Here is a 144,179-nt window from a genome sequence, read left to right on the forward strand (position 1 = left end):
TTTGAGAGACACACAGGAGTTTCGAGGCGGAGAAGCAGCGCTCATTAAATCTGTTTATCGGGTCACCAGGGTGCACAGCGAGGTTACTGTCTGCCAAATCGGAATATTTGGCTGAAATTTTCTTTCGCTGTTAAGGGAATAAGCAGATACTCAGTTTATTCCCCTGCCTTTGGAGACTCCACATTAAAAGTCAACACAGCAGTCATCAGAGACGCGGGCGTATAGTGTGGAGAGAGAACCAGAGACAGAGAAAGACCTGCATGATATTTGTTACACAAGCTCGGGAAGGCTGGTTAGAGGAGAGTGGGGGATGGAGGTGGAGAAGACCTCGGGAGACTTGGCTAGCTGTCCCCTTGGCAGCCGGGGGCTCAAACAGGAGAAAGGATCTCCTTCCAGAGAGAAAGCAGACGCTGGGAGAGTGAAATACACAAAACACAGAGAGTTGAATGAAGCTGAAAGTGAGAAATACAGGGATGGGAGAGAGGGCAGAATGTGGCTTTAGGCAATGTTTTTATTTGTATGCGTACTGATACACATTAACTCTAAAAAAAACAAATGCATCACAACAAGACACAACTAATTGGCTCATTTACCCCAGCCTTTGATCACATTAGACTCGAACTGAACCGCGTCAAATGCTAAAATAAATCTGCGTTTTCTCTGCTATCTTGGTTTGAACGCAGTAATTGGTGGAAGCTCATTTGGGTCAGATTGGCTCACGAACAGCTGGGGTTCTGGGCTGCAGGGGCTCTCACCGCCAGCAGGGGGCGAGCGGGAGCCGTACACATCCAGCGCCTCACCCAACCTCCCCCTCCACATGTGACATCCAACCACCACCCCTACCCGCACGCGCTTGCGCACACTGGCGCACACATCTCCCCTCCATCCTCTCTCTCCCATGTGACAGAGAGAGACTGAGGAAGAAACGGGGAAAGAGAGAGAGAGGGAGAGGGATGTGATTTCGCTAGAAGGCCAGACAATTAGTGGCTGTTGGAGGAACGCATGACACACATCTCAGCTGAGAGAGGAGAGCAGGGCTGACAGAGGGAGGCAGCCTCACGCACAGAGATGGAGCGAGGGGGATATGGCCTTTTATTTGAATGCTTAATCACCACCACTGATGTGGGCTGTCATGTGACACCACCTGCGATGTTTTCATCCCACCGTGTCCGTCTTCATTTGGTCCTGTCAACAGGAAATTAAAGCCGCAATTAACAGAAAATGTCACACAAGGACAAGTTCAAGCAAGTGTCCAAATGTGCGTCTCCTCAGTTGTCCTACCTACTAAGGTGCATTTTAGCTTTAAAAAAAAATCCTTTTCCACAGCTGTGGATTTCAGTCCACGACGCTGATGGTGTTTTAATACACCAGAGTGCATCAGTGACAAATCTGCAACGTCAGTGAGCAATCATGTATGACGACGTTTCCACTGAGAGACGTAATTAGATGATGTGTGTGTGTGCGTGTGTGTGTGTGTGTGTGCGCGCGTGTTACAAATGGGAATGGGCTTCTATGGAGACTTGAAGTTGCCTCAGATCTTTAACGTATGTGCGTGTTTGGGAGACAGAGATGAAAGTGCGCTCCTCGTGCCCCTCAGGCATGCCCATAAACCCCGTGCACACGCGCGCACACGGGCACACGCGCGGCCCCTGACAAAAAATTAAAGCAACCCCCCACTCCCCGTAGTAACACTTCTCCTCAGTGTGCTGTCTCTGTGCTGCTCGTGCTTTATTAACATATTACATCACTCTAGTGTTTCCATCGGAATGCGTAGTTTTTGAAATACAGTTATGTGGCCACTTGGAATTACGCACGAACACTCTGCTGTCCCTCTTTTTTACTTTTTGCTTCCATTACACTCAAAGCATCTCTGGTAAGCCTCTCTCTCTCGCTGTGTGTGTGTGTGTGTGTGTGTGTGTGTGTGTGTGTGTGTGTGTGTGTGTGTGTGTGTGTGTGTGTGTGTGTGTGTGTGTGTGTGCGCGCGCGCGCGCGCGCGAGTGTGTTTGGGGGTATCGTGTGTGGGTGTCTGTGGGCTCAATTCTCTCATCAAGGCTCAGTGAACACACACACACACACACACACACACACACACAGAGTGAGAGAGGGAGAGTGAGTGAGTGAGAGAGAGAGAGAGAGGGAGAGAGTTTTGTACCAGGGAGGGACGGGCATTCTCCAGCCGGGGAGCAGAGCCTCTGTCTGGGCAGCCAGGAGCAGCAGCAGCGCTGTCTGCCCTCCCCATGAGCGCCATCACCACCCACCTGCACCCCGTTTTGGACTAGACACCTCGCGCTGTGACACCGTCTACGAGCACGGTGTGTGACTGCGTGTGCACGAGAGCGTGTGTGTGTTAGTCGTGGAGCAATTTTTTTTTTTTTTTTTAAATACCCAGCAGTTTGCGGCTTTAAAAGGCAGCATCTTCACCCCCACAACGCGGATCAGGGCGAGCGCAGCGGAGGAGCGGCAGACAGGAGGGGGGTACCGTCGGTGGCATGGAGCAGAGGTGTGAGTGCGATTATCCGCGGAGGCAGGGCTGTGGGATGTGGTGTCTGACGGACGCGGAGAGATGCTGTGAGCTCTGGTATTAGCAGGCAGCTGCGCACCGAAGCCGCTCTGCCCCCTCCCTCCGTCCCTCCCCCTGCCCAGCATCGCCGCGCTCCCAGCACCGACCATTCGCTGAAACCGGGGATTCGGCTCCGCACGGCAACGCTTTGCTCACTACCGCTGGGCGTCCTGCACGGGGATCTGACACCACCAGGTATGTGCAGCGGCGCAGCCCGTTTTGGGCGCCGGATGTGTGTGTTTGAATGGCGTGGGAATGTTGACTGTTTGACTTCATCCTGTGTCTTCTTGTTGCTTCCCTCCCCTCCCTCTGTGGCCCTGTCAGTGGATTAATGAAACCTTATTTGAGAATGATGCGCATAGATGGCATCATCTATCGATATGGCTGAGGTGGAAAAAAAGAAAACACACGGAAGAAACGTGAGGTGTGGATGATATTGAATCGTCGTGTTGCTTAGTCTAAAATCCCACGCTGACACAAACACTATCGATTGCACTGATGTCCCGTTGCTCTCAGTCTCACCTTTCCCCGTGCTGTCATGCATAACGCACAACATGAACGCATGTGAGCAATGCTGTTGTTTCACACTGAGCAAATGTGATGAGACAGGTCGTCGTCATGCCGGCCAAAGAAATTGTAATATTTTGATTTATGAGGGGAGACAATCTGTTGTGATGTTGGCTGCTTTCCTGAGGCTGCAGGCAGATATTTCACTGTTGGGAAACAGACTACACAGGTTAGGAGAATGGGGTAGAATGTAACTGAGGATGGGCGTGAGGGGCAATATGATGTGAAGATGCTCACTCCGTCAACACGCTCACCCCCCGCCGGTGTACTTCGCTCTCCTCTCGGAGCAGCAAATGCATGCTTTAAAGCAATCATGCACGGACGCATGCATGGCGCACATGTGTGTGCATGCATGGCTGCACACGCACAGACGCACGGGCGTGCAAACATACGCACCCGCATGTGCACTAATCCACTCTGGGCCATAATCCATAATCATGTGTTCTGGAGACATGACGTAACACTTCTCTCGTATACGCGCGTGCAAGGTTTGCACACAAAAATATTGCTCATTCCCACCCAGAAAGGACAAAGGAATGGAGAGCACATCTCAGCGTGGAGGATACTTGCTTGCAGCATAACAACCTCAAACTGGCATACTTGGGTTTTCATCAGGAGGAACGAGCGGTTGTACTATTGTGAGAAATAGGTTAGCATGCCTCCAACTGACACTCATTTTCATTAAAGGAGAGTGGCAGAGACTGTGCAGGCTGCGAGAAATGGACTGTTTTAAAGTGTTCTGCTAATCAGATGCATTAGGGGGGAAAAAACAGGGGAAATAGGTCCCTGGACAGTAATGCAGGGCCCTGGGTAGCAGTGCCTCAGAGCTTTGGTAAAGTGGGTGTGGCTGAGGTGCTCCCCCTTTCTCTGGAGGTTTCTCTGGTCTGACTCACAGATTGGGAGGGGCTGTACCTCAGGACCACAGGAATTCCCAGATTTTTTGTTTTGTCATAGTAGCCACTCATTTCTGATCAAGCCAGTTGATTAGAGATTCTTTTTTTTCTCTCTCTTTTTACAGCCTGCTAGAGATGTAGCTAGTGAGGAAGATAAAATGTTTCATCCAGTGGAGCAGCTGGAGATTCAGTGCCTTGCTCAATGGCCCAGAACCTCATTTGTAAAAGAAGGAAACAAGAAGTTTATGAAGGTAGAAAAACCAATAACGCAGACTTCCAATGCGTTCCACGGTTTGTGGAACATGTGACCTGCTTGATGTTGCCATATTCAACCCAATTCTATTATGTATGTCATTTGATATTCTATCACAAAAACAATGTGTGCTCCAGCCTTATTTTATAAAGGGTAGATGTGTCTGTGAGGACATGCTACTTACATAAATTAATTGAGACTTATCCTCTTGTAAAAATCAATAGCTACTGTCCACTTATCTTTACTTAGGTGCTTCAGACTGAGTTCTATTACCCTCGATATGCTTCTATTATGTTCCAATCTGCAGTGAGAATGAGCAGTAGTGCAGATACTGTAGAATTAGAGAGCATCTAATTGTCACATGTGCTTGTCATGATGGTTCGGAATAAATGGTGCCATTTCATTTGTGGCCCATTTGCTGTGGAATCTGCTCACAGAGGCATGCCTTTACATGTTCACTGGTCAAATTGGTAAAACTCACGAGTAGGACAAGGTGATCAGTTATATGTCATCCTTTTTTCCTTAATTCTTGCGTCATTACACTCTAATGGGACGATACAGGCGATACCTCATGGGCATTAGCAGGTCATTTGCGCATCAGGTCTGGCTCTGAAACGAGGTGAATGCTTCATTCGTCAAACCTTAACATGCAGATGTCAGGATGTTGGCTCTGTGAACAGAAAGGCAGCTCCCTAATTGGTGATCAACACTCATTAAACAGTAGTACTCCTTCAGTGTGATTTGTCCAGACAGAGTGCAGCCACAGTGCAGCACAGTGTTTTATGTAAGTGATGTTCCGGTGTCTGCTACAGTAAACAGTGCCAGACGTGTCAGCCATGATTGTGGCTGTAGCTCAATTTAGTTCATTACAAAAAATTGCATCACAAATGGATTAAGGTCATTGGTGGAAATTAACCAGCAGTCATTATTAGGTGTCTTTTGTGTGGGCTGTTGTGCGATAATGGTTCATTATGGTTGAATCATTTGAAGAGATGCAGCTTAAAACATTTATGTGTTGGATAAATATAGTTTAGAAAATGGGCCATCAATTTTACAAATTACTGAATTAGGACTGAAAAGGGAAGTATGTTTAAATATTGGCAAAACCTGCTTCCTTGACCTCAACCAGAAAATGGAATTTTCACTTTTTACTGTGCGAACATAATTTCAAGACAGGCTTTGAAAAGGTCAGTTTTCAGCAAAACCACACCTGAACAATAATTTCATGACTGGATCTTTGCATGTGTTGTAGTTAATCATAAAAAATACATAATTGCACATTCCCTCTGTTTTTAATGAAACCAAAATCATTACCGTGGTTTCAAAATTAAAATGTCTCAATATCTTGCAACAAGCTGCAACATGCTGCTTTTCTTGATACAGGGCAATGTTCTTGATTTTTTTTTTTCAAAATGCTTTGCTTTTGTCTGTGTAAGTTAAAATACTTTGTTAATGTTCAGATGTTGCTGGAAGTCGTATGTTGTTAGCATCCTGCATTCTGTCTAACATTAACCTCATAGTATCGTATGTGCAGCTGAGCATTAGCAGCACATTTTAGCAACTCTGTGTTCAGACAGCATCCCCTGTTATGTAACCAGTGGTGGAAAGTAACGAGCACATTTACTGAGGTGCTCAAGTACAATTTTGAGTTACTTTTATTTTGCTTGGGTATTTCCTTATTCTTCTACTTTCCACATTGATGACACTACAATTCAGAGGCAAATATAGTCCATTTTTTTAACTGCATTTATTTGTTAATTTAGGATAAAACTATATTTATCTCACCAGATAAACTATATAAAGTAGTTAAATTAATTTACCCAACTTCAACAATAAAGAGATGAACACATTCATGCATTAATAATTATAATCCAGTAGCATATATTTTTACTCCGTCAAGAAGCGATGAAATTATATGACGATCGGCCTACGTTTGTCCATCTGTCTGTTAGCAACATTGCTCAAAAACAGACTAATGGATTTGGATGAAATTTTCAGGGTAGGTCAGAGATGACACAAGGACCAAGTGATTAGATTTTGGCAGTGATGTGGCTTATAGTCTGGATCCACGGATTTGTTAAAGATTTCTGTATCATCGTGTCCACTTCATTGTGTCCACTGTAACTATGACTACAAGTGAACACTACGTCAGTGGCCTGCTGATGATTACATGATTGTGAACCTACTACAAATCGACTTGCGGACTTATCAGGACTTATCTGTCAGAAATGATACAACACACAATTGATAAAATTATGGGGCTGTTTCCAAGTCCCATCAATTCCCGCCACCCGCTACATATTTAGGTCGCGCGATTCGTTATCTGTACATAACGTACACATGCATAACACACACATGCGCTTAGCGCAAGGTCATTTTGTTTGTGTGTACATATTAAATCTACATTAAAATCTATATTAAATGGCCACATTCTATAGTGCTGTGATTTTTGCCACGTTTTTCAAGATTTAAGCTGTCGGAAATGAACAGCGGCTGAGCAGCCTTTCCGGAGTACTGCGCTCCAAGAGTGCTTTTCTTGTTCTGATATGTGGCATTGTGTAAAATGAGTATTTTTACTTTTTTTGTGCTATAAGTATATTTTGATGCTATTGTTTGTGTACTTTTACTAAAGTGAAAATGTAAATGCACTACTTTTACTTGTAACAGAGTATTCCTACACTGTGGTTTTGGTACTAAGCTACTTAACTTCTAGAGCAGCGTTCTTCTTCCAGTTGCGCATGTAATCCCTACAAGTGTGCAGCCGCCACAGAGGACAACAGAAGTTTGTTTGATTAGACCAAAAGTGCAGTCAAACGTGGGTCAGACATGTCTTACCTGTTGGGCTGGTGTCAGAGCTGGGTGAAAACCATCTCCTTGCAGCTCCACCTGCTACACCTCAAGCACTGTCTTGCAAAGGCCAAAACCAATATATCAGCTTCACGTAACATCAAAGGAGAAAGATGAGTTTGATGCCAGCGTTCATCTTAATGATGTCTGTGCTGCCTTCAGCAAAGAAATGCTGGCAGTGTTTAATATCACCATATTCTTTGTAAAATTTTCACAAGTTAATGTAATTTCTATATTCGACTACTGCTGTCACTCAAATGTGTAGCTCAATAATATATTTCTTTATTTTTTCACTTTATTTTTTCCATTTTAACTTCACTGCATTCCACTCATAATTTCCATCTTATAATTATTTAATGCCTACATTCCATTCTCCTCATTATATCGTGGTATTCAAGTGTGTAGAAAATGAATATATTCATTTATTATAGCAAGTCATTTTTGGTATGTCTCCCTGCATGCTACTGTGAAAGAAATCAGTCAGTGGGAAGAGTTGACTAATTTAATCTCTGACTGATTATAAGTAAAGGCTTGTCTTCCACTAATAACTAAACGGTGCCTCACTTGACTGTATAATGTTAATTAGTTAATTTTAATAAGTAATCCTGTTCAAACTACTATATATGGTGACAGAACTGAACCTGACAAAACGGCATGACATATCTGTCTTTAAATGAGGTGTTCTGCTGTTTAAAAAAACATCCACCACAACTTTAAAATCCTGGACTTATTTTTAATGAAACTGTCATCAGTGACAAGATACATTTTGTTTTTTTATTCATTTGTACAGCCATTAAACAACCACAGTCCAGCCACACTGCTGTTGTCACTTTCTATTTCCTGATCAGATGTGATACCTGAGAAATCAAAAGCTGTACCTCACAGATAGCTGATTCCTTCTTTTCTGGCAACAGTTGTTTTACAGCAGATGTCCCTCAGGCAGCCCATTTTTCAGCAGTGTTTTTTTGAGATAGCCATGTAGCAGGAGATGTTTTGAGTTTTTTTGGCCCATAGGTACTAGCCCATTCAGCGTTGTTTAAGAGGTGTGCTGGCAACCTTTCCCTGTAGGATATCCCAAATTTCCCGCAAATCAGGGTCAAAGCAGCTGTAATTCAAGAGTGGGGAAAGATTTATCAGTGTTATTTGTTTTCACCTGTGAAGTTTTCCCACAATCTCAGAACCTTCTCCAAGAATGAATAAATAATCCACCTGTGTTTATATAATTTTTCAAATACACAAATGGACTCTTTAAATAGCATGATCTCATTGCGCCTTTTTTTTTTTTTTTTTAATTTACTTTTTTGCAATAGTTTCATGGTGCCCGAATTGGAAAATTAGCACCACCAACTGTCAATGTTCATGTGTTCAACTCCAAACATTCACATACTAGTAATAGATGTAAATCACTATTCTTTCACATTTTTTTTTTAAGATTTTCTGAAGTTTACTTTTTACAATTTGTACAAAACCTGACTACCAGAAGTTGACCGTGCTTGTTCTGTGGCACTTCCTCAGGTTCTGTCTGCCATTTAAAATTTAGATGAATGCTGATAGTGAGGTAGTTGAGGCAATCTCAGGACATATTCAAAAGATATCTGTTGTGAATTATTTATGGTGGGACAGCTTTGGTATGGAGGACTAAAAGTGCCAAAATTAAATAAATAAATACATCATTAAATAATTAATTAAATATGTCATTAATTAATTAAAATTGGAATTAAATATTTCATTAATTAATTAAAATTGGAATTAAATATGTCATTAATTAATTAAAATTGGAATTAAATACTTAAATGTGTTATTAAATAAATATATCATTAAATAATTAAATATGTCATTAATTAGTTAAAATTGGAATTAAATATGTCATTAATTAATTAAAATTGGAATTAAATACATAAATGTGTTATTAAATATGTCATTAATTTATTAAAATAACAATTATTTTAAGTAAAAAACATATTTCATTATTTCACGATTTAATTAATTATTTCATGGTCCTTGTGTTGCAGTGGATCATGAATTAAGTTTATCTGTCAACCTCGCCCGTCAAAGTCCGTGGGCGGGACTAACGTGAATCTAGTCTAATCCACTGCTTTTGTCTGCCTTGAAACCGGAAGTAGAAGTCTTTCTAAACATGGAGGCAGTGTAGAGGGAGAGTCGCTGTGAACTTTCTAGAGAGTTGGTGAGAGATATTTTAGACCTTGCAGAGTATGTGGAAGCAGGACCTGCTTACCGCGAGCATGTAGCGTGTAAAGCAGAGGAATTTATTGACGTTGTTGAAGTTATTTCCGCACTTTCCGACCAAGATGTTGACCGTAGAGTGACTGCAAATTTAGAGGAAGTACTCCGCCGGTTTTCTGGTACCAGGGTGCAACAGGAGCACACACAGGGACCAGGGCGTTTGGCATACCGAGGGAAGTTCTGGAACATCACGTTCTTTGTGGATTACCAGCCTGTCAAATTGCAGCGATGCTCGGAGTGTCGAGCGCTTTTCCTTTAGGACCTACTCGGCGCGGCACGGCTCCGCTCGTCTTTGTTTAGCCGCGATTCCACAAGCATCTACTCGGCACGGTACGGCTCGTCTCATCTTTGTTTGCGAGCGTTTCCATACGGACTAATTTTCAGCACCTTCTCGGCTGAGGTTCCCAGCGAGCTGAGATGAGCCGATAATGTGGCGTTTACATAGTGCAGGCCACTGATTGGACAGGGAGTGACGACACAGAGCAACTTCAGCACGAAAACAAAATCCTGCATTAAAAAATGACTGTAAACAGCGACGGTGTGCATTGCTCTTCACGAAACTCTCTGTTCTTCATAATTTTAATGTGACAGCCAGACCTGTACCGTGGGTGAATGAAGAGGTCGAGACTTTGTCTTTGGTGGCGGACCAAAGAATACAGAGAGAGCTGGACGGAGAAAGTTTATCAGGAGGTCTCTGAGCGGATGGCCGCTCACATATACAGTAGACTGTATATAAAGAGGACAGAAGCAGTGTAGGGAGAAGCTGAAAAAGCTCAAAAATGACTATCGGTCCACCCAGGACCACAACGGCCGGCGTGGGTCAACCAGGAGGTGTTGGAAGAGGTTTAATGGAAGCTATTTACTGGCACCGCACCGGCGAGCAACAGGAGGGAGACTCAGCCGCTGCATTGTTGGAGACGTTCGAGGACGGTGAGTGTTTTGTGACTTCCAGAAACTTATACATCATTTATTCCATTGGTGGCAAGCTTCTTTTAAGCAAACAAGTATTTTTAGAAAGTAACGTCGTTGTCTCCTGTAGCAGACAATAAGATAGCTAGTTAGCCATCGGCGCTAACTCCGTGCTCTGCTTGTATTTCGTGCTGCTGTTTCTAACGTTTAGCTCTCAGAAGCTAATACTTCAGTCAGCATGCCGTGTTTTTCTTGTACTTAGAGTGAGTGTTTATTTCTGTTCAAGAATCCCTTTCCACATGCGAAGCCTACTCCACCTCCGTCGCGGAGCCCCCGGCTGCCCTGTCTCCTCTCCAGCACCAGCTCGGACACCGACACCAGCACGTCACAGCAACGTCTTATCACCGGTAAGACACGGTAAACAGAGAGCATGGTTGATTTTCGTATTATTATTACTACAGGTGTAAATGCCTGCAAGCATGATCAGAACAACGAGACCAATGACCAAGAATTGAGGCAGGTGTAAATGCAAACTGTGCAGCAGCCAGCTCAGGAAGGCCTGATGAAAGCTACATGTAGCTACAGTGACACATAAACAGAACACATGCAGCTGCATTTATTTTCTATTGATTTAACAAGTAAGTCACTCTAATTAATTTACGTTCTGGTGCGGTGTAGTATTGCAACCATTCTTCTTATAGTCACTAGGTAGCTGTGAAACTGAATGAAAATATACATAAAAATGAGAAAACACAGCTCTTCTTAGCAACTCCAAAATGTGCACAGGATGAAATGAAGTTCACACCACGTCGTTTTTGTTTGTGGTGGAGCAGTTACTGCTTGTGCTTTGGTTAAAGCGAAGAGTGCCAGAAGTTTATTAAAGTATCAAAGACATGATCATGATTGAAAATGGATGGACGGGTGGCTAAACACATCACATCATAGCTGTGGAGTCCTTCCAGCTCCTGGGGACTACAATCTCTCAGGACCTCCTGAAAAAGGCTCAGCAGAGGATGTATTTCCTACGACAGCTGAGGAGACATGGCCTGCCACATGAGCTGTTGATCCAGTTCTACACTGCAGTCATCCAATCTGTCCTGTGCACCTCTGGATCAACCACACAGCAGGACAGAAACAGACTACAGCCCATAGTACGGACTGCAGAAAACATCATCAGAGACCCCACTCACCCTGGACATTTGGACTACAGTGCCCTGTACACAAAAATCGCCACTACTGTGTTTATAGCAATTACCATTTTGCTAATGTGTTCATACATTCCAGTCTAGCTGTACATTTCTGTTTATATTGTGTTCTATTTTACTACTATTTCTTTTTCCTCCCTGTTCCTCTTTCTATTGTTTATTTTTTATTATTCTCTTCCATATTCCTAGGATGACACCAACAGCCGAAACCAAATTCTGTGTATATTGTGTACTTACTTGGCCATTAAAGCTGACTCTGATCACTTTTCTGTCTTTGGTCTAGGCAAGAGGAAAGGGGGCCACAGAAAATTGGACCTTCCTAGCGTACTTGTGGAGATGCAGGCTGAGGAGGAGTGGAGTCATGCCCAGCATGATGAGAACATCTGGTTGCTCCTCAGCGAGGCAAGAGAGAATGAAGCTGGCCCAGAATACTGCCTTCAACCAGTCATTCCTGGGTGTGCTGGGGCAGCTGGGGTAGCTGGGTAGGCAGTGGGCAGCCGGCGAGTGTGAGCGAGTCCACCTCCCATAGACTTGAGATTTACAAGTGCTGGTCATATAATTAGAATATCACGAAAAAGCTTGTCTTTTGGACAACTGTCAGGTCAGTAGTCTTCCCCATGATTGTGTAGCCTACAGAACTAGGCTGAGAGACCATTTAAAGGCCTTTGCAGGTGTTTTGAGTTAATTAGCTGATTAGAGGTGTCTTCAATATTGAACCTTTCTACAATATTCTAATTTTCAGAGATACCAAATTTGAGATTTTTGTTAGTATTCAGGTATAATCATCAAAGTTAAGAGAAATAAACATTTGAAATATATCAGTCTCTGTGTAATGAATGAGTATAATATACAAGTTTCACTTTTTGAATGGAATTACTGAAATAATGAACAACTTTTTTCATGATATTCTAATTATATGACCAGCACCTGTAGTTGTATATAGTTTTACTTTTAGCCCTCCACTGTAGGAGAGGCCCACCACAGTTTGTACTTTGCACATTGTAAATAGTTTTGATTTTGCTGCTGACTAATAAACTATTTTGTGACTTATGTGATTGCATCATAACTTTTCATTTTGTCTGTTAAGACACTGGTAGGAAAAGAGTCAACAGTCTGAACCAAACAATTCTATATTCCCTAATAATGTATTTGTGTTTAATGGGATTTAACATGTTTTAACACAAACTCCTTTATGGTTCATAATTCTGGTGACTGAATTACACCAAAGCAATACTGATTTATCAAACTGGAATTTTCTTAAAACAGCTGTTTTAATGTTTTGGCGTTTAATTTTTTATTTAATCTTGCTAACCTTCACAAACAAGCAATAGCATAGACACATCTACAAAAGTTTATTGTCAGAATTGCATTAAAGAAAACAATAGCGGTCCGGGGACAGAAAAACAGAAGTATAACAAGAAGAACAACTTTTAACTTTTGCATGACACGTAGTGCATCAGTGCATCCTGTACATCTCTGCCCTCCTCCTCTACACCTTGTGCCACTGCAGGCTCATGTGCTGCTGCTTCAGGTAAATCCCATGAAGTCTCATCAGAGAGCATCTGAAACACATACACAGCATACATATTTTAATACCTAATAGCGACAAACTGCAGCCATTACAGGGTCGTTCACAGGACTGATACACGATAGCTAGCGAACTAGCATTAGCTTACCCTTATATGTCGTCTCGTTCATATCCTCTTGTCTTCAGCTTGATACTGCTGTATCGCCTCCCAAACTCTCCTGTGTGTCTCCTGAGTGTTTCGACTCGCCGCTCTCAGCTTTCTCCGACTCTTCTGTTACTCTGAATCTGACAGAAAGCCACAGACCGAGCAGCAGGTGTACTATCGCCTCCATGTACATTGTTGCATTGCGTTTGTGTCGCACAAAAATGACGGTAAGGGACTTTCGGGCCACCGTGCTATGACGACTCAACCCACGATGAGGTGGTACTCAATGTAATGGAAAAACAACTAAACCGAGACGAGCCGTGGCGCGCCGAGTAGATGCTAAAGGAAATGCTAAAGGAAAATTTGTCTTGCACCGCATGTATCAACATTTGGGAAAGAGGACCGAGTCTTTAGCGGTTGCTAATAAAGTTTTGTTTTATTGAGTATCCAAACCAACGTAGAGGTGAATAGCGCCACCCAGTGTATCGGAATGTGTTCACAAGCTCTGCGTCAATCCATTATCTGGAATCGATTTGCCTTGACTTGATGTGCAGGGTAACCAATCAGGTGTTAGGATCCGCCCACCGACTTTGACGGGCGAGGTTGACAGATAAAATAAATTCATGATCCACTGCAACGCAAGGACCATGAAATAATTAATTAAATAGTGAAATAATGAAATATGTTTTTTACTTAAAATAATTGTTATTTTAATAAATTAATGACATATTTAATAACACATTTATGTATTTAATTCCAATTTTAATTAATTAATGACATATTTAATGCCAATTTTAATTAATTAATGACATATTTAATGCCAATTTTAATTAATTAATGACATATTTAATTATTTAATGATATATTTATTTAATAACACATTTAAGTATTTCATTCCAATTTTAATTAATTAATGAAATATTTAATTCCAATTTTAATTAATTAATGAAATATTTAATTCCAATTTTAATTAATTAATGACATATTTAATTAATTATTTAATGATGTATTTATTTATTTAATTTTGGCACTTTTAGTCCTCCATACTTTGGGTCATGACCTATCAGTTGCAAAAGGCTGCTCTTGGCTTTACGCCAGTTTGTGAGACAGCTGAGTCATGAACCTCCTCATACCATAAAATATGCTGTAGTTCTTCCTCATCTCATCATGTTGTCATTCCATTTCTGTAGTGACAATATTTTGATAGTTTTTTCTTAGTTTCAAAATTTAAGATTGCGTTGACTTATAATAATATCAGAGCAGTTTTGAATTACACATTCACCTTTAGATGCTAGCTTAAGATATAGTTTTTTATTAACTGTAGTTTGTCAGCTCCATCTCACCTATTAAGATTGGTGCTTTAGCAAAAGATATTTGCTTAGTAGATAGAGCACAAAGTGTTTCCAGTGCACAGAAATTGTTGGCCCAGGCCTGTGTCAAACTTTATTCTGTGAGTTTAACAAATAGCCAAGCTGTTCCATTCATTACATCATGCAGTGGTGGCAGGAAAATGTATATGCTGGCAACCAAGACTTTGCTCCATTTGCTAATGCCTGGTCCTTCCTCAGAGGCCTGCAATAAAAGCGAACTGCGATTCTGTGTTTCACAGCTCATTTCAAGTGAGCATGTCTCTGTGGTCATGAGACTGTAGACACATCAAGCTCTAAACCCCCAGAACTAATGTGGAGCAGCTGTCAGATCCTCTGCTCAAAAAAATCCCTCTTTTGACTCAGTTGACCAGTTCCACACACCTATCAGGGCAACTCAAAGCTGTTGAAGGTTTAACACTCTCTACCTTGATCCAAAAAGTTGTCATCCTCTTTTCAATGGGCATAAGATGTTGTCCGCTCAGTAACTGTATAGTTGGGTCAAGTGCTGAACCAGTCTAATTAAATGAATGGAGACATCAAGTGTATGACAACACAAGTGATTAAGTTAACAGTTTTAATTAATGAAAACATCTACATCATCCTAATTTTAATTAACATAGAGATAATGAATTGAAATGTAATGAAACTGTCTTCTGATTGAGTTTGTTTTCAGAAAATTCATTGTTGAAAATGTTAAACAAAAACATAGTTCAGTCGCTATATGAAAATGAAACATAACCTTACATTGTTGAAATATGATCACGAGTTAGTTTGTTGCTGCCTGTGCTCCACAGACACTCTCACAAGAGTGTAGTAGCACTGAAGCAATTATAATAATTGGCTAGCTCCTGCTGTAAAAGCTGGATGCATTGATGTAGCCAGTGTGTCTATTGCCCTTGACTGACACATACACACATATGTGATAGTACACACTGTCAATGTTTATCTCTTTGACTTTTCCTCTCTCGAACACTCTGCTGTCCCTCTTTTTTTCTTTTTGCTTCTGTTACACTCAAAGCATCTCTCTCTCTCTCTCTCTCTCTCTCTTTCTCTCTCTCTCTCTCTCTCTGTGTAAGAACCTCTGGTATTCAGTTGGAGTGACAGCATGTTGGATGGGTGACTGGAGTTATCTGCGTGATATCCAATAAAATGATGCCTTGAAAATAGTAACACATAGAATTAATAAATAAGCATTCTAATAATTAATTAAGTAATTCTAATAAGTATCCTTATTTCAGTGTTCAAATAAAAGTGCTCAGTTATTCTATATAAAGTTTGGCGACTATTTAATGAGAAACTTTGTATGTAATTGGTCTGCAAAGTTACAAAGCCTAAAGTTCATGGCATATGGAGTGGAGCAGAGAAAACACACTCTGAAAGAACTGTCGAAAATGCCCAGTCCATTTTTTTTAAATTACTTATTTAAATTGTCATAAACCACATTTGCATAATGTGGTCAGCCTGCCCGTCAAATAGAATGAGCAGCTACCTCTAAGTTTGCCATCATCTACTTGTTTCAGCCACTTTTTCTAACGGTAACTCTAAATTGTCTCAAATCTTCTGTTCGTATTCTTGTTCTTGAATCTTTATGCATTCCTGGAATCTGAGGAAATAAAGACCCACTATCACATGTTGTTTTGGATGGCCCCACAACCATAGGAAAATTCTAATTGTTAGCATGTTGGATGGCTAATGTAGGTAGCATTATCAGTAGCTTTAATCGTGTCCCCACAGGCCAGAGTTATCTCGAGATTGTAATGCTAAGGGACAGTCAGAAATTGCAGGACCTTTAAGATCCATTTGAAACCAATAAACAGGACTGGCAGTGGGTTACTGTGTATTCATGTCACCTTTTGTGCTAAGTCAGCTGGCTTTCTGCTTGCATTCCCTGATGGTACATATGTGAAAAAAATAAATGATCTAAAAGCAAACAAAATGGTGACACCACTGCATGAAAACATTGCACATTGTGTAGCATAGCAACATGTGCAGGAATCGCTCCTTGTTCTGGGTCTGAGTCGGGTGCAAACATACAGCAAAATACTGGCTCTTGAACAGATTATCCACTGTCTTGGCAAATGCAAACTTAAACTTCAGTCTCTGCTGTATTTATGTATAATATGGAAATCTGCAACTAAACACTAAAACAAGTATTTTTTTTTTTTTTTTTGTCTTACAGAGAGATGTTCCTTAATTGGAAGAAGGCCACTGGATTCAAAAGTATTAGTGAGTCTCTACGCAGACTGTGGTTTTAGTGATAGTGAGCTGGACCCACACTGTCAAGCACAGGTTGATTGTGCTTGGCTCACCAACGCTGTATTTCCAGCCAATTTCTTCTTTCACCAGATGATCAAAACAGTCCACAGGATTGACATCCATGGTTTCTGCCCTAATCAAGACTATATCATCCTACATTGAAAAGATTTGCAAAGGAATGTTTACAAAGAAATTGGCAAACCCAATAAAGAAGAAAGAGAGAAGCGAAAATAAAGAGCCCAAATTGACCACTGATTTGCAAGCACACAATCTAACTCTCTCTACCACACTCAAGACTACTGTTAAAAAGATTTCCAAATGCTCTTCGGCACGTAACATATCGCTTGAAGAAGACGACGCAAAGAACGACTGCTCATCCCTGTCACCCACGTTCAGTTATCGTGTGGCTATAGCAAATGGACTCCCGAAAAACTCTCTTTTTTTGAATAATAATGAAAGTATCTTTCCTGACATTCTTTCAATTGATAGTAGTTACTCTGACTCCTTGAGTGAGACAAAACCTGTCAGGAGACTGGATGAGCATAAATCACACACTATGCCCGTGAGACGAAACAGAAAGAGCCTCATCAGTTTGGCTCCCTCTGATGGCAGTTCTGAGGGTGAACGAGTGGAGCGCTCCAGTCTACACACACTTAGGCTGGGTGCCCTACGCAAGTTAAGAAAATGGAAAAAGAGTCAGGAATGTGTCTCCTCAGACTCCGAGGTGAGCAACTGGAGGAAAACCCTGGGCATCCGGAGCAAATCCCTGGACCGTGCTGGACGGCAGCAAAAGAGTTCAACCCTTGAACCTGGCTCCTCCTCCACAGGTTGCATCAGTCAGACTCAAGATGTGATGGAAATGATCTTTAAGGAGCTTCAGGGGATCAGCCAGATAGAGACAGAACTGTCGGAGCTACGTGGTCATGTAAATGCCCTAAAAAGTTCCATTGATGAGATCTCTAGCAGCGTGGAAGTAGTTCAGAGTGAGATTGAACAGCTTCGCTCAGGATTTGTCCAGTCTAGAAGGGAAACACGTGATATCCATGACTACATAAAACAAATTAGCCACCAGGCCAATAATTCAACCTTGCGATTCCTCAATGTTCCTGAAGAAAGGTCAGAAAAAACAGAGATAGTGATATATAAAATCCTGAAAGACAAAATGGGTTTCATTGATGCCCATAAAACTATTAAAATTGAGCTTGCTCATAGATTAGGGCAACAAAGAGAATGTTCAAATGCAAAGCCCCGCCCTATAATTGTTATTTTTGCAACGACCCAAGATAGGGATGTAGTCTTGAAAAAATGTTATAAACTCAAAGGAACTGGCATTACAGTCTCTACCGATAGCTTAACTCATGATGGAAAAGAGAGGAAAGATAAAACAATGTCATCTTCACAAACCTACGAGAGCATGGATATAAAGGTCTCAGGAAAGGATAAAGTAGTGGAAAGTGATGACTGGGACTCAATGGACAGTGATAAAGAGTTGGATGAATTAAGCAGAAATAAATATGCAATGGTGATTTCAAAACCTGTCCATAAAAGCAAAGCAGAGAAGAGGCGTTCACATGACCATAGCCGGTCAGGCGATGAAGCAGGCTACTCAGGCACAGTTCACTATGCTGATGACTCTTACTATGACCCAGACAAGCATGCAAAGGCTTATTACTCTGATTTGACCCCTGGTTGGCTTTCCCAGAGTGACTATTCCACCCCAAAACTCAGCCGCTCTGAGTCTGACTGCTCAAAACTTTGCCAGTCATACTCCGAAGACTTTTCAGAGAGTCAGTACTTTACACGGGCAAATGGCTGCTCCCTGCTGTCATCCTCAGATCAGGAACTGTGGCAGAGAAAGCAAGAAGACATGGCCTCCTCCTGGTATGCTAGTCCCAGTCATCCCCTTAGTCATGATAATCAAACTTATGAACACAATGAAGTTGAGACTACAGAAACTATAGACAGTGGGGTTAGCAATGGACTTGTCTGCATGTCCGGGGATAGAAGTCACTACAGTGGTTCTCAGCTCTCTCTGCAAGGTGATCTATCACCCTGGAAAGACTGGCATCATCTGGAACAGGGTGCTGACTCTGGCTTGGAAGCTTCCATTGAGGTTAGCAGCCCCTTTGACCCATCAACCATCCCTGGTTTTCCAGAGAATATCACTAAATGTCAGGAGGTTGATTTACAGTTTGAGGGAGATGAGGAATTCATGATGCTTGACAGAGAATCTAGCCTACCACCTATAACCACCCACATTATTCCTCCCATTACAGAACGGGAGTCTGTAAAGACATCCTCCCGGCAGTCTAAAGAAGGAAGTAAGGTTGTCACAAAAGAAAACACAAAAGTATCGTCTAAAGATGCACCCAAACCTGCTGCTAAAGTGACACATAAACAAACTAAATTGGTTCAGAAAGAAGAAACCACCAAAATATTGCCAAAGGAAAGTCCCAAGGTGTCATCTAAGGTTTCACCTAAAGTGACCTCTAAAGCCGCCCCTAAAGAGTCACCTAAAGAGATTCTAAGACCAGCAGCTAAAGAATCCTCTCAAGCTGTCCCTAAAGACAGCCCTAAAGTCACACCTAAAGATACCACAAAGCCTATACTTAAGGAAGTATCTAAAGTTACACCTAAGGTCACTTCAAGTGAGGTTGTCAAAGGGACTTCTAAAGTGACCCCAAAAGACAGTCCAATAATGACTCCTAAAGAAAGTCCTAAAGAGTCACCTAAAGAAAGCCCTAAAATAACCCCAACTGACACCCCTGTCTTGACTCCTGTCTCAACTCCTAAAGAGTCCCCTAAAGAATCCCCAAAAGCCATTCCTAAGGAACTCCCACAAGTTACACCTAAAGAAGGTCTGAAAGTTGCTGCTAAAGAGGTTACCAAAGAAGCTTCAAAACTACCCCCAAAAGAGGCCCCAAAAGAGGTCTCAAAGGAGATGCCTAAAGTAACATCTAAGGATAATGCTAAAGTACCCACTAAAGAAGCTGCAAAGATTCCACCTAACGAAACCGCTAAGGTAACCCCCAAAGAGAGTCCTAAGGTGACACCAAAAGAGACCCCTAAAGCAGCCCCAGCAGAAGCCCCTAAAGTAGCGCCAAAAGTAGCCTCTAAAGATGTCCCTAAGGATGCCTCTAAAGTGGTTCCTAAAGAAAAATTCCCTGAACTGGATGTTAATCATAGCTTTCACCAGCCCCAGGGTAAGTCCACAACTATGTACCGCAGCCAAAGTGAGATTCGAACAGAAAAGGTAGAGGAGGTCCCTAAGTCTTGGAGCAGTAGACTCAGCATAGACCTCAGTGAAAAGTCCTTTGGTTTTGGCTTCGGATCTACTCTGCAGAGAGCTAAGTCAGCTTTAGAGGTTGTTTGGAAGTCGGGCTCTCAGACTACTCCTGCTCCTCCTGAGGAGCCGGTCAATGCCCCTTCCTCATTTATGGGGCGATTCCGAACCCTCTCCACTTCCGGTACAAATAACTCCAATACTGCAGTAGACTCGGATGTCCATACAGAGCCTGTCTTCTGCAAGGCAGAGAAAGAGAAAACCAGTGCAGAAGCTGAGGAACAACCAGTGGACAATGAGACCCACTATGTTGAAGTGATGGAGCAGGTACTTGCTAACTTGGAAAACAGAACTAATGCTAATGAGACAGAGGAGACAGATGAGCTGATACAGGAGGGTGAGACTTCTCAGGACTTTGATGCATCTGATGACATTGAGGCCTCTGAAGACAATGACGCCTCTCAGGATTTTGAGGCTTCTCAAGATTTGGAAGCCCAAGAAGACAGTGAGGCAAGTAAAGAGGCACGTGTTTTGGAGTATGACTGCAGTTTGGATGACCAGTATGATGAAGAGTACAGCGAGGATTATGAAACCCAACTCACTGAGGACACTGCTGAATATGACGCAATGGTAGAGTATGTAGATGTAGAAGAACCAGATGAGACTGAGGACAATGATGTGACAGAGGAGATGGAGGAGGGCGATGAAGAGTTGGAGGAGGTAGAGGAGATACCTGAGGAGGCCGCTGAGGTGTCTGAGAAAGTAGAACAACAACAGCAGGAGGATGAAAACAAAAATGTTCCAGAGGAGAAGCCTGTAGAGGCCCCACCCAAGAAGCGTGTTCGACCCACATTCAAGGAGGCAGCGCTGAGGGCCTACAGGAAACAGATGGCTGAACTGGAGCAACAGATCCTGGCAGGAGGTATGACTCTTTACACTGTATTGCTTGTCACAACATTACTTTGATTTTATACAGTTTTATAAAGTGTTCAATTTTCTATACATGGCAGGTCATACCTGTGTTTATAACATATTGCATGTGTTGTTAAGTAAAACAACAAAAAACATTATCTATTTATCAAAACAAACCATCTGGGACTTAATTAGGTATAGCAGCACTTTCATGTGTTAGCATCATCTGTAAATTGTGAATGCTTACCATTGATTTAAAAATATCTAAAATTTCAGCTGCATTCACATTTGCTCTCTGAGCTGTGTCAGAAAAGGTACAAACCACAAGCAAACGCGGACATCTGCAAAAGGGCATTGTAGATTGACGGTGTCAGGTATTGCACTGAGATTATGCAGCAGCCAGGTTTTTAGCATCAGATGTTGCAGCATTCTTGAACACAGCACTGATACTTCCAAATGTTTAAAGCTATACTAGTACATGTTACAAGCAGTGGTGACAAAGAACAGAAGGTAATAGTAATTAACACATAACAAGACACAAAAAGGAAGATGTTACATGTAATGACTTTCTTGTGGCCGTGTAGTATGCTAGAATGAGGGTAACGTTCGTCTCACTTTTTGGCAGTGAGTGTAAATACACCTAACACTAATGATGCATGCTTGTGACATATGCCTTACTTTAAACTGTAAACCTGCCTCTTTAACAGCAAGTTTAATTTTTATTATCCGTAACTTTAGTAGGTTTTTAGACTCCATCATACTTCTAGTTGCTGTAGCCTTCTCTGTCTCTGTTGCCACTGTTGTTCACCTATTTAGCTCTGACAAACCAATCTTTGCTAGTTGACATAAAACGCATTGCTACCAGTACGCCAGCGTAAGAATGTTGCCACAGATGCCAGATTAAAAACTTCAGTGTACGGAGAAAGACAGAGAATTACCTTACACTGATAGCCTTCATCAGTATGGTGTGAACTGGTTTGGTGAGGGCTTAAAAGTAATGGATGTTCATTTATGTGTAAAAGTCCTGCTCTCCAATTTTAATGAGTCAAAGGTCCGTGGTGTCAGTGGAAGCCTACACTGTTGTATTTAATTGGTATGGTGGAGACAAGCCTGGGACTTGGGACTTGATGGTTCAATATTGTTGGATTTATGTGAACCTCTCAATTTGAACATCTTGAATGATGTTGTGGAATTGGTTATTTATTTTGAGATGAAAAATGAAGAGAAGGAATCTCTCTGATGGTGAATGGTTGTGTTATTGATGGCATTGACTGTATTTGTATTCCCATGACATAGTGCTGGATTGTCGTGCAGCAGACATTGTGCACAAAGGATAAGAATGTCAAACATGTTACTCTGGAGGTTTATCATTTATCATCAAAATTTAACAGACCTTTAAAGCTAGTAGGGATGGCCTCCAAAACTACCATCCAGTCTTCACAATGAATAAACCCATGACTTCAGTCTGTTATTAAGTGCCAGTGTTGTGGCAGACACTTAAAGCAAGTGTGGACATGAAGTCTGTCCACATTTACTTACAACTGTTCTGTTGTTATGTTTACGCTGCAAAGTTTTAAATGGGAGGCATTGTATTATTATTCACACAATATGTGGAAGTGTACCATTTTTTTTACTTGTCTTTTTGTGTCTTACCTATGCTTCCCTGAATCAAATTGCTAGATTGTCGATGGATCAAGACTTACTTAAAAATGAGATTGATTCATGGATGGAAAAGTCTTCCACCTGGAATGAAAAAAGACATGAGGGAATTTCCACTCTTACTTAAAATCAAAAAGGCTCTTGACCTACATCTGTAGCTGCAACTGTGGTGCTCACGGTGAGGTAGGTTAGCTCGGGAAATACACTCTACACCTCAAGACTGGCTGTGTGACATATATTCACAAAGCTTTTCGGAAAAGAAATTCCCTAAACAGCCTGCAGAAAATTCTGTGCGCATTAAATTAAATTAGAAGATGATTCTTTCTTCTCTGTCTTATACAATCTTTTATGACAAACAAACTGAGATAATATGAGAGAGAAATGACAATATGCTAAAAATGATCATCTAAATCATAACGGATGTCGTACGTATACCATGTACTATAGTTTAAATGATTACATTTGATTTTCAATGTTTTAAAAGTAAAGCTACAGTTTTAATAGATTTATTTATACTGATCAACTCATCAATAAGAACATGATGGCAATGTAGGCAGGCGGGATGCAATAATAATTCATACTCCAACTCAAAATGGATTTCTTAGCCCTATAAATATATACATTTTGGGGGGTTAGAATAAATCTGGCACAGTATATGGGCTGACATTTGTTTTTTAACATCAAATTTACCATAAACAGGCATTCTTGTAACGTAAGTGTGACCAATACATACTCAGCAGGACATTTTACCTTTGAAAAACTGACTTGTCATTGCTCTATGATGGATAATTTATTAAACTGGTGCCCTAAATCCTTGTTTGACATATCTGCAGTGCAATTTCCTGCCCTGTGACTGTGCAGTTTTAGTCTTACACACTGCTTTTGCTGAGCTACCAGGCGAGAAGAATTAAGAGTCACACTGAGCGACTGACTCATTGACTGATTGAGTCACTCCTCATTGTTGATTTGTGTGTGTGTGAGGTGAAGCATGCAGCACACCCCGGGCATATGACTTCTAATGAAAATGTGTGACCAATTGTCCTCGCTGTCCAGTGGCTTTTCAGTTCTTTTTTTTCATCTTTTGATAAGTCACTTAGTGGCCTCGTTCTCTGGTGTCTCTGTATTGTTGCACTGTTGTGTTTCTGGATTCTGTCAACAGTACTAGCGGGATGTTAGAGATCATTGTTAATTTTAACAATTGACTGCACAAATGGTTGTGAAATGGAGTGGAAAAGGCTGAGATGAATAGAAGAAAATTGAGGCAGAAGTAAGCAAAAACAAAAATAAAATGTTTTTTGTTACACCAATCTTTCTATACCTCTATCTACAGGTTTTTCTGTAGTATAGAAACTCACTAGACTGACATACTCAAATGGTCCATAAAGCTGTTTCAGTTAGTTAATAAGTTTATACTGATACTGCTTTTGACATTATATACACTCAGATCCTTGTAAAAATGGGAACTGGTGATTGCTAGTCATTTTATGTACAGTAAGCAACATTAGAAAATTTTATAAATTGTACCCCAATAAGTTATTCACACTTGTTGAGGTTCTTCTCGGTTTGTAATTGTTTTAATGTACTGAACAGAATATAGTAACACTGCACAAATGAAGTCAAATCCATGATTTACCGCTGTCATCAAGAACACTCATATATATTTGTTCGACACATAAAATATGATCAGTGCAAACTCACATTAAAGAACTCTGATATCTGCTGGGTTTTAAGCGATCCTTGCACTATTACAAACTACCTGCTACTCTACACAATCACTCTCATTTCCTCTAAAAAAGTTAATGGAAACACACCCAACATGAATCTTTAGTGACAATGGACGCGAATTGGGGAAAATTCATTATGCTGCTGATGGAGCATTAGCCTTAGATGCATGCATACTCTGCAGCCCACCTCATTAGCTTTATGCCTTCATTTCTTCTAGCTGATGTGTGCTCATCATGCTCGTGCTCTGAAGCATGCTGGCTGGTCTGTGTGGGAGCTGTGAAGGGAGTCTCAGCAGTACTGCCACTCCTGCCAGGCCTGTCTTCAACTGGCTACAGCAGCGTCTGTATTCAGATGCTAATTCACACTCCCAAGGGCATTCTGTAACCAGGTCAGCCTTGCTTGGAATATTTATAGAGGTCTGCTGCTAGTGAAGTTTGCTGCTTGCTCCTGGGGGAGCAAAGGAGGTAGACCCTCTTTATGCTTAGTGCACCATTTCTCAAGTAAGTGTGGGTATGAAAAATGCAGATGCTGGGAACGAAGAGTCTCTGTTGTTGCTTTAAGTGATACTATCAAATGCAAAGTATTGACTGAATCAGTATACAGTGAAAGTCTTTTTTCCACAGTTTACATTGGCCCACAAGTTTGAGAAGTTCTGGCTTTCAGATACACACCAAAAACATTGCACTGCTTCGCTAACTACAGTGTTGTTAAATCACCCCCATGCTTGTACTTTTCATCCCGTACCAGCATAATTTTACACTAACTCGGCTTAAGGCAGTAGTTTTCGGTTTATCTTTGCAATTTAATTCTAAAAAAAAATTACAACAAGTCTTTAATTAAATGAGGGTTGATAACCCATTTTATCCCATTGCTCTATTCCTGTTTCAGGCCTTCAGGGATTCAGTTTTTGTGCTGAAATATTGAAGTAAATAAACCCTCTGACATCAGCTTGCAACAGCCTCAAACCCTTAGTCATGGTTGAAAAGAAGAAAAAAAACAAACCAGGAGCCGAGGGGAACAGTGAGAGCTAATATTGCACATGCTGTATACTGTAGGGCTGTGTTTTCCTCTATAGTAGGACATGGTCTTGTCATGTGGTATTGTTTGAGTCATCCGAGGGACAAACGGGTTGCACAGGAGCTCGTATCTGACTGAGCTACTACATTTCATCAAAGCCAGGAAGCGGCAACCTCCCACTACATTTATTTCTCTTTTCTTTCATGTTTTGTCACATATTTATTTTCTGTGAAATAATTTGTGAGATTATTAAAGATTCAGGTTTCACTTGGCTGCTGATAAGATGAAATGTTCTTCCATTACTGCCATCTGTGTATTCTGTGTGTCATAAAAGATAAGGAAAATATCCAGGTTTTTAAACGGTATGAATGTGGCAGTTACTAACAATGGCTATAAAAGAGGAGCAAGGAAGGAATAACCGCCATTAAATTCAAATAATTAGATGTCAATAAATGTTAAATGAATGTAAATGGTACATACTATAAAAAAAAAAACAGCACTTCATAGCAATGAAATTGAAAATAGTTTTCAGTTGTTCCAAGGACTCACAAAACAACACATTGCAATATACATTTTTTTTTTTTTTTTTTTAAAGTGAACAGAAAGCTTATGATTATTCATGTTGTTTCAAACATTATGGTGGTGTTGGCCTGACTCACCAGATGTAGGATGCAGGTATCAGCCTGCCATCAGCCACTCATGTCAAACAGTTTTTTCCTCCTCTTCTGTTATCTGCAGGTTACCGTTTTCAAATCCTCTTCACTACAGGAACAGCAACAACCTTTGGGCAGCAACCCACCACACTTAAAATATCAAGTTTTGTCAGGGATTTGAATCATGCAGTAAAGCAGCTTTCCTAGTTTTTTGGAGGGAATTATCCATTTTAATGATATTGCTAGCCTCCCTACATGCAAATGTTGCACCACAACGTTTCCACTCTTCACTATTATGAGGGAACACCAAAGCTGCATCCTACGCTTAGCTCTGTCCAGGAAGACTGTCATTGGTTTAAAGAAATATGTACAAGCCAGAGCACTTTGACAACCAGTTCAGTTGCAAACTTTTGATTTTACATTTCTGTGTGTCCATGTAGCCGCTGGACTGAAACATGCTAACTTTATCTTGGCGAAGCTAAGTGTTAGCCTCTGCCAATGAAAGAGGAATACACCATCTGCTTAAATGAAGTTACATATTTGGATTTTTTGCCATGAGAATAATCCCTTCCTGCCTTAAAATGGTTTAGATGTAACTCTACACCATCCCCACTCCTCTCTCTCCATGCACCCGTCCACACTTGCTGCAGCTCACCTTCAACTCTACACAAACACTGTAAACTGCAAACTATTCTGAAGTTGTAAAATTTGTGAGTTGTGGGCTTAAAATGGAAAATGTTTCTGAGGAAGAAAGATGACATGGAAAGACCCACCCTGCAAGTAGACAGGATCGGTTCTTTAGACTTGTTTTGCAGACAGCCTGGATCTGTGTTTTTGTACCCTACAATTTTAAGGTGGAAATGCTTAAATAATCAAATAAAATAAGGGATAAAACAAAAACAGACATGTTAACAAGGTAAAAACACTTAATTTTCACCAGAAGAGGCCTTAAGGCTCAGTTGGCTGTTAATAGTCAGTGAGTTAATGACTCAGTTCTAGGGAGACTGATGCTTCTTAAACAACTTTATTTTTTTTAATTCTACATTTTGAATACTGTAGACAGAAGTGGGGATCAGACTAGAGCTTAAAAGATGCTTTTCTGGGCGCCTGGATAGTTCAGCAGGTTAAGCAGGTGACTCATGTACAGGGGCTGGTCCTGACGCGGCGGCCTGGGTTCCATAAACATAATTATTTACTCCTGTGGTGGCACTAAATGGAATTATTTGAAACAGACAAAACACACCCAAAATATTCCAAGTTAAATTAAACCATTTAGTGCCAAACCTTGCAGTGCAGTAGAACACTGATAAGGCTGTAAGTAATGCTAAGAAGGCTGATCATAAATATCATACAAGGTGATCTTATTGAATGTGGATGCGCTTACATTACTTTAGTCAAAAAAACCTTTTTACATTTGCAGTATGATGTTATTACTAGAATAAAATAAACTGTTGCAACACAGTCAAATGTTGTTTTAAAGATTTACATACTGCGTTTAACTCCAGGTATTGAACCAGTCGTAAGTACACTTGATTTTCTTCCATTAGAAATGAGAGTTTGTGTGATGTCCCATGATCACTTCTCAACTATTACAAGCCAGTGACTCGTCTTCTGCTCAATCCTCATCCTTTCTGCTGTCAGTAGAACAAACTTTGTGCCAAACTCCTGCTAGCGCTACAAATTAAGCTGTATTCTGTTCTAGTGCAGCCAATTAGAAAATCTGCACTGACAAGCAAAATCTATATCTGTAACTAAACCTTTAGATGTTATTACTGTACACAAACGCGAGTTTCAAGCCCATACTGAAGGGACTGTGTGGAAGTGTTGCCCAGCATCAATATGCCATCCTGTAAGGTCAGCAAAAGCAAGATATCTTAAATTGTTTGGGGAATAAAGCATGATATATTGGAAAAGCACAAAGAATACAGCCATAGATTTTTATCTCAGTTATAGTTATTAGTGTCAAATTTATTCAATGCTCACAACCACCGAGCTGATGAAAGCTTTTACGCTATAGTTTTTGAGAGCAACATCTCACAACCACACTTTTGGGTTTTGTTCATTCACACTTTTTCTTTCAGTCATTCTAACACTCATATATGAACCCTAAGCTTCAAAGGAAGGATAGAGGTTTTGAGAGACTGTCACAAGCGCTGGTCCTTTTATTATCTTGATTTCCACTGTTTCAAGAGCTGCTTGGAAATATTCTCATACTGTCACAAAATCACAATTTTGGACCAGGATCCTGGCGTATTTTGTCACCGTGCTGAAAGCCGACGGTATCGGCATAAGAACACAAGTTCCTGGGTGTGCGGGGACATTTGTCAGTCGTGGTAGTACTATCAGCCACATGCAAGCTTTTCTGCTCTGGAGAGCCCTGATCTATGTTATGGTGCGGCCGTGTGTGTCGGCACTAAAACGCAGGATTTACTGCTACGGTTGCTACCTCAACACTTTACCCACAACACACACGGTCTCAGAGGTTTCCTACCAGTCAATTACATTTTTGTTCCACAGATTTAAGGCACCTGTGAAATGAGGTTCCTATCAGCAGCCTATAGCCTATCTTTGTAGACTGGCTTTATCTAGTGCCGCTGCAGCCTTGCTGCTAGAGGAGATGGGTCTATCTTGTCGAGCTGTGCTGAAAGTAGCTTAGCTGATCGCTGTCCGTGGTACCCACTTGCAGCTTAGCTCCTCTTTGTGTGTAGTTTCTCTGCATATGTGCGCAGCTTTGGATATTAACTCACCCGGTGATAATATATTGCCACACCTGTACCAAAGATGTCTCTCCACACAAATCAACCTTTTAAAAAATGTATACATTCTAATTGTTTGTTGATGAGAATCCATTTGTAATGTTGTTAATATGTCAGTGCTTCCATGAGGGCTCATTATGAAAAGATATGCACTTGTGGTGAACACTAATAGCACTATAAAGCACTCTGAACAAAGCCATCCACCACATACTATGTACTGTGTTCTCAATTAGTGTGCAGGTCCACATTTCTTTTTACTTTAATGTGCTTCAGTTGCTTTTGTTTCACTTCTGCGGGTGTTAGCTTTCAAGTAGGCAGGCAGAACTAAATCAAACAGGTAACATTAAAACTGTGTCCTATGCTGCGTTAGTGATGCAGTAACTGCACATCAACAATGAACAGTCTGTTGTGTCGCTGTAAACAGAGGGGCAATTTGATCTTTCTCTTGTGAACAGCTGTTTTCTGTTTGTAACACATTAGATCATGATTATGCTGCCATTTATCACCCATGGATCAATAGCACAGTAATTACACCTCTGCAGTCTTGCTTATTTAAAGGGCTTGCCCTCTTGCAGTTCGTCTCTAAAACTGCAACATGATACCAACCGCTTACGCCTACCTAATGTCCCGTGACTGCATTGCTGTGTGTGTTAACTTAGGTAGTGTTGTTGATCTGAGGCATCAATTTTACCTAATGCTGATTTTGTTAAAAAATATTCTATCATACTGAGGAATGATCTTCACATTCCAACCTCAAAAACTGAGATGGTTTTGTTTTTTTATGTATTTGTTTTACTGTACACAAAATTTTTGTGCATAGCCATCCTCCCTGAGGTGCATATTGACTCTGTCTCCACTTCTGCATAAACTGTCTGGGAAAAACAGAATCACGATGGCGGACAATGATAATAGTTTAGTTTCCTGACTAAAGTGTGTTTGTTTTGGAGTGATTTCATCCTTTCTAACTCTTGGCCCTCTTGTCATTTTCTCCTTTCAGACACCAGTGCTTTGGATACTCAGGTTTTGTGTCACTGTTTATCATCAGATAATTGGACACTTGTCATTTCCTTGCATGTGCTTTTGTGATGTGTAGTGTGATATTGTGCGTCATATGTACCTGCCTGTATCTGTATGTGTTTGTTTCCTTGAGGGTGAATTAAAGTGATATCTTTGGTATGATAGAGAGTGCAGCATGTGCCTGTGAGCCATCCTGTTGTCACTTTGTGGTGGTTATCCCTTCAGTCATCTTTTTTTTCCTTTTTTTTTTGCTACAGAAAATGATATATGATATGATAATGATATATGCTTCAAATTGGATATTTGGTCAGTGAGGAGGGAGCGTTACACAATAGACAAATTTGGCCTGAAGCACCAAGAGCGGCAAAACTCTCAGTCTTGAGCCCACAAATTACATTGATGTGGAATAACTTGGTCTTTTGCCTGTGGTGCTTCTCTCCCTTCTTCCTTCACTGTACTCCTCCTCTTTAGTCAGTTATCTTGTCCTGAGTTGACCCCCAAATGTGCAGTATTTTTCCCAAATACATTTGTTATGCCGTGTACTTGCACCCACCTTTTCTTGTATTTCTCGTTTTACACCATGTATTTGTTGTCTTTGCAGCCTCGCAGTATTTTGGATCCCAAACTGCTCGGCTTGCAGTCTGGAGGGTGAGTGGTGGTTCACTTCTTGATCTGATGGGTTCACAATTACACGAGTCGGATCTGCTGTGCTGTTTTGAACCTTCATGCTGAGACGCATGTAGCTGAAGTGTTACAGGCGCGCTGTTTCCTTGGCAGGCAGTCGCAATTAAAGTATCACGATCCCTGTTTTGTGACATGCCACACAGAGAAGATGAATTTCCAAAAAGCCTGACTCCTTCGCAACATTTGTGGGACTTCTAATATATCAGACTTTTTAATTGAGAAATGGTTATTTTGAAGGTCGTCATGGGAGGTATATGCAGCCAACTGTTGTTATATTTCATGCAGGACAAAATAGCTAATAATCTTATTTAGCCTCCATTACCCCAACGCATGCCATGACTATGCAGCCATCTGCAGCATGCATTGCCCGTATAGGCAGCGAGAGCCAGGGTCCCTGGGATGAAGCAAAAGACTGTACAGCTGTCACGTTATGTTTCTTTAGGGTCAAACCACTCATGTCGCTGAGAGGGCTGACAGAAAAGCTTGAGGAGCTTTATCTGTGTGGAGGCATTGGGGCCTTGATGTCATGTTGAGGTCATTAGAGAGGCTTTGAGTGACAGTTGAGGTGATGCCACTGAGAGCCTCATGGGAAAAAGGACCAAGAAGGGAAGCAATGAGGGAGCGGCGGAGTGTGCACAAGGGAGTTAGAAGATAGAGAGAGCAAGAGAAGTGGAGCTGAAGTGTTGTAGACTGAGAATGCTGAAGTGGAGTCCGTTGTCTGCATAGCTTTCACCGCACTGGGCCCTCATTATTCAGTGAGTCTCACAGTGTGCTCTCATAGAATGTAAAATAAATCTAGTAACGTGAAATATGCATTAATAACAAGCATCACAGCCGCTATAGTCTGTAAAAATTGAGATAACATTGTAGAGGGGGAGTCTATAGGTGCAGTGGAAGGTGAGGGGGATTACTGGAAAACCTAGTGTAGGTGGTCAGCACAATGCAAAGCGAAGAGGAAGGGGGCAGGACAGGTTAGGAAGGAGGCATGATCCATGGTGTTTGCCGGCTGTGTAAATCAAGGCCCCCCTTTCACCGTAGTAATGTCTCCCACAGCATGGCATTATTATGATATTAATACACCTTAAATCTGTCTGCTTCTCCAGGGCTGGCAGTATTCTTTATGGTATTGACAGCATGCCAGATTTACGCCGCAAGAGGACAGTGCCTCTTGTCCGAGACCTGGTGAGTCATCTGCCTCAACAAGGTTATGTGTGATTTATGTGATATCTATCCAGGTGACCCCATGTTACACCACTGTTGTGGAATCTAACTCTGTGTGAGTATGGACCCCTGCTGAGGACAATAATATCTTTACTAGCAACCTGATAAAATGTGATTGTACCTTAGAGTGGCAGCGTTTGTTATTCTCAATATATAATATCCTTATTTACAACATCGTACTTATTAAACACAACTTGATATGGTTTTGTAATTTTACTTCTGATTGTTGCAGCATATGATGTGATGATTTAAAATATATAGAATTTAAAATGTCACAAATCCCTACTAAGTAGCTGATTGGCAATAAAAAGCAACCACTTAAAACTCTGACTGTTCTGTTTAGAGCACTGCCTTGTGGGAATGTTAAATGTAACCTTACCCATAACTCTGCTGCTTGATTAATTAGTCTAGAGAGGGTGTTTAAGACAGCGCATCACAGTGATGCTCCACCATTTGTTTTTATTGCACCATAATGTGTCATAACATATCCCACAGAGAGTCCGGTTGCAGTGAAGTCCACTTTAGCACTGTGCCACATGGTTAGCCTTTGTGAAAGACAACAGTCTGTTGTGATGCCAGCGATATTCATGTCTGTTTATAACTGTTTGTCCATTATGTGCTGCACAGTATGTCTGTCTTGTGTATGTTCGTTTCTCATCTTCATGTATTTTAGCCGAAACAGTGGAAATATTAACACAACTCTTTAAAATTAACACTCTTAAAAAAACAATCTGTTTAATATTCTTTACACATTTGACCCTTTTTAGAATTTATTTGAAATAATACAAAGTGCATTTGGTGCAAATGATAATGCAGCTTGATGTCATACACATAGATGCTGATGAATGTTTATATCACGGTGAACAACATGAGTTGATGCTGTATTTGTCCATATCTCTCATGAAATTAATAACCAACAATGTCTTGGTAAGTATGGGTTGTCGTTTTAAACTTTTTAATTTTTAATTTTTTTGGATTTTGCGTGTATATTTGCCATTCCTACATAGACCCATAACAGCTATGGGTAATATTTTTCAGTGAGTTGTCAGATTTCAGCCTCGCCGATGCCCGACATTTTTCTTCCTTATCCTGTTGCTCGGCAGGTGTCGCAAAATTGTACTGAACTTGAAATGTTGACAACTCAGCCCAAAAATATATCCGAGAGACTTCATTGACTTCTGATTTAACTGTGTGAGGCTTTTAAATCATGTAAAAGTGACACTGGGCAAGCCTTTTACACGTGGGATGAAGTCAGTAGTCAGCAAACTAATTGGTCCCCTTTCATGCCTCTCCTTTGTCAATGTTCCCCATTTGCTGTGTGATTGCTTCAGGGCAGCAACAGCGTTTGATTGGAATGGACAGCAGGGTTCCCCCACATTATGGCGGGGTGCAAAAACATAAATAACAACAAAAAAGTTGAAAATCGATTCCCAAAGCACTGAATGCTACATTATAGCTGAGTTGATAATATCTGGTCACAGGGTCTTATTGTATTGCCCGCAGCAACCTCAGCAGTGCTGGTGCATGTTGATAAACTTACATCAACACTCACAGTTCATGTAGAGGTCACGTTCCCTCCTACATTCTCCATGGCTTCCATGGATCTTTACCATAGCTGGGCTGTACAGACAAGAGGGTCGTGGTAAAGACTGATCCAATATTGTCAGCTGTCCATGTCTGCATTCCTCTGTTACGTAACTTCCCTCAGTATGGGATAAATGTTTATCAATCTCTGCTCACCCAGACTCAATGGATCTTAATATAAAAGCTAATTTATGTAAATGTGTGTTTCTGTGTGCGTGTGCTGTTCCCTGTTTGTGTTTGTGAGAGTGCCGTGTGTGGGTGTGCTCTGGTTTACATTCGAGTAACTGTCTGTGCAGATGTGTATGTGTGTGTGTGTGTGTGTCTTTGTTTTTGTAAGTGTGTGTGAGTGTGAGTTGGTGTCGTGCAGTACATCTGGCTTCACCCATACATGAGTGTGTGTCTTGTGTTTCTCTGTTTGTGTCAAACTAATGTGCAGAGCAGACAGCAGAAAATATGATCAAAGCTTCATCCAACAGAGAACTGAATATAAGTGCCAAGCATGACTGCAGTTTAGTAACTTCCAATGCATGAGTGGATAAAGAATCATGCAGCGGCTGTATAATCTCTCTTGATGAATACTTGAATCTTTCTAGAGCTCTATGCCTTAACCAGCAGTCCTGCATGGCAGTTGAGACACCTATGCGCTCAGTATGGATAATAAATTCAATTCCTCTGCTGTTTGTGCTTTCAGCCTTCACCTTTTCCACTTCTCGTCTAATTCAATTTCTTGTTTTTTTCTTTCATTCTCTATTCGTGACCTCTTGGAAATAACAGGCTTTGGTAAGCTTACTTTTTCTGTGTGTTAGTGCATCAGTTTTCTGTTTTGATATATTGGTTTTGAATTTAACTACCAAACTACATGTTTTTGTGCTAATCATTTGTGCTCATGGCTTATCTGCCTTTTACCAAATATCCCCACTCATTCAAAAGCTGTTGAACTCTCTATAGCTGTGTGTTCTACATGCCGCTGTGTATAAATCCATTGAGATGCTGCATAAAAGCACCGATAGGTAAAATGGGTCGGGGAATTTAATCCCTCTTCTTGATCTCAATTTTCCTCTTCTTCCCTCAGACCCTCACTGCTCGAAAGGCAGGCATCTCGTTCGCTCTGGTGAACCGGTCCACCCTGAATAACGAGGACCTGGTGAGTACACGGACATCATTGTGTGGTTACTGTGCAGTCTTGGTGGGTAATGAAGGGTTCTGCAGGCACGAGGGACGCGTGTTCTCATTATTTTTTAGGGCGGTGTTTGGAGAAGAGGGTGCTGGAATACTGGCAAACTTTTATAGCTGTGCTGTTTGCTGCAGCCATTGTACTTGAGGGTGTGGAGCCATGTTGCCAGGAACACAGGGTTCCACAATCTCCCTGTCTCTCTGTCTGAAATACATACTGCAGTTTATAAAATTGGTCTCTGTGGTCAGTTAATCATTCTCTGTGCTGTGCTCCTTCTGTCAGATAATTTGGCTGAGTTCAGAAATCAAGGAATGGTCCTATCGTTTTATTTAGACCGTGTGCTGCAATTAATAATAAGCACTGTACACTGAGGATGACTGAGCTTTGGAAAGGGCAGAATGTCTCAGTCGATGGTGTGAGACACTTTTGTGTTGACCTCTAAAGCTCTCTCTGCATTAATTGATTGCAATTCTTCCCTCCCAGAGGGAAGACCGCGTAACAGGAGGCAAACAGCAGGAGAAGGCGGTTTCTCAGCAAGACAAACAAGCAGACAATTTCATATTCGCTGATGTGCAACAAGGGGCTGCCTAAGCCGACAAGATTACCGGATTCAAATGTACCCTGTACATATTGCACAAAGATTTCATCGTTTCAAGAGACCATAAATGTGGCATTGAATTTGTGTGCATGGATTTGTCTACATGTTCATAGAACCTATTGGTTTCATACACTTGACTTGCTCCTAATGGTCCACATGTCCAGTTGCCCTTTGGTGACAGAATCTTGATTGCTTACTAATAGTCCCGCTTTTGATCAAAGGAGCTTTAGGGATGAACAACTCATGTCCTAGATGAGGGAGAAATGACGTGAGCGATGCATTATGTTAACTGGTGTATAAAAAGGGCCATTTCTTGGGTAACTTTGGAAAGTGTGCTGCAGCGGTAAATAAGGACCTGAACTTCAGGGACAGATATCCCATATTGTTATTAGGAGAAAACAAAAAAAGAGTTTAATAATTGGTCGAGGGTAGCTGACTTCTAAGCAGAGCTGTAGATTGTGTGGTCTTGGTAAGTAGGACGAGCAGATGTCAGAGTTTCATCTGCTGCATTAAGTCCACGAGAGTGCTTCACTGCGAGAACTGCTCAGTAAACAACCATATGCTGTTTAAGAGTGCGGAGGAGTTAAGAAAAGAGAGGAGAACGGATGAGGAAAGGAAGGGCGAGAAAAGAACAAAAATTAGGAGGGAATGAGTGAAGATCAGAACAGAGAGGGATTTGTCATCATGACCCCTCTGGCCCTGATGCCTCTGCTTAGGCAGCCATGTTGAACAATCTGCCCTCCCTGCAGAAATGTTTGAATCCATTTGTGCTTTCTTCTTCCATCTTCTTTTCATTTCATGTATTCACTCTCTCTTCCACTATTTAACTTTTCATTTTGATATATTGTAATTCAATTATTTGATTAAAGTGTCTCTGACTGCCGTTGCTAACATATAGACCGCTCCCTTTTTCCTAATGTAATTCTCTTTGTGCGTCATGTTTCCCATGTATTTGCTTTTTAGAGCAGAAAGGAACATTATGTGGGGGCCCGTTAACTGCCCGTGTGTCCGCGCAATGTTCCGAGCTGCATGTGATCTGTCCACCAGAGCCTTTTAACGGTCACTGTCAACATAAAGTGAGGCCATGATTACCTGCTGAGACAAGCCAGGGAGTTTTATAAAGGAAGAAGGAAGCTACGACCTGACATGGGTCAGCGAGTATCTGGAAATGAGATGTGATGTGTAACTATAAGTCAGTTCAGATATCATCAAGCAGGTTGTTAGCTGCAAAATAATACTGTATTGATTTTAAATTACTTCTCCATGATTTCAATCTCAGTAAGTCTGACTGGTTTTGTGAATCTTGCTGTGCAGAAAGGCTATGTAGATGTAATTTAAAATAGTTGCAAGTGTCTTAGTTGCATGCCAAGGTCATGCGGCTTGAAAAGAAATACACGGATTCCTTGTTAGGGACAGTAGAGTAGTTAACGCGTAAGATTAGAGGTGTAGAAGGCTGGAACAGGGTGTGCAGGAGGGGGAATGGACGTGTCAATGAAGAAGTTGACAAGGACAATAGGTGGTGAATTGGAAAGGAGTGCTGAAAGGAGGAGGAGAGATTAGATTCCTCCCCGTCATGTTGCTCTCAGGCACAGGCTGCAGCTGTCAATCAATTCTAGCAGTGTACAGCACAAAATCACCAGGGTTACCTCACAGTGTAACACATGGGACTCACACATGCAGCACTCGCCTCACATCTACTGCACAGTGTGACGTGCAGTGTCAGGGCTGACAGTGAGGAGATAGGGAGAGTTAAGGAAATGCAAGAAGACAGAAACGGACAGTGCGTGGTCATGAAACTAATGGTAAAATGTTAGTAATGCAATCATCAAAGAGGGGCACAAAAGCAGACTGAGACATCCACCCTGCAAGAAAGAGCGCTATCGCAGGTCCTTCAGTCCATCTGCTATAAGACTTTACAACATCAGCATCACTGGCTGATGTTAACATAAACTGGACTATATCATTACCACCCCAAACCATAAAATTTGCACTGACATTCTTGCACTGCACATCTCTGCACTTTTAAACTTTATTTTTATTTTTATTTTTTCTGTTAAGCCACTTTACCCTCATCTGTCACCCTTGTATATATTGTAAATATTATTACTATTGTTCTATTATTATTTTATTCTTATCACTACGTCTACTGTTACATAAGCTGCTGTAACAATGTAAATTTCCCCTGGAGTGGGGAGAAATAAAGAACTTTATCTTATCTTATCTTATCTTATCTTAAAATTGAGAAGATCAGTTTTGCAATGCATGCTAGGCAGCAATCAAAACAATTAGGTGGGCAAAATACAAGCTGCAAATATATATTTACCTGATAAGTCAACTCACTGAGAAAAACTGCAAGCGGGAGCTCTCAGAGGTTTCCCAAGCTCGTAGAGATTTTGACTCACTCATTTCCTGCGGGCTATGTCAGTATTCGACAGCTTAGTATTAAATTCGTGAGGAGCAGGCTTGCGGGAGTGGCCCTTGTCTCGCTTGTGTGTAAGTTGTGGATAAATCTCAGACATCTGCTTCATCTCATCGTCAGATTAAAAGGGAAATCTCTCCGTCTCCCTGTTTGTTTCATTAGAGGCCCTCAAGGGTTCAGCAGCCTCTCTGTTGTATCAGCAAAGTTTCACAATGTTAGATAGCCTTGTTGTCCTGTCATCTGGTGTCATTTAATCATCCCTGCAAGTGCTTGTGTCTGTCAGAGTAGGCACGCAGTGCAGTGGTCTCGGCAAAGTGCAGAGCTACTATTCAGGTGTTAAAGCACATTGTCAACACACTGTGGGGCTGGCAGCAAGGGGAGGGGCAGGGGAGACGGGGTGAGGAGTGGAGCTCAGTGGAGAACAAGTACCTCTCGAAGATTTATTTAACTGCCATACATCTCCTTCTCTTTCTCTGTCATTGTCTCTCTCTCTCTCTCTCTCCCTCTCTCAATCTGGATAATGCTCACTTTTAAAAACCTTATTTACAACATCCATTGATTCTGCCTTCAAGAACTGGCAAGTCCTTCCCCGTTTTCTAGTCCTTGTGGATGGCAAGGCTCCTGCAGTAAAGCATTCAGTCTGAAGAGGCTTCTGTTACACAGCAATCAGTCTAGACAGCCCCTTCTTTAGTATTTGGTTTTGGAGGGGCTTTTGTCAGGAAACCACTCAATGGGAGCAAAGCCTGTGGGCTGAGGATGCTGTTAATCTAAGCTTAATGAGATATAGGACTGACTTACTCTCATGCAGCTGACCTCTCCATTGATGAGGAGGTAATCAGAAAAGGGATCAAGAAAACCTCCTGCAAGTTATCTCTTAGAAAGTGTAATCTGTTGGGTCAGTTTCACTAAGAAACGAAATTTGAAATTGCTGCAGCACTGAATGATGCTGGAGCCGAGTCAGGTTATATAATTGCCTAAATTAATGCAGGCGTCAATTTCATCCAGCTCAAAATCCATCTTACTTTGAATTGAATCTACTGAGGCTGTGTTTCAATTAAACCTATGAACATTGACAAAAAAAACTTTGTTAATGATATAAGGCTGTTGTGTTCCCTCAGCAGGTGAACAGTATTTCTCTTTTTGAGTACTGATCTCAAGATGTGAACATTTCTAAAAAGCAATTTCAGTACTCCTTTGTCTTTTATGAACTTTTGATGTTGTTATGAAATCTTATCTTCACTAGCATCTGGTGCCATGAAAGTTTTAAAAACATCAGCTGCAACTCTTCTGCTTTTCTATTTTTTCTATCATTGCCTTCATACCTTAATTTATTGATGAGTTTTTAATGCCCTCTTTTTCTTTCAGAAACTTCATGTCTTCAAGAAGACTCTCCAGGCACTGATCTACCCAATTTCATCTACAACACCCCATAACTTTGAGGTTTGGACAGCTACCGCGCCCACCTACTGTCATGAGTGTGAGGGTCTGCTGTGGGGCATCGCCCGCCAGGGGATGCGCTGCTCAGAGTGTGGCGTTAAATGTCACGAGAAGTGCCAGGACCTGCTTAATGCAGACTGTTTACAAAGTAAGGACGTGGATGCTTTTTTCAATCAGCACACTGACGGCCATGTTTTTCTGTTACATCCAATAATGCTTTTATGTAAGGTCAAACTCAAAGGCATGTGCTCACAAATGTTCCATTATGAATGTAGTGGTTTATGGCTGTGCATGTGTGTGTTTGAGTGAGAGAGCGAGCAAATGTGATTCTCATTCTGTTACCTGTTGAAATTTTACAGATAGATTTTTATTTGCTCTGCTGACTCACAGTTATGTCATAGTTAAATTCTGTCAAATCTAAATGGTGTATCTGAGAATCTGATAAATGTAGTCTATGTTATTGTGGTTATTCTTTTTGGTAAAAATGTTCGTCTCCCATACATGATTTAATATGTATTTTTAGACGTTTTTCTGCCTTTATTGAGGGAGTGAGGGAGACAGTGGAGAGAGGCAGGAATTATGGGGGAAGAGAGCAGGGGTATGACAGGCAGTAAATGGTCCAGCTGGCTGGGGATCCAGTTGGGAACTCACTGCTTAGAACACTGGCGCTCATATGGTATGCGTCCTCACCACTCAGCTATCAGGTCGCCCCCTCCCCCATATTTCTATAAATACAGCTATTATACAGTAAGTCCTACAGTATGCGTGAATGCTATCATGATGGTTTGTGTAACACATATTATGCATGTCCTTGTACTCATTGCTACATGGGGCCTTTACAACGCTCCCTCAATCACTGGTTCTCATTACAATCTCCAATCAGCTTTTTCAATCAGTCACATCCCTGTTGTTCTAGTGTAGACTAATAGGAACAATGTGACATGGAGGCTTCAGGATGATGCTCACGGCAATCCTCGCACACTCTAAGTGGATTAGCTACACCCTGGCTGTTTTAAAAGTCAATGTTTTTCCAACGCCTTCGTACCAACATAGCAATGTTTTATAGTTCAAACTGCGATTCATCTTTATCACGTTTCAATCTGCGCTCATGAAGGCAATGCAGATACGCGATGCCCTGATCAGATATAGAAAATTCACCATCACATGTGCCTCTTTTGTCTTGCAGACACGCGCTCACATAAGAAACACACACATACAAACCAACACTGAAGCATGACTTTGTGATTTCTCATTTTGCACAAGCTCAGAATTGCAGAGACGCACATTGAATCTAATGAGTTGCTGGATGTGCACTCCCACTCACACTGCAGTGTTTTAGAAAATCAAGGTTGGCTAAACCTCCTTGTTGAAATAAAATGTGGTCTGTACATATGAGAAATAACCTTTTCTATGGGCATTAGATTTACAGCCTAAACTCGGCTTTTTTTCAGGGGCCGTGGAAAAGAGCTCCAAGCACGGGGCTGAAGACAAGACCCAGAATATCATCATGGCTATGAAGGAACGCATGAAGATCAGGGAGAAGAATCGTCCCGAAGTGTTCGAGGTTATCCAGGAGATGTTCCATGTCACTAAAGAGGACTTCACCAGCCAGCTGAAGACGGCCAAGCAGGCTGTGCTAGATGGAACCTCCAAATGGTCTGCAAAAATCAGCATCACAGGTTAGCCTGGTTGATTGTATGAGAAAAGTTCAGTCCTCACACCATCCACTTAAGTTTTTATTATCTCTCATTTACACGTCAGCTGAAATGTAAGACGTGTTTTGTGGCAAGTGATGTCTTAATACTGTGGCGTGGGTCTGCTGCCCTGTGGACCATGACCCTTTACTCCCATACTAAATCAACAAAACTGCCATTAGTCTTCCCAAATGACAAACACTGTTATTCTAATTAGTATTTGCTTGTTATTAACCTCAAGATCTTGGCCATTAACCTTTGACACCGAACCACAAACAACAGAGCACTTTTAATCAGATATAGAAATAGAAATTGATTAGGTAGTTTGAGGAGAGCTAATTTGTTGATAACACCTTGAAGGTTTTTACTGCAGACACAAAATTATGATTTTTTTTTTTTTTTTTGGTCCATTATGTAGCGACTGTAAAATTAGGACACAAATTCTTACATTCCTCTGCAATCTCTGTGACTTGTCTACCCAAGTAATGGCACATTTTTGATAACACTTGATTTTTTTTACATGGCAGTCTAATGAAAACAAGATAAAAGTTGAGCAGTAGTAGAGTTTATCAAATGTGCTTGCCAAATGTTAAGTGGTGGCACTTTAAATGCAAAGCTCCTGAGACGCCTTAATAGAAGAGGCTACGTCGACATATTATTATAGTTGAACAACACCTACTGCAACTGAAAGAGACATGTATGTCCTTTTTCGCTTGCTAGCTTCCTAACTGGTTCTATAGCTCCACTGAAAGAACTTTGCAGATGTACTTTGGAGCTGATTCCTCCAGAGCTGCACCTCAAGCTCTATCAGAGATGCCAATCAAGATGTCGTGCCCATGAGTGCAATTTGACAATATAACACCTCACAGCATGTTCACATGTTTAGATGCTTTATTACACATGGATTCTACTCTTTTTGGGAGATGATTAGTTGCTTAGGTTGCTTAATGATTAGATGTATTTGCCAACTCAGATAGTACTTTTTCTCATCTTCGTGTCTTCAAAGCACAATTTATGGGAACCAGTCTTCTTCCTTTTCTTACCTAACCTCTTTTGTCTTTGTTTACCAGCCCTCTTAGTGGGAAGTAGTACAACTAAACCCCATTTTCATATTGAAGTCTAATTTTGGTGCCGTTTTTCATAACCTATTTGATTACATAACCTCAGTTGTTTATCCCTATGACTGTTATATTTTTCTTTGATGCAACACGGCTTAGTTTCCAGTGTTCATATTAGCTTTATAAGCATTTTAATAGAAAACCATAAACTGTAAATATGCAGAACTGTGCAAGGATTTTAGGCACTCATTCAGGGCAGAACTTTCTCTTTATTTATTAAAGATAGTTCTTTATCTGCCTGGCTTGGGGTTGTAGTAGATTTATTCCATGTTATATCTAGTTAAGTGGCCCCTGAAAGAAGGTCACAATGTGATACTGTAACCTCGCAATGGAGCCGAGTCGATCTCTGTGGTAACTCTGCCAGGTCCAGCACATTTATTGCTCACCTTGCATTTCTCTCAGTGTCAATACAGCAGAAAGAAATAGCAACAGAGAAGGAGGGAGACAAATAGAGATGGAGGTGAAAAGTAGTAGCATGGAGAGGGAAAGGACTGGAAGAGTAAAAAAAGAAGAAAGATAGGAAAAGTGAGTGAAAGAGACGTGACAAAGACCCAGGGTTACTTCAGCCAATTTTCTGGGGGATTATTGAACGCCCCATTTTAGAGTGTACGTATTGAGTTGTTATTTATTTGATCATTCATTAGATAAAAACAGCCTGGCATTGACTATGGAGCACAGAGTGACCATGAGGTATTCTGTGTCTGGTAAAGGTGTAGAGTAAATATGAACCATGATCACAAATGTTCTAATTTTATCATTTCAATGCTTCAGTGCTGATCTGAATCACTATTCTCCTCACGGACTGAACGGACTCATATGATCACAGCTTAATGGACAAAGCTGAGATATATTCATGATTCAAATGAGGTAATAGGCGATGATGACGTACAATCGGTCCTCAAAGACACTCATGGTACAGCAGCTGTTCCCGGAGATGTAATATGTCACTGTCTCGGACCACTCCCTTTACTACAGGAGTCATTTTATTTGGAGTACTCCTGGAGCAAGTAGGCCATGATTCCCCCAAAACCTCTATATCCTGCCCACCAACTCCTGTCAGCATTGAGCTGAGGGTATATGTACCCTGAATTATTTAGACTGTCACTTATGCATATTTAATGCAGCAGTGTCCTTTTTCCCTTTTATGGCGCGGTGAAATACTACTGTCTCTCCTTCTCTGCACCTTCCTCTGTGTGGAAGTGAGATTCTGAATCAGCTAAACCAAGTGTTAGCCCAGCATGGGCATGCTGTAGCAGTGGGCACGCTCACGGCGCTGGGATCAACCTACAGTCTGGATATAGGAACAGATAAATCATAGATATACTGAAGATATACAAAAAAAAAAGCATAAATAATGACTGTTGTCAATTTACCAAAGAGCTGCATTGCTGCATTAGCTATTGCAAACCAAGTGTGGCACTGCTAGTGTTCTTTTATTCACTATTTTTCTTCAGGGTTTGCTGTAATTCAGCAGCAGATGCTGGCTGGCACAAATACACGGATCAAATATGCATGAGGTTGATTTTTTCACTTCTTAATCGAAATATCTCAATAACTATTGAATTTGCTGTAAAATTTGATATATACACTGATGTTCCTTGGGAGATTAATTATAATAACTTTAGTCTACTGGCTGCTCATTACCAAATATGACCAAATAACTACAAAACATTCCTATGGGGTTCAGCTTATTTAGTAATTAGTTCTAGTAAATGTTTATGTGCCAACACACTAAAGCACCAAGGTGGAGATAGTAAATATTAAACATAGCAGAATATTATGTGCACCCACACGTTACATTATGTTTGTCAGTTTTGTGACTCATTGCAATTGGATACCTTGAATGCAGATTCAGCAGACTTTTTTTTTATTATTATTATTTATTAATCACTGCAGGCAAAAGATCTTCAGGTTATTTTATCTATAAGAACCGAAGAATAAGTGATATCTGAGTGAAGTTATGGGATTGCCCTGTAATCTGTTCAAACATTAAACCCTCAAATTTTCTGTTAGTGGATCAAGAGCACGTACAATCTGTTATCAAGTGCAGAGTTATTACTGCATGTAAAATATTAAGACAAGATGATTAGGTACATTTGCCACCGATTTGTCCAATTTACAGATAATTTTCCCATAAAAATCCTGTCAGCAGCAGCCAAGTGAACGCAGGTACAAAAATACACTTCTGAGTTTTAACACTGAACTTTCATCATGAAACTCTTGAGCTGTGTTGCCTGTATCAACGAACTGAAGGATGCTATTACAGAATCGATGAATAAAAGTCTGTTTTGCAAATAGCTTACTTTTCTGTATGGTTTTTAGTAAAATCAACACATTCTGAAGAATAGACATAAGCTTGTACATCGCGTATGGAATAAAAATATTTCACGTAAAAGGCTTGTTCTTGTATCCATCAGTGAACATGAACTGCACTACAGAGCCAAACACTGCTGCCGTTGTCTGATCTTTCTTCTGTAAAAGTAGTGATACAGCATCTTAAAAACATTCCTTTATCGCAAATCCTGCATTAAAAAAGTCTGCTTTCTTCACAACACTCAATGCTTCTACATTTCTGATAGTCGTTATACTCAGATAAAGTAGCAGCTGCACATGGTAGTGAGACGTTGGAAAAATGGAGCTGCAAAGAGACACACAGCGCAGCATGTTGCCATCGACTACAGGCTTTATAGCGAAGAAAGAGACATCCTGTAACAGATATTGAATGTTATCCTAATAAATTGCTTGTGAAACGCCAGATAACATACAGTGCTGCTCACGACAGCAAATCTGACTGGTGTTATTTACTCCAGCTGACATCTCACATTGAGTTTTTGCCCCTCAACAAGTCCAGAATGGTGTATTGTGAAAAATACAGCAGTAGCACACTTGGCTAGAGTAGACCAATGCCTCCTTGTTGTGATTTTAAAAGCAACATGACTTTGTAGATCAGTGATCCTATAACTAATTTCAGGTGAAGTGACAATGGGTAAAATCACAATTTCAGAACCTTAAGATCATCATATATGCTTCATTGTGTGGAGTACATGACAATTAATTCTTCTCTAACTGTGTTTTGTGGTTCCAGTCATGAGTGCACAGGGTTTACAGGCCAAGGACAAAACTGGCTCCAGCGACCCTTACGTCACCGTCCAGGTGGGAAAGACCAAACGCCGAACGAAGACCATCTTTGGCAACCTCAACCCGGTCTGGGATGAGAAATTCTACTTGTGAGTGCTCTCTATTAATTTAATCTCCAGATAATCCCTACTAAGATTAGGAATCATGTATTCAAGCAATTCTTGAGACATCACCAAATAAGTAAGTTTTTTCTTTATTACTGATTCTTTCTTAATAGCTCAGGCAGGACATGTTAGGACAACTGAGGTAGCATTCACTTGTTGTCATAGTTACAGTGATGCCGTGCCGCTATCAGACGTCATGCAGCTATCTCAGTGGGAAATCCATGACAAATCCGTGCATCCAGACTATAGGCCGTATCACTGCCAAAATCTAATGAGGTGGTCCTTGTGTCATTTGTCCGTTTTTGAGTAATGTTGTGCACAGACGGAAGGATTCACATACACCGATCCTCACACTCCGCCGCATTCCTTGGCGGAGTAATTATGCACACTTGTGAATTGTATCTAAAAGGAAGTAGTAATCTTTGGATTCCCAAATAGACAGTTTTGGAAATGTGGAAAGTTGGAGCTTTTACGAACCATGTGAGAAATGTGCTTTGCTTAGCTTAATGGATGTTATCTTTGTTTAGAGGGATGCCAGAACTGAAAATAAGAACCAGGCTGAAAAACACAGTGCAATTTCCTCTTAGGAGCTGCAGAGGTTAACCCAGACCTGGTTGAAAAATAGTATTTGTCAGTAGTTTTTAGTGGTTGTTCTGCTCCGCCTCGAGCAGCGGATGTGTAAGTTTTCTGCCTCAGGACATTCCAAATAGGAAGAGCAAAGGTGTTCAAAACTGACGTGTTAATGCCACAGTCAGATATTCAACTCGCATAGATCTGTCTGTTAAAACAAACAAAAATAGTGTGGACATGTAATTTGACCCAAGTCTGCCTCCAACCCACCAGGCATCAGCAAAGGCTTTGCATTATATAATTATTTTTAGCTCTTTTTTTTCCTGTTCAACTGTAATCCTATGGTGATGGCACACTGGGCAAATGTGAGAGAATCAGGGAGGGTTTGTCGTGTGGATATAAACCAAAGAGAGAGCAGCTAATGGCATTTTTGAAGTTTATGGCAGCACTGACTTTTCCAGCATCATTCCTCTGGATATTTTTTCCTATACTGTTAGCTCAAATTCATGTCAGAAACGATATAATTATGCTATTTAGAGTCAAAGTGTGTTTCTCTCCCCTTTCAAAACTCTTGGAATTAGTGCTGCTACACTCATTTTCAATACGTTTCACAGCACATCTGTGGACTTGTGTTCTACTGAGATTTTCTAAATGTTTGTGTTGCGTCTCCTAAGTCAGTTACAGACAAGACTCCACACCTGTAATGAGACTCCAGTGGTGGCTGTAATAAAACTCTTTCCTTTTACTACAGGGATGTAGATTAATAGAGCGATACATTACTGTGTGCTTGGCAGAGAGCAAAGTCCTGGACGAGCGCAGCTGCAGCAGCCAGTGTTTCCCCTGGAAAGGGATTAGTTAAAAAAAAACACACTGCAGATACTGTTTTTTCGGCCTGTCACACCCAAGATGTCATTAGAACAAAATGTAATCTGTTGCTTTTAAATCCAGAGCTGAACAGTCTGACCCCGTCTGAATTGCTTTGGCCACCTCTGTTCTATTTAGCAGCGTCATTACTGTGGAGCATCTGTCAGCTGTATATATGAAAGAGGGAAAAAGGAGAAGACATGGACATTTTACAGTAGAAATGTATTACAAATATATAATCTGCGCTTTGAATGCCACACTTTCATTCTTTTGCTGAAGCATTCAGCTCTCCCCTGATAATTTTAGCATGCAATGGGAGAGAGAGAGAGAGAACACAGAGATGCAGAATAAAGGTCATGGAATATCTTGGGGTAATTCTTCCTGCCAGGCAGAAAGCCCTTCTTCACTCATAAATACACACTCACACATACACAACCATGCGCACACACTAGAAATCTCACTTTCTTTTATGTAAATCGAGACAAGAATGGTTCTCTATATGTTACTTAGAGAAGATCTGGAAGTACATGTGTGTTGGCACTTATGTTTATGCTTCGATTGTGCACTTGACTGCCATCCCGCTCTGCTGAATACCACAAGCAGATGAGCTGTCACTGAATATGCCATTGCCGCTGTTGGTATTTGTGTTGTAGTGATTGTTTTGACCTGCCGTTACTGTCTTCCAACTCGCAGCGAATGTCACAACGCCACTGATCGCATCAAGGTGCGAGTATGGGACGAGGATGATGACATCAAGTCACGGGTGAAGCAACATTTCAAGCGGGAGTCAGACGATTTCCTGGGCCAGACCATCATTGAGGTTCGCACTCTCAGCGGAGAAATGGATGTCTGGTATAATCTAGGTATGCTACCCATTTGATCTCACAATATTCTTACATGAGATTATCTGAAAATGATGGTGGCAGGTATTCTAATGATAAAATGATTACATTGTGCGATAGATTGGAATATATCACAGATATAATGCTAGAGTTTTGGGATTGATTCCAAAATAGAAGTATAACTTTTTCCATTTAACAGATGCATCGCCAGACTCTAAAATGTTAAATGTCAAGACAGAAGTGCCTATAGAAAGTTTTAGACTGGCAAAGGAAGCATTTAAATCTGTGACTAGAAAATAAATGGCTGCAACAACACATTCTGATTTTCATCTTCGATTGGTTTCCCAAGTATTTTCTTGATTAATTGTTTAGTAATTAAATGTTAAAACCCAGTGAAAAAAAACACGTCTCAGAGATCCCAGTAGTGTCTTCAATCTCTTTGTTTAGTTTCACAGTTTGAAAAATTACTGCCATTAATAACAAAGATGACAGCAAATCATCCATTCTGAGAAGCTGAAACCACAGAGTGTTGTGATGAATAAATACAGAAATTAAGAACTGATAATTAAATAGGTGAGATTAATTAGATTTTCGATTTAGGTCTTATTTACAGAGATTATACATAGGTTACATAGGTTATAGATATCAACAATTTATTATGGTTTGCTTACGATAGTGACATATTTCACAAAGTTCATAAGTTCTAAATATAATACAGGCTCATTTCATTTAACTGTATCTTCCTCCTATACATTCCTATTGCACTGTGAGCATTTTTGCCAGGAAATGAGTGTAAATTCATGATGAAACCCGCTGTGGTCCAGTTGAGATCATCGCTGCTGTCCTTGTACCAGCGTCGTTCTGTCACCGTTTGCTTTCTCATACATCGCTGGTTTCAACATGCTGCATGAAGTTGAATAGCAACATAATGGGAGCTCCCAATTCTGTTGAAGTATTATGACTGGCGGGTGCTGTCTTTGTTTGCCTCTCTAGCTAAAAGGAAGCAATTTGTGGTAATAGTGACCCCTGCCCACTGCTGCTGCTCTGTGCCTTTTTAAATGTCCACAATGAATGTTTAAACAGGCCTTTGCTGGTGTGGGTGTCCACCCCTCCAGCTGCTCTCCTCTCTAAGCCTCTTCAGCTGCTCTTCAATCTGGGCTTTTGCATTTGAAGCGCTCGTCTCTGTCGCTTTGTCACGTCATTATTCTTCACTTGTCTGTCTCTTGACCAACTGACTGCGGAGGAAAATTTCACTCATTTGACACAGAAATGATGAATAGTATATGAGAGCACAGAGGGGGGCCATTTAAAGTCTGCAATGAACCCCCGCAGCTTTGCAGTCGTTAGCTCCCAGACCTGTCAGTGTGTATTTCTGCATTTGATGTTGTGTGTGTTTGTATGTGTTGATTCTTGCATGCAGAGCTACATTTCCCAAAAACCCAAAAGTTTTGTCATGTACTTTAAAAGTGCATGTTTTACAGTACATGATGTCTTTCCATTAGTGTGTCTTTTCATTTATATTTGTTGTTTCAGAAGATTTTACTTTAATATTTGAGTGTTTTATCTGTGTTATGTTGCAGTCAAGAGCACATTTCTCAGCGCACAGTAACTGTTTAAAAAGTTTATTGAAGTTTACTTTCTGTTTGTGACTGGAGTCTTTTATGTCTTTCATCTGTTTCACCATCTGATATTCTGTTAAACAAAAGAAAAAGGCAACCCAAGGATGTTCATATCAGTAAGCTGAGCTGAACGAAGAACAAAGGCCTGGTATTATCGAACAATCCCTAATTAATTTGTAATTCAAATTTTTGTTTTTGTCTCTAAACCAAAAACTAAAAACAGGAAACATCAATCAAACACAACCAGTCTTTTGTTTTTGGCTGTTTTGGTTTTTGTTTGGAAACCAGAATTCTAAGTTATGCACCTTTTTTGTTTTTTTTGTTTTGTTTTTGCCCAGTAAAAATACGTAAATTTAGTACGTCATGAAGAAAACAGACTCTACTGTATGTTCTGGAGTAGAGTTTGCAGACTTTAAAAAGTAAATGAAAACTGTACTTTAATGCTGTATTATTATTCTGCAGATATACGTCAGTTTTGCTTGTACTTTTGTGTTACTTTTCAGATCATTTCAAGTTGTGACTAATCCAGTTTATTTCCGTTTTCCAGACAAAAGGACTGACAAATCTGCAGTTTCTGGTGCCATCAGACTGAAGATCAGCGTGGAGATGAAAGGGGAGGAGAACGTGGTTCCTCCTCATGGCCAATACACATGTTTACATGAGGTAACCAGCATGATGTGATCCAATAACAGGAAAAAATGTGATTAGATTAGATCACACTCCAATCTAGTCCTCATCTTTGAGTTTACAAAGACAGTTACAGCCATGATAAGGGGCTTCATTAACTGCCATACGCTGCACAAAGAAACATCTCTTTTAAGGTTGCCGTGACACTGTGCTCCATCACCTGAACTTGTTCGGTCTTATCTCTCGTACCACTCACAGAACCTGTTCCACTACCTGACCGAGGTGAAGAACAGCGGGGTGGTGAAGATCCCGCAGGTGAAAGGGGACGAGGCGTGGAAGGTCTACTTTGACGACGTGTCGCAGGAGATAGTGGATGAGTTCGCCATGAGATACGGAGTGGAGTCCATCTATCAGGCGATGACGTTAGTACCACCCTGATCTATGGCCTTTTACCTCACCAATCTGTCATTGTCTCATTCGGCAGAGTGGAGGAGAGAAGGAGATGAGGGAAGGAGAGCAGGAGGAGAACAGGAGTAGTAAAGATGTCTCCTCAGCAGAATCAGAGCTTGGAGGACTATCGAGCTCCTAAGTTTAATTGATTAATTGTTGGTGTCCTGGAAAACGAAAACTCCTTACCTGCTTTGGTCACGTTGACCATGGACACACATTAACAGCCTTGCTTCCGTCTGTCGCTGTCTCTCTGATCCTTCCTAACCTCTTCCATCCGTAAATGTCTATATCTCTGTTTCCTTCACACACACCCCACACACACAAGCACATGCAAAGACACCACTTGAAACATTAAAATCATTAAATATCGATCAAGGTCATGTAATGCCATTTTACACTGTGCTCTGCTGATGTAATGGGAACCACTGCAGAAGTCTGCATGTATCTATGTTGCAGTTCACTAGTGGCTGCTTCAGCTCTATTTATTTTTGCTTGTTTTTACACAGCAGAAACTTAGAGCCACATTTGCTAAATCCCTCAGATGCAGAAATTTCCAAAAGATTGTTTATGTGGGCCACCTAAATAGATTCTGCTCTACCCTAAAAGATTCTGCATTTATTATGCACGCTAAGCTGGTCATGAACTCCTGCAAGTGCACTCTTCTGAAAAAACCTTTTTAACAATGGTTGGAGATATTAGACACTATCTACATCACACAAACAATCTGGTGTGGGCTTCAATTAGGGTTCGTTCTCGTGATAGTTTATAGCTGGTTGTTTTTTGGCAGTTTTATACAATTAGTAATTTCTTTTGTGTCATCTCTCGTAGGATGATGAGCCAAACTTCATTTTAAAAGTACGGCCTAAGGCAGTCTGGGATCTGGGATTTTGGTACAAATCATGTTTTGTAATTTGATTAAAATTAAATATTATAAATGTCTTTCAGTATATTTTGTAGGCAGTTAAACACTGAATCAACTGAAAACATCACTGAAAATGAATTACCATATACCATTATTTTACCAAATTTAACACGGATGTTTTACTGAAGTAAACCGATACAGATAGTAGCTTAGTGCTTCAGTCTGTAGCTCTTGCTCATTGTTTGCTGATGGCTTCTATCACATATCATTATTCAGTTAATAATGAATTATTGAGTGCCTCCTTCATAACTTTGATTTCACTCTGAACTGCTTTGTGAAAATCTCCAGTCATCCCCAAACTGCACCTTTTGAGCGTTCTTCCCCCTGCAGAATGCCCTCGTTGGGCAGTCCCAGTAGCTCACTATGTAATTAGCTGCTGCCTAAGTAAATCAGACACTAATTACACACAGATTGTGTTGGCAAATTGAATGGAAGGCTCAGCTCACATTTGTGCTTTCATATTTGAAAACCTGACCATGTGCATTCCTGAGATGACACAAAACTGGGAAATTTCTTTTCTTTTCTAGTTTAAATATCATTTGGTCAAGATTTGTTATGAATTTAGAAACGTGCAGTGCTTTCAGAAGTCATATTCTTAATGTTGAGTAACGAAAAGAGACAAGAAGCTTTCCTTCAGTAGATTTTTGGATGTGGTTTTGCTTGTGTGCTTGCTGGTTTGCATCTCCCTGTTTCTGAATTTTACATTATTTGCCACTTGGCCCTCAACAATATATTGATCCCTTTACCTTTTACTCTCATACTGATAAGGATTTACCTCCTATGTTCCACGACAGATCCTTCATTGATTCATTTGCTGCCCTTTAGTGCCAACACGTCACTGGGTTTCTGTTTAGTAAAACTGGTTTTAACTGTTTCTACCAGCCTTCAACATCCCAAACACCCTATATTTATATAATACATATAATAGCCAAATGAGAAAGGAGTGCAGCAGAAACAGCAGCATAAATATATAAATGTTTTTGATGCATCTGATCGTTTTGATAAAGAAAAGTGGTGTGCCATTGCTAGGTGACAGGTAGTTGTTTCAGCATGACAGTGTTTTGCAGCATATGAGGGATGGTCTGGGTTATTTGAGTGCACACAAGTGCAGCAGTCAGTGGCTTTATTAGCAGCTTTATCAGGTGGAGTTAATGCTTCGGGCTTGAACCTTGTTTAAGCCCAGCGTTGCCCATATCCCCTTATTATGCTTTATCAGGAATTTATGAAAGCCTCTACCTTTCCGTTTTCTTCATCATAGAACCTTCACTCCCAGTCACTCCTGACATGATGGCTGCATAAATCACGGCAGCTGCGACGACTCCCTCCCCCTCCGGTTCCCCCCACAACAACTCCCAACATGCCCCTCCCTCATATTCGTTTTTTTCTCATCTCACTCCATCACCCCTCCCTGCCCTGCTCACCTCCCTCCTCCCTGTCCTCATCTCTCATCATCGTTTTCTCATTTGGTCCAGCGATCTGAAACCATAAAATGACACGTGAGGTTGTGTGTTGCATGTCTCATCCGCTGGTAAAACCCAAAGCAGGGTAACACTGGGGGAAACCAATGTCTTCCTTCTTGAAAACTGGCTCAGGAGATCCAGCTCTAAAAGTGCCATGGGAATTCAGCGGATGCCATCATCACTCTCTCTGCATCACTCCCTTTGCTCGCCTAACCCCAAGTGCTCCTGGGTAATTTGGAGGCTGAAAGCAGAGTAATTAAATAGGCCTCCCGATGAGAACATGTTTGTGTATTTGTGTGTGTGTGTGTGTGTGCAAGGGCTCCACTCAGGAGAGGGAGTAAATCTGTAATCTTTAGTCTTTACTCTGTGCCTTTATGAAGCAATGACTCACTGAGCGAGATTTTTTATAGTTTCTAAATGTCTGTTTCCAAACTCCAAGCTCAACATCCAGCACTGAAGTGCTTATGGTCACATAGAGCCTGTCATTAATGGAAATATTTATTTTCCCAAAGTATTCTATAATATATTAAAAATGAATATCAATTTATGTTGCCTAATTTATATCTAAAGATGAAAGGATAAATAGTGTAATTTAATTTCTTGTAGTCTTTAGACGTAACAGTCACATATCACATACGCTAAAACCATGCCTGTATAGAAGGTGTGGTGTGAACAGCATGTTGGTAAAGCACAGTAGTAGTGTTCTGACAGCAGAATGTTGGGGAATCTGTTTCTCCACAGAGAAGAAGAATAAGCATATAAACAAATGCTATATTTATAGAGCTTAGCCTACTTTTTCTTGCTTTGAGCTCTCCGGCGTCTTTACTGTAAAAAGTGTCCAGTTCGACCAGATGTTTGGCTGCTACTGGTTACGCCAGAGGCTCACACAGAAGCCCATGTGTATGACGTGTCAAATGCATTCCAGTAAACGTACAGAATATTACAACTATGAATTTTCAATGTGCTTTATTATCTAGAACAGTGATCATTTTCTTCTGTATGAATGTGCATCTAGATGAGCGGTCTTCATGTTTATTTTACGTAATTGTGAGTCATGATGTAGGAGGTTTTCCATGTGGCTTGTGATGCAGCAGGATGGTGTGTTAAAATGAGCATATGATCTTCAGTCAGGCAGAGATCCCTGCTCAAACCAGGCCTCTCAGGCTCCAGCGCTTAATTACTGCTGGGTAGTACGGTTGCAGATGAGGGTAGAGAAAGAGAAAGAGATCGTGGCAAATCCGAGGCGGTAATACTTCTCTCTCACTGAGTGTCAACCAAGTTAAAAATACGCCAGAGACAGAGAAAAGGAAACAAGATTTACTCAAAGAGAACATATCAAGTATGCAACAGTAAAGGACCCCTACACAAGTCATCTCTTCCTCTGGGAAAGATGACTTGTGTAATTTTAGAAATTCCACACAACACTGAGATCTAGTTTTTGCTGGGCTGAAATATATGATTTCACCTCAGTGGAAAACACTTAAATTGACAAGTAAATATACTGTGCTTGGGTTTGTCTCACTGGTATTTGTTACTGAATGAAGCAAACAAGTTTAATGGGAGTCAGTAAAATTCAAAATTTCCCCTTCTGCTGCTCTGGATATGATTACATCTCAGCCCCCACAGAATCCCTTGATTTACTATCCAAGCTCGCTGCTTCATCCATTGCTCTGCAGTCTTATGGCGGTAATAGTATAGGTTGTACAGCGCTGATTTATGACATAATTTGTTGCAGATAGTCATTGAAGACACTTTTTTACTACATGAACAGGGCAGTGGACTATTTACGCACTGACTCTTCCAATAGAAGTAATTGTTCGGAACATTAAAATATGTTCTCTCTTCAGCAGTCAGAAGGCGAAAATAATAAAGCAATTATGTCCTGCAGTATGTCTGCTCACTTTGGATTTTCTTTTCTTTTTTGGTTACTGCAAGCTAATACAGAAAAGCAGGGCAGGGGGTACTTCTGAATTATATATATAGATTCAAGGAATGCTGTTCTTATCTCCGTAAATATGTATGCACTTTTTAATGACTGTGCTTTTGAAAATGACTTCAGTGCATGTTGAGCTCTTTAACCTTCTCTCTGGGCTTGTCTAGCGGATAATGAGTCTCCAATTGTCTGTGTGTTTGTATTTTGTGACGTGGTGGGGAAATGATGTCTAATTTCTTTATTTTCTGAGCCATTTGTTGTAGGATAATAGCCGTTTGTTCTCCTCTGCAGGCATTTTTCTTGTCTGTCCGCCAAATACATGTGTCCCGGTGTGCCAGCAGTGATGAGCAACCTGCTTGCTAATATCAACGCCTACTTTGCCCACACCACCACCACCACCACAACCACTGCCTCCGCCTCAGACCGATTTGCTGCCTCTAACTTTGGGGTAAGTGCATCTGTTATTGTCTTGTTGTCCAGCAACCACAGTCGTTACTGCAGTGATATACAGGGTATAGTGATAGTGCTCTCCTGTTAGACTTTAGCAACAGCTCCTGTGTTTTTACAGCTCGATATTAAACTGCTGACATCGCTTCTTTTTGTAGTAATTCTCGGTTATTTGTCTAAAGCAAGTTCAAAATCAACATCTCAGAAGTGCTTTCCACTTTAACTTTTAATAAGCTAATGTTATAAGGCATCAAATAATATTTTTAGGCAGTAAGCCGAGTCTGGCAGTATAGCTAAACCTCTAAATATTGTTCCAGGAAGTAAAAATGAATCACTGCAGGCACAGCAACGCTACAGGCCATGCAGTGTCATAAATCTTTGGGCACAATGCTTTGGGTGTGGTGACACTCTGAACTAAATCATGCAATTCTGATTCTGACAGAGGGAGAAATTTGTCAAATTACTGGACCAGCTGCATAACTCGTTGAGGATCGACCTCTCTAAATATCGGGTAAGTGTGAAGTGTTTACGTGAAATCATGTTCATGTTTGTCTCTGTGACTTCTGTCATCTTTACTGTTTGCTGTCAAAGCTAAAATACTGTCCACAGGCACACATTTCCCCTTGACATTAAAATGTGCCTCACACACTGCAGGGGCAGTTCTCTGTTTGCTGTGAAAGTGCTGGTTGCCGCTTAGATTTCTGTATTCACTGTTTACATCCTTAAACCTCTTAACATTTGAACTTTTAATCTTGAAAAAGACTAAATGCTTGGAAGCATATTGTTCGTTGGACTCTTAGAGTGAACGTAGTGTGCAGCATATGGTATTTCAAGCAGTGTTTGCCCCTATAGATGATAGAAAAGGTAAAAAGCTGCTGTTTTGCTGTGTTTGCACTCTTATTATAAAGTACAAAAAACTAATGCTGCTCCTTAGGAACGACTAGGGAACATGAGTGTGGAGATTTTGTGCTTTCAAACGATTTATAACCAGGACCAATGCAGCAATGTTTTCCTTGGGCTTGTGTTGAAGTTAGTGAGTGTCAATGGATTGAAACTGACTTTTAGTATTTTATTGTATTTTTCTCTGTTCTGTTGATTGCACACTACCTGCCACCTGGTTTACTTTATGTAGGCCTCCAGGTGATATTACCTCTGTCTGTATTACGTTGTCTATGTGGTTTATCTGTCATGGAGCTGCAATACTGTTACACTTTGTTGTTAATGCCGAGTGGATACAGTTCATATTCATATCTGAAACACACAGATGCACGTTAATGCCAAGTGTAAATGTCTTTTATGAAATATTAGGATTAAGATGAGGTAAAAGTCATTGCAGATTTGGTGATGCCATACCAAGGATGACATTTAATAATGTCACATGTGCCGCATTCACCCGTCTTGTATTATTGTCAACCTTAGTAAATGGCTTTGAACGCTTTGTGGTCTTCTGCTGTGACAGAAAAGTAAGTGAAAAGGCAAAAGTATAACATGGAATAGCAGAAATTAGAAATTTAAATGCATCTTGACACATAAATCATGGCCTTCAGCTGTAGGCCCAAGCAGGTTAGTAAATCACTCCATAAATGTTTGGGGCTCCATGTGGTACCTTCACAGTGCTCTTTAACAGCAGAAATGACTGATTTAAATTTAGCTTCAAATGATTTCAAGGGTAAATGACTCTTTTTGTGGTTTTCATCAGACTGCGGCTATGTAGTGTAGCCTGAAACATAAATATCCATAATCAGGCAACAATGTCAACCCAATGTCAGTGGAGTCTTTTGGCATTTTAACAAATGATGGTCCTTGTAGTCCAATAAACTCCTATAGTTAGTTCATAGACATCTTGTAAACATCTGTAAAATAGGTGATGTGCTTCATGTTTCTATATATAAGATATACATCTGTCACATTGCTCAATTAAATGCATGATTCCAAGAAAAAAAAATCAAATGTATTGATTTAGATAAGGCTTTTAGGTTGCAAATATTATTTTTGATGAACTGCGCTGGCATAATATTGATAGAGAATACATCAACTAAATATTGTGTGTAATTCAAAATGAGTTATTTCTATATTAACTGATTTAAAGCAAAATAAAGGCCATTAATTCATCAAATTTCTTGATAACCTATTTATTCTCTACCTTAAGTTAGGGATTCCAAGTCCTCAAAAAAGAGAAAAGACACATTTTTTGAACTCTCTATTAATTTGTTTCATTATAAGTTGTCATATCTCAAATAGATTGATGCGGACTGTTGCATTTTTTTTTAATTTGTTGAGCCTAAACATTTGTTTTTAGAGTGTAACATCTAGAGAATGATTTAAATTTGGCTGTGACAATCATAAAAAGGAAATACTTTTATAACTGAGCCAGTCATGTTTGCACCCATGCTATGCATTTTTAAACATCTTAAGAGACACACTTTATAGTTTGATGGTTCAGCTGCAGTATCCAGAGTCAGAAACCTCATCATGAACTGCTAACTACTTAATCTACATACTGCAGCAGCACGGCAATAATCAGGTGAATGCACACTGGGGAGAAGGAGAAACTGCCAAACTACAGTATACACTATATTTCCAGTTGAATAAAACCCCGAGCTAGTTTACTGGTAGGCAGGGTTAAGATTATTTATTAGAATGTCATCCCCTGAGGCAATATACTTTATGTTACTTGTTACCTGTGCAAGTTAATCCTGTCCAATAAAACAGCAGTATAACAAGTCCAAGTCTTTTTTATTGACACTGGCTTAGAGAGGTATTGATTCAAATTCATGGAACACTGATTTTTGAGTGACATTGTGAACTGGTCTGTATATTGTGAAATGTACACCCATCCATCCATTATCTATACACCGCTTGATCCTCATTAGGGTCGCGGGGGGGCTGGAGTTTATCCCAGCTGACTCAGGCGAAGGCAGGGGACACCCTAGACAGGTCGCCAGTCTGTCGCAGGGCTACATATATAGACAAACAAGCACTCTCACATTCACACCTACGGGCAATTTAGAATAATCAATTAACCTCAGCATATTTTTGGACTGTGGGAGGAAGCCGGAGTACCCAGAGAAAACCCACACATGCACAGGGAGAACATGCAAACTCCATACAGAAAGATCCCGGGAAAGCCGGGACGTGAACCAGGGATCTTCTCGCTGCAAGGCGAAAGTGCTAACCACTACGCCACTGTGCAGCCCCTGAAATGTACACATAGTGTTTTATCCATCCCTTACATACAAGTACATGCTGGGAAATGTTGTTCCCAGCTGTGCTCGTACGTAAGATATTTCACATATTTCACCCAGCAGAGTCGGTCGCACTTGCTTATTTGTCATATATTATCGGTTCATACTTCATGGTTGTTTGTTTGGTGATTATTACTGAATGATGAGCGTCAGGCAGCATCGCTCTACAAGCTTGATAGTTGTGCTTTATATGGATTTTTCTGGTTGACGTGTTGCAGGCATAACATGGACGTGTTTGATGTGAACAGTTGTCACTTTTTTACATTAATATGATACATTACGAGGTTAAACTGCACATTGTCTGTGTCTTCCAGGACATGTTGTCTTGGCAATGTTTTGTTGCTGCTGGCTCACAGATAGATAGATAGATAACATATCTGTGGCGTATATTGAATACAATTATAAAAACTAATCTAAAAAATGTTATAATTGTTATTTTTTTAAATTATATTGAATATGATACATGAAATGTTTGAATGACTCTATGACTCCAGCACACCTCATCAATTTACCCCCAATGAAGAAAAAACAACGAAAACATTGTTACCGTACACAAACTCGAAATATATGATCATAGGCTCCAATAAAACCAAAGAAATTGTGAAATGAAGAAACTCAGGCCACTGAAGGTGCTGCTGTACAGTACATAATCTTCCAGAACAATCTCAGGAGAGCTAATCCTGTTAGACATTATACACACACACACACACACACACACACACACACACACACACACACACACACACACACACACACACACACACACACACACACACACACACACACACATACACACGCACATACACACGCACGCGCGCAATGATGTACACTTTTGCCTGACCCTGTATACATACATGTGCATTCATACTAATGTGCTTAGACATAATGCAAACATGTATCTCTTCTTTCTCTCTGTGTCTTTCTCTCTTCTGCACAAACACATGCTCACACAAACCCACAATGACACTCACACACACACACACACACACACACATCTCCACACGTCTCTCCCCAGCTGGTGGCATGACACACTGAACTGTGGCTGAAAGATGTCCCTCTCACCTTTAATGTGACACAAAAGGCAACGTGTCATTGAGAGGGTGATTGCTTCGGTTCCTCTGTATTTTTTTTGTCACTGCTCTCTGTGTGAAGCCATGTGTGATTGCAGAGACACACCCTGAACGCAGCAGATACTGCTGTGTGCCTATGAAGAAAAAAGGAAGGACGAGACAGAGAGAAAGAGGACTTCAGAAAGACAGACAATGAAGTTGCAAATAGCAAGGGAGGGATAAAGAGGATCTGGAGACAGAGGTGGATGAAACAAGCAGAGAGAGGGAGTTGGATGAGACGGGATTTGGACAAAGAGGGAGACAGTTGTGGGGGGGAGAGATGGATTTTGAAAGAGTGGGGTGGAGAAACAGACGAAGAATGAAAGGCATAGGTGGGTGACAGAGAAAGAGAGACAGGGTTAAGTGAAGAAGAGATGGCCTCCTTTATTTTCCGATAGCCTGGCTGTCTGGCAATGACACGTTTACTGAGAGAAGTCACAGAATATCACATTGACTTCACCTGCCAGCGCTGCCCTGCTGCTCTCTTGTCAAAACTGCCACAGACCAGTGGTTCATGCGCACACATCCACCTCCACACATATAGTCTCTCTTTCGCTCTCTCACTTGGTGAAGCCATCCCACAGAGCCGGCCTGCCACTATTGGAAAGTAATAAGATTCAGATCTGGCTGCTCCGCCCGTTCACCGTATGGATTTCCCTATAATGACATTCTGAGGGAGATTGAGTTTGCTTTTGTAAAACAGAGGGTTTGAATCAGCAGAGAGGGAACCGTGGTGCAGCTGCCACTCCACATTTTGCTACATATGCGTTTCTTCCCTTTCAACTTTATTCTAACAGCCATGATACACGATGACACCTTGTATAGCCAATCTGTCCCAGCTGGGATTTGCAAGTTTCTCTGGGTCGAACATAAGATCTCAGTATTCAGAGCATGCTGTGAGGGATTTGGGCTGTTGGTTAAGTCTGGGCAGTTTGATATAAAGTGATGTTTGTTCGGTAAGCACTGCTGGGAGTTGTGTGCTATTCTTTTAAAATGGAATTCTGTGCTGTATTACAGTGAGCCTTTGGAGACATGGTTACTTAATGCAAATAACTGGTTTGTTGCTTTGTGTGGTGCTTCCTACTGCCTCCACCAGTGAGAACAATAGAGTCGATCCATACTGTACCTGTAGCTCTCTACAGTAGGACTGTGTTCTATTCAATAACAATGACCTGCTAATGAAGCTCATAAAGCATCACATGGACAAATAATGATACGTTGGGGATAATATCAGCAAGGTTGTGCTGAGACATTGACGAGATATACTCTGACAAACGCTCCCTACAGCCTGCTACAGAAGCATTTATCCAGCTTCTGTCATCCTCATATGGCAGAAAAATACAATTTTCTAGTTTGTGGAAGAAGAAAATATCTGTAGAACAAAAGCTACATCGGCATTGTTGCAAATGTTTGGGGTAATCGTCTTCTTTGCAGAGCAAAACCTGCATAATCCAGAGCTAGGACTTTGAAATTTATGACAGACATTGCAAAAATCCACATAAGAAACGACAAGCTAGTATCACCTTTCACAGAGTGTCAAAGATAAGAAACCTCTGTGCCAACTGTGTTGGAAAAGAAAGGAATTATAGAAAGGGCACTGAACTCACAAATGTGTAAAGTTCTGTTCCTAAAGTAATTTGAAGGAAGCATTAATATTCATTGTTCCATACCTTAGATGAATATATACATGGCTTAGTTCTCTGTCCTTTTACTGCTGCTCATCCAGAGGTAGGTCACAGTGCAGCAGCTTCCAGACATTAATGCAGATATTCCAGCTCCTCCTTTGGGATCCCATGGCATTCCCAAGTCAGATGAGAAATCTGATCTTTCTAGTATATTCTGGTTCTACATAGTTTCCTATCAGTTGGACTTGCCTGGAAAAACTTCAAGGCCTCCTAAACATTTCAGTTCTGCAGAATAGGAAAACTACCTAAGCCACTTTGAGTCAAAGTTAACAGATGAACTTCCATTCACTAAATAGCCAATTTTATGTACAAATTTATTAGACCACCACCAGGTGTAAGGTGTTTGCCACCGCTGCCTTAAATTAACAGTACTGCTGATTACCAGAATATTTTTGTTATGTTTCTGTATTGGTCAATCTACCAGTATGTGCAAGCTCTTTAATCAAAATGATATCTTTAATGCTAAAATATAATTATTGTTATCCATGAATTTTCAAATGTACTGTTTTACAAAAAAGCTAAAAAAATAGTAAAGCACAGTATTATTTTTTGACTGAGATGCCAAATTACAGCTAATTGCTTACATTCCTGAACAAAGAAAAAAGTTTTAGTGGTTATAAGAACGTGAATTCAGCTGAAATTCCTACTCCAGTGTTCTCACAGTGTGGTCAAGTATGACTTGGACTTGATTGCAGATACTGGGATTTTCAAAATGTGCCAAGGAAGAGACAGAAAACTAAAGCTAACTGAAACAGATGTGAGGCACCTCAAGGTTTTAGGTCCTAGAAACAGAAAGAAGACCACTGCTGATCTTCAGGCAGAGATTTCTAGATCAGAGTCAGAGAAAGTCTCCAGAATGTCTATAAGCAGACAACTGAAGGAATGAGGCTTAAAGGGAAGAATATCTGCTAAGAAGCCATTATTGAGGCTTGCAAACATCCATAAACGCCTAAAATTTGTGAGGACTGTAGATGACTGGACGAAGGTAATCTGGAAGAACGAGTCCAAGTTTGAACTCTTCTGTCAGCAACATCGTGTTTATATCCGCAGAAGAGCTAGAGAACATTTTGATGCTAGATGCATTGTACCCACAGTGAAACAGAGATTCCATTATAGTAATGGGGTTCCATTTGTGGAAATGGCATGGGCAAATTAGTTAAAATGGACGGTATCATGAACAACAAGGTCTACCACAACATCTTGGTGCATCATGGAATCCCTTCTGGATTGAACCTGATTGGTTGTGGGTTCATATACCAAGAAGACAATGACCCCAAGCATCCTCCAAAGCTATGCAGAGACTAGTTGATCAAGAAGAAGGAATGTGGAATACTGGAATTAATGGGCTGGCCAAATCAAAGTCCAGACTTGCATCCTATTGAACAGATCTGGGATTTATTGAATTCAAAAATAGATGACACAAAAGTTTCATCCAAAGCAGTCGTGCAAAGTATTAAGATTTTTGGTTAATATATATGAATAAGGACTATTTAATTGTTTTAGTTTGTTATTTGCATAATAAACAATAATCCAATTCTTATTTTGAAACAAGTTTTTGATAGGTTTCTCAAATATTTGTGTTTTCTTTTTTTTATGACAGTAGGTCTAATAAATTTGTTAAGCACTCTTTGTATCAAAAAATGTAATGTATGCACCTCAAGTGCACAACTTATATTTTATACCAATATAAAGACAGGTCCTTAGTAACAAAACATATGCCTTCACCTAGGAGTGCAGGTCAGAATGCAGAGTGACCAGTGCTATTTTGGCAGCGCTTGACTATTTTTCCACTTGATTAGCTGCACTCCCTCCACTTGTTAATGGTCGTAATCCTTTATTATGGAACACTTTTCAAAATCCACATCGGGAAATGCTTCACAAGGGCAGAAAAATATAGAAAACAAGTCACGAAATCATTCATCATCTTGGAGAAGAATGACGTGTGACCAGTAACCTTTTACCCATTAGTTATCCTCTTTAATGGGCACAGATCAATATCAGCAGTCTTCCATTCTGGTTGTTGCTTTCAACTCTATGCTACATCACATAAAAAGACATATTCATATGTTAAAATACAGTATTGTTTCTTCACTGTAACTATGAAGCTGCACAGTGTATTGCATATAATAACATCAGAGCTAAAATTTTAAATTGCAAAAGACAGTTGAAGTTGTAAAAGGTTGGCTTGCTCTGTTGTTTTCCCTTTTTTAAAATAAAGTGCTGAGCTTTTCCATTTTGATGATAAATTGCGATCACTTTGGAGTTCTGCTGTCAGTGAAGGCACCGGCCCAACGTAATAGTCAATGTAGACTAGAACAAAGACAAAGAACTTAAAGCTCATCAGCATCACTCACTCCTCATTTCGTCCTATAATGGACTTTCTCTCAACTTTGCAAGGCAGTGCTGATGTTGTCTCTACTTTTGGCTCAGAGATGGATGCTTTCTCAGTATGCTTGTCTGCTTGTGGGCAATAAATCTTTCTCCTCCTCCTTTTTCCCCCCTTTTTTTCCTCCGGATGAAGTTCGAGTTCTTGAGTTTTCAGGTATTGTAGCAGTTTAAGCTGCAGAAAGTTCTTTTTACCATGTTTCTAGAAACACCTAACATTGAGATCTGCATTCTTGAACACCAATGACTCATAATTAGATGTTTGTCAGCAATAGAGAGAGGCTGACTTACATTTTACAGTTGCTTGTATTTTGTGGTTAATACTTTACTATTTCACAAGTGCACTGCATGCTGTTTTAAGCTCAGAGGGTTTGAAGGCCTTTCCTCTTAAAAAAAGTCCCCAAAATTACACCATTTATCAGTGCCAGAAACTGTTCAAGCCTGAAAGAATTGTTGGATTTTTTACTTTCCAACATACTCATTTGTGGCGTGCCTTTCTGATATGAAAATTGTCTAAACCGAAGGTTGCAATCGTGATATTTCATCAAGATTGCTTCATTCTATGTGTGTAATTTAAAAATGAAAAAACAAACCGTCTTCACAAACCAGATTCTGTTTAAAAAAAAAAAAAAAAAAAAGTAAATATAGCCATTCTCCTCATTTCAACCATTAAGTTACTAGTGACTCAGATGTGACAGACACATGTCCAAAAATCACAGACTGCGGCTGAACTGCAGGCTGTGTTTACACAGAGCAGATAGGAGATAACTATGGAAACAAAATAAAAATGTATTAGTAAAATATCTACAGTAAGTCTAGCCAACATTTTCTTCAAGTATTGGTAACACCCATGGACACATGGGAAAATGCTCTACATGTTGATTCTGTTGTTTTCCCTTTTTTTCTATTATTGGAAAATAAACAAAGCAATTTATGTTCTGTTTCTTATCTTTCTTTTATGTGATTTATGACATCATAAATGCATCATACTGCACAAAAGACATCTTTGAGCTTTCTTTACATCTAGCCATGGTTGTGCAGAACTTTATACTACAGTGAAAATTGATCCCACAGTAAGGAAAAATATGACGAGAGCAAACTGCTTGTGATTGAGAGGGTTAAACTTCCCTAAAATTCTGGTCTCCTACAGAAGCAGTGATTATAGGTCAGATTAACCTCGTCCAATTTCTCGTTGCCTTACATGGATGTACGATAATATTTGAGAAGCCTTGTCATCTGCAGTCAAGACACATTGTCATCAATCAGATTAGATCAGTACCTGAGTTCATAACATTTTGTATGTAGACATTCAGCTGCTGCTGCTTCCACTGCAGCAGCCAAAGGGAGGGTCAATAAGCACTTGACTACTTGACTTCAATCATCATAATTACACAGATTACTTTTTGAGAATCCACCATGGGAATTAACACACTGAAAATGCTAAAATATGAAGAATTTTCTATTGAAATGTATGGAATTTGTTATAAGATGTCACTGAGTGCAATTTGAATTAATCATGTAATTTCATAACCATCAATGGATCAGACTTACATTATCGCTGAAAGGCAGGCTGAGAATACTGAAAAGGGCACACTTTTTTGGGTGCAGCTTCAGCTCTTTCTAGGGTGATTTCCTTCTCCTAGATAAAGTTGTTAATTACCCCTTTGGAAAAGCAAGAAAGCACAGATTAGTTTGACATTACTTGAGGAATGCAGGAGCCTCAGCGGATTATCTTGATGTTTCAAAGTCACTATTTAGCAACAAAATCACATCCCAGTCTCAATTAGTTTTACTCTATACAAGCTACGCTTCTTACACAAGAAAATGCACTAATGGTACACATATTGTGTGTTGCTTTTGTGACACTGTGATTTCAGTGCATACGCAGACAACAATATTCAAGGTTGCAGTAAAGCTAAAGTATATAGTCCGTGTTTGAAAGAGACAAATGGTTTCCCTTGTATTCAAAGGCTACATACATTGGAGGTTATTGTAAGAGAAATGCCACTGTCAGCAGAGAAAGAAAAGGTAGTGTCTGATGGCACTTACTGGCTCCATGCTGTGATGGTGAGACTAGTAGCTGCAGAAAGGTCTTTTCTTTCCCTGTAATTGTAAAAAAACAGAAGTCTGCTGGGGCCCGGATGACACAGAATGCCCAAATTCCTTTTTAAAACTGAAACCGAGTGCAGTCTCTCAGCTAGAAACAAATGATGACATACTCCAACAACTGTATTGTTCATAAAAAAGGCAGCGATGCAAACAGCATTTTATCTGAAGGGGAAAAAGCAGCTCGTACCGATTTTCTTCTCTTTTTTTCACATCAGCAGCCAAATATAGTATAACTGGTCCACATTGGCTTATGCAGGATGTGTGTCAAGCTTGTTTGCCTGGAGGCTGTTTATTTTATTGGGACTCCACTTTCACCTCTAAACTTGACTTTTCCTATTAATCATTGGTCTAGAGAAAACTACCGTAAGCTCTCAGTGGACTGCTGTCTGTCTGTGAAGCTTTAACAGGCCATCCACATGCTTTTCTTCTGCTGTCTAGTTTTGAGACCAGTTTCCGGGTTGTGCTCAACAGTTGTCCCTGAAAACTCCGTTGTCTGTTTTGTGTATTCTTTGGAATCTGGTCATCTTGAATCATTTATCAACCCAATAAAACTCCCTACACTGCTCACGTCCTGAAGATGTCAGCCGACTTTTGCTTCTGCTGATCGGCCTTGATCTCAGATAGGGCTCTACTGTGCTTGTGCTGTCAAGCTTGCAGGCAGCTGTTAAGATTTGGCTCTATTTCCCGATTCTCCAGTGTGCATTTATTGACAGGGTAGAGGAGGGATAGAAAACAAGCAAAATTTTATTAAAGCACTGAGAGAGTAGGAGAAGTAGGATAATGTATGGGGCAGCAATGCCTTTCCTCAGAGCTGTCAGGGCTTTATATGCTCCCCGTCACGGTGCTCTGCACCGCCTGATGACTTCATGGCCCTGAAATAGAGGTTTTCATCAGCAGAGACCTCCCTTGTCCACTAAACGATTAGACAGACAGTCATTTGGTTATGATTGCTGGGCCATTGCTCTGTAATCAATTTGAATGTTTTGGCCTAAGAGATGTGACGTGGTAGATGGAGGTGTGTGACGTTACAAGCGTGCTACCAACAACATATCCTCTCCCCTCATGTCATCTTCTTCTCTTTCTTTTTCTCTAGGATAATTTCCCTGCAGGAAACCCAGAGCGTCTCCAAGATCTGAAGTCCACCGTTGATCTGCTGACCAGCATCACCTTCTTCAGGATGAAGGTAGCTTGTGTGTGAGTGTGTGTGTGAAGGTTGATTGGCAGTGAATAATTTAAAGAGTGACGGGGGAGCATAGCACTCGATTTAAGAGAAACTGAAAGAAGCATAAACATTGTGATAAATGATGATGGAGCACAACAGTGTGTAACCTTTGTATACCTGTAATGTATATCTGAGTTATGACCTTTTGTCACAGAAGGACTGAGTGACTCAGACACCTTCACTGTTGGTTACAGCCATTAAATCTCCTAACATTTAATTGTGAATAGGAACCCAAATTGATTTTAGGCACGTTTCATTTAGGTGAAATCAATTCAAACTCATAATTCCTGAAAACCTGTCCCCTGCAACAACACTGAGCATTCAAACCGAATAATTTATTATTGCACAATTCCATGCCTGAAGGCTAATGCGGTGGGGTTGTCTTTGTGTTGACCTGCATTCGCCAAGAGACCACGATGTTTAAAATCATTCCAGCACTGCCTTATTTCCTCTTCCTCTCTCACCTCTAACAATATACCGACTTGTCTCTCGCTGTATGAAAAGCTCGGCTCCATCCGGCTCTCTTTTAGTGGGAGTGGGGTTGTAGTGCTGGAGCGCTGAGGCATAGCTAAGATGGCAGCTGTGAGCAAAGGAATGAAAACTGTCACTTTAGGTTGCCAAAGCTTTCACTCTGTGCCAGGCCCATGCTGAGCATTACTGTGTATACAGTACGCGCCGCTGCTTACAAACCGGAGTTACAGTGGTACTATACAATATACTGCACATGCACTTAAATGCCAGTCTGGCCACATGTCAATTATGTTATACATAATAGATGTAAGTAGGCTGCCATTTTTTCCACAAGGAAGTGATATCTTGTATAAATGTTTCAAACATGTAATATGATAGCACTACATTATCACTGATGGTATATCGTAAAGCAGACTTTGCATTTGTGATTGATTTGGATTGGGAGCATTAGAAACAGTATTTGGATAATTTGTATGGATTTTTATGTGGTGCAAAGTGTTTAGACACCTAGAGGAAGAACTAACGCTGAAAGCAAACTTCCTGGACTTTAATCATGTATGTATGTGTGTGTTTGTTTGTGTGTTTGCAGGTACAAGAGCTCCAGAGTCCACCGAGGGCCAGTATGGTGGTGAAGGACTGCGTGAAAGCATGCCTAGACTCTACGTACAAATACATCTTTGATAACTGTCATGAACTGTACAACCAGCTCCTCGATCAGGTAATCAGATTATATCTTGTTGACTATTATCATTTATCAACACATTAAAGTCGGGTCTCTACTGGTAAACAGGAACACTCCACAACCACAAGGTGATAAAATATTAGGATCTCTGTATTCCTCATATTTCATCTTGCAGATGTAGTGATGCACACCAAACACTTTCACACCTTAAATGCTGACTGAATACTCACTTGGATTAACTTCCCATATCTCTCACCGTCTTAAAGTCCAATTATAAACCAACTGGATTTAGCTATAACACAAGTTGGGCAGGACGAGTTACTGTACTGTAGCTGTGCATGCATTCATTTATGTCAAAAAATATGAGTGGTGTCAGTGGCCAGGTTGTTTAATGAAAAGGAGGCCTGCTGCATGGATCTGCTGCCAGGCATCTGCAAACCTGTGTTGTCCCATAATTGCACATTTCTCAAAACTTGACACAGTACCATCTGCAGGCATGTCGACCACACACAACCGCTTGGTGAAGCTTGGCTTGTTGGTCACTCAAACCCTTGACCCAATCAAGTATTATTTCTCTTTTCAAAACACTGACAGCTGTTGTATTTTTTAGAAAACAGGGAGGCAAGTAGAGATGCAAACGTACAATGGGGACATGCAGATGCTTCCTTCAGATTTACCTTTTGCACCTGCTTTCTTACTTTGCATAATGTTATGTTTTGTAAGTTGTTTAGTTAGTTGTTCATCATCATCACTCATTTTAAGGTACTTTCTACTTGAAAAACTCCTTGACTGAAGCAAAGGGCATTTGCGCATTCTACAAGAGAGCTTTAAAAGCTGCATATTAATGTAAACAAATACATCTGTATATCATTATTTTGGTGTGGCTGTGTCCCAACTGTTCAACTTTAGTGCTCTTTTGTTGTTTTCCCTGTGGTTGGGCTTATTGTGGCTCTCCCCACTGCTGGCCAATTCACAGAAATCAAAGAATAGAATCACAGTGCACATATGGTAACAGCAAGCATTCAAATAAAAATGTGGAGCGATGTCTTTATTGTTAACGTAATGGTTCTTTAATATCATCTTTTCTGCATATCTGAACACACAGTGTGAGCAACAGCTGCTAAACTTTAATGAGAATAACTCATAGGATACTGCACAGATTTGCGCAGTCAAACTTAATCTGCAAACAAGCAGCTGAGCATCTGGTAATTACCCAGGCAGACAGGCAACAATAACTAGATAACTGACATTTAATGGAGTCTTCATGATCCTATTACCTCCATCATTCCATAAAGTAAGTGATGTAGCTTGTTCAAATGTAGAGATGATGCCAGAAAAATGCATTACTGTTGAATGCAGGTATTATTTCAGAGACACTCTTGGTGGAAACTCAAGCTTCAGTTGATCAAAAAGTTCACGAGTGTGCTTCCTAGTGATGTGTGAAGATATACATTCAATCCAACATGACTGGAATTTATTAATATGTATATCATGTATATCTAACATTTCCCAGACACTAAAATGTACCTGGTGTCTGTTGCAAACTTTGCATGGACAACTTCAGCCTTGAACCTTGAAGAAAGAGAGCGTCAGGCTGCGCTTATCTGATGGAAATCATCACTGTTTTCAGGCTTTTTCAAGTGTCCACATGAATATTATATGAACCAGCATGAATGATGTATTGTCCTCACATGAGCATGTGATGTCACACGGCCTGCTCATGAAAGAATGTAATATTAATTATGTATTAATATTACACTATGAGCACCTGAAGGCATATTCACTCATTAAGAACTCAGAGATTCACATATTCACACATTCAAAAAACGAGGCATCACCAAGTCCTCAGTTAAAGTTTTCTTTTTCAGATGCATAATGTGCTAGTTTACCTGTGCTTCGGCTTCTCCTGAGTAAATAATCAGTCAACAGGCAGCTCCGCCTGATTATTTTACGGTTTACTTCCCAAGGAGAATGGCCTCCACACCGCAGAAGATAATGTCTTTTTAGGTCGTAATAGGGTGCTATCTGCTCAAAAGTTGAATAATAATCTTCCTTTGTTTAAACAGCCTGCGGGGTTGTAAGCAATTACCAAACCTGTGAGATAGACACTTGCGCTAATTACATCTTCGTCCACCACAGTTTCACAGTAGACAGCCTCTCCATCAATGTTTCCTCCACGGAAGAGGAAAAAGACATCAGCTTCACCCCAAAGTAAGCCACACCGTGGCTATAAATTATTATGTTCACATACGCTAGGTAGCCTTTGACACAGCAGATAGCACACTTCTCAGACCCCAATTCTCTAGTTGCTCACAGTGACGGAGTGTGGCGACACAAGAGCTGACACAGTGGCCAGGCAAGCAGTGAAATATTCCAGGCATCTTGCATAACATAACAACAAAGCTCTCTGCTTCTGCCTGGGCGTCTTCTGTGGAGAGGAGGGAAAGAGGGAGTCTAGCTTAACTGTTTCTTTAAATCCTGGCAGTAAAGAGAAGGAGGATTTTCAAAAGCAAGATGAAGAGGAATTGGAAAGAGGGCAAAGGAATCATGGAAAAGGAAAAAAGGAAAAAAAAAACAATTGCAATTTTCTTTTGGTTCATTCACTGTGAAGGAAAGTTGAGCTGCAATGATGGTGCACGGATCAGATGGTAACGTGCACATGCATCTGTAAAGATATACAATACATTCACACATACTTATGCATTATGCAAATGTTAATGCATAAGGAGACAGATAAATGGATGTAATTTGGTCGTGAAGAGGCAGGTTGGTGATTGGTGACAGGCATGCACAGGCTCTAATCCACTGTGCCTATTTATGTGAAGAACCACAGAGGAGCTTGAGGAGGACCCCATTTACTAAGCAAGCAGTTCAAATTGATTTGATGTCTGTCTCTTACCAACATGTTTGCTAACAATACCCAAGCGGTGGGTTTTAACTATGTTTGGAGAATATGCTGTTTGTTTGCAGGAAATGCGTGTATTCTCCTTTACCTACTACACGCAACCTTTTATCACCGTGCCTTGGAATGCATCTTTGCAGTTTCAGTTCCTCACGCAGATCGTTCTCTTGGGAATTTGATCACATTCTCAGAGAACATCCTTCAATCAGAGACTCTGTAATTTGTGTCACATTGTGAGAATTGATGAGGAGCGAGTGTATGCTAATGCTGATTTCTCCCACACAGGGACTGGAAATGCTAAACAATAAACATAAACCACCAGCTACCCTCTAGAGGAGTAATATTCTGCTAGCAATATCTCTGCTGGTGCACCACCACCACCCCGTGCACCAGAGGTAGTGAAACTCCGCTGGACTCTTAGCTCAGTGCCTTATTCACCTACAGCTGAGAGTAAAGCCCATGGGTGTGTTGTTGACTGTAAAAAGACAGCAGGCCACTTAATCACCTTTGAGGATGTATTTGTACCCACTTGAAGTGAATACCAATGAGCAGAGGGACACTGCACTACATTTTAGTCAGATACATGCTGCATCCAATTTAGCAGGGAAGATCCAACCTTCAGTGCCCTTCATATATGCATATAGTTATGCAGACACATACGCACAAATACACACACAGGCAGGCTTAGCATAGCTGACTTACCTCCTGCAGAGATGTTTCTTTTAATATTCATTTTTCCAATTCACCTTCCAACGTGTAGTGGCACATCTCCCCCTGATTGCCCAGGCCTCTCAAAACCATCGCTTTCTCTTTGAAGCAAGCATCACAAATTTGGTCTGGCAAACTGTGTGTTAGGGACCTAAATGGATTGAAGTGCTAGTTCATGTGACTTTGATCCAAACACGGAAATCACATCTTAACCTCTCAGTATTTGACTTGATGAAACAAGTCAATTGGTCATTCATACTCATACTGCCTTTCTTCATTTACGATCACGTTCTCAGCCATTTATCATCACTTCACGAAGCACATGCTGTAGATGATGTATTTTTTGAGAACATGCGAATGGTGGTTGTCTTGAGTCCAGCTTAAAGTCCCAACACAGTCTTTGCATTGAGATTCTGCCTCATATACATTTCAGACTCCCTGTTACCTTCACACTGGAAACCAGTGTAGTTTGCATGTTTCATCCATAGAGTGTTAAAAATGTGCAAATTAGAAATTCATGAGCCTTTGATCAATATGATCCATGTGATGGAACCTCCAGTGAAATGTGTAGTAATCTCTTTCCATGTGTATGGCACATTAGATGATAGACTTAACTTTTGCAGCCCCAACCCTCAAAGATTAAAGTAGTGAACCCCAGGTTGACATGATCGACTGTCGCAGAATCATTTGTAAGCCCTATCTGTGTTCCATGTTCCTGTGAGATTAAATTCCAAAGCACTTCCAAATGCAATGTCATTGAGATATGCAGCAGCATAACATGCTTTGCATCACCATGCATTGGAAACAAGAATCAGCGTCATCAGACACAGTTGATTATTGTAGCAATTGATTAGAGTCCGAGGATTGTACTGAGAATAAATTAACTCATGTTGTATTTCCAATTTCCCCAGCTCTCCCTACAATGTCTCCTCTGTGTGCTATACCAAAGTCAATATGCTAAAGGTTGTTAAATAATTCCACCTAAATTATTCAATACCGGATCTGAACATGTTTCATTTTTAACAGAATTTTCTTTTCATCAGAAATACATTTCTGCTCCTCCCAGAATTGCACACACAAATGAGAGAATGTGTTTTGCATCCTCTTAGTAGGATACTGTATGTCCCCACGGCCCACAGTCATAGATTGCATTTGTCACTGTCGGTGTGCATAAGAACTCAGGTGTGTTTCCATGTAATCGTGTCCGTATATGATGCAGATCTGTCACAATGTGTGAGTTTGTGGCATTATGGGAACTCAGCTGTGTTTATTTTTCAGTGCTCGTGGCCTTTCTCTGTTTCTGTGGAACCTGTTTATGGCAGATTTAACGACTGGGACAGTTACTTGCTGACGGGAGATGAGTGCGGTCACACTCAGTGTGGGGTGAACAGATGGTAGAGTCAGTGAGAGGTTTTGGATTCAGCACCTTTCACTCGAGTACAGCAACAGAGATTTCTGCAACAGATTTTGTCACATACCCGCATTTACATACACACATGTTCACCATGTTGCTTTTGAAGTGAAAAAATTGCATCCTTAAGATATCGGTGCTGCTTGATTTGACAACACATCCAGTAAGTGATGGTAGTTTAATGCTACAGCTGTCAGAGAAAATACTCTTTATGCAGCTAGTTTGTCAGATAGAAAAGACTACTGGTGTCTTCTTCCGGTGCAGCCAAACAAACTCATGTTGTTTTAATAGGGAGTTCAGGTAATAATCTCCACTTTTCTATCATGCAAGCAGCTGTGATCGGATTTCCTGTTAGACAGTCAAAGTTTTTGTTTTGCATAACAGCAGGACACGATAAAACAGAGTTGGTTCCCTTGCTGAGAAATGTTATGGGTTGTAACTTGCCACTCTTCATCTAACAGCTCTTATGCCATTACGCACTACAATATCTAAAACTAATCCACTGTCTGAAAAATGCAGAAATTGTTCGCTTGTTTTGAGTAGAAAACCAATAAACCGCATGTCCTTCACAATAAAAAGAGACTTTTTCTAAGAGATGTTGGTTTGCATTAGTGATGCATGAACAGAATACTAAACAGCAAGGCTGATATTAGCGAGATGAAATGGTAAATGCTGGACTATATGCTGCATCTTTCTCAGTGATTCTCTAATTTACATGAAGATAATTTGAATCTTGCTTTACAGTGGCTAACTCTGCCATTAACAATGATAGGAAATACATGGGCTACTTGGTAATCACAGGATCTGAATGCTGTCCATCCATTTCTAAAATAAAAAACATATTTCATGAAAACATTTAGATGCAAAACACACAGAATCTGATATTTGGATCTGGGGTGAGCTGGAGTCCAATCACCATTCCTCAATTGAAGATTTTCAGTTTTATTGCACTCACACTAAATACTAATTCCTGCCCCTCAGTTCTTATTCTGTCCGGTTTTACTGACTGCAGCTTCAGGTGCATAAAAATACTAACGTGCCAGATCCATCTTTGTTTAGCTTTCTCTTTTCAAATGTTGTTTTCATCACATTTACTGCTTCAACATGAACCTCACCACTCAGTTTTCCTTCTCTGCAGAGCCGGAAGCAGGACATTCCCAGAGAGGAGCAGGGCCCATCGATAAAAAACCTGGACTTCTGGCCAAAACTCATCACTCTCATGGTGTCTGTAATCGATGAGGACCGGACGGCTTACACCCCTGTCATTAACCAGTATGTACTTCTTTAGTATTACAATCCATGTGTTTTTATTTATTTTTTTAAAGCCAAAATTTGAATCAAATACATGTTCAAATTGCACTTTTAATGCAATGCAACACCAGCTTTTTAAATATCCTTCTTATCTTTGAACACTGCTTCTAACTAATTTATTAGTCTAGCATCTCTTTAAATTGAAGTTCTAAAGAAATATGGTGAAAGCACACAGCAACAGAAGCTGATCTATGTTGAGCTATTCACGCAATGATAAACACATGGTTGAGGTTTACAGTTATTTGTGTAGATTTTGGTGAGTTGTTTTGAGAAATTGTTAAAACTAAACAGATTAGTAATTCTTTGGGGCCTTAATGTGGCCTGTGTTGATTACACATTTACATATTTGTCCAATATTTATATTATTAAATAATTTAGCTTACTTATGGCCAATTGTTTATTATTCATCATACAAGGTTGAACAGATACCCACTTAAAGTAGAATTAATGTGATCATTGATTAAGGATTAAGATTTGAAGGATAATTTAATTAGTAAGAGAAGGAAGAAGTAAGAGAAGACCAACAGTAAGAGAGAAAAAACTCCTTGAAAAATCTAAACAGTTCCTGTACATTTGAAAAAATATATTTTCTGTTTGTGGAAACATGAATGAGCTCGGTGTTGTGCAAGCAGGCAGTGAGGCAGCCAAAGAAAGCCAGCGGTGAAAAATGTTTTGTTTGGCGAGCTGTGGTATGGATGGATAAAAGGGAAAGGCACTGTTACTGAATTATATAACAGATTAGAGAGTTGTTTGTAGAAAAGAAGGAGCTGGTTGTGGTAGCGGTGTAGAGGGAGGTGCAAGGTGTTCACCCTCTAGATGACTTGGCTAATAAAAAATAAATAAATTACATGACCTGAGGAAAATGGAGCGTTGCTTGCCTTGAAAAAAGTAAGATTAAATGTATTTTTCTCTTTCTGCCTCGCTCATACATATCCTCTCATATGCCTCCCCCTTTTTCTTTTCTCCTTCTTCTTGGTGATTTACGATGCTTATTAAGACTCTGTTTATGCCCTGAGCTTTCTCTCCTACACTGTCTAATGATAGATTTGCAATATTCATGCCCAATGCCTCCACATTTCCCTGGTCAAGTTCCAGAGTGACAGCAAATCTGATGTTTTTTTATGATAAAGTCAGGAGTGGATTTGTTGCCTTTAAATAATAGACGCTGAAGCCAGAAGGGGGGGAAAAATCTGTTGCTCTTTGCTAAGAATATTTGCGTGGTAGTCTATCTTTGACAAATTCAGGCTAATAATCTGATCTACAGAATTTATTTTATGATTATAAAAAACAAAAAATTGGATGCTGCAGTTGTTTTTCAAAGTGCAAAGCATAAGAAGCTTTAGAGATTATTTGCAGAAATACTCTTCATGAAGATAGCATTAATTTCACAACATACAAGTAAAGCATCTACAGGTAAACACAGCAGCTGCAGGTATTATGTGCCTTTTTACCATGAAGGGTTGTTATTGTCTGCCGCGCCTACGGTACATCATGTGGGTGCAGGATGAGGCTGAAGAATAACCGAGGTGGAGAGAAAGATCTTGAGAAAGATAGAGAAGAACGACAGAGCCAATTGTTTCTGGGACTCTTTTTTCTTTAGTTGCCACAGGGAGCACAAATCAACCTTCTGCTCTCAGTATTTGTTCCGTTGCTGCACAAAAGCCTGTGCTGCAGGTTGAGGAAGGAAGAGGACGATTTTTCTGTGTGTGCGAGCTCGCTTGGGTTTGTGCACTAGCTTCCCGACTGAGCAGATGAGCGCTGTTTCAATAGAATTTGTCAGATAGTGTGTTTGGTTTGGGGAACAGGGTGGCCGCTCGCAAAAGTAAAACATTTCCTGATAAATTGATTTTTCTAAGGCCGAGACCTTGTCATCCATAACCGTCCTCCCATCACTGTCTGAAGATACGGATAATTAAAGCATTGACATATCACACTCAAGCTCTGACTGAAAATCTATAGGCATTCAAAATAGCAGATTCCTATCCAAATAGGTTGCCACCCTCAGTCTCTCTCCTTTGCTGTGCCATTTTCGCCCTGCACTTTTTGCCATCTTTAAGCCGCATGCATACATCTCAATTCCGCCCCAATTCAACTGGGTTTGGAAAAGGCGGGGGATTATTAGATTAGGAGATTCACCAACCATGTCCTCTTGCACATCTGTTAAGTCATTTGTTAGAGATTTCAGGCTGGGCCAAGCCATCAGGCCATCCACTCAAGCGTGTCATTATGCGGAAATGAGTCTGATTGGAATCCGTTTCAATTCCACCAGGTTTCCACAGGAGCTGAATGTGGGCAAGATCAGCGCTGAAATCACGTGGAACCTCTTTGCCCTGGATATGAAGTATGCAATGGAAGGTCAGTAATGCTGCTGATCAGGCAGTTATCACTTGCTTGGGAGCATGTGTGTGAATAAGTGAGAGGTTAAGATAAATGATATGAATTGATTGCTGGTAAAGAATGGTCAGTAATGCAAGCTGAGTAGTTATCCACTGAATGTGTAACTACATGTTAGATATTTTCAAATTAAAAGTTCAATTCAAATTTGTTGCTCTCTCATTGCTCTGCAGCTACACCAGGACAAGTTTGAAATGTTACTGTATTACCTCTGTGTACGTGAGTGCTGTTTGTCGGCTGGTGTCATACTCTGCTGCCTATCTAGATTATACCTTCCTGCTTTCATTTTATTGATCACTACAGAGAAACTGGAACTTCTTTTAATCAAGATGTACAACTGATCAATGGGAGTATCAGAAACAGATGAGCTGCTCAGGTGTTTGTGTCCCTGTTTGTGTATGTGGTCTAGTTACTGTCATAAAATAGGAAAAAAAAACAACTGCACAGCAAAAACTATTTATGGGGCATTTGTGGGTTAAAGTAGTTTCCAGTTGAGTATTTGAGATGGATCTGTAGGGGGAGAAGTTAGAGATGCGTGTCCCTAATTTAAACCCATGATGAGTGGGCAGCTGTTTGAAGCACTGCTTTCAGTAGGCAGTAGTAGGTTGATAGTGGTGAGTCAGTTTCAAATCTTTTCCCCAAAATGTAACATTATTATAGATACACAACACCTACGTAAAACGTGCACCACAATTTCGGTGTCCTTGTAAATGGCCTAATAAACACAATGTTAACTTATTGTATTATATTGTAGACGTATGATGCAATTGGTGTATAAAGAGGATTTTCTACATTGTGCAGGGTAAAGAAATAAAAAGGGAAGTTTGTATTTGAATAGAGATGATAAACTATCTGTAATCCAGCATGAACCAAGATAATCAGTTTCCTCCATTAACACGAATTACTTAGAAGTGTCAAACCATTCATTTGTGGCAGCCATGTAGTACCTGATTTACACAATACATATGTGGCAAAATGTGATTCCCATGTGTATCCATGTGAGCTATGGTAGTTTAGCATCGATTTTGTCAACATGAGTAAGTGTTTTTTCAAAGACAGCAGAGACGCACAGTGATCAAGCAAAAAATCTCAGATGCGCCCTGTTGGCATGAAGACAGATGTTCTACATATGAATGTAGGATTTTTGACTTTACTCCCTCTTTCTCCAGCATTCCTCCCAAAAGGCAGTAAATGCCTCCTGGAGGCTGTTTTTAAGGCTGGTGGTGTCTAGATCAAACCCCACTGGATATACGGTGCGGAGGTGGAATACAGAATGGAGTTAAAGTGGCTGAGGTTATGCATGAATGTTAAAATGATCCCCCTTGGTTAAGACTTTTTGTGGTTCTTCTGTTGTACTCAAATGAAGTTTGTCACAGTCTTTTCCATAAAAAGCAATGGATCTTTTTAAGCTTCAGTATACGGATGTCGTGTATTGTGACAATTACATGGCCGCACGCTATGGTCATGTGTAGCAAATTCATCTCGCTTGTATGATCAGTTCATGTCATTTTTTTTGTCTGGAAAAAAATGCTTATTAGTTTAACTGTAAGACAGTTATTTATTCACACACAAAAAAATCACAATTTGCAATACAATTTAGGAAGTCAAACCAAATGTTTTGTAGCTCATATTAAAGATGAAAGTTCTCATGACACCTGTGTTCATACTTTATTATTGTTTTCATGCCTTTTGTACATGGTGCTTCTGAATCACATCTGTGCTGAATTTAACATGGTATTTGTTACTTTGATGATGCCATGGGAAGGAGAGAGGTAGTGAGAAGAAAAGCTGCGTGATCTCATTGAGGTCAAACACTGGAAATGCTCTTTAGATTGTGCATAAGAGGAAAGGCACAGGAGCACCAAGGAGCTTATTGGTGATTTATCCTCATCTACGTAGAATATACCTGCTGCTTTCTCTGTGCTGAGCCATCTTGAGTTGCTATGGCAACCAGGTGCCATATGAAGACACTGCACACAGATACACACGCACGCACACACACACACACACTGCATGCATCATGTTTTCATGTGAGATGGTTTAAATGTGATCTGCTTTTCTCCAGGGAAAAGCATCCAGAATGTGCATATAAATATGTGCATTAGATTTCGTTGAGACAGGTGCAGACTAGTGAGTGAGTACATATGGATATATTTATGATCAGGCAATAGGCAGCTATAAACAGCCCGAGGGTATCTGAAATCTGAGCTGAGATTTTAATTAAATCACTAATTCCAATCTTTTTTTTCATCATTCTGCTTATATCATTTTGAACTTTCATCATCATATTTTGTCAAATTAACTGCAGCACCTTTAGCAGTGCTATTTACTGGTAACAAATTAGGTCTCAGCAGCTTCTAACTGATCCTAGTGGCATTACAAAAGTTATATAGCCTCAGACCTCCTTTACCTTCTGGCATAAACAGGATGTTTCTACTTCATCTAGCCTAAAGTGATATAGTGACCTCTATACTGAATGTTTTGTGCTATAAAACAAATCAGTAGATTATTCAGAGAATCCATCGCAGTGGCATCAGGTTGTAGTAACACAGAATCTAGTTTTAAAAATTGTATAATTCTAAGCATTATACCACATCAATACCAATACAGTTAATAATGAAAAATATGCTTAGCATAATGTAGCTAAAAGTTGTTTTAGTGCTACACTGATAAATTGAGTTTCACCTCTGTTTTTTTTCTTACAAGTGGCGCCAAAGTGTCATTGCTTCAAAATATTAATCTAGCAATGTGTCTGGACTTTAGAATGGGCGTTTTTCCAAAACTTTTAAAAAGGGTGTATTTTCTCTTATCAGCTTAAATGTTAGAAGATATAAAATGCCTTTGAAGGTGTGGAAAAGGGAACAACACATTAGTAAAATCAGAACAGAACAGAAAAGAGTGACGTCAGCATAATAACACACATTGGACTCAGTTAGAGATCTAATTTGTATTAATCCTGTATCTTTTTTTAGATAATCAAAATGTAGCCCCTTGGGACCACTGTATTAGGTTTAGGAATAATGATTTAACACTATCTACTTCAGCGCAAGTATTTTTTTCTAAACAGCTAATAAACCACTGACACGTACAGGCTGAATAAAATGACCTAAACAAAAACATGTTGATGATTTTCAAGTGAATACAAGGCTTTTGCTAAAATGTACATTCAACATTTAAGTAGATCAATAATGAAAAAGACAGCGGGCAGTTGTAGCTCACTGTTTATATGTGTGCATATGTGAATCAGGGCAGCTGGGCATGTGACCACCTAGGGTGTTACTCACTGCTGTCACAGCAGGTTTGGGTAGTGTGTGTGTTTGTGTGTGTGTGTGCGTCTGATTTGCCTGAGGGTGTTCGTGTTACAAAAAGAGACAAGAATCATGGATGCACTCAGTCACATATACCCTCTTTCTCGCTCTGCGAGCCTGAACCCTCTTCCCCTGCTTTGCCTCGTCTTGCCTCTTCTTGTCAGTACATCACTGCACGCCCACAGCGACACGTGCCAGGATGAGGACAAGACTGTCATGTTCCTCAAAGGAGCACTTTGTATGAATTATTGCTCATTTCTTGTTGGCTCTAGTGGCCATTGGAGCTCTGGGTTTGGTTTGGTGGAGACAGGCTAGTAGTTAATTGAAGGAGAGTTTGACAGCTCATAAACCACATAATGGTAAGGTGCAAACATGCACACTGTAAACCATATAATGTGTTTTACTGTATAGGTTGTAAAACCGCATTAAAATGAAACAGATGTTGCAACTCGGAAAGCAGAACCCACTTTTTTTTCGCTTGATCCCGAGTATATTGTGTTTTTATTGCAGAATGTGATGATGTTGTACATCCATAAAATGCGAGGATGTATGATACATTGACATTAATATCTGGCTATCCTGTCCACAGACTTCATAATATGTTGCTCCTATATGACCAGCGTGCCAGATTTTCCTCTCACCACATTTATCACTACTTAAATATTAAGTTGTAAAATATGGCATCTGTGTTGTGGAAACACATGCATATAGAGTGCCTTCAGAAAGTATTCAGATCTTTTCTCTTTTTTCACATTTAGTTATGTTGCACTTATGCTAAAATCATTAAAATTCATTCTCCTCAGGCCACACTCGGCACCCAAGTATTTACAAGTATTTGCATATTTGTTTTTTTTAAAGAAGGAAAATTGAAATATCACATCTACATAAGTATTCAGAACCTTTGATAATTGCTGGTAAATTCAATTGATTGAGCATGATCTGGAAAGATCTGTATAAGGTCTCACAGCTGCCATGCACACCACTGCTTAAACCAACCCATAAGGTCAACACTCTGCCTGCAGAGCTCAGAGAGAAGATTGTGTCAAAGCACAGATCTGGCAGAGCGAAAAAAAAATGTTGCTTTATTTAAGGGTCACAAGAGCAGCAGTGACTGTAATTCTTAAATGGAAGCACCATGAAAGAACCATGACACTTTGGAGGGCTGGCCATCCGGCAAACTGAGCAGCCAGGAGAGATGGGCCTTAAGTCTTGGTAAGATAACTAATAACTTAATGGTCACTGGCTGAGTTCCACTGATTCTGTGTGGACTTAAGGGACAGATCCAGATGGACAAGCATCATTGCAGCACTCCACTTACCTGGTCTTTATGGCAGAACCATCTCCTCAGTGAACTTTTCGGCATCAAAAGTCTGAGCATTGCGCCTGCAGAAAATCAGGTATCGCTCATTACACGCCCAACACTATTCCATCAGAGATGCATGGTGGTGCTATGGGGGTGTTTTTCAACAGCAGGAACAGGGAAACCGGTCAGGGTTGAGAGAACTTTGAATATAGCAAAATTTAGATATTTCCTTAGTGAAATCTTGCTTCAGAGTGCTCAGACTGGGCTGCAAGGTTCACCTGCCAACAGGACAATGACCCTAAGCATAGAGCTGAGTCAAAACTGGAGTGACTTGGGGACAACTCTGTAAATGTCCCTGAGTGGCTCAGCAAAAAACCCTGCGTTTGACTCAATCGAACACCTCATGAAAATGGCTGTGCACCAATGGTCCCCATCCAGCCTGACAGAGCTTGAGAGGATCTGCTGATAAGAATGACAGAAAAGCCCCAAATCTAGCAGAGGGCAGATTGATTACTCTACTAATGGTTCACTACTTTCTACCCATATCAGTCACAAAACAATCACTCAGCTGCACATTTCATGGGTAGGAAATGTTAGTGGAACACTCAGCATTTGACCAGCTCAACTCTGTTCCCAGAGAAGGCAAGGAAACTTAGCTGGGTCACTTATGATTAAGTGTCTGTGTAAGAACAGTACTTAGGAAGTTTCTTAAATTTTGCTAGGGCCACATTTCATGTCCTCAACATTACAGTGCCAAGCACCTTCAGTGACTTTGTTTTAACAGCTGTGTGTGGGGGGTAAAAGAGTAAAACAGTAGAAAAGCTGCAGGAAAATGAACAAATTGGATACATTCCTTTATACTTGCTTGTACTGTGTGTGGTGATGAGGTAGTAGAGGATATACTGTGCCAGTCCAGGTTGCTGCTTGTCTTTCTCATTCAGACAAATGGAACTAACTCGGAGCGAGCGGTTTACATAAGAAGGCACATGAAACTGGCAGGGCAGCTGACAGAGACACCCTGAAGGAGGCGGGCCAGAACGTCCTGCTTTGTTGCTCTGTGTTTGTGTGTGTCTGTGCATGTAGGCCTGTTTGTCTGTGCGCTTGTTCGAGTGTTCAGTTGTGCAAGTACGTATGAAGGAATGAATGAGAATAAAAGAAGAATTTGTGTGTGCATGTGTGTGTGTCAGTGTGCACACATGTGGTCGCGCATTACTTAATGAAGTCTTTGATGCATTCTCTGCTTCCTGCTCCAAGGCCTTTGGTGCCAGTGCTGGTGCAGAAATGGATGCTGCTAATTTTAGCATCTCAGTGAGATTCTCTGAATGTGAGAGAGGAGAGGGAAAGAGTGTCTGAGAGAGGTAGGAGGGGAGACCAAAAGTGAGAGAGGATAAAAAAAGAGAAAAGAAAACAGAGCATGTGAGACAGTGAATGACTGTGACTGTAGCTGAACTCAGTAAATCATTAACTTATTCACTAATACCTACATAATAAACACCCAGAAGCATAGTCTGTAGATATAAATACAGTTTGGAGACTTTTATAAATCATCATAATTGTTTCCCGTAGAGTTGATTTATCATTTTTATTTATTTTTTTTAGAAATGAAGTTAAAACCTAATATTTCAGTTCTAATTTATATCTGCTGTCAGGCAACTGGAAGCCAGCTCAGTGAATGTCAGCAACAAGAAAAGAACTCAGAGAGTGCCAAGGCTGCTCAGTCTTTGTATCATTTCGGACAAATGAAATCTTTAATAAAAAATAACTTTGCGCTGAGCACAGGCATGTGTTATGCATGTGTACATTATGTAAGGATACCGAATTGCGTGACCTAAATATGTAGCAGGCAGCAGGAATTGATGAGACTCTGAAACACCCCCACAATTTAATGAATTGTTCCTTGTATGATTTCTGACGAATAAGACCCAGTGGATTTGTAGCAGGATCGCAGTGATGTCATCGTCAGCAGGCTGCTGATGCAGCGTTCACTTGTTCTCATAGTTACAGTGTCGCCGTGCCGGCCGCTATCTCACAATGCGAAATCCTTAACAAATCTGTGGATCCAGACTATAAGCCACATCACTGCCAAAATCTAATGAGGTGGTCCTTGTGTCATTTCTGACCTTGTCTGAAAATTTCATCCAAATCCGTTAGTCCGTTTTTTTGAGTAATGTTGTGCACAAATCGATTGACGTACGCTGATCGTCACATAAGTCCGCCAGATACCATGGTGGAGTAATAAACAACCAGAAGGTGTCACCCGTTGATAAAACCGGAAATTTCCCCTGTTCAGCAACAGAGTGCTTCAAAGAGAAGACAGTAAGTAGAGCTGTTTCTAGACTTCAGATTCCGTCTGTGATTAAGTTTTACAGTTCATGCTGTATATCCACTGTATAGCTGTTTAATGGCGGTGGCCTCTGGAGCATGTCATTAAAGATCCAGTGCCTCAGCAGCCCATTAACTCATCTTCAGCCTGTTGGAACTGCCTCACTCCATAGAATATTTTAATTGAATTTCAATTAATGCACCTCAGCAGTAGGAGTTTTGTTACCTTACAAAGATGTTTATGAGAGCGGGGCGTGGCTATAGTTTGTGTGCTGCTGTGTGATTTTAATAAGCCATCATTTCATTTCTCAGCATAGAACTGCACATGCAATTTTGATCACTTTGTGCTTAGGCTAACAGCTTATGCCTTTCTATACTGATAGATTTTATAGAGCACTGCGGTCTTGTTTTTGCCTTGCGGTCAATATAATGATTTCATACATGGGAATCTCATAAATTCTTAATAAATTTTCCCCATTAAATGTAATGCACTCTTGTCATTCCACTTAAAATATAATGTTATATATGCCCTCTTTAAAAAAAAAATTTAATAACATCGTCTTGTATAATGTATTATGTTAGTGTTTTTGGTTTAACATAGTAGATTAAACAAATGTGCAATGATTCTAGACAGATCACAAATCTAGCAGTATGTATTCCAATGCAGACTCACTAATCCAGAGTGCACCCTTAACATTAGTGAGTCACAGGTCTGGTTGCGTCCCGTTTCATTATATTTCGGCCTGAGTCACATCAGTGGAAGTTAGAGTCTCTGTGGACTCTGATGTTTTAGCAGAGCTGTGTCAGTAGGCCCCTGTGATACAGCTTAGAAGACCATTTGACAGAACTGGGTCATCAGCCAAGATGAAGGAATTATGTCAGAGAGGAAACTATACTGGCCTTGGCTGCCATTCTGGTCCCTCAGTCTTTTGTCTCGGGCAAATCTGTCTAACCTTGCACTCCTATAGATATATTCACTAAATGGTAATTGTAGGATGGAAAAGCTGTGGTTAGCCGCGACAGTTCATCACAATATCCTCGGCATTTAAATCAATGAGGCAGAGAGTGAGTGAGTCTCCTGTGAGTTTCTGTCCCTGTGGGCTGCGTCAGACAAGATGACATCCTCACCAGGGCCCTTGAGCCTACTCCTCCCTCAGGACAGCCCACACTGCTTACCACCAGCAGGACACAAAGGCACACACACACACACACACACACACACCTACACACACACACACACACACACACACGCACACACACACACACGCACACACACACACACACACACACACACACACACACACACACAACAGCGTGTCAATGTATATGTTTTAGCACATTTAGACTTTTGTTCATACAAGTGTAGCACATTACGAGTGTGGGTAAAAGAGGAATATGAATAGAATAGGTGTGGCAATTAATCATTATCTTCTCAGTCAGTCACATTATCTGTTAAAAAGCTGTGCCAATCACAATGAAATGTAATGACAGCATCTCACTGAATAAAGACTTCATGGATCCGAGAGGGTATGAGCTGTGAACAGTGGACTAGCTCTTCACTCATGCAGAGTTGCTGAGGGTGTCGTTAGAGTTTGACCATCCAGTCCACGTGTGTTTTGTGGAGCTGAAGAAGGCCTACGAGTGTGTTCCCTGGGGGACTGTTGCTACGAGCCATCTGGTCCTTGTACAACCAAAGTGAGACTTTACTGGACACACATCCACATTGCACATAACATACACACTACATGCATACTACATATTACACACGACATACACACATACTCATACATGCGTTTTTGCACATGCACTCTTTGCACATTTTACACCACTACATATGGTCACTGTACACTCTCGTATTTATACATCACAATACCACAAAAGTCACTTTATATTTTTATCCTAATCTATAGACACTTTATATTTACAAATATTAAATCATTCATGTTCAGGTTGTAAATACTGTTTTAAATTTTCCATGTATATTGTCCACACCTGTGCAGGCTCTTTGTTTTGTGTGCTCTTTGTCTCTTTTGCGCTATTACTTTGTGTTGTGTGTACAAGCTGGATCAGGTACACAAAACATCTTACTGTGCACTGTGCCATGCACAACTATGTATGTAACAAAAAAATTTGATTCTCTCTGCGTTCATATCCTCTGCACTAAATTGCACATTTTTCTAGTAGATGTTGAATATTCACGTTCGGCCAGGTTGAGGGGTGTGTTTTGTTCGCAGACCTCAGAGATGCTTTTTGCGCATGAGGTGGTTCTGTTGGTTTCTTCAGGCCGTGACCTTGAGCGCACACTGGCTGGTTTACAGCCAAGTGAGAATCTGCTGGGATGAGAGTCAGCGCCTCCAAGTCGGAGGCCATGGCTCTCTGCTGGAAAGCAGTGGATTGTTCTGTCAGGGCTGCAGGCTAGCTGCTGCCCCAAGCGAAGGAATATTGGGTATTTCATGATTTTGCTCTTGAGTGACTGGAAAATGGAGCGCAAGATGGACAGATGGTTTGGTGCAGCATCAGAAATAATGCAGGTGTTGTACTGGAACGTTGTGGTGAAGAGGGAGTTGAGCTGGAAGGCAAAGCTCTTGATTTACTAGTCAGTCTACGTTACAACCCTCACCTATGGCCATGAGCTCTGGGTAGGGACCGAAAGAATGAGGTCATGGATACAAAATGATCTTCCTCCATAGGTCTGTTGGACTTTGCCGTAGCGATGAGGTGAGGAGCTTGGATGTCTGGAGGGAGCTCAGAGTAGAGTGGCTGCTCCTTTGCATTGAAAGGAGCCAGCTGAGGTGGTTCAGGCACCTGACGAGGATGCCTCCAGGGTACCTTCTTTGGAGACTTTCTGGGCATTTGGAACTAGAAGGAGACCCCTGGGCAGATGAAGAACTTGCTGGAAGGATAGAATATCTCCTCTGGTCTGGGAAGGCCCTGGGATCCCCCTATAGGCACTGGAAAGCATTACTGGGACATCTGGAGTGCCCAGCTTAGCTTGCTGCCACTCCTGACCCTAGAAAGCAGAGGAAAATGGTTGGATGAATGGAGGATGTGAATGTATAGACTCACACTGCACAAGCAATCACATTATAATGTAGTTAAAAATACAGCAGTTTAATGTGTTTGAAAGGAGGCAGTGCTGTACACATCTGCTTTGTGAGTGAGAATGCGGAAAGAGGACAATTTCGAAGAGTGGTGAGAATGTTTAGGGATGCAGAAAGAAAAGGAATTTCTCATGGAAGTGCGTGAACTGTGTTTATCCAGTGCACCCGGAATGTTACTGCCACCTGCGTCTGTGGTTTGTAATGTGTAAGATGATGAAATCACAGAGTTATATCTGAACAGTTTGACCTGCATGGAAGATTACTTCATGACATTCTGGCACTGGTTTCTCAATTCCCCTCTTTAAACCAGAGACTGTAGATGGAACACGTACAGTATGAGCCTCGGTACCTCAGTCAGTTGAAGTAAAGGGAAAGTCTTCATACAGCCAGTTGTAGATGGCAGCTGCTAATAATAGCTGATTAATACTGATTGCCTTACAGATTTGTCTTTGCTGACATCTTTCTATAACCATAATACTATCAATTTATGTATTTTAGGTGAAGATTGTGTAATTGAGGTGTAGAGGCAAAATTAGACATGATTTATTCCCACTGGACAGTCAAAGATTTTCCAGTTCTCGCAAAAATTGAAAGACTTCACCTTGTTTTACCTCATTTGAATGCAGCTTCTGTTGTTTTGTCTTTTTGTAGAACTTTCCATCATTCACAGATTGCAGGGCGCAAAAATGCCAAACAAATAGATGAAGCATATTTCAAAGCCAGTAGTGGTGGTGCTTGCTCCAGCCCTTGTGATGCTACAAGAATAGCACACACTCAAACATGCACAAGCGTGCACATACATGGTACAGTAAATCCTTTTTATTTTTAATGTGTCAAATCATATGGCACCACGACAAGGCCTCCAGAGCCCGGCTTTGCATTAAAAAGCATAACTGCATAAGCAAATATAAATTGACTTACCTCCACAATGACAGATTGTTCATTTGAAATACTCTGACATCTCAGCTTATAAAATAATTACTGTTACGGAAGTGAAAGTCGTCAATGAATGATAAATTAATTATGTTGAAGTTCGACTGCCTGCGATTAAATTTTTGAGAGGGCCTTCATTTTGTTTTAAAACACAAGAAATGTCTGTCTCCTACAACATTTTTAGATGGAATTCTTAGATATAAAAAATTTAAAAGCATTTTCAGATGACTCATTGTGAAGTCAGGCAGCTTCTGTATGTTTTATTGAAGTGTTTTTAAAACACTGTTCCCTGCGGCCTCATTTCCTTTAGATTCTCTCCTCTGTTCAAAAATGGTATATGGAGCCCAGTGAATGGAAAATTATATCCCTTTTCTTTCAATCAGAGTGTGCAAAGAACCGCTTTCTGTCCCTTTGTGCTGCTGTTTTCTAGAAAGAAACATAGTCTTTATGATTCCTAAACTGAAGAGTTTAGGAAGACAAAAGCTTTCTGAAACTTAACGTTCTTTTAAGCACAGGCAGATGTTTCTATCTTCATACATACAAAAATGCTTTTGGAGGATATTTTCCTGGGAAGTGAACATCAAGAATTCTTTTCAGTCAACAAAATGCAGTTGATAATACAGACATTCAGCTGATCTGAGGCAATGGTGTGTCCTCTTCATACTGTTCCAAATTTGGTATTAAATAATTTCTCAAAATATCTTTGGTGACACGGACATGTACTCTAGTGCCACCGTCAGGCCAATATTTCCACTTGCAGACAAGAAAATATAAACATTTACTAGACAGAACTTTAATTAGCTTACATGAAATATTCATGATTTCCAGAGGACGAACATTTCAATTTTTCATGAGTTTCCTCTAAAGCCACTATCAGAAAACCTTTATACTTTTAGCCTGAAGACCTAAAATTACCAAAAGGGTAATTACACTAGGTTGTTGTTACTGTAACAACCACTAATAAAGAATAACAAGTGTACAACAAGTGTACAGCCCATATAATAAGGCCTAAGACAGCTCACATTTCTTTCATGCCGTTTATATTAAAGAGTTGTTACAATAAATGAATCACCCTTCATACATTCTAGTACAATCTCTATGAGGAAGAAATGGCTGCTCACTCATTCCTCAGCTTGGATTTACCAAATTCGGTCTTCCTTTGTGCATATTTCATTGTTCCTGTTGTATATAATGAAGAGGCTGGCTGGCAGCGCCAAACAAAGCACCTGCTGACCTCTACTTTTCTGTCTCCCAGCTGACCTCCATCTGCTTCCTTTAGGTGATGACTGTAGGTGACTGAGTGTGTGACAGCGAGGGTGTGTGCAGTCAGAGCTCAGGGCAGAAAGGTTGACAAACTGTGATGCTGTGTGTGCATGTGTATGTCCGTCTTGTATGTGTGTAAGCTGCCTTGCAGTGCCAGCTCAGTTATTAAAGTGGCACTGCCACAGTGGATCCCTCTCTTCAGATATTACACATCCTCTGCAGCAGAATTACTGCAGGTCCTCTCTGGTAAAACAATCCTGACTCAATATTCACAATGTTAAAACCACCTGCTCCTCCTGTGACACAGACTGAATAGGGGAATTCAGGTGAAACCGTAAATCTTTTGGCAATTTCAGCCATCAAAACCACTTTGGTCACGAAGGTGAGGTGTGGATGAAAGCTGTGACATTTTCTAGAGCTGGGCCCTCGAAGAAAATAAGGGATGGTGTCTGAGGTGATTGCGGATTTTCATATCAGTAATGTGCAGAATGTTTGTTAAAACAGTCCCCTGCAGTGGCTCCTGGGTTTTTGAAAAGATGTAAAAGATGTTAAGGTCTGCATGTGCAACAGATTTTAACTTAAAATATAAATAGAGAAACCGGCTTGGATAGGAATGCTGCTCCACACAATGAGATAGTTACTCTATCATAGGATATTAAAAGAGATTCCTTATGTGAATGTTGTGTCCAAACACACGTTCCTTTTTCTCACTTGAATTTCTCTCAAAGCATTCATTGTAGCAACGTGTAGAGCATATGAATGAAACTGCACGTCTTGACTTTTCCAATGATGCCAGGTGCATGTCTGTGAAACAAAAGTGTTGGCAAGAAAAACAGTTTTAAATTTACATCAAATTTAATCATATTTACCATCTGCATGCAGCTCTCCACTCCCATTACACTTGTTTGAATTAGTCATGGACTCATTATTGCATAGATCTGAAACGGTTGCCTGGTTGTCTCTTGACGATGTGACTCTGCAAGTAGACGACAGTATGTACACACTTCAGTGAATAAAATAATGATTTTTATTTCCGTTAGGCACTGAGCACTTCCCCTTCTCCCCTACCTCCAAGTCTCCCCTATCTGCCTTACACATTTAGTAAAATATATTTCTGTTGCCAACATTTTATGGTGAGATGCATGTGAAAACAACAGATTGTTCTGAGGAAAAGAATATACAGCATGTAGTAAAGTAAATGTAGTGAAATTGTCCCTATTAATAGCATTGGGCACATAGGGTTAATCTAGATTCTAGTTCTTGCAATCTGTTACCTACAGTATGTGTTAAAATATGGTGGCTATGACACCCACCTCTCCACTTTTACTGATATTTATCTTCGCACTTCTGCTGAAACATCAGAGACATTTACACAGGAGAGACCATCACTGTCAAACCTTTCACTGAAATGTACGAAACAATTGTGTTTCATTCTGTTACGGTCTCTGAAATGAGTAATTTTTCAGTTCAAGATAGTGATATTTATACACAACTGTAGCACATGTATTCACAGGCATTCATGCTGTATATGACCACCTACCCGATTCTTTTAAAGGAGTTTTCAGTTGAGTCCCCCCCTCAGTTTTTTGAGTAGGTTTAAAAACAGCTTAAGCACCAGTTGTCAAGAGGACAATCTGAACGGAGGACTCACTGTCTTCTCCATTCTAACCAGTAAAATACTGTGCTGTGCGTTTGACTGAATTATCATACAGGTACATATGTTAATTACACATATGTAAATATTTTTCTCGGGGCTTAGAAGGTAGTATAGGGTGCCAAGCATTGCGCTATTCATCAGAGTAAACACTCTAGGTTCTTATCGGGATTAAAGAATGACAGCCAGGGTGCATTGCATTGGATTTAAACATGTCTTTGATGTCGTATGGATGGTTGTATCTTGTTTCTGCATTTGAATATGTGTGTCTTTATCCTTGCAATACAGTTAGAAGCTGCTGTAAAAAAAATCTATCACACTCCTTTAGATTTCCTGCTCTCCTGTCCTATATAGACCTAGTATATAGGGCCCAGATACAGACTAATTCTGTCCTCTGTGAGTTGAGATGGATTGCGGGTTACACTTTGCATCACAGAATTCCAAATGTGTATCAAATATCCATTTATAAACAAGTGTTGCTTCCCCACTCCCCACATTTCATTTGTGAAAACCAGCAGTGCCTGCTAAACCAAAAAAAAAAATGATGTCTGCATTCTGCCATAGAGAAAAGAATTGTATGGCTATTTGCATATTGAATAAAAAGCACACAAAAAAGAGAAAGAAAAGGTTGGAAGCAAAACACTGAAACAAGACCAGACACAGGGAGCAGCTAGGAGATAGAGAGCAAAACTTATAGACTGAAAAAGGGAAGGTAAGGACTGAATTTGGGAGTTTTGTTGTGCAAAAGACATACAGCCTTTGCTAGGCGATTTTGTAGATCATTTGGAGATGCATCTGTGTACAACCAGCACTGTAATGTTAACAAATATGGACTGACAATGCTGAATGTGTTATAAGAACTCAGTATTTTCATAACTGCAACCTTTGCAGTTCAGTTTTTATTAAGTTTATGCACTTAAAGCTTTTGGTTAAGTTTAGGAGGAGATAGTGGTCATGATTCAGTAAACTCTGTGTTTACTTAAAGCCTTAAATGTCAAACTTGGTGCTAGAGAGCACAGGATTGTTAACAGCAAGATAATATCATTGTCTTACATAAGGCAAAGCCCGCTAGTAAAGGCAACACACTTAATGTTATTGGACATAGTACTATATGGAAGACCCTAACCCTACAATATTTTCTAGGTTGCAATACATTAAAAAGTGTCCCAAATATTTTACCCAACTCATTTATGTTAATGGGGTGGACGAAATATCACAGGCACCTAAATATAGTGCAGTCCAGTAGACCACTGCCACCCACCATGACCTCAGCAATAAATATAAAGCAGAATCACTGCCATATTTCAGGGTCACGTAATAAGTGACCCAATCAATGTAGTGTTTTAGTAGCTGTTTGCTAGTTAATTTGACAATTTTTGAAGAAATGTAGCTTTCCATTTAGTTCTTCCCATGTGTGAGGGGCTGGTCTCTGTTGTACACAGTGTTAACTGCCTGGGTGGTCTTTGATCTATATCCCGCCTTATCTGTGATGAAATGCTTTCACGATACCACAAATTCTCCATTGATCCTCTGTGATGTTTCCTTCTACTACACACCCAACTTTTTTCAGAATTTTTCTTCTTCTAAGTGCCATCTTCTCATCTGCAACCCAACACTGGATTCCTGCATGGTATTTTCTCTTCTATCTGATATCCCTCCCACTGTTTCTTCTTTACTGAATTCCTTTATTTTCTCTCATCTCTTCTTTCCTCACCCTCTCTGCTGCACCATCACCATCCATCTCTTCTCTGGGGATCCCATGGAAATGATTAATTGTTCTGAAATTTCTACAGTGTGTTGTACTAAATGACTCAGCAGACTTGTCAGCTGACATGAAAGTCTAATCCATTTTAGCTTTAGTTTGTCTGCAGCCATTCAAGGGCTTTATTTTTTTTTCTTTGGTGAGAGCTGGACCCATTCAGAGGCTCAGTTTTATTTTCTCATTCTTTGATAGCTCAAGGCTGTACATAACTGAGCTTGTTGAGATGTCGGATTGAAAGGGACCGCTGCTGATCAGGTCTCTTTTATGTTTATGAGCAATTTTGCTTATTTATACAAGTATCGGTTGCAACTGAATGTTCTTGTTCCTGTAATTTTTGTGAGAATCTGTTGATAATTGAAGAAACAGAGCGCGTACAACACATTTACTCTTTCATGAAGCAGGTTTGATGTTGCTTTGCTGCCTTATAATTTAGCCTCCTGTCTGGTCAGTCCACAGGTGTTTCTATGAGTGAGATTTTAGCATATTACAACTTAATTTCCTCTGTGTAACTTTGCCTTCTGCGAGCAGTGTACATACTGACATGTGTGCCTCTCATCTTTAATCTGCATTACAGAGCATGACAAGCAGCGCCTATGCAAAAGCACTGAATACATGAATCTTCACTTCAAAGTCAAGTGGTTCCATAATGAGTACGTCCGTGACCTGCCGGCCTTCAAGGGGGTTCCGCCTGAATATTCCCTGTAAGTGTCCTTTCATTTCCATACACATGTCCAGAGACACACAAAGACACATATACACTTAGTGTACTGTACTGAACAAAAGTATGCAGATGAATTGGTAATGAGAAATTGTGCAAAGATGAAGAAAGAGACATTCAGCTGAGGGTTTAGCAGGTAGCTTATTGTACCTAATGTTCTGTTTTTGTCAGAACTGTTGTAGTGAGGTGTTCATTTAACCGTATGATCATTTTGGACGCTGCAGTTTGTGATAGTGTTATTCTTCTCATTTAAATAACGAGGACAGGCTGAATAATAGAAACACCTCTTAGCATCAACACAGATTGACTGCAAGACAGCTCCATTAAGTTTACCTAAAGTAGCAAGTGAGTGTCTATAAATCAGAGGACAAACAACTGTGGGTAAATTGAAAAGTGGAGGAGGGATTCTAAAGCGTGACAAGACATTAGCAGACTGCTGCTAGCAACCAAGTTAACTTCTTAACCTTCTCCACTTTCATGGAATTCTCGCCTATTTGGTAAACCTAAATGAAAGAGTTTATAACTTTTCGCTGTCTCCATGTACCTGTTGAAAGAAAATCATAGAGTTTCTCTCTATAATAGAATATTTTGAGGTCCTGACCTCACTGTGTGAAGTGCTGAGGTGACTTATGTTAAGTTGTGTTGTATAAACAACATTGAATTGCACTAAACTGAATAACAGAAGAACGGTAAGGTCAAAAAACATGAATGAGACTTAATTTGAAAGGTAACATCTTCAAGTTTCTGAAAATGTGCTTGCTTAAGTGACGATCTGGTGGTTGTTTAACCCTCTGAACACCAAGAGGGTTTGAAAGGCATGTTCATTTTTTTTTTTTTTAAATTGGCAGCATTTATCAGAGCAAGAAACTTTAAAAAGCAAAAAGAATCTGTGGGTTTTCATCTTTCAGGAAATCCTCCCACTAATCATGTGTGACTTTTTGTTTAGCCAAGAAAAATGACCAAAGTTTGAAATTGTGATAATTCATCAAAATAACGTCTCATTTTAAAATTTGTCAAAAATTTGCACTCTCCAAAATCTGTAAAAAAATAAATAAATAAATAAATAAATAAATAAATAAATAAACTGAATAAAATTCCTCATTTTGCCCAACTGTGAAGCCATTAGTGACTCAGCTCTGACTAACAGTCATGTCACAAAGATTTCAAGGACTTTTTATCTGAACTGAAGTTTATGTAAAGCAGAGTATGGAAACTAATCAAACCTGTAAGTAGTAAAATATCTAGTATGAATCATCATATTTTTTTCGAGCATTATGGAAGAATGTTGTACATGTCAATATTCAAAGAAATTCAAGTTACATTTATGATGATTAATTAAATTTTATATGCACAAAACATATTTTCAGTGTTTCTTTATTTCTAGCCATTATTGTGATTTTTCTATAAAGGTGCAGGACTTTATATTGCAGTGAAAACTGAGCACTCAGTGAGTAAAAATGAACAAACTGCAGGAAAGTACCGTAAAGGGATAATAAGGGTCATAGTTCAGAGAAAACAATGGAGGAATCATCAACTTTCATATTGTTTAGTTGTTTCAAGATGAAATTTTATTGTGTTTGGATCAAATTAAGACAAGTGCAAATATTTTTCTTTGCTCACACTACTTAATTCAGTGGTTATTACACCCTCAAGTTATTGTACACCTGTATTAGATAAGAAGCTGTCAGAATTATCAGCAAAACAAATGTACAAAACAAGTAAATTTTATAGATGTATGTATTTAAAATGACTAAAATTGTCCAAAAACTGATCTGCTGAACTCAAGAAAAGTGTTTTGTATCCTGAGGAAATGCTTTTGCTACACCAAAGCTGTTTTTCTTTATAGTCTCAGTTTTAAACCATACCCCAGCAGCAATTCCAGAAAAATCTTCTGTAATGGCTAGCAGAGTGAATGTGATTACTACAATGTCTGTGCTGTCTCATGCATTACACCAAGCCTTGAAGCAAGCAGATCATAGACCGTTTAGAACGACAAGACTAGTTTAAAACATAAAATGTGTACTTCTTTTTTCACGTAATCGCATAATTATGTGCAGCAAAGCCGGGATAGCTGCGATATAAACACGTGTAATGCAAGTAGGGAACACCGTGCCCTCTCCCATCCAGCCAGTCTATCAGAGTAATGACTCACCCTCCCCGTCTCCAACACTGTCAGTCAAACACCATCTCCAGCAGGACTGATTCTTCCAGAGGCATACACATCATGCATGCAGTCTCACACACGCAGCCTTTTCCTGTCGTCTGCTTGTCTCTCCCCTCTTTCTCCGTCGCCACGCCCACCTTATTTATTGGCTCTCCCTCGTGAGGCAGATGCCCTCAGCCAGAGTACAAAGCAGTTTGGGGGGACATCCATTGCTCTGAGGACAAACCCAGGCAATATATGAAACAAGGAAATGGCAAAGTGAAAGCGACAAAACAACATTATTATTCCTCTGACAAATGTACGTCTTTACCCGGCTCATCTGTCCCAGCCTGTCCTGTCCTCTGCTGTCCTCTGTCTGAGCCTCGCAGTCTAATCCGTCCACAAACTGGAACCTGATATCGGCATCTACACAGAACCGCAGCCTCGCTCAAAACCGCACAAGAATCTGCTAAGATTTGAGTGTGTGATTCACCTACATTCTTTAAATAGAAAACCTCTGCATCTGAATTGTTGTAAACTGTGAGTGATCTTGTGCTCCAGACAACTGACAACAACCACATGCTAAAAAACACAACCATCCAACCATTTGACCCTTCAATCATAGAAGGCTTGTCTTTTTTTAGGTGGTTCGAGCCATTTGTCATTCAGTGGCTTGATGAGAACGAGGACGTTGCCATGGATTTTCTCAATGGAGCACTGGAAAGGGACAAGAAAGATGGAGTGAGTACAGAATTGCATTGTTTCTCAGGATGCAAGTTTTTATATTTACCCACCCGCGCCACTTAGGAGAGCTTTTTTATTCACAAGGACGACTTGCTCAGATTGAATTTACCTCTAGAGGAGGAGGATTGGAGGGGATTAAAGAAATTTCACGCAGTCGGAAACACCTCTCGCCTTGAGACAAGACAGGAATATAAATGAAATTTCAATTAAAAATTTATATAATCAGGAAACAAAACATGATTTTCTGGGCAGAAAAAAAAGCACAGGAGGATATTAGGCAGTAATGAGAGGAAATGTGCAAAGCCTCACAAACCAAATGTAATATACTGATGAACCTTCACACGTGCTTGTTTGCTCATCTGTTCATGTTTATCAAAATTAGAGGTATTTTTGATCTCATGCTTTTAATCACATCGGCACTTATGATTGCTTCTATATAAATCGCGTGGCATTACACCATCAAGGTAACTGATTATCCAATACATTTTCAAAAAATCTACCCAAAATGCCATTTGTAATGTCAGCAGAACAAGTGTTCTACTAGAATTATAGCGTTGTCTGTGTAAAGGGCCAATTCACAGATCTTACGTCAAAGACTTTAACACACAGCCTTTGAAAACAGCAGTTCAGGCTTCTGAAGCTTTTTAAAGTTGGAAATGTATTCTTGTGTCATCCATTCATGGCTCAAAACATAAAAATGTTTTTTTAAAAAAGTATCCGTTGCAAAATTTGGATGAGAAAGATGAAAATTTGCATGTGATTGCTAGTCTGCGATGTCTAAATGGAAGATTATGGAAACTGTAGAATCTAGTTATTTTGGAGCTTAGTCCATAGGAGAAATTAAAACTAGGGATGCACAGTATTAAATCACTTGAGTACTCTTAAAGGTGATACACTCTGTCCATATCTGTCTGGATACATTAATTTTATTGTCAACAAAGCAAAAAGCTTTTGGCCTCCTGCTCAGTGTTCAAACAACATATTCCACACAGTTTTCAAGCAGTCAAGCGTAATTTTTTGCGAATATTGACGCATTCATTCATTGACTGTCTTCACTAGACACGGTTAAATGTTGGAACTTTGAATCATCTTTGATTTAACGCATATGATGTGACGAAATGTGACATTTAATAGTAAAATCCTCTTTTGCATCTGTTTTAAACTACTTTTTAACTCTGGTTCCATACAAGTGCCATACAAATAAAGTTTATTTTTATAATTTATGCCTACTGTGAATGAATGCAGGCATTCACACATGTTTAAGTGCTAAATCAAGAGTTGTGTGGTATGAATCCACCTCAGCTGCTCTTCAGTATTCACATAAACCTGCTGCAGGAGTGTCATCAGCAGTCGTGTCATCTTGAATCGTGCTGTGTGAGTGATGTTATTACAGAGTTGTTGGTACATTAATCGAACGTCCTCTTCACCATCCTAAACAAAGTTACGCTATTATGACACGCTTAAAGGTCTTAAGCCCTGACTCTACATCTGTCTCCCTCTTGTCCGTCCCCCCTTCTGTCTTCCATCTTTCTCTGTTTAAACTCATGTCCATCTCTCATCCTCTCTTCCCTACAACAGTTCCAGCAAACCTCGGAGCACGCCCTCTTTTCCTGTTCAGTGGTGGATGTGTTCACTCAACTAAACCAGAGCTTTGAGATTATCAAGAAGCTGGAGTGCCCAAACCCACAGGCTCTGGCTCACTTCATGTGCCGCTTTGCAAAGGTCAGGCTCTTTGGAAAAGGCCTCCTAGTGAACCCCGAGCACCAATGCTGGGAGTAATAACTGGCAATTAAAGAGTTTGCCATTGATCCAAGCAGATTCTTCTGTATATTTGTTGTGTGGTATTAGCTTATTAGCTTGTGACTTTTGAGCGAGATTCAATGATAGAACTGCAAACTAACTATAATTATAACGCTGCCTCTCTCAATCCTGCAGACTATCAACAAAGTTCTTCTGCAATATGCTGCAATCATGTCCAAGGACTTTCCTTTGCATCTGAGTAAGGAGAATGTGGTAAGTGCCCACTCAAAGTCTGCAAATGTTAGAAGCGAAGGTAACAGATTTTTTTCTATCTATTTTTTTGGTGCAAATATGGCAAGTCAGATGACTGTGTTTGTATGATTACTGTCTCCAGCAGCAGTTGGCATGGAGACTGTGTGAAAAAATGTTTCAAATAAAAGCTCAGCCTGTTGTATGCAGAGCCCTGCCCTGTCTCCTGTAATGCACTTAACAAAGTGTCTCTATTAACAGAGATGCAATTATTCATTTCACAGCCCATGGCTGATGTGGAAAAGTCATTGGTATTTTCTGGGCTCTCTGTCCATTGTTTAATGTGACAGATGAATGCCCAGCTTTGTGAGTGGCCTAATTATCCACACGGGTCTTTGAAGTTGAAGCAAGAGATAACACACGGCGAACTAGCGGAGGAGGCAGATGTTTCTTTACAGTGTTGACAGGCTCATTACAGCTGTCCCAGAGAAAATATGAAATGTCCCTTCTCCGGGCAACACTGAGGAGACAACTGATGTAAAAAAGGAACTGAGAGGCAGACAGAGTTATACAGGGGCACAATTACATCAGATTAGACCAGCTATAGTCTCTAATGTGTTAGACAGCAGGACATGAATGATGTACATCATATCTGTCGTTACTAAGCATCTAGTTTATGTCTGTCTTTGGTGGATCCCAACTTTGCACTCTCCAGTATTTAAAAAATCTGAATAATAAATTCATTTTGTGGAAGCAAAAAAAAGTCCTTAAATCATTTTGTGACTCCTCAGATTTATCCTGAGATCCTTTGGGACATCCCATCCCCCAGATTAGGAATCACCCAGGAGACCCACTTTGAAGACACACTACAGAGATTAATAGAACTGAAAGGAATCATGTCGTAATATTAATAATATTAGCCGACAATTTTGCTGGCTTAGCCTCCTTCTATTCAAACAGGGAAATAGTCTTTTTTTTTCTCTTTGCCTTCTACCATCCAGCCTGATATCAAAGCAGCCTCTAGCATTAAAACGATACTGTAGATCCATTGCACGTGTTTCACCCTCTTTTAAGCTAGAAATATGTAACTGTGGGAAATCTCCAGTGGTATTCAGATTGAGAATATTTAATCACTTCTACACAAATATGCTCATAAGTCTAGTAAAGAGCAAGCCATTATGTGTTCCCGCTGAGACACTATTGGCTGCTTTGGGGACTGAAAGACACCAATCATCCTTCTCCTGTGGGGTGCTGAATTATAATTTTCCTACTGTCCATTACCACTATCATAATTTTGGTGCATTTTCTACACAGATGGCTTTTTTTTTTTTTTTAGTGGGGACAGATAATGTACGTAATATGCGACTGTCTGAAAACTCTGAAGAATGACTCTCAGTCTCCATAAAAAGCAGTGTAATTAATGTCTGTCATCCGTTAAACTTGTTCCGGAGCTGAGAATCGATAACGCCTGACACATTCAGTGCAGATATTTCTTTCCTTGTTGTGTTACGTGTTGCAACTGTGGATGTCGCGCAGAAAACTTGCATCTTGGTATAGATGATGTGTCAGGAAATCAAAACTGATGGATTTTACAGTTGTTGCCCCTGTGATATTTCTGACATTTCGCATTATGTTTTCAATAGGGGTAGTTTCCAACTCACAAACCATAACAATACTGTAACGATGGCTGTAAAACAGGGAATTTATTGTCCTCTGTGTATTGCAGGATGTCAAGAAACAATAAAAATATATTTTATATTTTCAGCATGTTGGATAATGCAGCATGCTATATAAAGCAACCTAGTCATACTCATTCTGCTCCTTTTACAGCCCTGCATCCTTCTCAACAACATTCAGCAGCTTCGTGTCCAACTGGAGAAGATGTTTGAATCAATGGGTGGCAAACAGGTCTGTACTCACAGCGTGTTTCTGCAATGTCTGCATCAAGGTTGGAGGCAACTCACTTTCAATTCAATTGAGATTTTTAACCTTAAATTTAATAGAATCTGGATTTTTTTTTTTTTTTGTCAAAATGATATAGACATTTAGACAATGGTATTGATCTGTTCCCTTCCACTGGAGGGACAAATCACAAGGTTAGCTGAAGAGCACCATCCTCTGGGCTTTTGGGATTCAGTGTCTTGCTAAAGGACACTTCAGCAGAGTTGGTGCCAGTTAATATGGAATCTTAAACCTCCCTCCTCACAGCAGCGCTCCACTGCTATAAAATTAATGCTGTGTCACCATTATGTAAATGATGACTTCAGTTGACATTTGTGTGAAGTGAAGGTGAGTTGACCCCAACAGCGATGTGCTGTAATCTTCCCCACAGTTCTGCACTTAACCATCCGGTAGTCTAATCTGACATATAGCTCAGTTTGCTGATATCACCCCTCCGATTACTACCTCTGCTACTGTTCCTCAGTAACTTCCTGTGTATCCCATCACTATTTCCCCAACTGTAATCCCCCCTCTGTGTATAACGTGTTGACTTTTTATTTTGTAAATGAATTAAAACCCCTAAAATCTGTGTGTTGCATTTCAAGCACAGGTGAATATTTTCTCTGTCAACGTGTCGCTCTGTCAGTGTAACCTGAGAAGCAGCCGCCACGGCTTCCTGTGACTTACATGCATGTTTCTACTCTAGTTTCTAATGCCTGTCTTGCCTTGCATTTTGTCTCCTATCGTTGTGTCTTCTGTTTCCCCCCCATTTTCCTTTTTTTGTGCTCTCTCTCTCTGTCTCCAGGAGGAGGGGGTTGTGTCCTTCTGTAAGGTGTGTGCAATAGGACTCGTCAACGCCCCTTCTCACCATTTACCGAATGATACGACAAAAGCACGCCCCCTCCTCCCCCTTCGTGCCTCCCCCTGCCACCCCTCACGCTCCTACGCTTCTCACCCCACCTCCCCACACCCCCCCCCCCCAACCCCTCCAGCAGCATGTGCCACAGAGCATACGGAAACTGAATTACCCATCACCCCTCTGGACAGGCTGCTCAAGCTCACCATCCCCGGTGCTTTGGGGATAGTGGCTCAAACCAACCACCCGATCCCATCTTTATTTTTAGCGTGCTTTCTTTTTATCTGTCCACTACTTCTCGATCCGTGGCTAATTTAGAAGTGTGATGTTTATTTTAGGTCACTGGCCCCCTCCCTTCCTCTTTTACGCTGACATACAGAGCAGAGTCAGAGGCTCACCAAGTCGCTGTGGTTTTGATCTTCTCTTTCCATTTCCCAAGCTGCAGCCACAAAATGCTTCAGATAGGATTTTTCAGTCCGTGTTTAATGAGCTTCTCAAACACCTACAAATCTCCCCAGCCTTGCCCTCAGCTGAGGTGCTGCTGCCGCCTAACTGTTTGCAGATCTAGACCTGGATCACTCCCAGGCCGTTATTGTCCGAAGAATAATGACACTCAAAGTCTTTACCTTCCCTTCAAAAAGTCGGGCTGTGAATTTCCCGTTAATGGACAGTCGGGTATATCTTAAAGAATGTCCCTAATAATTTCTCTGGAATGCTAATTGCAAAGCCAAAGTGTATTTCAGGTGAAAGTTTCCATTAGTTTTCTGCCTGCATAGGAGGCCATTCATTACCGAATAGTTCCCTATCAGCAATTAACTCCCACAGAGCCAATGTAATTACCAAGAGCTGTTATCACAGTGCTACCAATAACAGAGATTAGCAATAATCTCTTACACTGGCCATTTATGGAATCATCATGGACTGATCTCTCCAGATCGGTATCAGACTTTATTTTGGATGTCACCCTGTTTGCAAATATGCTTTCCTCACTTTAGAGAAGGCAGTTTAATAAACCTTTATTTATTTGGCACTGTTAGTCATTTTGGACAAACTGTATTGCAGAATAACAACCTGCCAGTGAGTAGATATTGCAGTGTTGAAACAGGCAAAGGGAAGCAAAGCTGGGCTGCAGCTGATAGGCTGTCAGCCAGGGGAGAGTTTGTACACTCTGGAGGACTCTGGATGCCAGTCAGTGTCGAGTGAAACCAGCTACCATGGAGGAGCCAGGTGCTCCGTGAATTCCAAACATGATGTTTCCTTCGTATAAAGTTTAATTAACAGAATAAGAAGTGCCTTCAGTTCCAGAGTGGACTATGTGTAAGAACTATTGTAGTGACAGTGGTACATACAATGACAGCTTAAGCAAGGCTCAGGTTTAGTTTCTGCTCAAGTTCTATTCGTTTGCATCCATACGTGTTTATATAAAAACATCCATCATAGGATTCTCAACAGTATGCCTCATTTCCAGGCAAAGCAAAGACCTTGTCTTTGACCTGACTCCTCAAAGATTATTCTTTGATATTTTTAAACCACAAAACTTCCTTCACAGAAATTCCTACATCTACCTTTAAATCAAGGTCTTTTTCATCAGGACTGTAGTTAGACTTTTCACTGAAGCATCAGGAATCACATGAGGTCAGAATAGAATTTTCTCATGTCAGGCAGTGACAGGTGCTGTGATTTATCTAACAGTGGGGTGAATTTCCTTTGCCAGTATCCCCATTTAAAAAGAGAAAGAAAGTAAAATAAAAATAAAAGGAGAATCTCAATTTCTAAAACTGCCAAGCTACAGATTAGAGACCAATCTAAAACTTTCCCCAGGCCAGGGTGGACTGATAAAAGACCAAGGCCAACAGTATATTTTGCTATGACTTGAAAAGATGTTATCTGTTACTCAAGCTGTAAAATAACAACTCAAACCTCTAAGTGCAATTTTCTGTGTGACAGAAAAATCTCGCATGCTGTGATCACCTCCATTGAGGTGACAGCAGTATGAATGTGTATGCATGTGAACACGCATACACAGAAGTATAAATCTGTCTTGTTCATGCTGCAGATAGGGGCATGTCTGCAGAATAACGGTGTGTATAAAAAGTATAGTTTACACATCCGCTTCCCAGCTGAGCCATCCACCATTAGAATGTGTGAGATGAGCGGCTCCATGGCTAAGCTTATCGGGCCAAATGTGATGATCTGTCATGCATGCGGTGCGGTGCCTCGCCTCACACATCCATCTCAGCACTGAGCCTCAACAACATGTGTTCACCGCCCCCATCTAAAACATCAATATTTGGACATTTGTACGTGGCGAGCGTAACTCATAAGCGCTGAGACAAACAGATGCACTCATACATGCATTTACTGACACACAAACGCACTCACACATGAAGTCCAGTGGAAATATCCGATATTCACCCATGCATTTTCTTAGAATACACCAAATGAACACAAACAAGTACACAGCTGGACATCCATCACATGCACATGCATACATATGGCACTGCAGAAACCCAACACATGCCATGCATGGGCATATAAGTGCTGTGAATACATTTTAGAAATGTTTATGTATGAGCTGGTATTAAAATTGATGACTGTAAGTTCATGTCTGCCCCATCAATATATAAATATTTAGGTACATAGCACAGTGATTTCATAGGCTTGCAGTCACTGAAAGTTGCACACTTGAATACATATAGTACTGACACAAACACACTACAGTGTTCTTCTTGAAAACAAGAAGTCAGAACAGATGAGAACATCTACACATACGGGGCTTTATGTATAGATGTGAGAAAACTTTACTCCCTGACAGCCTTCTCTCTTTTCTGTAATGTATGTAATAGTGCACAAAAATGCTCCCTTTTGAAAGACCACTAGCTGGCTGCCTCTTTGCTGACACCATGTCTCATGACTCGGCTAGTCCTCATTGCAGCGCTCAGAGGTGAGCTGTCCATTGGTATTCAGAGCGTTGCTCGGCACAGATGGCAGGCAGAATGACTAGGAGGCCACCTGCAAGGCAGGTTACCTCTCCTCTGTGCCAGTTGCCCCCTACCCCCAAAACCCCCACCCCAGTTGAGGCATCCTCCAGAGATACAGAGTTGTAGTGAGTGTGAGCTACTGTATGGAGTGTAGTGATGTACTAACTGTCTGTTTCCCACTGACAGCTGGATGCAGAGGCCAGTGATCTGCTAAAGGAGCTGCAGAATAAACTCAACACAGTGCTGGATGAGCTCAGCGGAGTGTTTGGCTCAAGGTGAGCATTGGTGTGACTCAAAATTTGTGTGTGTGTTTCTGTAGAGATCATTTCAGTGGGTTAATGTCTTCATTCATGTCGTGTTTCGTCAAAGAAATTGTATTACAAGGCTGCTTAGTTATTGACAGGCATGTACTCAAGGTATAATTGGCTCAAGCTCGTGCTGTGCATCATGCTTCATGAGCACAGCAAGTTGCTAAACATTTCAGCTTGAACAAAAGACACCCCTGTTCTTAACTCCTTATCAATAATAACAGCAGGAGAGAGCTAGCACCTATTCAGAGTGACTAACTTTCACTGCTGTGGCCTTGCATGTGAAATGGATTTAAAAGCTTGCTGCTGTCCATCACCCAGTTTCAAACCTGTGATCGAGGACTGTGTGAAGCAGATGAACCAGGAGCTGGTTCAGATGAAGGGTTCAGCCAAAGGAAGCAACGCTGCCATGGATGCAGAGACTGTTCTCCGGCCTCTTATGGACCTTCTGGATAAAAAGTGGGTATCTGCTGAATACAAACTAGTGACATGAAGGCCAGTTTTGTCCTTTTGACCTCAACAGGCGCCACCCTCTCTAGCTAAGTATTTGAAAATAATTCTTCCAAGAACTACAGGTAGCCATAGATCCAGACAGTGATAATTAAGGATCTAGATCACAGTTGCTTTAAAGCACCAATCGCAGATACTAAGAATTAGTTGTACATTTTTTTTGATGTGGCCATTGCAGCACCTTGCCAGATGACAGTGCATTTTGCTGCAGCAAAAATTGAGCCAGATTCAACTTTCTTGGCAGAATAATTTATGGCTGCTTTTTTTTTAACACATCGCTGTTGTTTCTGAACACTGCCTTAGTCACAAAAACCAAAGAATCCTCCTTACTGTCAGTCACTTCATTAATCATGTTTCATCCTCAGACGTGATGACAGTTGAGGTATTTCCAACTTTAGTTCTACTTTAGTAAATTTGAGGCCCTTCAAATGCCACTATAATATTCACTGACACAGACAGAGGGAAACACATTATCTGGTAATGTCTTTTATTTCAACCTGTATTTATTTCCGTGGCATTCTCGAATGGCATCCTTGAAAGAACTGATATGGTTCAGCTGAGCTCGAGGAATCGTTCTCAACCGTTTGTCAAAGCAACATTGAGGCCAATGGGGTATTACAGGGAATCCTCTTAATGATATGGAAATACCAAATCCTTCCTCCTGTCTCTTAGACCCTGCTTGCACAATAAGGTTAGATTAAAGCCTAAAGCTGCTGCATTTATTCTATAGGTCACAGGTGTTTTTCTTTATTTAATCGTATTATTTATGAAGACGTCATCACTTGGAGCCTTTAGCCATGTTAGCTCAGTCTGAGACTCATGCTTCCAGTGTTGACCTGACAAATGCCTTCTTTGCCGCTTTACAGTTTGATGTTATTTGCCAAGATTTGCGAGAAGACAGTGCTGAAACGAGTCCTCAAAGAGCTGTGGAAAATTGTGCTGAACACCATCGAGAGAACAATTGTTCTCCCTCCACTGAGTGACCAGAGTGTGAGTTTCATCAATTATCTGTCTCTTCTCCGTTTCTCTTCCTCTGCTCATCTCTCGGCTTGGCCTCCACCTCCCTCTTCTTGTCCACCTGTCTGCTTCTCATTTCCTCCATCTGTTCAGCTCTCCTGCTCCCTCATAACACACAAATTACTGTACAGGAAATGAAACAATGTGGCATCTCCAACTCTCCACATACGTAGAGTAAATTTCTCATATTGTTAATCCTTCTATAAGACCTTGGTTGACATATTTTATTTTAGAAATATTGCTTATGTTGTTGTCAGTGGTGCCAGACAAGTTTTAATGCCATAATGTTGAGCGGTTTTTCTAACATTTTCATCTGTTTCCTGTTTTAGCAGAGAGTCCATGTTTGAGATTTTCTCCCTTCATCTTATGCTGCTGAGTTTGTTCATATAATCCAGCTTTTTTACCCCCATCATCGCTTATTGAGTGTTTCTGACTTTGTTTACCTTCTGTACATGTGATGATGGAAACATATCTGTTTCTCCAACAGCAAGGTGCTCAGATGATCTTCAGTGCTGCTAAGGACTTGGGACAGCTGTCCAAACTGAAGGTAGTGTTTGACTGGGCCTAAGGCAGACTTTGCATATCTCTCTATTCTCCATCCTGTCTGAGCCCTATAATGTCTGTCTCCAAGGGGGCTTCTCAAAGCTTAAGGATAAGACAGTGGTGCATTTTGTATACATGTATACCAAATGTATAAATATGCTAGACATGGACTATCTAGCATATTTTGATCAGCATATCAGAGCCATTGTAGATACAATAGTTGTGCACAGACAGAAAGAAACCTAGCATGCAACTGCACTCTATCCACACTTCCATCGCTTACCAGATATATACCTACATGTCACTGCACGTAGCATAATGACATGCTACTAAAAATAAAAACTAGATCATGTCATTCGGAAACAAAGTCATGTAAGATAATGCAGGCATTGTATATTACGGCTCGGTGCAACAAAACTAGGCAGGTGTCTAATTGCTAATGTAACTGGAGGATGTTTAATCCCTTGAGCTCTGCATAGGGAGGCACTGGAATGGATCAGTAGCTACACTGTGTTTTCACAAACAGCTCCAGTGTGACAGTAACTCTGAGATGTATTGTACTTCTAAACCACACAGGGGCTGCAAACTAATGTGTCTTTAACAGTGAACATATGCATGCATTTGTGCACTGATTTGTTCGTATTTGCGTTTTGTGTGGGACTCGTGTGTCAGATGTCCTTTGAGGCAACATCTGGGTACCGATCATCAGTACACAGATGGGTGTGTTTCTGTCTCCCTCCCACAGCATTAAAGTGCTTTATCATCCCCTTGTTATTGTGATTATGTCTGATAATCTCCAGCTTGTCTACTTTTCTCATGTTCAGTATGTCTATGTTCACATTTATTGTGTTATTTTCTGTTACAGTTCCATCCTCAATGAATCTATTTTAATTTCATAATTTCTATCTTATGTTCTTCTGTTCTGTTAATATAGTGGACCGTGATTTGCTACAAAGTCTAGCATGCAAAATAAAAACTTAATAAATTGTTATTATAGTGCTGTGACCTTTGACCCCCGTAATGGCATGGATTTAATGGAACAGCAGAAGAGTCAGTTGGTCTGACAGGTTGTTTGTAGCACATAATGCTGTACACAGGACCACTTTAACATCCACGTCCTTTGATCTCTGCAAATCCCGTGTTCATCTCTGTGCAGTGCTTATCTGTCTAATATGCTAAGAGATGGCTTGTAGTGCATTTTCAGCTTTCCTTAACTGCTTTTCTTTAATCAATGTACAAGTGAGGACATATAGGTAATACTATTAGATTCAAGTGGAACATTCTACTGGAGCAATCATAATTAAATGAACAGCTATGAAAAAATCCCAATCAAAAGATATTTTTTGGCCAAATAACAAGCAAAATGTTCAAATAGGATGAGAATCTCTTCCTGTGTACCATGTCATGCCATAGTTTTCTTTAAAGCATACCATGATAAAGACACAATGCAAGTCAGTGCAATGTTGGCATGGAAACCATACAACACTTTAGCACAGATGTTGATTAAAGCATTTAATTACTCACAGTAGATCTCTAAATTGTGTTTAAAACAGACTATTGGTTGGTTAAATCTATACCATTTGCTGATTACACATGTGTGTTTATGCGTGCTTCATCCGAGGGGTGGGATTTGCATTTCCCCAATGCTGCACTGTGTGCATGCATCTTCCCTTGTGGTTATGTTGATTATATATGTTAGCATCTGGCATTAAGCTAATTCAAGTATCCACAGACTTGTGTATTGTTGGACACACGAAGAGCCAGACACAGGAAACTTTTCAGTTTAGGACCAACATTTGTAGCAGTGTTCGTCTCAATAATTTAGTTTCTTCAAAGTCCCGTTTCATGAAACATTAATGCTATTTTGTCTGTGCCCTGTTAAGGAAACACCTGGGAAATAAGACAGTGCCAGAAGTTATTTACTGTAATCAATTCACAGATCAGGAAAGCATCAAAATAGAATTGACAAAAACATTTTTCATGATTAAAATAGATTTTTAGAGTGCTGGTGTGAGACAGCAGGGTCAAATTTATCAGACACTCTGCAGTTAAAGTGACTGCAACTGGTTCTGTTTTATAAACGGGAAACGCGCTGTATCTTGAGTGCTGTGGTTCACTTAAGGTCACTGCCATTACGCTGGAGAAACATCTTAAAATACTAAGTGTCTGAATGTGACTTGTAATGTTGTTTTACTTACTGCAGACTGTTTCACTTTCTCTGGTATCCTTCCAGGAGCATGTCATTCGAGAAGAGGCCAGAAGTCTGACACCACGCCAGTGTGCAGCCATGGACCTTGTGCTTCCCACCATCAAGGTTAGTTTTTTATTTAGTACACTGCTTGCTGTACAGAATGGCTAAACAACAGATGCACACAGCAAACCCTAGACAGACAAATGAGTTAAATGCTTGTGTAAAGCCTGGAATTCTGTGCTCAACTACATCCATCTGAGGGATGTAATTAGTATGCAGGAATATTGAGAGATGCCCAAAACCTCTCAGCAAAATAAACCATGAGCTGCAGCACTTCACTTTACTGCCATGCCACTATGTTTTGAATGGATATGAGACAGTTTCAGGACCAAGCCTTGGTTCTACAGGGACAAGAGGAGAGTTATGGTGAGGTGCCACTGGGGGAACACAAAGTACCGAGAAAACTAATTGATTTTTCTGTTACCAGGGAAACTACCTGCAGGGTCAGATCAAGAACATCACAGGAATTCCTTTCATCAGTATTCCAATGAGAACAGTCAATTAATACAGCTGGGTTAAGGAGAATAGGGCAATTGGATGAAGAAATGCTGTGCAGAGGTTTACCTGCAGGATATCCTCATAGCATATCGTCATGTAAGCTAAAATTTACATCAAATATGTTTTCTATATGGACTTCTATGATTATAAATGACCCAAAACCTAGTCTGTGTACTGTATTAAGGAGTTAAATCTAATACAGAAAAAAAATACAGAAAGGCTGCACATTCCTTCATTTTCCCACAAGTAAGGAAATGAGCTGAAACTAAACCAGCTTTGCTTGGTTTGAAAAGCGAGCTCACACACAGTATGAATATTTGGCCCATGAGCACATTTACGGATTATCCCACTGAAAACATTCCATCAAGGGTGAACTCTGAACCTGTGAAGACTAATGGGTAGGATAATGAGTAAATGCACTGGGCCAGAGACAAGTCCATGTGTGTCAGAGCAGTCCATTTACCAGACTCCCAACAATACCTCATTTATGCCTTTCTTTGAACTCTGACCTGTGGACATTTGTGGAAGAGAGCTGTTTCGGCTTTCTCATCAGATTTGGATTTCCATCCATCCATTATCTATACACCTCTTAATCCTCATTAGGGTTGCCGGGGAACTGGAGTCTATCCCAGCTGACTTAGGGCGAAGGCAAGGGACACCCTAGACAGGTCGCCAGCCTGTCTCGGGGCTACATATACAGACAAACAATCACACTTGCATTCACACCTGTGGACAATTTAGAATTATCAATTGACCTCAGCATGTTTTTGGACTGTGGGAGGAAGCCGGAGTACCCGGAGAAAACCCATACATGCACAGGGAGAACATGCAAACTCCATGCAGAAAGATCCCGGGAAAGCCGGGACACGAAAGTGGCAACGACCAAGCCACTGTGCAGCCCAAATTTGGATAAATAAATAAAATTGTGTGTTTCAAGGCATGGGCTGCACAGTGGCGTAGTGGTTAGCACTTTCGCCTTGCAGCGAGAAGGTCCCTGGTTCGCGTCCCGGCTTTCCTGGGATCTTTCTGCATGGAGTTTGCATGTTCTCCCTGTGCATGCGTGGGTTTTCTCCGGGTACTCCGGCTTCCTCCCACAGTCCAAAAATATGCTGAGGTTAATTGATTATTCTAAATTGCCCGTAGGTGTGAATGTGAGAGTGCTTGTTTGTCTTTGTATGTAGCCCTGCGACAGACTGGCGACCTGTCTAGGGTGTCCCCTGCCTTCGCCCGAGTCAGCTGGGATAGGCTCCAGCACCCCCCGCGACCCTAGTGAGGATTAAGCGGTGTATAGATAATGGATGGATAATGGTTTCAAGGCATGGGTCATTTTCAGAATACATGCCATGCTTTTCACAAGAACACCCATATCAGTACTTAATTATAAAATGTAGGGGATCGCATATTTGTTCATATGTGTGTCAAAGACTGAAATCAAGAGAAAAGTGTAACCTCAACCTTGCAAATAACTAGTTAGCCTTGAGTACAGGGAATAAAAATGGAAACAAGGGATTGAAATAAAGAAAAAAGAGGGCATACGTGACAAAGAAAGAAATAAAGGTGATACTGGGATGGATATAAAAAAGTTTAGGAGGAGCGTCAAAGGGAACAGCAAAAGAAGACATGTTGGAAGGGTGGCTGTTTGACAGGTAATTTTGCCAGAGGCAGGGTGATATTTTGAGGATGCAGTTTGACTCTGGTCTTTTTGCCAGAGGGAGTTGAGCGTTGCAGGCTGGCAGTAACACTGTGGGCATATTTCAACATAAGGCAGAACTTTTCTCGACCAGCACACTTTCTTGTATCAGCTCTGAGGCCATGATGAGGTTATTAGAGTGGCATTTTTTTTATTTGAATAAAAATAAACTGCCTAACTTAAAATCCCCCGCAGCAAAATGAGACAAAACTGTTGATGACATGCATATATGCATGTCATAAATACTCAACTTCTTCAATTTTTCTTGCGCCATGTTGGGAAATCCTGTAAAAGGGCAAGTTAGACTATTATAATACGATTTCTTAAAAAAGAAAATTCTTGTAGGCTCTTACAATGTCATTTGAACTAATCCAGTTTGCACTTGGATGTGTTTTCTCAAAAAGTACAGCTTTATTATCACTTACAGTGAGCTTTGCTTTGGTTTCATGCTCATTTGTGACAGAAAGTATAAACGTATGTTTATAAAGTAGATTTGCTGTGTGCTGCAGGCTGTTTTGTGAATTAAGGATGTGCAGTTTCTCTTGAAGTGTTTACCATTTTGTCCTTTTTCTCTTTAAAAAACTCCACCCATGACTCACCCCCTGCTTGCCAGATTATGTACAGTCCACAAGAGGCACATGTCGGTCAAATTTGATGACTCATGAGTCATTGGTCAGGCAGAAAACAGTCCCTCCTCCTGTGTTGAGTCATTGCCAAGTACTGACCTGACACCGGTCACAAAATATTTGCCAGCGCCCTCTTTACTGGGGTGGGTCAGTCTGTGTCTGAGGAAGACGGTGCTGCTAAGATGCCACCTGGCAGCTATATACAATGTGCAAACAGTATCTCTGTTTACTGCATTGTTATTCAGCGTGTATCAACTTTTAAACTTGGATCACGACAACAGACTCTCATCTAATACCCTGACAAATACAGTGGTGTTGACTTCACTTAAAATTATCCTTCTTATCTGAATTAGAATAAGCATATGTCAGTATTTCTTACAGATTGTCATAACATTCACACACATAGAGGAGGATTTTCTGTTCATTAAAACTGCTGTGTAGAGGTAGCAAATACTCCTTTCGTAGTATTTTGAGAGCACTTTTCAAGTATTAATTAGATTAGCCTTATCTAGTGTTAAATATCTTTGGTTTATATTTCTACTTGTGATGGTAGTTATTAATATAACGTAGTACCCTGAAAAAACAGTTAGAAATGTGAAATTCTTTTGTCTGAAGACCAGCGTGCTCCTTTGTCTTTGTAAAGATCATGTGTTACAGAGAAGAGCCAGCTGAACAAATAAGCACCAAAAAAGAAAGCAGTGCATCCTCTCTTAAGAAGATCTGTCCATGGTCATCCTCCCACCTTCCATATGTGGGAGCGGTGACAACGTTTGAAAGGAACTCAAAGCTTTGTCTATGTTCGGCAATCAGGCTTATCAGCACAAATGTGCATTAACAAACCAAGCAGGGACTTCAGACTTTAAATGCATGGTAATTATCCAGCAAAGTAGCCATTACTGCTGTCTCCTGCCTGGTCTCCTGCTTGTAAAATGCATGCTGTCTAAATAATCCTAGGTTAGCCCTCGGCCAACTGTAAATTGCTGTTGTGCATCAACTTAAAAGGGGTTTACTAATTTAACAGTCTCGAGTTAATTCTGAAGTGGTGTTTCGTATTCTTTTTTTGTAGCAATACTTCCATGCTGGAGGAAATGGGCTGAAGAAAACCTTCCTCGAGAAGAGCCCCGACATGAAGTCCCTCAAATATGCTCTCAGCCTTTACACTCAACCTACAGATGCCTTGATCAAGAAATATATATGCACCCAAACCTCTCAAGGTAAGCAACTAACCAGGGTCAGGCTGAGTTAGGTTCCAGTCAGGGAGGATAGGGAGTCACGTCAGCATTCAAACACTGAAAAACCATTACGAGCTGTTTTCTGTGCCCATATAAAGGGTCTCAAGTGGGTAAGTTCAGGCTCAAAGACAGCTTTATTGAAAATTATGGCAAAACTGGCTAAAAGGTGTGAAAAAGCACAGACTGTTGGTGCTATTGGAAAACAGCATGTTAGTGCTTTTCCAAGATGTTCTTTATAAACATATTCTAATAGAACTTTCAAAATTGTTTGCTCACAGATCATTTTTTCCCTGCGATTGTTCACAGTGTATATCTAACATGTCTGCAGCCTTCCAAATTGTAATCATGTACTTTTTTGGTGGAAAAAGCTTTATTTTCTCTGCTTCACTTCACTTTCAGCTTCTATTCCTATTTAAAATTGATTGAAAATAATGTGACTCCAGTCCTGGCCTGTTCCACCTCAGCAGCATGCTGTTCTCCTATAAGTTCTAGTTACATTACTGTATGTGTGTTCTAAAAAATCTTTCTGTGTCACTTCATTGTCTTTAGGCTTGTATGAGCAGTGGACATTGCAGTAATTGCACTTACCCTCTCACTGCAGAAGTCATTTGTCTCTTTCACTGTAAATAAATGCAAAAACAAATGCATAAGCGGAGTTATCTGTGACCTCCTCACCCTGTATGCTTAAGGGCTTGATGGCTCTCATGCTCCTCCTGTGTCTCTCTGTCATTGGAAGCACATAAAACTCTGTCAGGACAAACGTATGACGTATATGTGTCGAGTAAATCTGTGAATTCCCTTTTGTACTCTCTGCTTGCTCTTCTCCTCCGTCATCACTGACCCACTTTTCTGTGTTGTTGTTGTCTCATTCATCTGTCTCTATTTGGAATTTTTTCCCATCTTTCTCTGTAACGAGGCAGAAATACCTTCAGGTGTCCGGAGAGATTTGAGGGGGGAACTCAGCCTTTAAGCTCCTGGTTGCCTCGCTGTGTTCAGCCTTGCAGAACGTCACATAGGCAGGCAGCAGGGAAGAGAAAAGGCTGTAGGAGAAAGCAAGTCAGCCAGCAAGCCAACCAGCACTGCCTGCCTCCCTGACTGACGGATGGGCCTGGATGCACAGTGTTTTGCTGTGTGCTATTTTTGAGATTTGCTATGTGTTTCTCCTCTTCCTCCCACTATGTCTCCCATCCTGTTCCACCCCCAACCCCCGATTTCACATCATGTTATCGCTCTTTATCTGAGGTGGTCTAATGTGATGTCTATAAGTGGAAGTAGTGAGGTGGTTGATGTGCATTAGGTCAGTAAACAGTGTGGAGATGTGCTGATGCTTGATGTAGCACAGTGGACAGTGTTTCATTAATCACCAACCCCTGTGCTCTGACAGCGACATATTTAGACCACGGAGTGCACTACTTTAATCCTGCCAAATGTGCTCTTGGAAGCATATGTGTCTCTCTGTTTGTTAGTGAGTAGGCTGATGTTGTATATAGCCGCATTAATACACAACAGTCGTGTAGATGGCAATTTCACATTTATATTTTTCAGTTTCTTGCTAATGAAGTAGTATTCTTTTGCTATATCACTTAATGCAGGCTGAGGCTGACATCTTGTCTGACAATGGAAAAAACTGAATTACAGAGCAAGTCTTTGACAATTAATGCTCACCTTTCTTATCTGTTAATTCCTTTTGTTCCATTTTTCTCCCTTAATCTTCTGACCCTACTCTATCACTGTTGTTTTATCTACCTCTGTTTTCCTTTATCTCACCATTTATCTTGCTCAGACTCCACTCTTCCATGTCTCTCAAACTCCCTGTTCCAGTGTCTGCTGTCTAAATCTGTTTATTCTCTCATAAATGCGCTAACTGGCAGTGGCATGCATCCGACTTCCTTCAGAAAACACACCATGGAAATCTGTTAACCAATATTGTTGTTTCAGCCAATAGCTGAAGTAAATGTGCAACTTCATTGCTCTAATAATTTCCCACAAGCCCAGAGACTAATTGTGCAGCAGCAAAGCTGTTCTGCCTTTCCCCAGCCTCTCAGGGCATCATTACACTAAATCTTGAGGCTTGTTTCTTCATTACCAGCTATAATGGGCACTACATGTTTGGCACATATTGATTAGCTATTGGATCAACGTGCCCGTTCATCAACCACGCTTGCCTTCCAGTGTTCAACATTTGTGTGTCCCAAGCTGAGTGAAACATCAGCTAAAACGCTAAGGACTCTCTGCATAAGGCAAAGTGAGACACGTGGTCAGCAATTAATTCCGTTTGTCCATATGCGACTGTAACTGTAACGATGATGTAGCTGTACAGGGTGTGATGCCTGAAAGGGTATTTCCTCCACTGCAATCATTCTGTTGTTCACCCTTGTCCCCTCGCTACCTCCTCTCTGATGTGTTGTTTTCAGTCCTACTTGAAAACAACACATCACAGCATACAGTCAAATGGTGTTTTGTATATCCATTGAGCTGAGCAGTTTGATGATTTCATCATGCAGAACATTATTCATTCAGTGGATCTCCTCACACCATCTGCCTCTTGCATGGCCTTCAAACCAGGCAGATTATTTCATGTTTCTTTTTTTGTTTAGCCTGAAGCTAAAGGAAACCCTGGCTGTGTTTGCTGCTGGCGGCGAAATCAAGTCTACTCCTGTGCTGCTTTTCTTAGGTTTAGGTTGTTTTGTTTTTTTTTTTAGCTTTGACATACAGAGAGGTGTTTATACACAGCTTTTTGGATCAATGTTTGGATACCTCATCTACAAAAAACAAAACAAAACAAAACACAAAGCTGCACCCACAGCTTTGGATCATGTCCTTGCATCCTCTCTCTCTCTTATTTCTGGTTCCTGGTCACTCTATTTCTCTGGCTTCCTCTCTGCCTCTCCCCCGTTCTCCCAGATTTTCATTATGCCTCTTTCCAATTCTCCTGTTGCTGTTTTGGTGTGTGTCCAGGTCAGTCATCCAATGGATCGGTGGGGGAGGTGTCGATGCAAGTGAATCTCATCTCTCACCCTGGCACTGGAGAGCACAAAGTCAGCGTGAAGGGTGAGCTTTTTCCTATACCCAGACCTGCTTCTCATCATTTCTATTCAAATGTATTCACACCTGCATGTCCAAAGACTCAATCTCATTTGCGCAACAGGGCTGCTGGGGTCATGATCAGGAGGATTGTTGTTTACCATTGGCGCTCCTCCAAACACAAAGAGTATGAAAATTAGCATCTAATTAATTGCTAATTTCACAATTAAAGTAATTAAAAAACAAAACAACATTGATGACTTGCTCCACAGTTTCTTTTTGATTCCTGCTGAGGCTATAAAATGTATGACTTAGCTTAGTACTTTTGATTTATATATCAGAGTCACCTATGTTTTTCTTGTCTATATTTTTGTTATAAGACTATAGCATAGCAGCAAAGATTTATGGATAGTAATATAGGTGTGTTGCTGATTTCACCACTTTGATCCACACTGAAATACCTGAACAACTATTGGATGGATTGCTATAAAATCTAGCACAGATCAAGAGGAAACCAGAGATGAAAAACAAAGCCAATACACAAATGCCAAACCTGCAGTTCTTGGAATGACCACTTGAAGCTGACTCCAAAAGTCGATCCCCATAGACCCCCATAGTAAATGTCCAAATCTGATGCAAAAAACTGTTTTGGTCTGTAGAACTGATGTTGTGTCCATAAAACCTGTACATGGAGGGATTTTTCTTAAATATAACTCACCCATTTAAATTGTATAAAAAATTAAAGTTTTGCACAACTAAGAGTGTGACAGCCATCATAGAACAGTCCATGGCTCAAAGGCATTTGCTTGATGTGCCTCAGCTCCACCCACTCTCCACCTGCTTGCTTATTTTTGTATTAGCCAGGAGTTGGGAGTAGTCAAGCACTGCCAAGATGGTGACAGTTGGAGCCACAACACTGACTTTCAAAACCATTGTTTGGCAAACCAGTGCATGACGTCAAAGAGGGTTTGTTCATCTCTATATACAGTCAGTGTAGAGACCTTTGTGTTCCCCAGAGAGCCATCCCTGATGACTTTGATAATCACCATAATCACCTGACTTTTCTTTTTGCAGCACAGATGTCTCACAAATTGAATATGTATTGCTGTGAAATTAGTATACTGATTATTATATATTACCTAAGTTCAAAGGTGGTGATACGGCAAACCCAGTGACTTTCCTGTCTGCCTCAGTGATGCTTTGTTTTAGGTGCTAATTAGCAAATGTTGGCATGCTAACACACTAAACTAAGATTGCGAACATTTTACCAGTTTGTCGTTAGCATGTTAGCATTGTCATTGGAATGTTTACATTATCATTCATCTCAAAGCACCATTGTACCTATATAGGCTTACGGCGCTGTTATTATCTCTGTAAAACTTCAGTAACTGATAATATGCATGATACACTAACTTCACTTTCCTATTTTTTAAAGTAAAAATGACTATATTTACATGTTCAGATTCTAGCCTACTTGTGCACATAAATGCCTGTATCAAACATTTTTACCGCATAGTTTTGTAAGAAAAGTTTGTGTATTCTTACCCTCATATAAATAGGCATGGCTGTTTTTTGAACTCTATATCTATAATCACACATTTTTAGATTTCTCATTGTCAGTAACAAAAATTTGACTGACTAAAAGCATCACCCACATAGCTGCAATGATACATATTCCGCCTCCTTCCAGCAGCACCATATGCACTACAGCTGCTAAACGGCTATAATCAGTGACAGCAGTTACATGACAATGTGACTGGCAGTTAGGTGACTCTGCAATCATATATTTGTGTTTTCTATTCAAGGAAGACTCATTATTATAGGATGAAGATCTGCAGTTTAGCATATTTGTTTTTCTGCATTGTCTTTGGTAGCTTTCACTGAACCAAATAAAACGTATAAAACTTGAAATCCATCTTTTGTGGCTGCACACTGCCGTGACATTATGGGTGTGCTGAAGGTGCCGTGTCAATCAGTGTATCTTGTCTCCTTCATGGTGGATTTATTCCTATACATTTTTTGAATGTCAATGTGGAGTGGTGAGTCTGGAAAGAAATCTTTTCGTTTTGATTCATAGGCGCTAACACCCCGAGATGTTTACCTTTAATGCTACAGATAACTTGAAATGTTTCTGCTATCAGACTCAGTTGTACTCACTCTGGCAATATCTCAGCACAATAAGACATTTTCTACAGTTAGACAGTCATCTATCTATGAGAGAAAGACATATACACCTCCAAAAATAGAAAACAGGGCCAGAAATACGCCTTTTCCTTCAGGAACATTCACGTTTGACATGAATTTTCCTTTTCTTTTTGCATAACCTGTATCTGTCACGTTTCATTATTTTCCTCTGAATTATTTCCTTTCTCAGTGGTTGCAGTCAATAACCTCATCTGGCAGACCAATGCCATGTTCAGGCCATTCGTAGAGGTGAATGCTGTCGGTCCGCACCTGGCTGACAAGAAGCGCAAATTCAGCACCAAGACCAAGAATAACAATTGGTCACCAAAGTACAATGAAACATTCCAGTAGTGAGTATCCAGTTTTCTTTCTTGTTAGTTAAAAAAGTGGAGAGAAGGGGCAGTAAAACTGGTAGTTTTTATTGTAGTGCAGTTATTAATATGATGACCAAGCATGTAGAGTATAAAAGATGTGCCCTCAAACCAGAAATCTTCATGCTGTAGGCACATCTCAAAAGAGCCTGCAGCAACCGGTACGCCCCACAGTACCTGTAAAGCCTTACCACGAGGCCAGCTGTTCTAAGCTGTGAATAGAAAGCAAATTCTTCTGCTCTTTGTCTTGAAACAGTTGAAGAAAATCAAGGGACTGCTTTTGCAATTTTATGTCTTCAACACTGTAATGCTCAGAGCCAAGCCAGTGCAGCCAAGTCACAGAGCAGAAGTGATCTTAGACTGAGTTATAGTGTGATCTGTGCAAGCACACTGCTGGTTGTATCTATATATTCACTCCTGGCTTTGCCATTTGAATTTGACAAAGCCATTAGGTTGCTAGGGATAATTAAAAAATCGATCTTAAAAGAGGCAGGCTAAGAATAATGGCTCATTTAAATAGAAATGTTCATTTGACTTACAAAACATGATTCAGTTGTCTCATCATAGTCACACATACAATTAGGAGGCTTTTCTCTGGGGAAATGTCACCAAGCCAGACTGCTATACTGACGCTTTATATTCAGCAGCGAACAAAGCTGAATGTCAGGTTCCCAAAAGCAATTGGTTTGCACTCGTGTACGAATCTTTGGAACGAGACTTTGGGCTTTTCACTAAGTTTGAATGATAGTAAAGACAGTGCATCAGATTTAATTCAGTGTACCTTTAAGTGAATTTCAATTTACTGAACAGCATTTGTAGGCCACTGTCGTTATGTTATTAACCCTACTGTGTTAGTTTTCATTAGCCATGCCACGTATTATTAGTTATTAGTGTTTCAGAATCATTCTATGCATTTGTAATTTTGCATCTTGTGAACATCTTCGAACTCCTCTCTCACTTGTCTTTTCTCTCCTTGTCATTCCTCCCAGTGTTCTGAGTAACGAACACGGTCCCGAGGCCTACGAGCTGCACGTCTCAGTAAAGGACTACTGCTTTGCCCGGGAGGACCGCATCATCGGCATGACGGTCATCCAGCTCCGAGAGCTGGCGGACAAGGGCAGCTGCTCCGCCTGCTACCCGCTGGTGAAGAGCATCTCCATGGACGAAACGGGCCTCACCATCATGAGGATACTCTCTCAAAGGACCCACGATGAGGTGGCCAAAGAGTTTGTGCGTCTCAAGACAGACACACGCTCGGCGGAGGAAGTGTCATAATGTGGAGTGAAAAAATGCAGTATTAAAAGAGTTGTGTTGTCTTAAGTGAGAGATAGAGTGGAAAAAAAGATGGAGGGAGAGAAAGAGCGTTAGCAGCAGTTGTGGTTTCGGGCGCAGAGGCTGGAGGAAACAGCAGCAGAATGAGATTGTCCAAAGAGAAGCAGAGGAGGCTCGAATGTGGCAAAGGCAGCAAGAGGGAGAGAGAAAGAGAGAGAGAGTTGTGTTTGTTTGTTTTTGTGCATGTGCGTAAAACATCTGTTGGAATGTTCATTTTAAAACTACAGTATGTACAAGTGTTTACTTACCGTATGCTTACTATTAAGTACTATATTCTACGAGTTATGTTAATGAGACATGATACCTTTTGTACAACATTTAGTCTTTTTGAACAGAGATTTGTTCCAATAAAGTGCCAAACCAGTGGAAAAAAAGAACAAAATCAACGTATATGAATTATGGTGAACTTAGTATGTTTGAAATTTGCTCGATTATTTTGTCCGGTGTAAGTCATTTTCTGACCGTGTGGCGTTTTGATTGTTGCAAAGTCGTTCATTTTGCACCCCTCGTTTTTTGGCTTCACGTTCTTCCACACAGCACTGTTGTGCATGTCCTCTTCTCGGTCATGTCTCTCCCATGATTCCACAGTGACCGCCGAGCAGGGTCCTGTCCCCTTGCCTTCAAAACTGTTTGTATTTTAAGTCGACCTGAAAATAGACCATGTTTTTTTAAATGGCGATGACTGCTATGTAAACCTTCATAGGTGTTTGTAATTTTATAACCATGACAACAATGACGACAGCCTCCAGTGCTAACAGTCTTAGCAGAAAGGATGGAAATGTTCTCTTTTTCTTCGGCTTACTTTGTTCTTTCTTTTCGACCATCGGCTTCCAGCCTTTCTGAATGACCACTGTGAACATGAGCTTTGGAAGGCAAGCTTACATGACATTGCTGACAGTTTGATATTATTGTTTCATATTTTTCCGATAACTTTGTTCCTGATAAACTGCCAAAGTTATATAAAATATTTGTACAAAAGCAATCCATTACATGTATGAAGATATATATGTACATGTGATCTATTACTTTTTCAATGCTAAATATCTGATTGTTGATAGGGTGGTACTAAGATTTTATTTTTTTTATTTCCTGTGAAGCTGTTAACCAATATGAAAGTTGCACATGTTACTTTACACATTAGTTATATCAGCTTCTGTCATTGGAATTATTTTTCTTCATAAAGGAAAGAGTCTAACATTTGGTAAATATGCAACATTCCTATGTATTGCACTGATGGCGAATTGTATGTCATGTAAATATATTTAGTGAGATATTGTACAAAAGTCTACTTTTCTTCTATGTGCATAAAGTATGTGCAAATGTGTTAAAACATCCGGGTCATTTTGAACAATTGTCCAGTAAGTTTCCCGTTAACATTTAAGTAGTCATCATTTCTGAGGATTTTTATATCTGAAGCATCAAGGTCTGTGAAGAAGCAAATTTGTCAGCTACTGTTCATAGTAGCACCTGATTCCTTGTATTTTGTGCTGAGACCTTTGCAAAGCTCTTTGCTCTTATTGTGGGTAAATTGTGGTTACAACCAATATAACCACTATGGAAATTATGTAATCTCTGAAAAGGCTTCCAAACAGGTTTTCCATTACACTCAAAAGAAGGAAGAAAAATCAACGCAATGGACCCACAGATATTTCATGTTTATTTTACTATGCTTCTGTTACACCTACATTACCAGCATTGTCACTCAATCGCCAACTGTGATTTTGGTGTACATGCTTTAGCAGCTGATTCAGCCTTGATCCCTTATTCTAAAGCAAAGTTAAGGGCAGTCTGATGAGCTCACCGCTTTATATCTCTAAATTTTTTCACATTTTCATGCTTGCGCTCACTTTAAAGACTCATAGGGACTTTGCTTTTCTAAACAAACCACGGTGTCTTTTGTTTAGTTGACTTACTTTCAGCGTTTTACTCATCCAACCTGGTTAGTCTGGTAAAAAACTAGAACAACTCAATAGGTACACACCAGGCAGTGGCAGCTGAAGTGAATAACATTGAACATCTTGTTACAATGCAGTGTTCTGCTGAAAAACATTTGGTGCTGGCATTCATGTGGATGTTGCTTTGACACACAATACCTGGCACTGCAAGAACTGCTCAAGTATGGCCCAAATAACACAACAAAGAGTCCAAAAGGCACTTACCCTCTTGTGATCCCAATGCGATCATATATCCACACGATGCACCAGAACAGTCCTGATCCATGGAGGCCCCACTCTTCCACCCATAGGACCCAAAGGATCCGATGCCAATGGGATTGACCTAAAAAACAAACAAAAAATGATTGGTGTTGAGTTCCAGAGTGACACTTTGGCTCCTAGTTAGAAACTTTCAAGACTTGTGTCCTCCACACCTGCCGTATAAAAGCTTCCTGGTGGAATCTACAGGTGGCATAGTTAGAAATCTGACGCGCCATTGAAGATATTTCAGCTTTTGATGCATTTTCTTTGAAAACCACCTACAGGTCTTTCCACCAGATACTGTAATCCTTTGCAAAATACATGAAGGTTTTGTAACAAAAAAAAAAAAAAAAAAATTGCTTTTTCTTTTTTTGGAATTCATGGTGTGTGAGATGAGTGTTTTTAGATCAGTTATGCTCTACTTACAGCCAGTCATTCCACACCCACAAGAAGAAATGCACGTCTATGGGAGGAAATAATCTCACAAAAACATGTCACCTGGCAGAACCTTATTGCCATATTTCTGCATTTTTATGTGGGCCATCTGTGTTATATGACATGGATAATACTTGAGGGAAATGCAAACTGCACAACTGTCATTCAAAATGACGCAGGAAAAAAATACTTCTGAAACCACAAGAGCAATATCTTCTTCTTCTGAGATGTAAGATGTGCATCAAAAACTAATTGTTCCGGCCACAGGCACACAGTGCATCTAATCATCTGGAACCAGGACATAGGAGGGCAAGGCAATGTAAGTCCATTTGTCAGTTTCACCCTTTAATATTGTCTTTATGGCCGTGGTTTAGTTTTGAAGGAGAGGACGAAAGAAAGACAATGAGAGGTATCACGAGACTGACAGAAAAAAATTAGATATAAACCAGAATAAGGTAAAGAATGTTAGAGGAAAATGACAAGATATGTGAAATATATTTTTAGTCCTGAGCTAAAATGTTTCCCATTTTGGATGTAGGAGATCAATGAAATTATTATCTGGGAAGACATTTCTTGTGTTCCAGAACTAACCCCCACAGGGTTTTTATTACTGAATAATAATGGTGCCTAATGATGCCTAATTTGTGGTGTGAATCCTTGTTTTTCTAGCATGGAATTTGAATCTTTCAGCCAGTCATTCTACACTGTAAATTCCCTTTTCAGCATTGAAAAGTTAAAGATCACAGAGTAGAAAAAGTTTAACATTGTCAGTTGCAATTTTAACAACTACAAAAAAGTCCATATTGTTAACTACACTGTAGCTAACAAGTGTGACATTAGTGAGTCATTTAGGTTCACATTTAGAGCAGTTTTAAGCAGTGTCTGAAGCATTGCAAGAAATTGCATCACTATTTTCTAAAAAGATTCTCAGATGTTCTAGTCCCCTGCTTCACCTGCAAGTATGTGTGCGCATTTTGAAATTTTCAGTCATTTTCTTCCCCTGAGCCAATTATGCCAGTCACGTCAGCTTGTTTTCTCACTGTGCAATCAGAGAAACAGGAAGCAAAAGGAGGAAGAAAAAAAACTTTTACAAAGAGGCAGTATGCATCAAGGGGAAGAAAACACTGTCATTCTCACTTCTGTACTCCCAGAAGGAAAGGAAAAGAGAGGAAAACACTAACCTGATTCATCCTACAGTAGAGCTGCCAAGATGCAAAATTACATTGACTTGCACAACCTTGACCTCTCATTTGCATACTGTCAACTCCTCTGGGAGTTTTTTGGTCATCATTTGCAGTACGTTGCAAAGGACAAACTGATGGTGGGCAAATTCCGATCTTTGAGGATGAGCCTGCTGATATAATTTATGTTAAGATGACGACTTTGTTGTTAGTTTAAATCACTAAAAATAAAGCCTAGATGAATTCCAGTGGCAGCTAATTGAGCATATGAGAGGAGGACAAAACAGCAGTGAAGCTCAACAAGAGGAGGATATATTATCCAGAAGTTATGGGCTACAGGAGCATGTCCATCTGTGTGATAATGTAATGCAACCAGCTGTTATGTGTGATTAACAGCCCGACAGACATGAAGCCTCCAACCTGGACTTCTCTATGTCCTTCAAAGCAGAGGGCTGTTTATTCTTCAGGGGAAAATTGATGGAGCTCTCCTCTGGGGAAGGATTACTCCCTCACAGCATGGGTTTTTCTTTCTTTTCTTTTTTTTTAAAATCAGGCAGAAGAGATAAACCAATGGGGTTTGAACCTTAAAATTGACATTTAAATTTATGCATGTAAATCATTTTACTTATCATTTCAGTTATTTTGAATATCTTGTCATAAACATTTTATGACCTTCAGGGTAAATAAGACTTGACTGTATTTTATCAGTAGCTCTTGAGCTGCAGTGGGAGAGAAAGCATGATAAGACCCTGAAATCTGTATAGGGGCAAATTCCAGGTAGATTTATTTAACCAGTGAATGATTTTATATATGAAAACTAGCATCTACACTGAAAAATGTCTGAATTTCTTAGGACTACTCTGCAAATGGCCTCAGTGAACCACTTCAATGAATTAGAGTCACTGAAAACACTGTTGCATCTGTGCTTGTCCTTCTATGACAAGTCAAAATGTGTGCTGTGAAAAAGGCTGTCAGGAACCAGGCACTATTTACAATGGAGTGCTTTCATTTAAGTGTCTGAATTCTGTGTGTGGATTGGATTCCTTTTATATAGCACCCTTGAAACTTTAAACTACATTGGCTCTGAGAGCACTTGAAAAAACATGCAAATAGACTAAACACAAGCAGATTCAGAAAACATCACCAGTTTAGAGGTGAAGCATTCAGAAAAGTAATGCTGCAATTTGAGAACCACTACCTGTCAAATGATTGAACACCTTCTCATTTGATGATTTTTCTTTATTTTCATGGCTATTTACATTGTAGATTCTCAATGAAGGCATCGGATCTATGAATGAACATATATAGAATTATAGATTAAACAAAAAAGTGTGAAATAAGTCAAAACATGTTTTATATTTTAGGTTCTTCAAAATAGCCACCCTTTGCTTTCACTACTGCTTTGCAAACTCTTGGCATTCTCTCGATGAGATTCATTAGGTAGTCACTTGAAATGGTTTTCATTTCACAGGTGTTCCTTTTCAAGGTTAATTTGTGGAATTTCTTGCCTTCTTAATGGGGTTGAGACTATTAGTTGTGTTGTGCAGAAGTCAGGTTGGTACACAGTTGACAGCCCTATTTGACAACTGTTAGAATCCATATTATGGCAAGAACCAATCAGTTAAGTAAAGAGAAATGACAGTCCATCATTAATTTAAGAACTGAAGGTCAGTCAGTCTGGAAAATTGCAAAAACTTTGAAAGTATCCCCAAGTGCAGTCGCAAAAACCATCAAGGGCTATGACAAAACTGGCTCACATGAGAAATCTCTACATCAACTGTTCATAGGAAACTGCAAGAATGAGGTCTTTGTGGTCAAATAGCTGCTAAGAAACCACTACTAAGGAAAAGCAACAAGGAATTGACATTAGACCACTGGAAATCTATGCTTTGGTCTGATGAGTCCAAATTTGAGCTCTTTGGTTCCACCCACCATGTCCGAGGTGTGATGGTTTGGGGTTAGTTTGCTGGTGACACTGTTGGGGATTAATTCCAAATTGAATGCACACTGAACCAGCATGGCTACCACAGCATTCTGCAGTGACATGTCATCCCATCCATTTTGCATCATCTATTTTTCAACAGGACAATGACCCCAAACACACCTCCAGGCTGTGTAAGGGCTTTTTGGCCTAGAAGGAGAGTGATGGAGTGCTGCTTAGGTCAGATGACCTGCCCTCCACAGTCACCTGACCTAAACCCAACTGAGACGGTTTGGGATGAGATGGACCGCAGGGTGAAGGCAAAAGGGCCAACAAGTGCTCAGCATCTCTGGGAGCTCCTTCAAGACTGTTGGAAAACCAATTCAGGCGACTACCTCGTAAAGCTCATCGAGAGAAAGCCAAGAGGGTGCAAAGCAGTAATCAAAGCAAAGGGTGGATGTTGTAGCATTTTAAGATTAAACAAGTGATAAAATTAGACAAATGGGATGTGTGAATCAAATTTAAGAGCTAACAAAGATAAGATTGGGAGACCTAATGTGTCAACTTAAGTTATGAGTACGTACACTGAATAATCCTGTGGAAAGCAACAACCCGACTGAAGCCCATGGAGCCCATAGAAGGCATGAGACAGAAAGTTCATGCCCTTGCTAGTCTGCTCTCGTGAGTTGAAACCTAGGGCACGCTGAGCCAAGCAGAAATAATGCCAACCTAGCAGAAATTTTTAAAAAAAGAGGAGGTGGTCTAATTTTTGGTAAGATTACATCATATACATTTTGATTGGGTCTTAAGACGATGGGTTGTGGCTTCCAGAACGGAAGAGGAATGTTTAGGAGAAGGTATATAAGACGATGTTACACTTTGTGTAGTCAGTTAAAATCTCGAGATTTTGCCCATGTTTTTTCTTACAGCCTCTATATTGAATAAACATTATTCGCATCAGACTCTCAAGACTGCTTTAAGACTCTTTCTTGAAAATATTCTGAAGATGCCAAGTTTGATCCAGAATTGATTTTTGACTATGTGTGTGACAAAGCTGCCTGATCATCACTGGCCCTTAGCAGGCAGACTGAGTCACAACAGTGGCTATTCAGAAGAATCTAAAATATAAACATGCTTTGACTTATTTCACATTTTTTTTGTTTAGTACATAATTCCACGTGTTCATTCATAGTTTTGATTCCTTCATTGAGAACATACAATGTAAATAGTCATGAAAATAAAGAAAAACCATTAAATGAGAAGGTGTGTCCAAACTTTTGACTAATAGTGTGTGTGTGTGTGTGTGCGTGCGTGCGTGCGTGCGTGCGTGCGTGCGTGCGTGCGTGCGTGTGTGTTAAAATGAGCAAATAATGCAGACAATACCAGAAACTTCATGGAAGCAATAAAAAATAAAAACACTTTCTGTTACCATGGTGACTCATGAAATTACAGAAGTTGACTCTGTGAGTGGTTTTGTGATATATGAATCATGCCGGGGGCTGCACAGTGGCGTAGTGGTTAGCACTTTCGCCTTGCAGCGAGAAGATCCCTGGTTCGCGTCCCGGCTTTCCCGGGATCTTTCTGCATGGAGTTTGCATGTTCTCCCTGTGCATGCGTGGGTTCTCTCCGGGTACTCCGGCTTCCTCCCACAGTCCAAAAATATGCTGAGGTTAATTGATTATTCTAAATTGCCCGTAGGTGTGAATGTGAGAGTGCTTGTTTGTCTGTACATGTAGCCCTGTGACAGACTGGCGACCTGTCTAGGGTGTCCCCTGCCTTCACCCGAGTCAGCTGGGATAGATTCCAGCCCCCCCGCGACCCTAATGAGGATTAAGCAGTGTATAGATAATGGATGGATGGATGGATGAATCATGCCGTAATGGCATATATAGTGGTGCCTGAAAGTATAGTATGTGAACTTTTAGACTGGTCAAGTATGACCTAAAACATCATACGATTACCACACAAGTCCTTGAAGTAGTTAAAGACAATGCATTTAAACAAATGCAACGGAAGTATCATACTTGGTCTTTTTTTTTGGCACATTTACCACATATACACGTATTAATAACAGGGGCATTTACAGAAAAGCGTTTAGCCTTGTGCTTGAAAGGCTAAATTGACCATCCTGTTGTCGTCTTTGTTGCTGTGGATGTTCATGCTGTCCACTACGATATTCCAGATCAGATTTGGCTCAAACATGCAGAGATGATCTGTGATATTACCATGTTACCAGCAAATATGTTACTTAGCAGTTTTACAGTTGATTTCAGAACGCCCACAATGTCAAGAGGATGGGGTGATGCTCTCAAACGATGGATGCTGCTCTGCAACAGGCTTCCACAAGTTGGCTAAAGAAGTGGGTTTTAGGAAGGGGGCTTAAAGAGCTGACTGAAATAACAGGTAATTAGAGATAAATCAGGAACATTTTGAACTGTGAATCATACAAAGCTGCTTTAACGGAGCCCAGAATGAAAATATAAAGCTGGAAATGAACATACTATGTCTCCTGTAAATGAGCATGGCGATTCTTTGAAGTATCCACTTGAAGGACAGCCAAGCTTGTTACTATAGATAAATTGCCTATTGAGCTACAAATAATCTGGGCAAGCATGGTTTAATCCAGGGAAAACAGATGACATCTGCAATGATGTCTGAGTCATGTCATTAGGAGGTTGAAACAAACAAACAGAAGAACTACATGTTAGCTAATTTTCCAGCCATGGCCAACACTTTATTGTGCCCCCCGGAAACATTTCCATTGCAGTCAGTGATGTTAAATTGATGAAGATCTCCTCTTGATTTGCTTGTGTTTTGTATATTTGCATGTGCTTTCTCAAGCTAAAGTGTGTTGAGCTTTCTGAGCCACCATATTACACCGATAAGAGAACAAACGAGTAGTAAGTGATATACTTACATTTTAGAAATGCAAAAAATACCTTTGTGTGACTCTGTACCTATCAGTGATTATGAATAAATGTAAATATCAGTTTATTGCTCATGTTTTTTGTTGTTTTTTTTACATTTTGGCTTGCCAAGAAAAATCCAGTTGGCTCAGTTCCACCAGCTGTTCTAGTGAGCCATGCAAGTGAGGCTGCATGAATACATACCAGGACCCTAGAACCAGCTCACCTAAATGGTACGCTACAGTTTCAATGTTATCAAATACCCCTGTGTGTATATAGAGAGTAGTGAATTAACAAATAATGAGTTTGAAAACAGACTTCTTTCACTTAGGTGTTCTAGTAAGCCAGGCCACTGAGACAGTATGCATCATTTCAGGGCAATTACACTGAAACACCTAAATGGAATGCAGTTAACCCTTTGACGCCTGAATATATTTACAATAAAATTTTAAAAAAACTTTTGTGTGTTTTTGCTTTCCAGCTGATGCTAAAATAAGTGGAGATTGTTAATTTGTCTATTACGCATAGAACAGATATGCAATAATAATAACGGATATATAATAATTAGGTCCCACTCCCACTGGTGCCCCTAGTTATGCTGCTATAGGCCTAGGCTGCTGGGGAACCTCTCTGGATGCACTGAGCCCTTCTCTAACTACCTATGTATTTACTATATATACCATTATTGCATTACATTCACTCTGTTTCTTTCTGTGTCCTTTCTCCGAGTGTCCCTGGTCCCAGAGCTGGATGCTGGATGCTTCAGATGTGTGGCTGTGTTTTATGGTCCTTGTGTCCCACCCCCCCACCTCTCTATCTCTACCCCTCTATCTGTATCCCTCTGTCTCTATCTCTACCCCTCTATCTCTACCTCTCTACTTCTTCTGTCCCTCTCAACCCGCCCGGCCAGCAGGCAGATGGGTCCCCCCACATAAACAGCCGGGTTCTGCTCGAGGTTTTTTTCCCTGTTAAAAGGGTGTTTTCCTTGCCACTGTCGCCTTTTGGCTTGCTCTGGGGGTCAGGCATATGGGTTCTGTAAAGCGTCTCGAGTCAATTTGACTGTAATTGGCGCTATATAAATAAAATTGAATTGAATTGAATTGAATTGGTGCTACGAGAAACCAGTGCTTGCAAAAGGTTCCGAGGTACCTATTGAATATGCACAAACCAGCATTGGATACTCTATCTCGGCTGCAGTCTGAATGAAAGTGGTGTGATGTGAATTTGCGACAATAGGCGTCAAGGGGTTAATCTAAACTTAATTGTTACACTTGTGTCTGACAAGTCAAAATGTACAACTCAGATGTATTTACTTGGAGAAAATATGAAGTTACGGCAGATTATATATACAGTAGTTACCTTTAAAAACTTAATTTCCTTTCTTGAACCTTTCCCCGCTGGGTCTATCCACACACTGTCCAGTATCAGTGTAACAAGTTGCCCAGGTCTCTGCCCCACTTTGTCTCCCAATGGCTTTCCTCTTCTCTCTCCATCACCGAGACCTGGTGACTCTCCTTTTCTCCTCTCACTGCTTTAATAAATCATCAGGAGCATCTGTCTGGGGACAGTGTTGTGTGTGTGTGTGTGTGTGTGTGTGTGTGTGTGTGTGTGTGTGTGTGTGTGTGTGTGTGTGTACTACATACAGTGTGCGCTCTAAGAAAGGTTACATTGTGTGACCTGCATGTGGAAGCACTGTCGTGTCCCCGTGAACTATACAAACTATATGTAATGCATTTAACTATGTGTTTTTGTGTGCATCCTATGGATGTACACTTGCCCTGGCCTTTTCTCCCCAACCGGTCTGGCAGAGTGTAATTACAGCGCTGTGTGTCTCAGTGGGCACAGGGAGCCAGCTCCTCCTCCTGCCATTAAACAGAGGAAAACAGATCTACAGTCACATTGGGGAAGTAAGAGTCAGCCATTAAAGCACAAAGGTGAACACTATACTTGTTGAGCATTAAGTAACGTACCATCAGAGTTGCCAAAGTGGGATCCTATGGTCATTAGACACAGCAAGGGATTACTGCAGCAACCTCTAAGAACATGCAAACAACAGCTCTGCCGTTTTGACCCTGATAGATGAGATGTTGAAATGAACCGTGACACTGAGCAGCCATCCGTTGGCGTGTAGTTGGCTCAAACAATGCTGTAATTGCTTCTGCAGGTTGACAGTTTTATGGCAAACACACATGACGACAAGGGAGGGGGGAAATATAATTTATTTCCTTCTGTGAAACAATCATCTGGGTGTAGTTTTCAGTTGACTGGGCACAATTTCATTTTGCAGCTTTTGATTAAAAGGAAGTGCCTGGATCTAGAATCTGGTCACCAGATCGCTCAGTGGCAAGTATATCACTTTGATTTGACAAATCATTACATTTTAAAGCCTGGAGCTGTCCTATCTCTATCAAGCACTTTCAGTAATTCCCTGGCCATAGAAAACAGCTCCATGGGCCCCCAGAACAGTAAATATCTACAGTTTAGTGTTTGTTTCAAAAATGCGGGGCCACTGAATCATTTATGTGGTGCCCCTTAGTACTGTGTATCATTTTTTCATATTTAGAAGTTAAACAAACCCTCTCCTTGTTATTGTTTCCTTTTCTCTCTCTATGCATTGTCTTTCTCTTTCAAATCACCACACTGAAATATGTTTCTGCCACTGTCTGCACTGGACTCCTGAAACACAGCAAAACACAGCAGAGGCATTATTTGTGAGCGTTGCTCATAAATCACCTGCATGATTTCAAAGAGAGAACAAAGGACATGGCCAACACAGCGAGCTTCTATCCCACTCCATCTTTATCTCATGGGAGTCCACAGAAAGACTCTGAGAAAAAGCCAGCTATACTACACCATTTACAGTTTTTCCCCTCTTACTGCTGCTGCCAGTGGATGCAGAATTCATTTAAACTAGCAAAGTGTTTTCCATTTTATGGCCTGTAAGTGTCTGCCTCCACCATTAGAGTATCTCATGATACACATCTTAGACACACTTCAGATTCACAGATGTCTTCTATTGGTAAATTTGGAACTTTGTGCACAAGAGCAGTAACACACTGTCTCATTGACGGTAATGGTGTCTGACTGAAAACTCAAACTTGGATACGTCAGTATATTATTATGAATTTTAAATGTTAGAATCATATGCATTAAAGGCTATACAGTATAGTGTATGCGAGGTTTCTTTCCCACAAAACTTTTCTGTTACACAATCATGGAAAAAAATGATTAGACCACCCCTGTTTCCTTCAATTTCTTGTTAATTTTAATGCCTGGTACAACTAAAGGTACATTTGTTTGGACAAATATAATGATAACAACAAAAATAACAATAATAATAATAAGAGCTTCTTTTAAGAGCTGGTATCTATCCATTTTCCATGGTTTTCTTGATAATAACCAAAATCACTTAAGTTCTTGCATCAATAGCTATGGCATTGTACTGCCAAAACCTGTGCTTTTAGGCATTCCATGTTTTCTTTTCTGTCTGTTTTCGTCACATGATACACACAGGAGTTAGTACTTGATTGCATAACCATTGTTTTTGATGACTGCAGTCATACATCTTGGCACTCTCTCCACCAGCTTCTGACATTGTTCTGCTGTCACAGCAGCTCATCCCTGTTGCACAAATTCAAACACATTTGCTTTGTTTTTGGGCTTGTGGTTCTCCATTTTGTGTTTGATGATTTTCCACAGGTTTTCAATTGGATTTAGATCTGGTGATTGAGCAGGTCAAGGCATGGTTCCAATGTTCTGGTTCTCCATCCAGGCTTTAACTGACCTGTGGCAAGGGGCATTGTCTTGTTGGAAAATCCAGTCACTGGAGGAAGGAAAGAGTTTTCCAGTTGATGGAAGAAGACTGTTTTCAAGAGTAGCCCTGTGGTTCATTCATCCTTCACACAATTGCATTTGCCCTGTTCCACCCAGACTGAAACAGCCCCAGACCGTCACTGATCCACCCCTATGTTTTACTGTAGGGGCAAGACAGTCTAGTTTGTAGCTTCTCCAGGATTCCTCCTAACTAGTAAGTTGACTGGAGTGGGCATCAACTGAAAATTGGATTCATCAATGAAGAGAACTTTAGCCCAATCATCAACAGTCCAATCCTTGTGATCCCCAGTGAAGAGTAGCCAGGCTTTCCTCTGTCTTTTGTTGATGAAGGGCTTCTTTCGTGCCCTGTGTGACTTCAGACCAGCTTCAAGAAGTTAATTTCAAACTGTCCTTTCCGAACAAGTCACATTTCTCGACAGTGCCCACTCATTTTTAAGGTCCCTGAAGGTCTGACGACGATTCCTGACACAGGAACAGATGAGGGCACAGTCATCTCATGGGGTAGAAAGATGCTTCCTGCCACAACCAGCTAGCAGTTTGGTATTACCATGTTGGGCTCGTTTTTTGTTGGTGTAATGAACGGCTGTCTTGGAGATCTTCAGTTTTTTCGCTACCTGTCTCTCACTCATGCCAATTTCCAACAGTGCCAAGATGGCTGCCTTTGTGGCTTCACATAATTCTTTAGTTTTAGGCATTATGTGAGAGCTGACAATTTCTGAGTTGTGCTACAGCTTGAATATAAGCAGAAATCCACTCTAGGCCTTTGCTTGTGCAGTGCTGCTTATGACATGAAGTGGCCTCTTATATACCCTGGGAATACAATTAAGCTTAAGCATGTCAAATAGGACATAAAGTATTATATAATCAGCTGCATTTTTTGTCATGTTCATTGTATTCTTCAGGTAATATACCTTTAGTGGTGCCAGACATTAAATTGAACAAGAAATTGAAGAAAACAAGAGTGGTCTAGTCATTTTTTCCATGACTGTATGTGGCAGACATGGTTTTCATGTTTTTAAAAGCATGAGATTTTAACCAAGAGTTTTGGTTCCATCCTAATGAGAGTAGTTAGCTCACTGAGCATGACGTCCCATCTACGATTATTTAAGCTGCCCTAAGAGGAGCAGAGATGGTGAGTGCAAAATGGAAAAAAGTTCCAGCGTAACCTGACTTCCACCTGCACATGTTCCTCCTTTGAGATGCATATATGTTTAATTATTCAAAACCTGTTTTCATGCTCTTAAAACTGCTGAAAACCATTGAAAATACTGTGAACTATATAGTACTGGATTGTGGATTTAGACCGTGTGCCAGAAATTATGACTCAGTGATGTACTACAGCCATAATTTGCATGACCCATCTCCATCTTTACATTATAACATTATATAAAAAAAAAAACCTACGATGCATTAGCATCAGTCATTCTCCTGCTCAATAGCCAGTTACTACTCCCACTACAGCCTACAGTTTACTAGCTAACTATGCAAATAAACCGCCACTGGATGCCAGAGTTTGCTCAGTTGAAAAGCTCATTCTCCTTACATAAGGAAACATGTCACCAGTATTTCAGAGCAGAGAGTACTGCTATTTATTCCAAAATTTGAAAACTAATTTTATATGGCTGGTGATTTTTTCAGATTGAAAGGTTAATAACACACCTTTCTGTGGTATGTTTTATTGTAACTTAAGCTATCACAAAACCAGTAGAGACCATTTTTTTTTCAGCTAAGGAAGATTGCCAGAGTGCAACCAATACTAAGTTTTAAAGATCCAGAAAACATGTACATGCTTTTATTCTATCAAGTCTGTATTACTGTAAGTCTTTTGACATGCTTAAATAATGAAGTTCTACTGGCTACAGACAGTCAAATCAACTGCCAGGCTCTCAACTAAAGCAAACAATTTTTAGGTTATTATAATTACTTACAAGGCACTGCATGGTCTCACCTTTCAGTATATCTTAGATCTTTGATCTCCACACAAGTCAGCCTGTTATTTAACATTCTCAGACTGGGGCCTTCTATGTGTTCCAACTCTCAGCTTAAGACAATGGCTGACAGAGCTTTTGAAATAACAGCCCCAAGGCTTTGTAAAAGCCCATCCAATGAAATACACACAGATTCTGGGTTCTATCTGATTCTAGTTGCTATTCTGTTCATGAGTTTTGTTATTGTTAATTTTAGTATGACTGTTTAATAATTTTAAGCTCTTTTTGCTGTTTTTACGTTATGGATTGTGTGATGTTTGCTTGCTATGTGAAGCACTTTGTAGCTCTGCTTTGATAAGGGCCATATAAATAAAGATGTTAGAGTTGTTATAGTGTAGCTGGCTTTTTCTCTGATACTTCTTGTGGAGATAGAGATAGAAGAGGCTTTGCTGGCCATGCCATTTGTTCTCTCTTTGAAATCACACAGCTGATTTATGAGTGAGGAATACAAATAATGCCTGTTGTGTTTTGGTGTGTTTTCTGTGGTCAGATAGAAGCAAAAGCATATTCCAGTCTAGTGATTCTGACAAATTTTAGACAGGACACGATGCATTTTTAAGCGTCAAAAGATTTTTTTTCCCAACAATTTGCCTCAAAGTGGTTTGGTTCTCCACAAAACAAGTGTCTGTGGAGCAGTCTCTGGAAGTGTGCCAATGGTGGCTGAACTCCATGAAATTAATCCTGCACAAAAGCCTCAGTTTGGGTATCTTTCGTCAGAAGATGTGCGCCCACACAGAGCTCTTCAACTTCACAGATCTACTTTAATTTTGCTTCTTTTGCTTCTTTTACTTCTTTTTCTTCCCATTCAGCCATCCATTAGCTATAACCACTTTATGCTGTAGAGGGTCACGGGAGGCTGGAGCTTATCCCAGCTGACAGTGAGTGGGAGGTGGGGTGCACCCTGGACAGATCGCCAGTCCATCACTGAGCTAAGACAAGAGATGCACTGCCACACATGCTCAAATTCAACCTCTGTCCAATTTAGAATCACCAACTGGACCTCCATTCATGTCTGTGGACTGTGGGAAGAAACCAGAGCACCCTGCGAAAGGCTAAGCAGAACCAGGGAGAACATGCAAACTCCATAAAAAGGCCCCATCGACCAGCAGTTCAAACCTTTTTGCTTTGATAATGCTGTCTACACCCGTCTATCACATAACACACTGAAAAATACAGCTATTAATGTGACTCTGGCAGATGTGGAACGTGTTAGGTTAATGTCTGAATCTTACAATAATGCTATTCAGGTGTCACTGAAGGTAATTCGTGAATTTGCCGAAACATGAATAGACCTACAGAAATCCTGTTTGTTGCCCAGTTATATGTCATATTCTTTCCTTTGACAGAAAATGATAAGTGCTTCTTTAAATTAAGAATATTTTGTGCATTTATGCACATGGTACAGCAGCGGTAACTTCATGAACATCAGATCATTTAGCTTCTGATGGTAAATCAAGTTCTGAAGTGAAGCACAGCATCTGTAATTCTTGCATCTCTTTTTAATCTAAAATATAACCCCCATTCCCCACCATTTCCCATCCATGTCACACTTTTCAAGACCCCACCAAGTTCCCTCTCAATGTCTGACTGTATTTTTTGCCCTTAAAGACAGCCCCTGCCTCCCATTAACTGTAGACAACTACCTATGTGTAACAATGCTTTGAAGGTGGTAAGAGCTCACTGCGCTGCAGGTAGTGGGTCTGGAAGAAGGAGGGATTGAGGGAGGAGAGTCCTCCAGGAGGACCATCTGTTCATGTGTAATTACAGTTTAGGCCTCAGTTGGATCCTTCTCTGCTCAGTCTGAATGCAGGTCCCCCTGACCAGCCTATAGCCTGGCTCAGAGGTAAATTCTGGCTCTGTCTCCACAGCTTATGGTTTTAAGTCAGGAGTGAGCTGTTAAAAAGCTCCTGAGCTGACTGGATCTGAGAATGAGGGAGATCTGGACAGCGGAGGAAAAAAATCTGACAGTGGGTTATAAATTAAGGGAAGCAGAAATGTCATTACAAGTGGATTTATTGGCTATTTTTCCAGACAATTTATGTGACAAAATGGGCTATTTACAGTTGTTTCTACCCACCAATCCGCCCATGATGTTTATAATGCCATATGAAATTCTGTGTAGCATGAAGGCTGTCCAACGTGGTAAATGGATGTGACATGCAGCTTGTATGCATGTGCTGCCTCACAAATCCCCTACCAGTGTGACATAGCTTCACAAAGTAGAACATAATCTTATATGCAGGCACTCAGCCATGGCTGTTGCACAGTGTCAGTTTTGCTATTAATCATAATCACTGGAATAGTGCAACCCTTCACACTTTATACACGCACTGAATGCTATAGTTGCCCATTTGCCCAATGACACATGGTGGGATATTTTTTTCCCTGGTTAAATGTATGTTTATGTATGCATGACTATGTCTCTGTTCATGTGTGGGCGATTGTGTGTTTGTGTAACATGACATCATTTGGGATTCAGGCAAATCCTCAGGCTTGCAAATATCAGCAGTGACAATTTCAGAATTCAAGATGAACAACTCCCTCGTGGCTACATCTCCCAGTCTGACCATCAGTAACCGGGCCGGGATGTACTTCCCAGTTGGAAGGCGGCTATGTTTCAGTCTCAACATTAGGTCACCGCAGTCTGCCCCTGTTTCTGTCCAGACTGCAGAGGAGAGGAAAGCCCCATGGCAGATGGTCAGAGAGAGGGGTTTCATCACTTTCCACCCAACTGCTTAAGTGTCTGTGGCTCTATAAACGGACACATGGCATTACAGCATCCCAGCCCATTCATTATGAACTCAGTCTATTTCCACACATCAGAATTAGAATAGGAAGGAAAAGGGAACTACTATTCAATGTTGAGGGAGTTTCCAATATTTTTTGGTGTACAATTCCCTACTGACATTCCCACTATAGGGTTGACAGTTGCAATTTTAAGTGGAATTTTGCACAGACATTTATATCCCCTAAGGATGAATTTCAATACATTTTAATCTAATGCTATTATCAAGTAATTTCATTTGTTATATTTGGGGTTATGGTCAGATACTTGCAAAGCCACCATATTGTCATGAGTTGCATTTGGATTGTATACAGTTTTGCTTCCTTAAATCAGTCTGTTACCATTGTTATTGTGAGCATGTTGTATAATGACTTTAGGATTTAGTGCAAAGCTCAGCTGTGCATATCACAGAGCCGCAAGCACAGCTAAAGCTGCTCTAGCCTAGCTGTTTTATGGTTGCATCGTATGTCCACATTGCTGTATGTGGTCAAACATTACTGTGGGTCTTAATGATGTTACAGTGAGAGAAAAATAATAAAGAATAATACTGACCATGAGCAGGTGCATCATACATACAATTGTTTTGAGACTGCACAGTTTCACAGTTGAAACACTCCCTTATTTCGACTTCCATGCAAGAAGGCATTTAAAGGATGAAGAACAAGATTCTCTGATATGTTGTGCCTAAGTTGATTCCCAGCTGTAGCGGAAATAATCTCATACGTGGAAATATAATTATATGTAGCAAAAATGTGTAGCCTAATGGGGCCGCACCACATAATTGTAGAAACTACACTATATGCTTAAAATTGCACTCATTTATCAAGGGCACCACTTAGGTATTTAATCTAGGCCACCTAAGAGACCTTCATCAAGAAAATTTCAGGTTCAATAATCATTAATTAATCAAATCCATTTGTACTGATCAGTTTCATAATCAAAAATCTGAAACTCCGATTTCAGTCACCTCCAGTTCCCTAAACGAAGAAATACACGGTAGAACTGAAGATATACACAAACATTTATTAATTAATACTACAAGCAAGCAATAAACAACAGAGAGTGAATAAATGAATGAATAAATGTAGATAGACTAATGAACTGTGATTGTCACTGGAAGCAGTTGGTAGAAAGGTGATGAATTTAGAATCACTCTGGAATTGGAAAACTAATTGTAATTTGTAAATTGACCCGTTTAGCAGAAGGAAAATGATACTTGTGTAGCCTTTATAGGGGCACAGGGGGTGGGGTTGCTGCAGGATGTGGCAAGGAGACACTTTGGCATGTTTCCATTGCTAAAGTGTCGAAGTAAAAACACTAACAGTCAAAGTTCATAGTAATGCAGAAAATATTTGCTGTTGTCTTATTACATTAACTTAAGAAGTCCAACTTTATGTAAAACATGGGAAAACAAAGCCCTAGTTTAAAGGGAAGCCATACGTTTCTTTAAGCCATCATAGAAGAACCCAGTTTTCAGCCTTGTTTAAAGTCATCGTTTTAAGTCCTTGCCCATTTCAACAACAATTTTTTTCTCTGAGCTCCTGTTGCATTCCAGTTACTTTCTTTTATATAGAAAATTTTGGAACCAAATTCAAATCAGCATCTAACAAGTCATGGATGTGTTCCTCCCAAGATACCCAGATACCTTTAGAATGTATCTGAGGTGATTTCTTAAACATACAAATCCAATTAGTAACTATCTCTGAAGACCACAGATCTAAAATCTCAATAAACGTGATTAGAATGACACCAACCATAATATATTTCTCTCATATGGTTCCAGAGATAATAATAAAAGGGGCAAAAATAAGAATAAACTTATAAATTGTACACATTAGGCTACATGAAAGTAAACTTATAACATAGCTAACATTGCATGTATATACATTCAACAATAAGAAAAATGAGACTTAGGAAATACATATGCTTATAATAAAAGTCTCTCTTTGCCTTTATGGCTGCAGTCTGTGACAGAGAGAAGGGAGGTGTTGGTGTCTTGTGTGTGTTTCTCCACAAACACTTCAGGTTCGGTGTGTTCTTCTCCCATACTGGTCCTACTCAAACTGTTATCAGAGACTGAGTCCAGATTTTAGGGTCATCACTCTGGTGATGCAGCATTTCCTTAATGTTCGGATTTAAATTGTTCAATTCACTCCTTTTTTTTTTTTTTTTTTTTCAATTCACTCCTGTGTAGAAAGTTCTGTGTCAGGTAGGGAGGTCGGACGGTCAACGTGACGAATGAAATCTCCTCTTCTGAGGTATGGTTTTCCTCATAATTGACACTTTATGATTATCAGATTCTGATGGAAGTGGAAGGCATCCTGTGGTCTCCAAGAGAGCCGTGAGTGGTCCTTTAGTAGTAAACATCCAATCTACATATGTTCCATTTGGATGTGAATTTTGGGTTGGCTGTCTTCTAAAACGGTTTCTTACTAAATTTACAGCTGTGAGAAGGGGTATCTGGACTATCTATATGTTTGCTTGGAAAGTTCTGCTACTCAGTCCACTACACAGCATAGTTTATTTTCTTGTCTTCTTGTGCTTGTCTTTTTGGTGTATTCAGCTCCTACAGATATATTATGTAGAACTGTTTTGACCACAATGGCTGGTAGAATTAGTTTTCAGGCAGCCACGAATACGCTTGTAATAAGTAGAAATGAAGATGTAAACTGATTATCTTTCACTCTGTCTTCTCCTAGGGAGGCATGCACCTGAATTCCCCTAGTTGCAGTAGGTTTTCTTTGTCTATGCAGTATTCTCACCTTTTTACCCTTTACTTGCTTGCATCCCTGAACAGTGTTTTTGATCCCAAAAGTCATAGAACAGGGATATACGTAATCCTGAAGCTGGAACTGACCTGGGAGCTGATGAACCTGGTTGAAGGGAGGCTACCTGGCCACAAGGGACCTTCTTTGAAGTAAAGTGAATGCACTTGCAAGGTCATGCAAAAATCCGAGAGCAGAAATTTAGCATGCAAACAGCAGCAGTGTGAGTGCAAGGAGGAAGGATTTAGCTATAGCACAAGAAAGCTCTGCAAGCAGCCAGGAAATATCTAAGTGCAGAGCTACAATTTTTAACAAGAGCAGAACAAAAAAGTGCCCAAACAGGGACTATCTGAAGACAGGGCTTTAGGAGAGAGTGTTACAATATCTGACTTTAAAAACAAAAATCATGCTTTCAAACTGAAAGACCATGCCCTTGAATAGAAATAGATATATAAACCAACAATTAGCATAGAGTATGTATGCCTGACACTCCTGCTGACTAACTTTTGGCTCCCAGTTCACACAAATGGGCTTAAATACAATGAAGACACATGTTGCAGGGTTTGTTATCATTCCATGTATCACAAAAAATGTATTTACTCTTTTACAGCCACCTCTTTTACAATGATTGCATGTGATAAAAATGCTTTTTGTGCCAGTGTGCATCACATGATAAATGCAGAAGGTATAGTAACACGATTTGACTGCAGGATCCTACACAGATCCTCGGGGCTTGGTTTGAATACAGCAGAAAAACATCTTTGGTCTCTACAGGTTATTATTAAGAGCAATTAAAATAATTACAGTGAAAATAATGTTTAATTATTTCCACAGCCATCACACAAGAAAAAAAATTTGTGGTATGGCTGAAAAAAAGAAACAGTATGTACTGTAATAAACACACTATATAGGTACAGTATAGTACATCCTAACTAATTTCCTCTCCCAGGCAGATCTGAATGTTCCAGGAGGATTTTGTTCCTTCCCTGGTGATTCATTATATTAGACACTATGCAGTAAAAGCTCCCACTATTTACAAGGCATTTTGCCACACTGACTAAAACATGTACTGTAAATTGCTTGTAGTACATTAGTTGACCATAATTATCATAATGATTTGACCTTTACTGTATTTTGTGCACTTAAATGCATATTATGTCTGAGCTTGACTGATGCAGCAGATTACATCAGAGTGACTGATGCAATCTGGGGCTCTGGGGAGCCTGAGGCCAACTCTTGAACTGGAAATAATATCTGTCCAAATATGCTAGCGCAGTCGTTTTTCAATGGGAAATGCTTCTGCTGTGCCTTAGCGCCTGGTTATCAACAAACCAATTGAACATATGCATTTACAACATATGAATTTTCTCTCCAGTGATCTCCTCTTCGCAACAGTATCAACAGAAAGCATACCTCTAACAGTGTTATCTTTCACTATTAATAGTGCTTGCATCACTCCTGTGTAGAATTTAGTGTGCATAAAATATAAAGGAGAAGTCAGATTTATTTAAACTCATCATTTTTCACATTGCTATGGAACATGCTGAATTTGCACTTTTCACGTCTGTTGTAGAGAGTTACAGAAATAAGGAGTCCCACAAAACAGCCTGCAAACAGTAGCAACTGGGGTGACTAGAATGAGCACCTGCAGCTTTTCATAAAAGATGCTGCTAATTATGAATTGGGATCTCCATCCGTGGATACTTGCTGATTGACTTCATGCAAGTTTTCTTCACATATGTGAGACTCCCTTTGACTGTGGTCATATCGTCTTTTGAGGAACCTCAGCAGTTAGTTGGACCATTACGAGGTCGTAAACAGGTAATTTCAGTTTGATGGTCGGCCATATTTATTCAGACTAGAGTACACAGATGAGAAGCTAAATCATATAAACGACAAGACATGGAGGATGGAAGCAGGCAACAGGATCTTAAAGCTGTAAAAAATGTGGTGTTCCTACGTTCAATGTTCTACTACCAACTGAAGAGGACTTCAGCACTTTTACTGAATAAGTGGAACCTGTTGATGCAAGACTTAATGAGAAAAATCCCAGCAGTACTACTTGGAACTACAACTAATACATTTGCAGGTATAATAAACATTGCTGTTCTGGAAATGTTTCATCCTCCCGAATACTCGAAGAAAAGACCGAGACTGTAACGCTCACCTCTCTAATAAAAGCTAAGCAGTTGGAATAATGTTCTAGGAGACTAATTTCTGTATTTTCTATGGGTCAGTCAAAACAAATGCTTCAAATAATTCATGTAAGATTCACCTTTTTTGGAAAGCTGCAATGAACTCATGCTGGTTGCCCCAAGAAATACCATTTTTTGTGACTCTTCATTCTTCTGAATTTCTCCATTGGAGGTAAATAGTGCAAAGTTACCATCACACTTGAATCCACAATAGCCACATTAACAGGAAGAGTAACAGTTTAAAGTAAACTGGAATTCTTGTGTAATCCATGTGCCGAAGACCTTGTGAAAATGTTTAGCAGAACTTCTTGACTTGAATTTTTCTTCGCTCTGTAGAATTTGGATGTTGCACCTCAAGTGTCTTCCCTGTAAGCCTTTTGTTTTCTGTTTGAGCTTGGTCAGTTCTGTTTATATGTGGAGTATTTAAGTTCAGCAGGAACTGTGACTTTGATGAATCTGGCCTTTAAAGTCAGTAGACGTGGAACTGTGTTATGCAGCTCACATAACTTTGAGTTTGTTAATTTGGCCATTACAGCCATTAGCTGTGGGTTTCTGGGATAACCTTCCCTTCATTAATGGTTCTCAATTAATGCATCAAACTAAGATTTCCTGGACTGTAGGTGGAAAGAAAAGAAGAAAAATCATTTTCTTCATTAGAGAACCATTCTGTGTATATATATATGCCAGTATGAGGGTTTCTCAGCCAGATAGCACCGTGATTTAAAGGTCACAACTCACTGACTTGATGCACATTATATTGTCTAAACATTGAGGACTGGATACATGATGATTTGTGGTACAGTGTAGTTGAGGCTTAAATTGATGTCTGGATCATTAATCTCTGTAAGGAGAGGAGATGGCACAGGTACACAGGGAACAATATGAAGCTCCCTTTCACAAATGATGCATCACTGCCTGCTGAAACCTTCTGAAGCAACCTGCTTCTTTTCACACTCATCTTTGTTTCCACATCTGACAGGATCCTGCAGACACCCTTAGAGCCTCAGAAAGCCAGAGATGGACAGAGCTGTGGTAAGATGACACCAAAGTCACTCTCTGGCAGACAAACCAACTCTTGTGAATACAAATGACAACTGTTATGATCATAGGCTTTTAAAGCCTAATGAGTGATAGCTCCAAGGGGATGGCAGGGAAATTGTCTTGAACTGATTATGACTGTTTTCATCTGCCTTGCTGCGTGAAATACGAAAAAAAAAAAATCAAAGATCATTCTTATACACACAGATAACAGCAGAGTACATTTAAAAAGCAGATTAATTGTATTCAGTGGCACCATTTTCTCTGGTCTCATTATCTTTATTTTTCAGAATTAGGTTAAAAGATTGATGGCATTCTGAAGTCTGTAGGGAAAGGAGAAGCTTAGCATTAAGACAATAAACCTGAAGAAGGTAACCCATACCAGACCACATGAGTCTGGCTAGCTGTTTCTCACTGTCCTGAATTAGCTGCTGGTGGCAGTTTTCCATTTATTGTAGTGATATAAAAGTGGTATCAACTAACTAACAAACTCTTGGCCACAAAATGAAAGTGTATATCCCAAAATATCAATTTACAGTATTCCTTTAAAGAAACAACTGATGATTTTAAAGGTGATGCTAGCTTTAAACAGCTAGTTGCTTGTATTTGTGTTTGAAAAACCCTGATGTCTGTGTTTTATAAAGTGTTCGCTTACCAATTGTATCACCTTAAAATGTACACACTATTCATTTTTAAGAGTTGACTTTTTGTTGTTGTTGGTATTTTAGCCTTTATTAGACAGTTGTAGTGGAGCGAGGGCAGGGAAAAGAGAAGGAGATATACAGAAAAAGCTCAGGTCCACTAGAGAATTGAACCTGGAACTCACTGCTGAAAGATATTCACACGTGGTTTGCACCCAAACCATTCAGCTTTCAGGTTGCTTGCAGGCACTGACTTAATTGACCTATCTAGGGAGACTAACAGTGAGTCTCAACATGGTATATTCCACCTTGAGCTCTTAAAATGAACCTGACTTCATGGTTAATTCAACATCTGCAGAGGTCAGATCAGTTTATTATCTGTTATTCAGAAAACAGAGAATATAGAGATGTGATGGAATTCAGTGGGCAGAAAGTGGCACAATCAAGTTCATAGATCCGTCTCATCCTGGAAAATAAATGGAAAATTGAGTCTTGCCTTGCAATTCTGACTAAAAAGCTGTAAGATTTTGGGATGACCTTTCAAAACAGAAATCCACATTTTCATCAACATGACTCTTAATTTCAAAGCTTGAAATTAAAGCTTGCAAAAAATGTCCTTTGATTCTTATAGATAAAACTGCCTACTGGAGTACAGCGATTAAAATCAATATAAGTTGCAATATCCAGATAAATAATTGTCCGGCTGCTTAGGTAGAACCCTTTTTGCTTTATTCTACATTTTTTTCGTGTAAGTGCAAAGCATTTTCCAGTGATTGAGAATCAGGACTCTTTGATCTCGGAATAGAGGGATTTAATAAAAGCGTGATAAATGAAGCGATAAAAGCATTGGAGACACTGCACACACCAGCATACATATTCGGTCTTAATTGGTGGAAGCTATTATCATATATTTAAGCTTGTTACACGGCCTCTAATAGACCCCACCATTTACTAGGGTCCTCATGGCTAATATAACCCAATATAACTAACTGTTTCTGGCTCACTTAAATGGCAACCAGGGAGCTTTACCCCAGTCCAGCCCTTACTGTAAAAAGTGAAACCATCAATAGCTAAACAGCTGGGCCCATAAAAGGGGTAAACCACCCTCACCATCAGTGTTATAGTGTCTAACTAAAATACAAAAAAGAGAAACTCTGCTCAGTGTCTTTTAGCAATTTCAGTTTTAGGTCGTGTGAAGCATTGCCTCTTGGTTCACAGTGAAAAAGAAGCCAGGCGTAGCAGAGCAAGGATCATTTCAGAGAGGGGCCATATAGAGCTTACCCAACAGGAAATGTTACAGTGCATTGTTAATGACGACACGGCTGATGGTTTGTTTGTTTCAGCTGGTGAAGA

At 40.3% G+C, this 144,179-nt stretch overlaps 1 protein-coding gene and 1 long non-coding RNA gene across 4 annotated transcripts; one reads left to right on the forward strand and one right to left on the reverse strand.

Annotated features, from left to right (window-relative positions):
- The first annotated feature begins 2,135 nt into the window (after nt 1-2,135).
- Nucleotides 2,136-120,272, forward strand: LOC111562838 (protein unc-13 homolog C). 3 transcript variants are annotated; one of them, XM_055009273.1, is made up of 33 exons: nt 2,136-2,755; nt 16,701-20,982; nt 29,780-29,802; nt 30,401-30,447; nt 31,587-31,665; nt 34,361-34,432; nt 38,845-39,064; nt 40,368-40,595; nt 44,814-44,955; nt 47,098-47,267; nt 49,413-49,528; nt 49,751-49,914; nt 54,549-54,705; nt 55,147-55,215; nt 66,331-66,420; nt 67,520-67,648; nt 73,772-73,905; nt 76,214-76,299; nt 92,559-92,685; nt 95,490-95,586; nt 97,168-97,311; nt 97,525-97,602; nt 99,409-99,486; nt 100,325-100,351; nt 103,543-103,631; nt 103,986-104,123; nt 105,041-105,164; nt 105,679-105,738; nt 107,968-108,048; nt 111,866-112,013; nt 114,990-115,082; nt 117,430-117,589; nt 118,600-120,272. In XM_055009273.1, exons 2-33 carry the CDS (start codon nt 16,899-16,901, stop codon nt 118,883-118,885), a joined length of 7,740 nt encoding a protein of 2,579 aa, XP_054865248.1. In that variant the 5' UTR covers nt 2,136-2,755; nt 16,701-16,898; the 3' UTR covers nt 118,886-120,272. The 3 variants fall into 3 exon arrangements, with proteins under 3 accessions (XP_054865248.1, XP_035800039.2, XP_054865255.1); XM_035944146.2 differs by having other exon boundaries at nt 34,379-34,432; XM_055009280.1 differs by lacking the exon at nt 100,325-100,351 and having other exon boundaries at nt 2,137-2,755.
- Nucleotides 12,816-14,193, reverse strand: LOC129348593 (uncharacterized). Its single transcript, XR_008601189.1, has 2 exons — nt 13,155-14,193; nt 12,816-13,040 (listed from the first exon to the last, which is right to left on the reverse strand). It is a non-coding gene; the product is annotated as an uncharacterized LOC129348593 (long non-coding RNA).
- Nucleotides 120,273-144,179: the final 23,907 nt, after the last annotated feature.

Source organism: Amphiprion ocellaris, chromosome 1 (assembly GCF_022539595.1).
Source record: "Amphiprion ocellaris isolate individual 3 ecotype Okinawa chromosome 1, ASM2253959v1, whole genome shotgun sequence".
Classification (NCBI taxonomy): domain Eukaryota; kingdom Metazoa; phylum Chordata; class Actinopteri; family Pomacentridae; genus Amphiprion; species Amphiprion ocellaris.

What these genes read in the sequence shown, in the direction of transcription:
- LOC111562838 (XM_055009273.1), top strand. Translation starts at nt 16,899, where the DNA reads ATGGTTTCTGCCCTAATCAAGACTATATCATCCTACATTGAAAAGATT. An exon ending in TACACCCCTGTCATTAACCA is followed by an intron (nt 73,906 to 76,213) that starts GTATGTACTTCT and finishes CAATTCCACCAG; the next exon opens with GTTTCCACAGGAGCTGAATG. An exon ending in AGCGGAGTGTTTGGCTCAAG is followed by an intron (nt 103,632 to 103,985) that starts GTGAGCATTGGT and finishes TCCATCACCCAG; the next exon opens with TTTCAAACCTGTGATCGAGG.